General features: G+C 42.5%; 8 protein-coding genes, 4 non-coding genes and 1 pseudogene across 23 annotated transcripts in view; 5 read left to right on the forward strand and 8 right to left on the reverse strand.

Moving 5' to 3' along the window:
- Positions 1-3,066, reverse strand: part of LOC110508219 (serine/threonine-protein kinase N2) — a 33,326-nt gene extending 30,260 nt beyond the window's left edge. The window contains exon 1 of one of the 3 annotated variants that reach the window (XM_036966166.1): positions 2,671-3,065. In XM_036966166.1, the coding sequence (XP_036822061.1) occupies positions 2,671-2,691 (21 nt within the window). In that variant the 5' untranslated portion in view covers positions 2,692-3,065. Of the gene's footprint in view, positions 1-2,670 lie in introns of all 3 variants that reach the window. The other 2 variants (XM_036966165.1, XM_036966167.1) reach the window with 2 other exon arrangements.
- Positions 3,067-7,912: 4,846 nt separating this feature from the next.
- On the reverse strand, positions 7,913-27,457 carry LOC110508958 (heparan sulfate 2-O-sulfotransferase 1). Of its 2 annotated transcripts, none has more exons than XM_021589885.2 (7): positions 26,933-27,457; positions 12,662-12,906; positions 12,189-12,274; positions 11,179-11,317; positions 10,870-10,967; positions 10,388-10,545; positions 7,913-9,885 (listed from the first exon to the last, which is right to left on the reverse strand). In XM_021589885.2, exons 1-7 carry the CDS (start codon positions 27,054-27,056, stop codon positions 9,659-9,661), a joined length of 1,077 nt encoding a protein of 358 aa, XP_021445560.2. In that variant the 5' UTR covers positions 27,057-27,457; the 3' UTR covers positions 7,913-9,658. The 2 variants fall into 2 exon arrangements, with proteins under 2 accessions (XP_021445560.2, XP_021445561.2); XM_021589886.2 differs by lacking the exon at positions 26,933-27,457 and adding an exon at positions 15,902-16,034.
- Positions 27,458-27,517: 60 nt separating this feature from the next.
- LOC110508961 lies at positions 27,518-41,497 on the forward strand (annotated as a pseudogene). The gene is made up of 5 exons (XR_002471378.2): positions 27,518-27,856; positions 30,776-30,943; positions 39,772-39,835; positions 40,485-40,534; positions 40,755-41,497. The product of XR_002471378.2 is annotated as a selenoprotein F-like (transcript).
- Positions 41,498-42,132: 635 nt separating this feature from the next.
- cldn18 (claudin 18) lies at positions 42,133-44,906 on the reverse strand. The gene is made up of 5 exons (XM_021589887.2): positions 44,333-44,906; positions 43,294-43,458; positions 42,856-42,988; positions 42,644-42,757; positions 42,133-42,496 (listed from the first exon to the last, which is right to left on the reverse strand). Exons 1-5 carry the CDS (start codon positions 44,874-44,876, stop codon positions 42,394-42,396), a joined length of 1,059 nt encoding a protein of 352 aa, XP_021445562.1. The 5' UTR covers positions 44,877-44,906; the 3' UTR covers positions 42,133-42,393.
- A 118-nt stretch (positions 44,907-45,024) lies between these two features.
- LOC110508960 (transcription factor Sox-14-like) lies at positions 45,025-47,842 on the reverse strand. Its single transcript, XM_021589889.2, has one exon. The coding sequence runs from the start codon at positions 47,439-47,441 to the stop codon at positions 46,707-46,709; it is 735 nt and encodes a 244-aa protein (XP_021445564.1). The 5' UTR covers positions 47,442-47,842; the 3' UTR covers positions 45,025-46,706.
- Positions 47,843-58,119: 10,277 nt separating this feature from the next.
- Positions 58,120-58,191, reverse strand: trnap-ugg. The gene has a single exon. It is a non-coding gene; the product is annotated as a tRNA-Pro (tRNA).
- A 2,700-nt stretch (positions 58,192-60,891) lies between these two features.
- Positions 60,892-77,446, forward strand: LOC110508962 (septin-2). 5 transcript variants are annotated; one of them, XM_021589890.2, is made up of 13 exons: positions 60,892-61,049; positions 63,265-63,307; positions 65,913-66,027; positions 67,344-67,430; positions 67,620-67,743; positions 68,134-68,268; positions 72,501-72,618; positions 72,983-73,084; positions 73,476-73,621; positions 74,105-74,221; positions 75,245-75,317; positions 75,577-75,674; positions 75,865-77,446. In XM_021589890.2, exons 2-12 carry the CDS (start codon positions 63,284-63,286, stop codon positions 75,661-75,663), a joined length of 1,128 nt encoding a protein of 375 aa, XP_021445565.1. In that variant the 5' UTR covers positions 60,892-61,049; positions 63,265-63,283; the 3' UTR covers positions 75,664-75,674; positions 75,865-77,446. The 5 variants fall into 5 exon arrangements, with proteins under 5 accessions (XP_021445565.1, XP_021445566.1, XP_036821998.1 ...); XM_021589891.2 differs by having other exon boundaries at positions 74,105-74,188; XM_036966103.1 differs by lacking the exon at positions 63,265-63,307 and having other exon boundaries at positions 60,893-61,049.
- Positions 77,447-79,376: 1,930 nt separating this feature from the next.
- Positions 79,377-96,998, reverse strand: stk25b (serine/threonine kinase 25b). 2 transcript variants are annotated; one of them, XM_036966526.1, is made up of 12 exons: positions 96,589-96,998; positions 88,084-88,314; positions 87,839-87,895; positions 87,441-87,549; positions 82,592-82,749; positions 82,031-82,216; positions 81,524-81,669; positions 81,213-81,318; positions 81,054-81,125; positions 79,929-80,065; positions 79,810-79,824; positions 79,377-79,705 (listed from the first exon to the last, which is right to left on the reverse strand). In XM_036966526.1, the coding sequence occupies exons 1-12, from the start codon at positions 96,616-96,618 to the stop codon at positions 79,666-79,668; spliced, it is 1,287 nt and encodes a 428-aa protein (XP_036822421.1). In that variant the 5' UTR covers positions 96,619-96,998; the 3' UTR covers positions 79,377-79,665. The 2 variants fall into 2 exon arrangements, with proteins under 2 accessions (XP_036822421.1, XP_036822422.1); XM_036966527.1 differs by lacking the exon at positions 79,810-79,824.
- Positions 96,999-97,344: 346 nt separating this feature from the next.
- Positions 97,345-97,417, reverse strand: trnav-aac. The gene has a single exon. It is a non-coding gene; the product is annotated as a tRNA-Val (tRNA).
- A 1,111-nt stretch (positions 97,418-98,528) lies between these two features.
- Positions 98,529-98,601, forward strand: trnav-cac. The gene has a single exon. It is a non-coding gene; the product is annotated as a tRNA-Val (tRNA).
- Positions 98,602-98,951: 350 nt separating this feature from the next.
- On the forward strand, positions 98,952-99,024 carry trnav-cac. Its single transcript has one exon. It is a non-coding gene; the product is annotated as a tRNA-Val (tRNA).
- Positions 99,025-106,231: 7,207 nt separating this feature from the next.
- Positions 106,232-113,459, forward strand: LOC110508964 (bcl-2-related ovarian killer protein homolog A). 3 transcript variants are annotated; one of them, XM_036966472.1, is made up of 6 exons: positions 106,232-106,624; positions 107,097-107,409; positions 108,374-108,502; positions 108,757-108,819; positions 111,498-111,661; positions 112,258-113,459. In XM_036966472.1, exons 2-6 carry the CDS (start codon positions 107,202-107,204, stop codon positions 112,381-112,383), a joined length of 690 nt encoding a protein of 229 aa, XP_036822367.1. In that variant the 5' UTR covers positions 106,232-106,624; positions 107,097-107,201; the 3' UTR covers positions 112,384-113,459. The 3 variants fall into 3 exon arrangements, with proteins under 3 accessions (XP_036822367.1, XP_036822368.1, XP_021445568.1); XM_036966473.1 differs by having other exon boundaries at positions 107,236-107,409; XM_021589893.2 differs by lacking the exon at positions 108,757-108,819 and having other exon boundaries at positions 106,234-106,624.
- Positions 113,460-113,496: 37 nt separating this feature from the next.
- thap4 (THAP domain containing 4) lies at positions 113,497-120,815 on the reverse strand. The gene is made up of 5 exons (XM_021589895.2): positions 120,485-120,815; positions 118,200-118,353; positions 114,812-114,921; positions 114,241-114,344; positions 113,497-113,877 (listed from the first exon to the last, which is right to left on the reverse strand). The coding sequence occupies exons 1-5, from the start codon at positions 120,507-120,509 to the stop codon at positions 113,761-113,763; spliced, it is 510 nt and encodes a 169-aa protein (XP_021445570.1). The 5' UTR covers positions 120,510-120,815; the 3' UTR covers positions 113,497-113,760.
- Between the last annotated feature and the right edge of the window lie 1,081 nt (positions 120,816-121,896).

Genomic DNA, 121,896 nt, shown 5'->3' on the forward strand with positions numbered 1-121,896 from the left:
ACAGGTAAAATGGACGTCACAACTGCTGGAAGAAGTAAAAAGACAATTCAACCCAATTGGTTTCTGTAGCTGTGTTTGACTACCAGTGTGAATACGATCCAAAGCCATGGACCACCCTTATTTTCCACTCTAAGCAACAACATAGCTATGAAAATCTAACTGACTGAGAACATTGAACTTGGACAGGCTTGCATATAAGTTTGAATCAACGCAAATGATAAAAGCTTGTGTCCTTACTCCTTAACTTAGTTTAACCTATTTCTCATGCACCCACAAGAATCCAACCAAAGCAAATATTAGGGCATGAACTTCCACTGTAAGCAGGCTAAATAGCCTTACCTCAAACTCCAACAAAGCTCAATTCGAGGGACAATGGAAAAGTCGGACGGGCGAACATTAACTTATGCTAAAAGACTGACTTTAAAAACCTAGACTATTTAGGTTTAAGGTAGAGCGCAATGGTACCTGCTTTTTTTTCTTAAAACATCACCAATTCCTACCCCAAACCGGATTTATGACATTTGGTTTGGTAGCTGCATTTATACCAGAAATGGCACATAAGCGTGAACACAATCCCCTCCAAGCCAGACAAATGCATTTAAAAGACTGCAACACCTGTAAATTACATCGATGACAGGTGTACAGCGAACAAAAATATAAAAGCAACATGTAAAGTGTTGGTCCATGTTTCATGAGCTGAAATAAAATATCCCAGAAATGTTCCACATGCACAAAAAGCTCATTTCTCTCAATTTGTGCGTGCAGAAATGTGTTTACATCCCTGTTAGTGAGCATGACAAGTGTGGCAAATCAAGAAGCTGATTAAACATTGTGATCACTACACAGGTGTACCTTGTGTTCAGGACAATATAAGGACACTCTAAAATGTGAAGTTTTTCACAACACAATGCCACAGATGTCTCAAATTGAGGGAGTGTGTAGTTGATATGCTGACTGCAGAAATGTCCACCAGAGCTGTTGCCTGAGAATGTAATGCTTATTTCTCTCCCATAAGCATTTTAGAGAATTTGGTAGTACATCCAACCGGCCTTACAACAGCAGACCACATGTAACCATGCAAGCCCAGGCACTCAACATCCGGCTTCTTCACCTGCGGGATTGTCTGAGGTGGCGGGGGTAGGTGGTAAGCAGTATTCTGTCTGTAAGAAAAACTCATTCTGATTGGCTGAACCTGGCTCCCAAGTGGGTGGGCCTATGCCCTCCCAGGCACATCCATTGCTGCACCCCTGCGCAGTTGTCAAATCCATAGATTAGAGCCTAATGAATTTATTTAAATTGACTGATTTCCTTTTATGAACTGTAACTCATTCAATTCTTTAAAATTGTAGCATGTTGTGTTTATATTTTTGTTCAGTATAATTACAGCCCTGGTCAGTTCAACTGGACGTGTCACTCTTACATCACAGACCAAGGGCAGTAATACCTAGGAACAGTATGTTTTGCCTGTTTTTCTTTGCAGAATTACAACACAAGACACAAACTACTGATGACCAAAAGGTTATGGGCAATAACACCACTTCGTCACTCCTATACATGCACTAGTCCTTTGTCTAGTCGTCAACAGCAACATAATCAATTAGACAAATACCAGATATAGTCTTCCACTCACTGTCCAAACAATCTCAGCGATCACCCAACAAACACAAGAGTCTTGTGAAACGATGTCTGCAAAAAGACAGGTCTGAATTCATGAGTGAGGCTGAGTGTGTACAAATAAGGTTCCAAAGAGTGACCTACCTCTAATCTAATCACTGAAACTGCAAACAAAGGCAATATGTTCACAGGTTAGTGTCCTCGAATACAGAAGTTTGAGAGAGAGAAAAAAAAATGTAGCTACATGTTCCGCAGGATACAAAGTTATGGTCAGATCACATCAGTATGCGTCCACGCTACATTGTTGTTCGATAGCCTTTTTTTCTCTCCCCAATATAAAAATTACCAGATTTGACAGCTGACGTCACCCCAGAGTCAGCGGTGACCAAACTTTTTTTCGGAGTAATTTGTTGCGGTTGCGGTTAAGGAAAAAAACTTCACAGGATGTGAAGTTTCAAAATGTAATATCATTACAGTTGCCATTTTCAAACTCAGTCATGTATCAGGGAATGCTCAACCTTTTGGAATTGAAAATTATTATACTTACATGTCTTGGAACATTATTTTCAACTAACTTAGTACAAGTATTATAGCCCAGTAAAACATGTTTTTATTTTAATAAACACCTTTGGGCTTTAACACGCGCCCACTTGACTGGGTCACTGTTTACAAAGGACCTTAAAATGGAAAATGTTCTTCCATGCGTTCGAAACTACGCTATTTTTCTTCCAAAACGCTCAACATTTTACTATCAGTCGATAGTCAATTGATTTTTTGTCATTAAAATATACAACAGATTAATTCAGTAGTTCAGCTGGTGGGCGCTCAAGTGCAAAATTACACAAAACTTTTGATATTTTGATAATTGTTTTCCAGGCCTCAATCTATAATTCCCAATCCTTCTGAAGAGGGGGACAAAATCCCTAAGAAATGTATTAACCTCAAACATTTGAATCCACTGCAAATGGTATATAGAATAAAGTTACTTACCAACTTGGAAAGCGCACTTTACAACAACTTTACGCATTTATTGCAACAGTTGTCAACTTTTCATACCTGCACGGAATCGGCGGCCATCTTGGCTTTTGACTTTGAATCAAACTGTACGGAGACAGGGGAGGTGGAACTCCAAAAACAGCCTTGTTTTAAGTTTCCCTCTCGTGCGTCAAAAATAACCTATTCAGTGACCAAACCATAGGTCATATTGGAAATACTTGACTTTCCATGGCTTTCCTTGAGTCCTTGCGTCTTTTTTCGCTGAGGGAAGAAAAGTTGTTCTGTAGTCCACATATATGAAGCAGCAACATAAATAAATGTCCCACTGCTTTCACTTTGGGAGCGAAAGGCTGTGGTTTGTGTGGAAACACATCAGCGTCCGCCCATAGGAGCTATGCAACAACTCAACCCAGAGCCCATTCTCTCAGCCAGATTCTATTCACACTCTCTCACGTGATCATAAACTTCTCACACGCACGAGCATCGCACTCTCCTGTTAGAAATCATGTTGACACAATATATTAGCGTGTGACAATTCTAGAAGTGCACTAAAATGATGAAGATTATGAGCTGGATACTACTTGTTCCAGGTTATCCTATAGTTGAAACTTAGTGGTGTACATTATTTAAGTATAAATACTTTAAAGTACTTCCTTAAGTAGTTTTTTGGTGTATCTGTATTTTACTATTTATATTTTTAACTACTTTTACTTTTACTCCACTACATTCCTAAAGAAAATTATGTACTTTTTACTCCTTACATTTTCCCTGACACCCAAAATTACTTGTTATATTTTGAATGCTTAGCAGGTCAGGGAAATTGTCTAATTCACGCACTTATCAAGAGAACATCCCTGGTCATCCCTACTGCCTCTGACCTGGCACTCACTAAACACAAATTCTTTGTTTCTAAATTATGTCTGACTGTTGAAGTGTGCCCCTGGCTATAAGTAAGAACAAGAAAATTGTTCTGCTTTGGTTGCTTAATATAAGGATTCTGAGTTGATTTATACTTTTGCTTTTATATTTTAGCTATTACATTTACCTTTGAAACTTAAGTATATTTAAAACCAAATACTTGTAGACTTTTACTCAAGTAGTATTTTACTTTAATCAAGTATGACAATTGGGTCAGTCATAGAGGTTTCACCTCTGATTGACATCATCATCATTCATCATAATAGGATGCCTAAACAAAAATTATTTTATTTATTTTTATTCAGAAAATAAGTGGCAGTAGTATAGTATATAGGGGTAGCCTAATACACTGTAGTAGTACAGTAGTAGCAGTTACAGAGAATGACTCTCTCGATTGTCTTCAGAAACTGGGCAGAATCGGTTACAATCTAAAATAGCTGTCAACCGACTGCACTACTTACCAATGGCACCGTGAGCAGGCAGGCCTTCTACAGAAATAGATGCAACAAGACAGAAAGAAGCAAGTCCATGTGTAAGCTCAAGAGGAGGGAACGAAGAGGGCACGAAGAGTCGTGAAGAGGGCATGACAAAACCTTTACCCCCGCAGGAGGCTGAAAAGATTTGGCATGGGTCCCCAGATCCTCAAAAAGTTCTTCAGCTGCACCATCGAGAGCATCCTGACCGGTTGCATCACCGCCTGGTCATCCCCGCTATGGCAACTGCTCTGAGTAAGGTGCTACAGAGGGTAGTGCGTACAGCCCAGTACATCACTGAGGCCAAGATTCCTGCCATCCAGGACCTATATAATAGGTGGTGTCAGAGGAAAGCTCATAAAATTGTCAGAGACTCCAGTCAGCCAAGTCATAGACTGTTTTCTCTGCTACCGCACGGCAATCGGTGCCAGAGCACCAAGCATAGGACCAAAAGGCTCCTGAACAGCTTCTACCCCCAAGCCATAAGACTGCTGAACAATTAATCAAATGGCCACCGGACTATTACATTGACCCCCCCCCCCTCCATTTATTTAGTAAACTGCTGCTACTCGCTGTTTATTATCTATGCATAGTCACGTCACCCCTACCTACATGTACAAATTACCTGAACTAACTTGCACATTGAAAAGTTGAAGTTACATCAGACCTCTCTCAGTCTCATAGATGACACTGTAGACTAGAGCCTTCATTACAGGTCCTGGATCAATTTGGTCATTTCACAAATGACAAGAGAGAGCACACTATTTAATCTCACGAAGCAGGCCCCAGATCACTCTGGGAAGTAGCACAAAGGGAGAAAGCATAATGGCACTCAACAGGGGTGTTTCCATTCTGCTGATTCTGTTGCAAAACATTTCTTAAACTGAAGCAAGCAGAACAAGACGGGGAGGGTTTTACCTGAATTTGTCCAAGAGAAACTCCAAACAGTTGCAAAATGTTCCATTGTGAAACAGAATTGTTGGAATGAATACACCCCAGGGCATTACCTGTTGAGACAGTTATGGGAAAAACAGACAAGTAACTCTTAGAAATAAAGATGTTAACTAGAACCATAAAAGGTTCCAGGCAGAACCTTTCCACCCTACGAAGAACCATCAAAGAACCTTTTACAAATGAAAAGGGGGTTCTACAAGAATTCCATCCGGCCTAATTGTGGCTTGGACAGAGGGTAGGGCAACCCTTTTTATTGTGTCACATTGGCACATCCAGGAATCTGTTGTAAGCGACCTAACGATGGGATTACTGGGAGATTGGTTAACTGATGACTAGCATAAGATTACCTGGGTAGAGTTTAGTGGCACCCTGGGCCAGGCTGGGTAGAGTTTAGTGGCACCCTGGGCCAGGCTGGGTAGAGTTTAGTGACACCCTGGACCAGGCTGGGTAGAGTTTAGTGGCACGCTGGGCCAGGCTGGGTAGAGTTTAGTGGCACGCTGGGCCAGGCTGGGTAGAGTTTAGTGGCACGCTGGGCCAGGCTGGGTAGAGTTTAGTGGCACGTTGGGCCAGGCTGGGTAGAGTTTAGTGGCACGCTGGGCCAGGCTGGGTAGAGTTTAGTGGAACCCTGGGCCAGGCTGGGTAGAGTTTAGTGGAACCCTGGGCCAGGCTGGGTAGAGTTTTGTGGCACGCTGCTTCGACCATAGAAACATTATTAATTATATGGTTTCAACAGTGTGCACCAGCAGCCCTGGGTTGGAGCCAATATTTTTCCTAGTTTGAAAACCCCTGTGTCTCGATTATGGATTTCAATCATGGATTTCATTTTATTTGATTTATTTTGACGTATTTTGACATATAGATATTTGATCTCCATTGCAACACTATTGACAAATAAAGGTAACCTACTTTAACAAATAACAACACTGAACAAATATATTTGCAATCATCTATTCAACAAAAATCAACAGAAATGCAATTTCCTTGTGCAGAAAAAAACAAGTACACCCCTAGCATGAAATAGCGTCATGTAGGCATTTCTTGTAACTGTCTATCAGCCTCTTCCATCGACTGGGAGGAATTTTTGGTCACTGTTCCTTACAGAATTGCTTCAACTGTGTGATGTTTGAGGGATTTATTGCATTACAGACCGCTTCTAGTCCCCCCACAGCATTTCAATAGGATTGAGATCTGGGCTTTGATTCGGCCATTCCATAACCCTCCATTTCTTATTTTTGAGCCATTCAATTAAGGATTTGCTGGAGTGTTTTGGATCAATTGTCCTATTGCAAGATACATTTTCGGTTCAGCTTCAGCCTTTTGACAGATGGCCTCACATTCTCCTCAAGTATTCTCTGGTACAATGTGAATTGATGGGTGACTCAATGATGGCAAGTTTGCCAGGCCCTGAAGCAGCAAAGCAGCCCTAAACCATAATGCCCCCTCCACCATGCTTTATGGTTGGTATAAGGTTATTCTGTTCAAAGGCAGTATTTTGTTTTTGCCAAACATGACGCCTGGCATTGCGCCCAAACAACTCCACCATTGACTTGTCTGTCCAGAGCACATTGTTCCAGTAGTCTTGTTCTTCACCCAGGTGCTGTCTGGTAAACTTCAGTCGTCCATTTATATAATTTTTTTGAAAGCCGGGGCTTCTTCCTTCCTGACCTCCCATGTAGGCCAAGTTTGTGCAGTCTCTTTCTGACAGTTGACTCATGCACTTCGACATTGATTGTTGCAAGATGCCTGTAGATCCCTTGATGTTGCCCTGGGGTTCTTAGAGACTTCTTTGAGCATCTTTCGGTCGGCTCTTGGGCTGAATTTGGTGGGACGGCCTGTCCTAGATAGATTGCCAGTGGTCTGGAATTTTCTCCATTTGTAGATGATCTGTCGGACTGTGGAATGATTGACTTCAAATTGCTTGGAACAGGCTTTGTAACTCCTCCCAGACTCTAGTCATCAACAATCTTTCTTCGGAGGGCCACAGAGAGCTCTTTTGATCTTGGCCTATTTATTTATGTATTTAATTAGGCAAGTCTATCACATACCTGTATGGTTAAGACCAAACCAGACCACGTTTCTGATCTTTATGTACCCTCCAAGTTACTCTGATGGGGTTCTAATCATTTGCACCTGTTTTGGTGCACCAGGTTCTAATTTGAGCCATTTGATGGGATGACACATGTAGGGGTGTACTAACTTTTTCCACACAAGGAAAATTGGATTTCTGTTTATTTGAATTGCAAAGTGTTATTTGTCACTGTTAAAATGTTCAATTAGGTTAACTCTATTTGTCAATAGTTTGAAATTAACATGAACTATCCATATGTCCAAATATATCAAAGACATACTTTTTCACAGCACTGTACATAGACAATTGCATGCATACCTCATTACACTATTGGCAGTTGCCAGTGATGGTATAGGGAGGGTTGGATCTGGTCTACACTAACAATACAAGTGTTGCAGTGGTGCAGTCATGACCTCAACCTATGGAACAAAGATTTGATTTGAGGCTAAAGCTATTTTGAATAGCTGGGGGGGGGGGGAAAGCACCTAGCCTGATTCATCTCTTTAAACTTACAGTATCCAAGTGTTAATTTGCTATTTCCATCACACATACCACATCACCATGGACTGGATAATGTCTCCCGTAGATGTCTTCACTCCAGGCAGAGTGAAGACACGATAGCGAATGAGCTCCCTCTACAGTATGCAGTAAGAACAGCAGCCTTTAACATTTTCATCGATCAATGTACTAATGAAGAATGACATTAAAAGCACTCAGTCATGGGCATTTCAGTTTTTAAATGTGTGTGTGATATATATATATATAAAACAATAAAAACATGAGAACGACAGAATAACAAAAACATTGTGAGGTTGACATTCCAGCAGATAAATCTGCAACAGAGAGGGAGAGAATGTTTTGGGGTGTCTAGGGAGGAATACACAATATGCCATGTAACAAAAACTACAATACTTTCTGTTTAACAGACCTTAAAAAGGGACGCTTCACTACTTTTGTACCTCACCTCACATATTCATTCCCTTTAGCACCGTACAGTAACAGCGTTCTGTAGTAAAAAGAAAAGAAAAGATGACTAAGAAAATGACTCCTGATGTCACATGGTGAAGTGCCTCTTTAATGACATGAGAACACAAGCAATGTGTCTGACATGATCTCAATGTTTGGTTTTTACTGCCTGCCTACCATGCCAACATTACAACTCACCTCGGGGAGTCGACCTCTCTTTTATAGTCCCCTGTGAACAAAATCCCTTTGCTTTTAGTACTTCTGCTGCCTCAACGTCTGGGATGGGGCCTGATTAGTTGGGAAAGTCACTTCTTCACAACGCTGTTGTAGGCTGTTCTAGTGCTCCAGCACTGCAGTCACTGTTGCTGGGCTGAGTCACAGAGATGATCTGATCAGTGTCTGTATTAGCAGGCCATCAATAGATTAACCGAAATTGGCATTAGCAGTGTCAGCAGTTTGCAGTGCACGCATGGGTTTGGTTAGGTTATAGTCTTACATAATAACCATACAAATTTAATGAAAATGGGTTGCCAGTTATGATCCTAAGGGGAATAGCAAAATAACATCTAAATTCAGTCATCAAATATCATGTCAAGAAATTCAGCAAGTTCATGAGTTTAAAGCAGCAAAACAACAGATTTGGGAGATCTTTGGGTTATGACAGTAAAAGCACAAAAATTAAATGGTCTCTTGCCAATATAGAGAAAATAACAAAAGTCGAGAGAAAAATCTATAAATGGCTCATTAACTAAATGTGTTATACCAGAGCTGAAATAAGGTAATAATAGTAAGTCCTCTTGATATAGAATAACTGTTTGATCCAGATTTAAATTAGTATTTTGTACAGCAGCTAAATGGTCGGTTGTCTGTCTTCTTCCTTAGTTTAATTAAATCATGTGCAAACACTTCACATTCCTCCTAGCAATATTCCAACCGGGTGAAAGAGTCAGAAAACAACTAAATAAGTATAGTATAGTATCAAACACTAAATAGTAGTACCACAGTCGTGAACAGGGTGCATCTGTCACTCAAGTCTATGGAGGTCACAGGATTTAGATTTTGGAAAAATGTCTGCAGTTCATATAGGTAAACTCCAAGATAACATAGTAGTCAACTTTTAAGTTATTAGTGGGAGGGTTACAACATTAAAAATGACACCCTCTTAACGTATAAAACTGGGTCGACAATGTTCCCATAGACGATGATAGTAAAGTAGAATAAACCACAAAAACTAAACCAAACAGAACACGGCCAATAAAACCCCTCCCCTTGGACGGAAAATATAAATCATGTGATCAGAAGAAAGAGAACATGGGCAGCTGCCAAGTAGACTCGTCTCCTGTCATGTGTCCGTCGAGCATACCACTCCTGTGACCTTTCACCTGGAAGTATAAAGGGAGTCCTGGACCTGGAATGCTGGTGGGAACATGACCTATTGGCATGATCTCGCACCAGGAAGAGGCCACTTCCTAGTTCTGTCGGCTACTATGGAGACGAGGAGGAGGAGTCAGTTAGTTAAGTGGGCGACATTCAGAAACTGCTGACTAACGTCCAACACAGACAGTTCCACAGACCCACTGATTATATTAGTCTTCCTCTTCTCCTCTGTCCAGTGTATGTGACTACGGGATGAAGCCTAGATGAATGGTCCATCTTCCATGTGCATTAGTTAGTTAGTTTTGGGGTAGATCTTCTCGTAGAAGAAGTTCTGGGCCAGCAGGTAGAGTTCCCCATCCTTCTCCCGGACGGCGTGAGCCCGGACAAATTGGAACTGCTCCAGGGCAAACTCGTAGAACTCGTTCTCCATCTTCCAGATGGCCGACTGCTGCAGCTTGGCGATGGACTCCTTGGTCGGCGGCTTCTTCTCACTCGTCTTCCTCAGATGGGATTTCTTCCCTGTGGGGGAAGGGGCATATGGCATCACTACCAATCCAGGTGGCCCTTGGATTTTTGTTTAGTTAAAAATGGTATATATATATATATATATATATATATATATATATATATATATATATATATATATATATAAAAAAGATCTAATGTAATAAATGTAGAGGCACTTGCATATTTATTTTTAGAGCTGTTAAAAAGGTGAGAATTGCTCAGGGGAATAACAAGTGAAAATGTTGTTTTGTTTGCACAGAAAATCACCTCTCATGTGCAAAGGTACAGCTAAGTGCACGTTCAGAAATAGGTACGTAATCATTCCACATACGATTTACAAAGACTCAAAATACATATTAATCTATTTGAGTATGCTGACACTATAACTTTTCTTTAAAAAGCTTTAAAAAGACAGAAAACAAAGACATCAATTTCTGCTTAGTTGACAAAGTAATGAATACAGTCAATGTCAAAGGTCATCTCAAGAGGCATGGTGGCGTCTCTGGTACAGTACCTGTTCTGTAGAGCTCTGTGGCGCCCCTGAAGAAGCGTGGCAGCGCCGCCTCCAGCATCATAACAAAGTCCTCCAGTTCCTCTGTCACCCCCACCAGCAGGTACTCATTGACCAGGTTATACTTGGCCTGCTCCAGGGCCCAGTGACTGCCCACATTCCTACAAGAGATGTCAATCAATCATGTTATCAATTAAATGCATTTATAAAGTTATTTTTTCATCACCTGTACATCGAGCAAAATAGGCTAGTCTCGCATTCTCAACAGATGAGCTAGAGAGAAGAGAACGATACATATCACAAGAGAGAAAAAGCAAATAAACGCCTCTAGAAAACAAAGACATGCAATATAGCATGTAAGTTATATTTTAAAGGAGTTCATGTTTGGTGTTCTACTGTTCATATATCAGCCCATTAAGAAGTGTGTAATGGGGTTATAGGTTAAGAATGCATGTTGTGGATGAAACATAAGGAGGGGTACATACCAGCACTCAGAGTAGTGACCACAGAAGAAGGGGATCTGCAGCCACAGCTTTTCCGGGGCGCAGTCTGAGCCTCCCGCCGACACACACTCATCAAAGGTCTGAAACACATCAATGACAATCAAAGACAGAATTGCCTATGGAAGCGTGTTCTACTGTTCAAATACATTGTATATATAATAATAGTTTGCAGGGATTTTTTCTCTCTCCCAGATTGTAGCTTTAGCGTAGGCATAATTTTAACAATATTTTACAGTGTTAATCACGAATACACTAGTTGCTAGAAAATAATCAGGAGGGTTGCAGACTGACCTTCTTATCCCCCTGTTTCCGGCGCCGCAGGCCGGGCCGGTAGTCGTCCCCAAAACGCAGGAAGTAGTAGTAGGACACCAGGCGCTCGATGGGGTCGCGGATCACATTGATGTAGACGGGCTTCTTCTTTACTCCAAACCTGCGTCAAAACAGAGAGCGAGTGTAAGAATAGATGGTATAATGAAATGCCACCAGCACGTTACGATGCACCAGCCACACGTTACGATGCGCCAGCCGCACGTTACGATGCGTACCAGCACGTTACGATGCGCCACCCGCACGTTACGATGCGCCACCAGCACGTTACGATGCGCCACCAGCACGTTACGATGCGCCACCAGCACGTTACGATGCGCCACCAGCACGTTACGATGCGCCACCAGCACGTTACGATGCGCCACCAGCACGTTACGATGCTCCACCAGCACGTTACGATGCTCCACCAGCACGTTACGATGCGCCACCCGCACGTTACGATGCGCCACCCGCACGTTACGATGCGCCACCCGCACGTTACGATGCGCCAGACACACGTTACGCATATCACAAAGATCATGTGTCATTAAATCGAAGATGATCTATGAATAGACAAGATGTTAATCTGGGGCCTGTTCAATAGGACCTGGATCAAAAGAGAGAGATAAGAATACAGTACATTTGATTTAACCTAGAGAGATCCTTTAATGACATTATATCAAGATGTGAATCTGGGCCCTGTTCAATAGGACCTGGATCAAAAGAGAGATCCTTTAATGACATTACATCAAGATGTGAATCTGGGCCCTGTTCAATAGGGCAGTGTTGCAGATGTAAAGCTTCAACCTGCCATGACAGGTTCATTTTCACATGATTTAAAGACATATCCCTTCTATAGAGAGTTGCATTTTATCTGTTCTGAATGTTACACTCTAATGTTGTATTAATGTAGTATTCTATAAGACCACAAGGGGGAGACAGCAGCAAAAGTCTATCTGGTAAGATGTGTTCTACAGTGGAGAGGGGGCACTCACTTTGTAAAGTCCAGGAAAGAAACGTGACCGTGGTAGAACGCCGGCTTCATCTCCCTCCACTCTGTCACGTTTTTCACAAACCGCACCTGAGCAGATAGACAAGACAATTGATACATGATATGTGCCAATGCAATCCCTTCTTCAATATCACCCTCCCACTTTCCCCCCTCCCACTTGCTATCTCTCCATGTCTCTCCGTCTCTCGCCCTCTTCCACAGAGGTCAAACATTGCCACATTAGTGTGCGATCAGTGACGGCTGGTGTGACATTAAAACAGAGGACTGGCTCATTTTAATGGCTGGAATGGAAGAAACCCATTGTTTGATATCTTTATATTCATTCCATTCCAGCCATTTCAATGAGCCTGTCCTACAATTTCTCCACCCACCAGCCTCCACTGGGTGCAACATTTTCTCTAATCAGCTACGAGTGCCATTGACCGTTGAGATTTGCCTCTGGCCTCACCCTCTCACCTGGTCCTGCATGGACATGACCGGGTTGTTCTTGGTGGTGTTGATGTGCAGCACGTGGTAGTGGTTCTTGCCACACAGGTCGTAGGCGATGTTGGTGAAGGAGGTACTGGCCGTCTTGGGCACGCGGTTGTAGATAACCACCACGTCCTCGCTGTCGGCCACCGAGGGGGCCTCCCGCTCCCGTAGGCCATCCTGTGTGTGCCGCTGCTCGATCTCACGCACCTCGTGCCTCGCGATGGCCCGTTCTGTACAGAGGAAGAGGAGGAAGATGAGTTAAAGGGATAGTTCACCCACATGAGGACCTATATTCTGTTAGCAACAGTGTGCTAACAGTGGCCTTACCGCTTCCATTGTCTCAGGCTCAACTACGCCAATACCACACAGTGGCAAATAAACCCGACATACAGTGCCTTGCGAAAGTATTCGGCCCCCTTGAACTTTGCGACCTTTTGCCACATTTCAGGCTTCAAACATAAACATTAAAAACTGTATTTTTTTGTGAAGAATCAACAACAAGTGGGACACAATTATGAAGTGGAACGACATTTATTGGATATTTCAAACTTTTTTAACAAATCAAAAACTGAAAAATTGGGCGTGCAAAATTATTCAGCCCCTTTACTTTCAGTGCAGCAAACTCTCTCCAGAAGTTCAGTGAGGATCTCTGAATGATCCAATGTTGACCTAAATGACTAATGATGATAAATACAATCCACCTGTGTGTAATCAAGTCTCCGTATAAATGCACCTGCACTGTGATAGTCTCAGAGGTCCGTTAAAAGCGCAGAGAGCATCATGAAGAACAAGGAACACACCAGGCAGGTCCGAGATACTGTTGTGAAGAAGTTTAAAGCCGGATTTGGATACAAAAAGATTTCCCAAGCTTTAAACATCCCAAGGAGCACTGTGCAAGCGATAATATTGAAATGGAAGGAGTATCAGACCACTGCAAATCTACCAAGACCTGGCCGTCCCTCTAAACTTTCAGCTCATACAAGGAGAAGACGGATCAGAGATGCAGCCAAGAGGCCCATGATCACTCTGGATGAACTGCAGAGATCTACAGCTGAGGTGGGAGACTCTGTCCATAGGACAACAATCAGTCGTATATTGCACAAATCTGGCTATCTCACCTCTGTGTAACTTAACAGATGTGTCTGAGTATGCATGGCCTAAATACTATCATCTTTCTGGGAATGGGAATAGAGAACCATGTCCTCTCTATATATCATTTAGATTTGAGTCATTTAGCGACTTACAGGGGCAATTTGGGTTAAGTGCCTTGCTCAAGGTCACATTGACAGATTTTTCACCTAAACGACTTGGGGATTCGAACCAGCGACCTTTAGGTTACTGTCCCAAAGCTCTTAAACACTAGGCTACCTGCTGACCTTACAGTAGCTGTATCAGATAGAAATGTATGTGACTAACTGTGAATAAACAGACAACGCTGTAGGCCTGAGCCATTTCCGTTTGGCTTTCCTATCCCAGGTCTAAATCAGTCTCAGATTGACTAGTGGTGACATTGGCTCAGATCTGTGCTGGAACAGATCAACACTCCAGCATCTAATACATATGGGAATGCCAAGCCATGCCAGGCCATGCCAGGTCATGCCTAGCCGTGCTGGCAGCTGGTACAGAGAATAAGGTGTCATCTGTGATCACACTGCACTCCCAACCCCCAAACCCCCTTTGCCATCCCCACATACAACGCACCGCCCCCTCCCTTTTTACACCCTCCCAGGCAGCTGCTAATGTCCCACTGATCAAAGCTAGTGCTAACCAACCGTGCTAGCAACTGGTGCTAGCCACGATACTGGGCTGTGACAGGTGGCAGTCTATGGTCGTCTGTCGTCATGATGAACATAGATAAATATGGTCTGCGTTTAGACAGCCAGCCAAATTCAGATTTTTTTTCACCAATTGGTATTTTGATCAATCAGATCAGCTCCGAAAATGATCCAAAAAAATTGGGCTGCCTGTCTGAACGCAGCCTTATGTGGAGCCCAGATCTCTAGGCCTAGACCTTAGCGTATTCCCACAGAGCGTCCTAACATTGGAGACAGTAGTCACGGTCTGTAACAACTGAATCAGAATCAGCACTCCCTAGTCCTAAAACATAATGAGCTGAACTTAAACAGGCCCCAAGCCACTAGTTCAGGGCATTGTGTTCAGTGCCAACAATTAACAGGGAGGTACAGTTTATTGTAGTCCATTGTGTTGAACAAGCTTAGTTAAAACCCCACTGTGTCCAAGCAGAGGGCGCCACACACACACACTTAAGCTAATGGTCGAGTCGGAGGTCATTTAATTAGTGGACAAAGACCCGCTCTGTATTGATGAATCACCCTGGCCACACAGTGTGCTTCCATTCAGTCACCATTTCCGTTGGTTCCCCCCTCGCCATTTCCAGCTAATTATGACCTATGGTGGAACTGGCAACACAGTCTTAAACACTACAACAACTAAGCCGATGCTCATTGTTCTGAATACATATTCTAGAACGCCACCCGAGATAGCAATATTTACTAAAACAATTTCACGCTAGATTAGAATTGCCCATTTCCAATCATCATTCGTCTTGGGCGGGAAATCCGTGAATATGACAGTTTGTCGTGTGTTATGGTGTCTCATACGATCTTATGGGATAATAAAAACAGGGGAGAAGATGATCCCTTCTCCAGGCAGCTCATACATCCATCATACTCCGCAGCTCTTCATCCCTGAGCGGGTTAGCCTCTCGAGCACAAGCCTAGGCTGAGGGGTAATAGAGAGCCTGAGAGCTAGAAGCCTTGTATGGTTCTGCTTCAGTAGCGCTGGATTGCAAAATCAATGGAGTACGACAGGGAGGAGATCTAGGTTGCTGCTGGAAAAAAATAAATATGAAGTGGTATTTTTTATTTATTTAAATACAGTAAGCTTTTGATGTGGCCTGTGGCACCTGCAATATTTATTTACCAGAGTGCAAACACAGCCAGGTGGTAATAGGAGTGTGTGATTAGTAATTTCAAGCATATTGTACAAGAGACCCTTGGGCTAGCCTTTCACAGCTGCAGGAACAGGGGATCCAAAAGAAGCCTGTTCAACTAAATGCTTCATCAACGACTGTACAGAACTACTGTTTCAAACTAATGCATGACACAGACACCTCATCACAATCTTGCAGTGTTTGCAAATAAATGACGGAGGCACCATGAGTTACAATTTAATTCCTTAAGTGCTCTTTTTAGGACAGATTACCGTAGCTGGGGGGGGTTCCTGGCTTGGAGACAACTGCTGCATTCATGGCCCATGAAAGCTCTCATTCAAGTCTAGCCTGGCGGCTAAGGTGTAGACAGCTGGGAGAGAGACGGCTGGGCCGAGCCCGGTGAAGACACAAGGCAGAAAATGAGAAACGACACTCGGATGGTTAGTACAGTTTAGCCCAAGCAAGTGGAGATATTTTGCTGGCATCAACAGAGGTGCAGTGGAAACTGAATAACTAAGCACTCACATGCTCTATTTCCACATGCCAATATAAATCTGTGTGTGGAAGCAGCCCATTTCTAACAGGCAAGGTATCTTGTTAAAGTAGCCTATTTTCCTCATGGGAGAAAACACAAGCCTATATGGTCAGTGAAACCAGACCAAAAATCTTGTCAGCAGACAAAACATGCCCTCTGCAGTCAGTTTTTAGGGAGGTTCTTGATTGGGACTGACTAGAACAGAGTGCCATTGGTCACGCCCCATGGTAGTGGACCTGACCAATGGCACGGTTTTAGAAGCGCTCTTGGCTGAAGAGACAAAATGTTGGGCTCCTTGATTTGGTATTTGACTTTGCACTTTTGCCGGAAGGTGCACTTGATTCAGAAGCCCTGTGCCGGGTAGGCAAAGTGTTCCCATTTTTTAACCATTTCATTTGTCTGAAGGGGCAAACTCCACCTACCTGGCGGACCAGGAGAGCTGTAGTTAAATCAAGTGCGCCTACTGCGCTGGCCAATCGGATGGCTCCAATCACCATGCCTATAGCTTCCAAGAAACCACAGTTGGATACTAGCCTGCACGAGATTTCACAACTTTTAAATCATGACCAGAGAGAAACTGCCAAATAAAAAAAGCATAGAGCTGCTGTTTTTATGAGTGAGTTATTTGTTTTTATTCAGCACTGTCAACACTTTCTTTTCTCCAACACTTTCACAAAGCATAACACTCGCCTCTCACTACCTCTTCTTGCACTGCAGCTGCAAGTAATTAGTAGCCAAGTGTATCGATAGGCTTGTGTTTTTATTATAAGCAGCTCGTCATGTGTATTTTAATATCGAGGAATATTTCACTTTCTTTAGTCAAAGGAACAACATACATTTGTGCCTGAGGGTAGAAGTAATGTGGTGCAATTCCAGTTGCCTTCAGGGGAAGGAAGGTGTCCCCTCTCTGGTCAGTCTCACCGGAGGAAAGGAGTGAACGGGGACAGGGAGAGGCAGACCCTCTACTGCCCTCTCCCTCCCTTCGCTGAGACTGACCATCAGCTGCAGGTATCATCATTCCAGTCAAATAAAAAAGCGAATTAATTTCAATTTATGCAAAGCTGTGCATCGCAAGTGATACACCAACTGATATATTCTGTTATCAAAGCTCGTTGTGAAATATAATATGGTCTTAGCAGAACAATATTAGCAGGCCAAGCACAAAGCCAATATGCTGTGACAACTAAGTTTATTCATGTTGCATAGGCTTACATTTTTTAAGTCAGGTTTGTAATTGTTATTAGTATTGTTTTTATCTGAGTGGTAAATCTCTACTTGCTTTTTGACTGCGAAAGTGATCTTGACTCAGAAAAGGTTGCCGACCACGGCCTTATGCTATCTGAGTGACTCAAACATTATAACAAACAGCAATGGGGGCCCCATGCCGTGGCATTTTTGGAATTGTAGATTCTCCCGTCTGGTGGTGATTGTTAGTTCTCAAAGATGATCTTAATTAAAAAAATGATATTGTTCCATTATATTTTCTACATACTTTACATCTGGTTTTTAGTTTTTACAATCCCAAAAATTATTAGGGTTAGTTTATATTACACTGAACAAAAATATAAAACACAACATGCAACCATTTTTAAAAGAGTTACAGTTCATATAAGGAAATCAGTCAACTAAAATAAATTAATTAGGCCCTAATCTATGGATTTCACATGACTGGGAATACAGATATGAGTCTCTTGGTCACAGAAACCTTAATAAACAAAATGTAGGGGCGTGGATCAGAACACCAGTCAGTATCTGGTGTGACCCCCATTTGCCTCATGCAGCGCGACACATCTCCTTCGCATAGAGTTGATCAGACTGTTGATTGTGGCCTGTGGAATGTTCTCTGACTCCTCTTCAATGGCTGTGTGAAGTTGCTGGATATTGACGGGAACTGGAACACGCTGTCGTACATGTCGATCCATTGCATGCCAAACATGGTCAACGGGTCTAGTGAGCATGCAGGCCATGGAAGAACTGGGACATTTTCTGTACAGATCCTTGGGACATTATCATGCTGAAACATGAGGTGATGGCGGCGGATAAATGGCATGACAATCAAAGCTCATTTTATCTGACAAGGTGAGTTTATACGATAATCGGAAAAAAAAGAGCTTCAGTTTCGCCCATCAAAAACTGGCAGTTATTTGAGATGATAATTTACACAGATGGCAGGCTTTACAGCCTAATAATTCTATGCCTTGGCAAGGGCTGCTCTGTGGAGTGGACAATTGATTTGTCTGGATCTCTTGGCAGGATTTGTCATTGACTAAGCAGGGTAATTAGCCTACTGCTTGAAATATGGGGGGAAATATCAGGTTCTGTCAATAACACCATCTCTCCAGAATCACAGGAAGAGAGACAGCAGCCATTTCTCCATGTCCACCACCACTTAAGAAATGGTACGGCAAACTGTTCACGTGAGAAACTGTATTACTGTCCAAATGTTTAAAAAAAATTACATCACAGAAATAAACAGCTTACATAACAATGCAGGTGTAGGCTAGTTATTGTACAACACAGAAATGTGATTCTCTCCCCCATAAGTGTTAATAATGCATAGGCAGGAGTCCAGGGAAAACTCCACAAATGTTTGGGCAATTCTGAGGGCAGCTATTTATAGGACAGATGAGGAGTGGCTAATAGGTTAATAGGACCCAAAGCTCCACAGAGGAAGCCCAACAGAGAACTCCGGTGTCAATTGTGAGATCAGATCCATCATCGGCTGTCATAGCAACCAAGTAGGAGGAAGGAAACGGACACCAAAAATGTTCCTCTATGGTCACAAGCGGTTCTCAATACTTCTCCTCAAGAACTATAGCCTGGTTAAACCAGACTGAACAATGGAGAGCGCAGCATTCAGTCTGGTTTAACCAGGCTACATGAACTATGGCAGCAGTTAATGAATTGATTGAGATCATTCATGAACAAGAACATCTCAAGTGTTCCAACTGGCCTTTCTGTGACCTACCACTTCTGTGGTGAGGGGCTGTCCCCACTCCCCAGAGTCTCGGCACACTGTGTGCGAGACTGCCAGCACTCACAGTGCAATGCAATGCTGAAGAGAAAGTCTGACAAGGAGAGCGGGCCACAGCAGCAGAGAAACTTTCAGTTCCCCTCCAGAGCTGATATTACAAGATGCACTGTACCACAGCAGATGAAAGCCAAGCCAGGATAGAGTACCACAGTATGAGTCATAATACCCATAAAACATAGCGATCAAACAGGAAATGTTTCCAATCTTTTCCCCACTGTACATTTTTCCCATAGGGGATTTTAGAAACACTTAAAATTATGGCTGTGTTTCATGTAGGCTTACCCTGGCGTGACATTTTGATAACCATGTACAGTTCTCTAGGACAAGGTGACTTTTATCAATATATTCGTCTGTATTTACCCCCCCAAAATGAAATGCTAATTATCTGCTAATGTGGCTATCATAAAGAACTACAAATGCCATGATGATCTGGACGAGGGTAACGGGTTTCTTCTTCCTAAGGTCAGAACGTGACAGTACCCCCCCCCCCCCAAAGGTGCGGACTCCGGACGGCGACCCTCGCCGCCAACCTCGGACTGGGGACCCTAGCCACGGGTCCGAATGGACGGGAGATTCCGGCAGCGCCGGACAGGCGGGAGACTCCGGCAGCTCAGGACAGACGGGAGACTCCGGCAGCTCAGGACAGACGGGAGACTCCGGCAGCTCAGGACAGACGGGAGACTCTGGCAGCTCAGGACAGACGCGAGACTCTGGCAGCTCAGGACAGACGGGAGACTCTGGCAGCTCAGGACAGACGGGAGACTCTGGCAGCTCAGGACAGACGGGAGACTCTGGCAGCTCAGAACAGACGGGAGACTCTGGCAGCTCAGGACAGACGGGAGACTCTGGCAGCGCTGAGCAGTCGGGAGCACCTGTAGGGAGGAGACGAAGACAGCCTGGTGCGGGGGGCTGCCACCGGAGGCCTGGTGTGTGGAGGAGGCACGGAATAGACAGGAGGCGCACTGGAGGTCTCGAGCATCGAGCCTGTACAACCCTACCTGGCTGGATGCTCCCCGTAGCCAGGCCAGTGCGGTGAGATGGAATAGACCGCACTGGGCTGTGCTGGCGAACCGGGGACACCATGTGCAGGGCTGGTGCCATGTAACCCGGCCCGAGGAGACGCACTGGAGACCAGATGCACTGAGCCAGCTTCATGGCACCTGGCTCGATGCCCACTCTAGCCCCGGCCGATACGAGGCGCTGCTATGTAAACGCACCGGGCTATGCCTGCGCACCGGGGACACCGTGCGCCTCACGGCATAACACGGTGCCTGCCCTGTCCACCTCTTTCGACGGTAAGCACGGGGAGTTGGCTCAGGTCTCCTACCTGACTTAGCCACACTCCCCGTGTGCCACCCCCCCAATACATTTTTGGGGATGCCTCTCGTCCCAGCCACGCTGCCGTGCTGCCTCCTCATACCACCGCCTCTCGGCTTTAGCTGCCTCCAGCTCTCCCCTGGGGCGGCGATATTCTCCCGGCTGTACCCAGGCTCCCTTACCGTCCAAGATCTCCTCCCAAGTCCAGGAGTCCAGAACCCGCTGCTCCTGGGTACCACGCTGCTTGGTCCGGTTGTGGTGGGTGATTCTGTCACGATCGTCGTTGGAATGAGGTGAGGACCAAAGTGCAGCGTATTAAGTGTTCATCATATATTTATTAAACCGAGAACACTAAACAAAATAACAAAGGAGAAACAAAACAGTTCTGAAAGGTGACAGACACATAACAGAAAATAATCACCAACAACTCAAAGGTGAAATCAGGCTACCTAAGTATGATTCTCAATCGGGGACAACGATTGACAGCTGCCTCTGATTGAGAACCATACCAGGCCAAACACAGAAATAGAAAATCATAGACAAACTAACATAGACAACCCACCCAACTCACACCCTGACCATACTCAAACAAAAACATAACAAAAGAACTAAGGTCAGAACGTGACAACGAGACTGCCGAATCGAGGCAAAGGTAAGAATCTCTGGATTAACTATCTAATGTTAGCTAAATGTGTAATTAATAAATTGGCTACATTTCTTTAAAATTACAATTATGTGAACAGTCTTGTGTAATACCTATTAGCAAAACTGTCAGCTCGAGATGACGTGCAGAAGCCTGCAGGGATTTGTAGTTTTGCATGATGACTACTTTGACGCAAATTAGCATTTTCGAATCAAAGTAAATAGAGACGAATATATTGATAAGAGTCACCTTTACTGGTTATTATGACACCTCCACTGTGAGGCTCTATTCAGCTGCTGTATACAAGATGGAAGGTATATGCAGACAAGAGGAGCGGAACAGTTCAGCCAGACTACCTTATCCCTCTATTCTCTGATGAAATTGGTTTTAAAATGCTGCAGGCATGTTTCTCTCCCCTCCTTTTGTTAAGGCTTATGATGTGAGCAGCCAGGGGTTTAAATATTTCTGTGTTGAGATGAAAATTAAATCTCACCACACCCCACCCCTCCCCCCATAGCTTTGAAGAGGAAGATAGCTTTTGGATGTAAATTGGAAATTGGGAAAGGCCTGTTTGGCCACAGGGGATTATCATCTTGCACTACAGTAGCATCCCAGGCTCCAGATAAAGAGGCTGTTTATGATTATTGATTGGCAAAGGAAGGACTCGAATGAAAAGTAACATGATTATCAGTTATAATGATGCTTGGTATTCTTACAATACGTCTACAGAAGCTCTGTTACAGCTGGGTCTCTCAGAGGGATGTTGATCAGTGTTATAAAAGCGATAAGTCACCCACCTGCTTTCACGCATGCTTAACCACACCGACCGCATCGTTCGTCAAACCCCTTGGAAACCCGACAAGGGAACACTGCGGCGCGAGGAGAGCGGTCTCAATTACACTCCGGGGTGCGAAACAGTTCATAGCACCGTGATTAGCCTGTCAGTCATCCGCAACTGTGCACGGAAATGTAGCACAGAACTTCAAGGGAAAACATTCTTCTTTAAAGTGCAAGCCAATGCCCATAAATACACCAATCAGGGCCCTAACTGCTCGAGCTTAGGTCCATTAGTACTCTGCCCACACCAAATCCATTCCTGACACCTGTGTTTCCACAGTGGTATCCAATCCATTAGGCACTCAATTGGCATGTTTCAGAGTGCTGAGACACATAGAGATGTACAGTAACCACTATTTAGTGAATACCAGCAGACTGCCAGTGTATGACTCCATTTAATAACCCTGGGGAGGCTAAAAACAGCTTCATGGTGTCAAAAGGAGTGCTCCGGATAAGGGTGAAAAAGAGAGAGCGAGAGAAAGAAAGAGGAGTTGTTGAAAGTGAGGAGGTGGCTGAGGTGTGAACTTGGTGAGGCAAGAGTTTGATCAGAGGGAGTCAAGTTGGTGTGATCACTGATGTGATCTTCCTGTCTGGGTTGACGCCCTAATTAAAATCGGCCATTCCAATTCAATCGGTCGACCTCAAGTCCAAACATACCAAGACAGTCATAAAGAGGGCATGACAAAATCTTTGCCCCTCAGGAGACTGAAAAGATTTGACATGGGTCCCTAAATCCTCAAAAGGTTCTACAGCTGCACCATCGAGAGCATCCTGACCGGTTTCATCACCGCCTGGTCATCACCGCTATGGCAACTGCTCGGCATCTGACTGTACGGCGCTACAGAGGGAAGTGCGAACGGCCCCGTACATCACTGCCATCCAGGACCTATATAATAGGCGGTCAGAGGAAAGCCCATAAAATTGTCAGAGACTCCAGTCACCCAAGTTATAGACTGTTCTCTCTGCTACCGCACGGCAAGCAGTACCGGAGGGCCAAGTCTAGGACCAAGAGGCTCCTCAACAGCTTCTACCCCCAAGCCATAAGACTGCTGAACAATTAATAAAATCGCCACCGAACAATTTACATTGACCCCCCTTCCCTTTTGTACACTGCTGCTACTCGCTGTTAATTATGTATGCATAGTTACTTCACCCCCACCTACATGTACAAATTACCTCAACTAACCGGTACCCCCGCATACTGACTCGGTACCGGTGGCCCCTGTATACAACCTCATTATTGTTATTCTTATTGTGTTACTTTTTATTATTACTTTTTATTTTAGTCTACTTAGTAAATATTTTCTTAACTCTTCTTGAACTGCACTGTTGGTTAAGGGCTTGTAAGTAAGCATTTCACGGTGAAGTCTACACTTGTTGTATTCGGCGCATGTGACAAAGTTTGATTTGATTAGTGTATCAGGATTTTGACTTTTTATAATGTTCAGATTCATTATTATAATTGAAAGCATTCAAACGTCCAAGATGTGAACTAGGAACTTGACCACATCAGCGATGATATCCTGGTCCTCCTTGCGCTGCATTGAGATTGACTTTTTAAAGCCATGCTCAAAGCTACTGTCAATCACATCAAATAGTATAACTCTTTTCAAAGTACTTGATGTCAGTCTGTGGATGGCAAGATCTTTTCATGAGCAAATTCCTGTCCAGGGCACTCAGCAGTAAGGAGGTTGGTGCCCAGTATGGAAATGGAAGATAATTCAGGTCTGACTCTTTATGAATGAATGTTGAGCAGAAGGCATTCCTACATCATTGTGTCACTCTCTCCAAACACATTCACAGTGCATGGACAGTACCCTTTCTCCTTTGCATTAAAAAGCCTTTCTTTCATGAATTATTAAAGCAGTGTAAGAAATAAAAGACAAAACCTCACTTAGGATGTTTCACTCCGGTACAACGCTTGCGGTAACATTGCGCACAATACCCCATAGTAACAAAGCAAAAAGAGGTATACACATTTTTGCAAATGTATATATATATATATATATATTTTTTTAAATACCTAATTTACATAAATATTCAGACCCTTCGCTATGAGACTCAACACACACCTGTCCACATAAGATCCCACAGTTGACAGTGCATGTCAGAGTATAAGCCAAGTCATGAGGTCGAAGGAATTGTCCCTAGAGCTCAGAGCAAGGATTGTGTCGAGGAACAGATTTGGGGAAGGGTACCAAAACATGTCTGCAGCATTGAAGGTCCCTAAGAACACAGTGGCCTCCATCATTCTTAAATGGAAGAAGTTTGGAACCACCAAGACTCCTTCAAGAGCTGGCTGCCCGGCCAACCTGAGCAATCGGGGAGAAGGGCCTTGGTCAGGGAGGTGACCAAGAACGCGATGGTCACTCTGACAGAGCTCCAGAATTCCTCTGTGGAGATGGGAGAACCTTCCAGAAGGACAACCATCTCTGCAGCACTCCACCAATCAGGCCTTTATGGTAGAGTGGCCAGACAGAAGCCACTCCTCAGTAAAAGGCACATGACAGCCCGCGTGGAGTTTGCCAAAAGGCCCCTAAAGGACTCTCAGACCATGAGAAACAAGATTCTCTGGTCTGATGAAACCAAGATTGAACTCTTTGGCCTGAATACCAAGCGTCCCATCTGGAGGAAACCAGGCACCATCCCTACGGTGAAGCATGGTGGTGGCAGCATCATGTTCTGGGGATGTTTTTCAGAGGCAGGGCCTGGGAGACTAGTCAGGATCGAGGGAAAGATGAACGGAGCAAAGTACAGAGAGATCCTTGATGAAAACCTGCTCCAGAGCCCTCAGGACTTCAGACTAGGGCGAAGGTTCACCTTCCAACAGAACAATGACCCTAAGCACAAAGCCAAGACAACGCAGGAGTGGCTTCGAGAGAAGTCTCTGAATGTCCTCGAGTGGCCCAGTCAGAATCCGGACTTGAACCCGATCAAACATGACTGGAGACCTGAAAATAGCTGTACAGCGACGCTCCCCATCCAACCTGACAGGGCTTGAGAGGATCTGCAGAGAAGAATGGGAGAAACTCCCCAAATACAGGTGTGCCAAGCTTGTAGTGTCATACCCAAGGAGATTCGAGGCTGTAATTGCTGCCAAAGGTGTTTCAACAAAGTACTGAGTAAAGGGTCCGAATACGTATATAAAATATGATGTTTACAATTTTTTGAAATTTGTAAAAATTCTAAACACCTGTTTTGCTTTGTCATTATGGAGTATTGTGTGTAGATTGACAAGGATAAAAACAACAACAATTTAATCAATTTTAGAAAAAGACTAACGTAACAACATGTGGAAAAAGTCTAGGGGTCTGAATACTTTCCGAATGCACTGTATGTCACCAGATAACACAGATGAAGCTAGCTACAAGACACATGGATCGTTATGGGGTGATTTCAATCTATGCAGAGACTACCAAACCACTCACAATTAGCCTGGAAGCAAATCACAGTGGCTTCTGTGCTGGAGACTTCTAGTAGGAAAAGTGATTCAGCGTCTGAGTGAAGTAACAAGCAGATAAGAAAATAAGTTGGAAATGGGCAATATTGGAGCGTCTCCCCCCCCCCCCCCCCCCCCCCCAAACAAAAAAAATGTGGCTAATAAATATACAGCTTGTTTTCCCAATATAGACGGGAGAAATGCATCAGCACCTGGTTGGACAGCAAGTGGTATCCATCATGTTGCCCTGCCTCAAACCTAGGCTATTTGACTATGCAGGATATAATTGACGGCTCCAGTTTACAGAGACGTTTTCCCTCTCTAGGCATCATTCAGACGCATTGTCAAGTCAATAGAATTCTTGGTGTAGGCTGTAATGGAAGAGACTGCTCCCTTTAGGTCTTGTTTTAGCATCTTGTGTTTTTCCCACTCCAAAAGCATTTAGATATTCCCTGTGTTGTTTCAGTAGTTGATTTTGATGTCTACCCAGAACATTCAGATATCCTCCCCAATATTTGTTAGGAACCACCATGATAATTAATTCTGATCACAGTTTGTTGAAATGTGCCGGTTGTTTAGAACACATTCTTTTGGAACTCATGTTTACATGAATAAAGGTTTCTGTGACACAGCACACTACAGCAAGGACATTTCTCTGAACGATCAATTCCACCATGCAAATGGTTGTTGAAAATAATAATGCATACATAGAATGCACATTGAATGGGCTGAAATAGTGGACTTTTCTAATTCCCACGTAGTGCATGTTTACATGAAATCACCTTGGAATGGCCATCATTCAAATTTTAAGTCTCCCTCCACACAGCTATTGTTGTATCCTTGCATGTTCTGTAAAGAGGTATCTGAAGCTTAATGAGATAGGAGGTAGAGCCCTTCTGCCGTAACCACATGGTCTTTGGTCCAAGCCCGGCTCCAGTTTACTCTCAATTGCTATCTTGGTGGCAGCGGTGGGATAACCATGCAGCTCTGAAAGGCATTATGCAAGGGTTGCTTTTTATTTTAAAGTGTAATGACCTCTGTTTACCAAGAGGTCTGGACCTCCTCCATGGCAAAAAGCTGTACTGCGCCAGCTCTAAAACTGCTGGGTTGATGGTTCAAGCCTAGTTGTTCCCCCCCAATCACTACACTATCAATCATTAACCCACTGGAGGGATAATGGTGCCACAGGTTCTACTTGCTGTTCACACATGATCTGGTCAACCATATGGTAAAAGAGGGCAAACTCATTATACAATAGGTTTGTCAAATCGTTTACTAAACCTGACTAAAAATGTAGTTGATGTTCCCGAGTTGCACGTTGTCCTCAAAATGCCAGTTTGTCACTTCCCAAGGGGAGCGCGAATGATGTCGTCACAAGTCAACCGCAAATTGGCAACCAAGCTGACAAGATGTTCAGCAATGGTTCAACCCCTACTGCATCTCACGGACACATTTACCTACGGCATGATGAATAAGGACAGCTTGACCGCAGTCTTACCTAGCTTTCCTCGAGACTCCTCCAGCTTCTGGATTTGGTTCTCCAAGAAGAACATGGCCACTGCGAATGTCAACAGCGCCAGAAGCTGAAACTTGGGCGGTATCATGATTCTTAGAAGCCCCATCAAACAATCCAGTAAGAACAGGTCATTCCAGGTTTAGAAAATACTACATAAAAATGTAATGGAATTGTCAATTACAGAGCGAACGAGTGTCTGTTAAAACCCTGGTTGTGCAGTAGGAAACACACTCAGGTCCAAATGATGTTTCATACTATAATATACTCTGCATGCAACCTCAATGCCGTATTCTTGATGTTGAGATGTTGTCCCCCCCCAAGGGTGTCAACAGAAGCGGGTTTGTGTTCCTCGGTCTCTGCGAGTCTTTCTCTGTAGAGCTGTCCCGTTCAGTTCACTTAACACGCCTACCTTCGTCGGAGGACTTATTACTACAAACCCCCTATTGGTGAAACCAACAATCCACGAAACGGAATAGGCTTTTCATTCGTCAACAGTCAAGTCTGTTAAAATGCGATTGAACACATTTTAAACAGTTCTTGAATTGGGCCACGGGGGGCACTGTCCACATACGAATGGAATGTAACTGTGAGTGACTGATAAAAGAAGAGAAATTAAAGGTGCCCTTCTGTTTGCCATCTGAAAATAGGAATACAAATTACAAATTTGTATTAGACAAATAACATAAACAACCAGATATTATTTTGCGAATTTATGATCTCGTTTTTTTTAAATATAAAGATAATTACTAAACAACGTGTATATTACAATTTACAGGGCATTAGGCACTTGCCAGTAGCTACTACTTCCTACTTTTTAAGGGGTCCTCAGTTTTCTTCCGTAACAAAGCAATCGCCAAAATGTCGGGGGAGGTGTATATTTTGTGGCTTCTTTCTCTCATACAAACGGTAGGTTTATTAACAAAAATAAACTAAGCCACACGTATGCGTTTGTTGCTTTGTTGCCTATGGCTCAGCTTGTATCGGATTGCAGGTTTTATTTTGCTACACTCGATTTATAACCACTTCTTTGCTGCGACATTCGCAACCGGTATTAAACCGAATGACGTGGCTTAAAACAATTGCACCGGTTTACAAAGTTTAACGTTAGTTAGCCAGCTATCCACCTTTGGTAAAACTGATATTTAATTACATTGTAATACATCTTAAACTTTACCACTCATACTGTACTTCAAACCAACGGAAACTGCTCGCGTTCACTGAAGTGACAGGTGACAAAGTAAAGAGCCAATCACGACGAGACAGCGGCTGCGATTCTTTAAAACGTTCAAGTCATGGGGAGAACATGTTACCTAGCCCGATTGTTTGAGTATTTGAGTGTATGACGATAAATGAAGTATTAAAAATGGTTACATATCCACCACCCAATGATATATAATCACATCTTGTGTTTATTTACAACTTATTTAATTGTTTCAACTTACAACTTTCTTTCTAGTCAATGCACAGCTACAGTGAAATAACGTTCTTGCTAATTTAAAAACCAACAATGCAATCAATAACAATGTTATACTAGAAAAAAACGCGATAAATTAAAATGTGAGGAACACTAATTAAGCATACAGTTGAAGTCGGAAGTTTACATACTTAGGTTGGCATTATTAAATCTTGTTTTTCAACCACTCCACAAATTTCTTGTTAAGTTTTGGCAAGCCGGTTAGGACATCTACTTTATGCATGACACAACTAATTTTCCAACAATTGTTTACAGATTAATTCACTATCACAATTCCAGTGGGTCAGAAGTTTAAATACACTATGTTGACTGTGCCTTTAAACAGCTTGGAACATTCCAGAAAATGATTTCATGGCTTTAGAACCTTCTGATAGGCTAATTGACATAATTTGAGTCAATTGGAGGTGTACCAGTGGATGTATATCACCTTCAAACTCGGTGCCTCTTTTCTTGACATAATGGGAAAATCAAAAGAAATCAGCCAAGACTTCAGAGAAACATTTGTAGACCTCCGCAAGTTTGGTTCATCCTTGGGGGCAATTTCCAAACACCTGAAGGTACCACGTTCATCTGTACAAACAATGGTACGCAAGTATAAACACCAAGGGACCACGCAGCCATCATACCGCTCAGGAAGGAGACACGTTCTGTCTCCAAGAGATGAACGTACTTTGGTGCGAAAAGTGCAAATCAATCCCAGAACAACAGCAAAGGACCTTGTGAAGATGCTGGAGGCAACAGGTACAAAAGTATCTATATCCACAGAAAAACTAGTCCTATATCGACAACCTGAAAGGCCGCTCAGCAAGGAAGAAGCCACTGCTCCAAAACTACCATAAAAAAGCCAGACTACGGTTTGCAACTGCACATGGGGACAAAGATCGTACTTTTTGGAGAAATGTCCTCTGGTCTGATGAAACAAAAAAAGAACTGTTTGGCCATAATGACCATTGTTATGTTTGAAAAGGGGTGAGGCTTGCAAGCTGAAAAACACCATCCTAACTGTGAAGCACAGGGGTGGCAGCATCATGTTGTGGGGGTGCTGCACTTCACAAAGTAGATGGCATCATGAGGGAGGACAATTATGTGGATATAATTGAAGCAAAATCTCAAGACACCAAGTAAAAGCTTGGTCGCAAATGGGTCTTCAAAAATGGACAATGACCACAAGCATACCTCAAGTTGTGGCAAAATGGCTTAAGGACAACAAAGTCAAGGTGTTGGAGTGGCCATCACAAAGCCCTGACCTCAATCCTATAGAACATTTGTGGGCAGAACTGAAAGTGTGCGAGCAAGGAGGCCTACAAACCTGACTCAGTTACACCAGCTGTGTCAGGAGGAATAGTCCAAAATTCACCCAACTTATTGTGGGAAGCTTGTGGAAGGCTACCTGAAACGTTTGACTCCAAGTTAAACAATTCAAAGGCAATGCTACTAAATACTAATTGAGTGTATGTAAACTTCTGACACACTGGGAATGTGATGAAATAAATACAAGCTGAAATAAATCACTCTCTACTATTATTCTGACATTTCACATTCTTAAAATAGTGGTGATCCTAACTGACCTAAAACAGGGAATTTTTACTGGGATTAAATGTCAGGAATTGTGAAAGTGAGTTTAAATGTTTTTGGATAAGGTGTATGTAAACTTATAATTTCAACTGTACAGGCTCAGTTCCAGTACAATTTGTGTGCAGGGATATGTATATATGTAAGGTGACGAAGCAACAGGATATAAGAGTAGTAGCAGTGTGTGTGTGTGTGTGTGTGTGTGTATATGTATATATATATATATAAAATGTGTTCGCATATTATTTGTGACTAAGCAGATTATGGAGTGAGTGTTTAGGGCCCTGTTAGTGTGCAGAGACAGTGTAAGCAATAAAATAAAAGGTCAATAATGATACAAGGCACCACCCCACATTAATGCGAAGCTCGAGTCGTGCGTCCTCCGAAACATGACCCCCCCAAACCGCGCTTCTTAACACCCGCCCGCTTAACCCGGAAGCCAGCCGCACAAATGTGTCAGAGGAGACACCGTTCAACTGACGACTGAGGTCAGCCTGCAGGCGCCCAGCCCACCACAAGGAGTTGCTAGAGCACGATGAGCCATGTTAAGCCCCCCCGGCCAACCCCTCCCCTAACCCGGACGACGCTTGGCCAATTTTGCGCTGCCCTATGGGACTCCCAATCACGGCCGGTTGTGATACAGCACGGGATCGAACCCGGGTCTATAGTAACGCCTCTTGTACTGCGATGCAGAGCCTTAGACTGCTGCGCCACTCGGGTGGCCCCTGAAAACATTAAGTGACAACCAATCTAATGTCTCTGCATTCTTTCCTGCTCAGCTTTCGGCCTATGGAGCCGACCTGTCCTCAGAGGCATGCAGGGAGCTGGGCTTCTCCAGCAACCTCCTGTGCAGCTCCTGTGACCTGCTGGGAGAGTTCAGCCTGGGCCAGATCCAGCCTGTCTGTAGACAGTGCTGCCAGCAGGAGGCCCAGATGGAGTCCAGGAAGGTAAGACGTTTGACCGCATTTAGAGTATCTAAATAACTATAACGGGTGTATCAATTAGAGGTCGACCAATTATGATTTTTACGCCGATACCGATTATTGGATGACCAAAAAATGCTGTTTTTGATTAATCGGCCAATTTTTTATATATATATATATTTGTATTAATGACAATTACAACAATACTGAATGAACACTTTTATTTTAAATTAATATAATACATAAAAATCCATTTAGTCTCAAATAAATAATGAAATATGTTCAATTTGGTTTTAATAATGCAAAAACAAAGTGTTGGAGAAGAAAGTAAAAGTGCAATATGTGCCATGTATAAAAGCTAATGTTTAAGTTCCTTGCTCAGAACATGAGAACATATGAAAGTTGATGGTTCCTTTTAACATGAGTCTTCAATGTTCCCAGTTAAGAAATTTTAGGTTGTCATTATTATAGGACTATTTCTCTCTATACCATTTGTATTTCATATACCTTTGACTATTGGATGTTCTTATAGGCACTATAGTATTGCCAGCCTAATCTCGGGAGTTGATGGGCTTGAAGTCATAAACATCGCTGTGCTTCAAGCATTGCGAAAAGCTGCTGGCAAACGGAGGAAAGTGCTGTTTGAATGAATGCTTACGAGTCTGCTGCTGCCTACCACTGCTCAGACTGCTCTATCAAATATCAATTCATAGTCTTAATTATAATACAAACACACAGAAATACGAGCCTTAGGTCATTAATATGGTCAAATCCGGAAACTATAATTTCAAAAACGAAACGTTTATTCTTTCAGTGAAATACGGAACCGTTCCCTATTTTATCGAACGGGTGGCATCCATCAGTCTAAATATTGCTGTTACATTACACAACCTTCATTGTTATGTCATCATTATGTAAAATTCTGCCAAATTAATTACTGTCTTTGTTAGGAAGAAATGGTCTTCACACAGTTCGCAAGGAGCCAGGTGACCCAAACTGTTGCATATACCCTGACTCTGCTTGCGCAGAACGCAAGAGAAGTGAACAATTTCCCTAGTTAATATTGCTTGCTAACATTAATTTCTTTTAATTAAATATGCAGGTTTAAAAATATATACTTGTGTATTGTTTTTAAGAAAGGCAGTGTTTGGCGCAACGACAGTACTTTTTTTCTGCGAATGCGCTTGTTAAATCATCACCCGTTTGGCAAAGTAGGCTGTGATTCAATGATAAATTAACAGGCACCGCATTGATTATTTGCAACGCAGAACAAGCTAGTTAAACTAGTAATATCATCAACCATGTGTAGTTAATTAAGTAGTGATTATGTTAAGATTCATAGTTGGTTTTATAAGAAGTTTAATCCTAGCTAGCAACTTACCTTGGCTCCTTGCTGCACTCGCGTAACAGGTCGTCAGCCTGCCACGCAGTTTCCTCGTGGAGTGCAGTGTAATCGACCATAATCGGCATCCCCAAAAAATGCTGATTACCGATTTGTTATGAAAACTTGAAATCTGCCCCAATTTAATCGAATCAATTATCCTTGTTGTCTCAGTCCATCCATCTGCACCGATTAGAAGGACTTGCCTGGTGAAAATAATGTGCAGGAAGCTCATCAATAGGCTGACTTTCAGCCGGTCAGTTCTTCTCAGACCAGTGCAGATGAGAGGCGAGGAGAGGATGTAGTGAGCTGTATGAGCAAGGATCGACTCCGTCACACATGCAAGTCATGGGATCAGCTATGTCAGAATATGATTACCTGGTACCATGTGCATTGACCCTCTGTGGCCAAACAAACATGAAGTATTCTCATGTTCAGACTTTGCGAGAAGATACTGACCCCACCGTTACGCGGAACGCAATCATGGGTCCAGCGTGAAATACGGGTTGGAAAACGTACCTCGATACATGTTAGTGCTATAGATGTTATTAGTTGTTATTAGATATGAGTTGTTAGATATTAGTTATTAGATATTGGGTGTTAGTGCTATAGATGTTATTAGTTGTTATTAGATATTTGGTGTTAGTGCTATAGATGTTATTAGTTAAATATTCGTTATTAGATATTGGGTGTAATTGGGTTAGTGGAATAGATGTTATTAGTTAGATATGAGTTGTTATTAGATATTAGTTATTAGATATTAGTTGTTATTAGATATTAGTTGTTATTAGATATTCGTTGTTATTAGATATTAGTTATTAGATATTCGTTATTAGATATTCGTTATTAGATATTGAGTGTTAGCGCTATAGATGTTATTAGATATTAGTGTGTTATTAGATATTAGTGTGTTATTAGATATTAGTGTGTTATTAGATATTAGTGTGTTATTAGATATTAGTGTGTTATTAGATATTAGTGTGTTATTAGATATTAGTGTGTTATTAGATATTAGTGTGTTATTAGATATTAGTGTGTTAGATGTTGTTCGTGTTGTTAGGTGTAGATGTTGTTAGGTGTAGATGTTGTTAGGTGTAGATGTTGTTAGGTGTAGATGTTGTTTGTGTTATTAGTGTTATTAGCAGTCTAAGGCACTGCATCTTATTGCTAGAGGCGTCACTACAGACCCTGGTTTGATCCCGGGCTGTATCACCAGCGTCCGGGATCGGGTGTCCCATAGGGCGGCGCACAATTGGCCCAGCATTGTCTGTGTTATGGAAGGGTTTGGCTGGGGTAGGCTGTCATTGTAAAATAAGAATGTGTTCTTAACTGAATTGCGTAGTCACATTTATTTATTTTCCAAGCTACTGTATAGCACACAATATTTTACATACAGTAGGTTTTTAAAGTCTGCTTTGTGTAAAAAAATATATAGATTTAAATCCATCAAAAACATATTGCGATACTTGTATCGTCCCAGCCCTACTTAACATGTGTTCAACTACTCAAATAGATTCAAAGTTGGCTCAAGTGGTGGAGTACAGAACTGTCATTTCTGCTTGATTAAACTAAGCAGCCCCCCATGCCACCCGAGTGCTGTGGTATCCTAGCAACACTACCTAGGAGAGTAAGCCTACAGAGAGGTGTAAGCAGCAGCTCATTTCACATCTTGATTATTACCGCCGTCCTGTAATATATCGTAATATGCCACTTAGCATACTTTTTTACCAAAGTGACTTACAGTGAGTGCTTACATTTATAGAATGTGTGGTCATTTCCATGTAGAAGGACCCATGAGCACCAACGTAAAAAGTTCATAGGATCGTGACAAATGACACCCACTGTACTCTACTGTGCTGTGCTTTGATATCCAAACTTGTGAAAGACACTTCTATGATTGGTTCTGATTTGGTCCGGTCTGGACCAACCAAATTAGGTCTCGTTTGGGGGCAGCGCTCATTAAAATAATAACCAGTATGTAGAATAATACCCAAATATGCAAGGCAGGATATTGCGTATGTATGCAATATCCATTAGTGGATGGAAATTACACACACATATAAATGTAATTTCTCAATCAGACTTCAATATTATGTAAATAAATGCAACAGGCCCTGTACGTCTCTGGAGGAGTCTAGTGCAGGCAGCGAGCCTCGCATCACCTCTCAGTATGACTATAATGAACATGTCTAACTTGCACCGTTATGCCATTTTTGAGAGACTAAATACAAATGGCTAATCCTGGCAACCAGTGTTCTAGAATGAATTTGAGGCAAGCAGATCAGCGATATCAAGGTGGTACACAAGAATGTGCTATGTGTATAGTGTTAATAACTACCAATAGGTCTACTCATGTATAAGTCTATAGTCCAAAGAATTACTCTGTAAAACGAGGAATGCATTTCATGAATTAAACTAATAGATTAGTCAAAGAATTAACACTCAAACCATTCCAGTGATGCATGATATACATGAAACATTAGTCATTTACTCTGTTAGTCTATCACCAATAGTCTAAGACTTAACGCGGTTTTACACTTTGCTCATGAAAACAGTAGACAGGAAAACACTCAGATTCTAATCAACTCCATTTTAAATGAGAGGTGTGCGTGCACTCTTGTGTCTCTCCCTCTTTGAACTAGATGCCATCCAACGAACAAAATAAGTTTTCCTGTAACAAAAAATCCACAGCACTTAGTTGGGCTTGGGTGGTATACTGTATACTGAGGTATTTGGAAATAGCCACAGGTTTTTCCATACATATTTGTAGGGTGTAAGCAGGTAGCGTAGCGTTTAAGAGAGTTGGGCCAGTAACCGAAAGGTCGCTGGTTCAACTCCCCAAGCCAACTAGGTGAAATCTGTTGTGCCGTTGAGCAAGGCACTTAACCCTAATTGCTCCTGTAAGTCCCTCTAGATAAGAGCGTCTGCTAAATGACTCAAATGAAGAGGGGGGGAAAAATGTATGTGGTCATTTTTGGGGTAAATAACTGCAGTTAACTTGTGCAATGCGTTAAGAGAGAAAAGCGCTTGCGTTCTTCATTTCACCCGTCACATTATTTTACATTATGAAGCTCATGGAGTTCTCCAGAACAGTTGAGCCAGTCACATTATTTTACATTATGAAGCTCATGGAGTTCTCCAGAACAGTTGAGCCAGTCACATTATTTTACATTATGAAGCTCATGGAGTTCTCCAGAACAGTTGAGCCAGTCACATTATTTTACATTATGAAGCTCATGGAGTTCTCCAGAACAGTTGAGCCAGTCACATTATTTTACATTATGAAGCTCATGGAGTTCTCCAGAACAGTTGAGCCAGTCACATTATTTTACATTATGAAGCTCATGGAGTTCTCCAGAACAGTTGAGCCAGTCACATTATTTTACATTATGAAGCTCATGGAGTTCTCCAGAACAGTTGAGACAGTCACATTATGAAGCTCATGAAGTTCTCCAGAACAGTTGAGCCAGTCACATTATTTTACATTATGAAGCTCATGGAGTTCTCCAGAACAGTTGAGCCAGTCACATTATTTTACATTATGAAGCTCATGGAGTTCTCCAGAACAGTTGAGCCAGTCACATTATTTTACATTATGAAGCTCATGGAGTTCTCCAGAACAGTTGAGCCAGTCACATTATTTTACATTATGAAGCTCATGGAGTTCTCCAGAACAGTTGAGCCAGTCACATTATTTTACATTATGAAGCTCATGGAGTTCTCCAGAACAGTTGAGCCAGTCACATTATTTTACATTATGAAGCTCATGGAGTTCTCCAGAACAGTTGAGCCAGTCACATTATTTTACATTATGAAGCTCATGGAGTTCTCCAGAACAGTTGAGCCAGTCACATTATTTTACATTATGAAGCTCATGGAGTTCTCCAGAACAGTTGAGACAGTCACATTATGAAGCTCATGAAGTTCTCCAGAACAGTTGAGCCAGTCACATTATTTTACATTATGAAGCTCATGAAGTTCTCCAGAACAGTTGAGCCAGTCACATTATTTTACATTATGAAGCTCATGAAGTTCTCCAGAACAGTTGAGACAGTCACATTATTTTACATTATGAAGCTCATGAAGTTCTCCAGAACAGTTGAGCCAGTCACATTATTTTACATTATGAAGCTCATGAAGTTCTCCAGAACAGTTGAGCCAGTCACATTATTTTACATTATGAAGCTCATGAAGTTCTCCAGAACAGTTGAGCCAGTCACATTATTTTACATTATGAAGCTCATGGAGTTCTCCAGAACAGTTGAGCCAGTCACATTATTTTACATTATGAAGCTCATGGAGTTCTCCAGAACAGTTGAGCCAGTCACGTGTTTGTAAATGGCACAAAGGGAGAAAGCGGGAACAGGTGAGTCCAGCAGTGTATGGACAGGGTTTTTATTTTATATTGAAAGTCAAGCATTTTTTGCTTCAATAGAGGGAACAGGGACGTGCAACTATAGTTTTCCTTCACAGAAAATACATACATTAGTGCAACACGTTCAACATAAAATAGCTACATTTTAATCAGATGACAAAAGTGCAACGCTATTTGGGGCTGGCAGCAAAAAATATTTCTAATGTTTAGGCCCATCATAGAAAGAATGTAGCCAGATTTATTTCCTAATGTGTAGGTTAAAGTTAATCTTGCATTTTACCTGAGAAAAATAGCTACATATCAGTCAGAGCGCTGTTTGCTGAATGAATACCCGTTCCTGAGTTCTCATTCGAGTTTAGAAGTGCAACTGAAGCGTAAAATGTTTCTGATGCCGAGCAGAAATTACAATAAGAAGCATTTTTAGATCCGTTTACAAAACGCAGCAAGATATTTATGCCATTTTATATATATTTTTCCTGCGTGGAAAAACTCTGAATTGTGTTAGCAAGTTAAACTAGGGGTCTGTTATCTAAGTAAGTGGCTCAATTAATAAGGTAAGGGGGTGTCATATTGTTTTAGCTTTCTGCCTGTTTGAGAAGTCATAGGCCTTTGGAGAGTTATTTGTACAGCTGCCACTGCTATCTTAATTTCCTTGTTGCTTTCTCCTCTCCGGTCTTGGCCTGTCTGCTCCTCCCCCCTCTTCTCCAAGCACAGCAGGCACACCAGTTGCCCTAGCGACTCCAGATTCCACACAGACACAGCATGTAGACATGCTGCTGGAGAACCAGTACTGTTCTTCCTTCAGACAAGCATGAGTCAACTTTGTTCATTTGCACAATGTCTCTCGTTCACATTCGCTTGTAAATGTCCAAACTGACCAAAAATGACGTTCCGTAGATCCTACCTATATATGTAGGCTATAACTTAACGAGTGGGATTGCATTTCTTTACAATTAGTTTATTTTTGTTTGCTGCCCATTAGCATATTTAGCTAGCAGCCTTGTGGAAATTCGCTATTACTTGTGCTAATTTTGTTAGCATTCTGGTAATAGACGCTGAATGGGCTTTTTTGTGTTTTTTGGCACTACGCCGGTAATGGCGTGAAGGACAGTATGATATAAAAATCTCGATACCACTCAACCCTACATACAGTACGATAGAACGTATCTAAAATTCATAGCTCTTTGTAAACTCTTGAAACATGACAATTTCATTCACACAGTAACATTCATTTAGTCTATTTCACGTTTTCATCTGTCTTCACACCTCCAACGGTGTCCGTGCTCCCAGGGTTCTGTGGGAACGCCCCTCCCCGGAGAAAGCCACAGTTAAGGTGTGTTTGACCTTGATAGCCCGCAGATGGTCAGCCATCCAAACAATAAATTGAGATTGAGTCGTCACACTGGACCTCAGCGCCGGCAAGTCGCCAGTCGTGGATATCATATCCATGCATTTCTGTGTAGTACAGATCAGACACATGATGAAATTCTGTTACCGGGTGCAAATCCACTTCACTTTCTGTAGTTCAATAACCAAAATAGATTTGGTCGATGTGTCATGTTATATCGAAATTCTGTTACCAAACTGTACACTTCTTCCAGTAAATATGTTTTTGTAAAATGTTCAGTGTACATTGTTATGTTGTCCTCGTGCATAGAGTTCTATGGTTTTATTAAACTTTGAAATCCAATTGTTTTTGTTTGGCATATATGTTAAGTGAAATATCTGAGAGTCGGTGCAATTCCGTTACCGTGGAATTGCCTTTGTGATCTCTCAAGAGTGCCCCACTCTTTACCAACTGTGTCACAAAGGACCACATGTACTACAAGGCGGCGGCTGCTGCCCCTCTTCTTAACCCTTAGGAGACCTGGGAGAGGGCGCTCGCTAAGCGCAGTCATTTGTCTGACTGTAGAATGTTCTATTCTTCTATTGACATTCTGCTGCATAATGAAACATGTGTAAAAATGACTTTTTATAGTTTTATGTGAGGCTCAATGAGCATGGAGGACATTTTGCCAACCATATCTCTGTGTGTGTCCAGAAATGCCCCTTCAGCTGCACCTCTGGCCCTGCTGCCTCTCTGCAAGCTAATATTACTGTCGCTCAGTGGAGCAAGCGAGCGATGGCCTTTAGGGTTTTGGACCATTCTAATGAGTTTTTACTCCAAGCGATTTAGAAAAGCACTGAAACTGGCAACGACATCTTGGTTAGTTCAGAGGACGAAAATAATAGAAATGGCCAAATTATTGTGTGCAAAACTAAAGTTTGCTGTAAGTGTGAGGGATTGATTAACACTTGTGAAAAGGCCATCATGGTAGCAATCATCGCCACCCCTGTGTTCAAGCCTTTGTCGACGTGCCCCTGTAATCAACAAAACTGTGACTTCCTCCCGTGCAGTATGTGAGAAAAGGGTAAAGGAAGCTCGCCTTTGTAATTGTATTTGTGTTCCCAGTAACAGCGTGCCTGGGAAATACTGCTGTGACACTCCAATTTCCTGTTAGTTATCGCGTAGAGGTGTGGAGCTTTGATTACCTGTGAGTCACAAAGCTGCCTTCCATCAGACCATATGCAGGTTCACAGTTTAATGACCCTGAGGAACAGCCTGTACCACATTCATGAACCAGACTGTCCAGAATCACATCAATTCACCGCCAGGAGCTTCTCTGTGTGTGGGCATCAGTGTGTAAAAATGTGTCGTCAGGAAGGAAGTTGGATTTTTCTAAGACTGCATATTTTTGTTGGCCAAAAGATTGTCAAAATAAACCTCTGCATTGGTGTAGAGCAGTGGTGTACAACTCTCGATGGCCGTAGTCCTGCTGGTTTTCCTTTTTACCTGGCAATTAATTAATCAGTTAAGGTCATTGACTGGCCTCCACGCCATAGTCAAGTCTGGTAAAAATGTAAGGAGAACCAGCATAGCTTGTGGCCCTTGAGACCTGTATTTGTTTTGCTAGTTTTAGTAATGAGCGGATGTTAGGAGCTGTGTGTTAGTCAGTTAGGTGACCTCCAGTAGAACAACGTGGTCATCCTGCGTCGCACCCTGACCGTCTGCTTGTACACACTACAGGACTTAATGCAGTACTTTCCCCTCTACAGCTCTACCCTGGGGCCATCCTGGAAGTGTGTGGATGAAAGTTGGGGAGGTTCCCTCAAGTCCAAGGTGAGTTGTGTGGTAATGTTTTGTGATCACCAATCTTGCAAAGCTAATTGGTGTCAGTTTGTTCTGAGGGGGCTGTTATTGTTGCCAGCTTGTTGGGGTTGAACAGGGATCATCAATGAGATTCAGCCACGGGCTCATTTTTTTTATTTTGAGGATGGATGGGGGGCCGGAACATAATTATAATTTGTAGCGTGCAAATTTACCACAAGTAGCCCAAACACATAACATTTGACTAAAACATAATCATTTCAAATCTTGCTAACATGTGTATCTCTCTTATTATGTGTGGGAATACTTCAACAGATTTTCCTAATTGAAATCACATGGAGCTGATTTTCCTGGTATAAAAACAACAACAGTTATATCCAACAATAAATTCAAAAATATATATAATTTTGCTCAGAAAACTTGGTGGGGGGGGGGGGCAAATCAATCCAGTTAGGAAACCCTGGGGTTTGGCCTTGGAGCTTGTGGCACTGTTTGTGTTTAGGACAGCTGTACTGTTTCGTTCACAACTGTGGTCCCGTTAACTTGATTACCGAAGAATGTTTTCCAATGGTTTCTGTTTACAACCTTTGTGTAAAAATATGAACTGTCCATCGATTCATTAGACCTGCGATAATGAGTTAACCTTGTTTTCTGTCCACAGCTTTTGTCAGGTCTGACAAGCCGAAGATGTTCAAGGGTCTTCAAATTAAGGTACAAATGAATTGTAGATAATCTTGCCTGTTGTGATTAGTTAAGTGTCAAATGCTGTAAAGAAGTTGATTCTCTCAGCTTTTTTACAACTTTGGAATTAAAATAACCAAATTGTCTTGGAACATAATCTTCCATAATTTCAATGGCTGTTGAATTGAAAGGGTTTACTGGGGCTTGCCCGTAGTCCTGATAGTCCTCTTGCCTGTGTGTTTGGTTTCAGTATGTGAGAGGCGCAGACCCTATACTAAAGCTGCTGGACGATAACGGGAACATCGCTGAAGAACTCAGCATCCTCAAGTGGAACACGGATAGCGTGGAGGAATTCCTAAGCGAGAAGTTGGAAGTATATAATACTGATTCATAGTGCATCATAACCTTTTTCCCTGCTACAAATCTGTGCACCATTTGGATTTGATTTTCTAATTGTATGTTGAAGTACTGCACTGTTAAAAAAAAAAATTTTTTTTACCTGAAAATCAATCTGTAGTTTTTCCTAATTACATTTTGTGCCAGGATGTAAAACGTCTGTTTTGTAGATTTGTGAACATATCAAAATACTTAAACCTACATGCAGAATACCTGCTGTTAACTTTTAAATGATTGGAATGAATTATCCAAAGCGAGTGTAAAGATTTTCAGTGCTTGTTACATTTTATTTTTGAATGTTTTTTTTCCCTCCTCCCGTCTGTCAGTTGTCCCTGTGTAGTTTTTTAAAATATTGCTAATGGTGTCAGCAGGAGGATTTTAGGGTGGGGGATCTAAGTGTCTCACCTCATGAGAATGTTCTGGGGAGGCACACATTAATGAAGGCCTCACAGTAAACCACAGTTTGGGATGTGAGACCTGATGGCCCTGTGTGTTTCTCTGGGCGTCTTGCTGTGGAGAGGGACTGGATTCCCCAGTGTGTGAATGAGTATGGGGAGGAGGAAAAACGCTGCAATTAATAAAATGTCTTTCACGGTATTTATTTCTAATGGTATCTGTCTTCTTTGTGCGTACCCTTAATTTAATCAACTGTGCTGTGGTGCATACTTCTGAGTACCACTTTCACCTCAATTTTGTCTGGCATGGACTCTACAAGGTGTCAAAAGCATTCCACAGTGATGCTTGCCCATGTTGACTCCAATACTTCCCTCAGTTGTGTCAAGTTGGCCGGATGCCATTTGGGTGGTGGACCATTGTTGATACACACGGGGAACACTTGAGTGTGAAAAACCCCAGCAGCGTTGCAGTTCTTGACATGCTCAAAGAATTGACAATCCTTCTTTAACCCGTCTCCCCTTCATCTACACTGATTGAAGTGGATTTATCAAGTGACATCAATAAGGGATTCACCTGGTCAGTCTGTCATGGCAGGAGCAGGTGTTACATGTTTTGTACACTCAGTGTAGGTCCAACATGGAGGGGAGCTTTGATTTGCCAAAAGTTGTAGTGTTCTTGCCATCTAGTGGAATAAAATGTCAGTGTTCAGGTATGTACCACAGAGTTTTCAAATATAGGCTCTGTGTATTGTGTACTCTGACTGAATGTTATGGTAGGACATTTGAGAAATGGAGAGCATTTTGAAAATGTATTTGGTGCATTTCATTGTACACATGAAAGCTTTACATGAATGGTTTATTGACAAAATAGCAATAACACATTACCCAAGACCACATGAAACTAAAACAGTTACTGGCAGTATAAAATGGAGCCCACTATCAACCGCAACAGAATACACATTTTTAAATAACATGCAGTAAAATGTATTGAAACTCTAGGAAGCGTATATGAAAATGAAGCACTATATTCCGAAGCAACATTTAAATACATGCTTCTTAATGTAGAATCAAATTTATTGATGCAGAATATAACAGAAATTATACATATTTTTGGTTGTCTCTCTTCCCATCCACTGCATGGTGGTCATCATAGACGGGCCTGTTCTGGGCTTGGGAGGCTTTGTAAGCAACTCCTGTGTAGCTGGGGGGAAAAATGCAAGAAAATTAAAATTTTGCATATTCACCTACATTTCCGTATGTGTAAAAAAAAAAAATTGCCTTCATCCCATTGTTCATTTTTGGGCCTACCTGAATATAGCTAGAAAATTATGTAAAATTGATAACCTACTTTGTTGACTTGTCTGGCTGTAGTCCCCTGAAGGCAACACACTTCAGAATCCCGCCCAATAAGAGCAAAGCTGCACCTATCCAGGCAACAAAGAGGGCAGGGCCAAACGTGTACCTGTCACAGAGAAAAAGCACAGTCAGTAACTGACTCACCTGTCTATAGCGATACCATGACCAAATATGGAAATAGAGATGCATGAAGTTCACTCTTACCTCGGCATCATACTTCCTCCATTCTCTATGCCCTGTCCCATCCCTCCTCCATAATTGGGGTTGTAGGTGGTCATCATGAAACTAGCCACAATTTGGTTAGCATAGATTGAAGCTCCAGCAATAGCACAAATGCCTGACAGAGAGGAAGGAAATTCATTGCTCAGTGGCAATAAGAGATTTTAACAAAAGCAAGCCACTGAAACTGGAATTGTACGTTTATTTGAACAATTCATTGATTGAGGACTTGGGTGGTTACACATTATCACCAAAGACATACGTTCAGAGAGTGACATGTAGAAATAAGTGATTGAATTGCTGTTCTCCCAGCAACATGCAAATAAGCCGCCATTGTAAATAAGAATTTGTTTAACTGACTTGCTTAGTTAAATAAAGGCAACATTTTAAAATGTGTTAATATGAACCTTTTCGTCCCTATACCTGCAATGATGAACATGACCCCCGCTGTAAGGGTCATCTTGGCTTTGGAGGAATCTTCCATGCTGCCCATTTTAAGGCACTTGAGGGAGAACAGGGCTATCATGGCCCCTATTACACCCAGAACAATGCCCACAATCATCAGTGCTCTCACTGCCTGAAAGGTACCTGGAAGACAATACAAATCATTATGTATATTCAAGCCACACATTGTTTTAGTACCCATGAGTTTACAAGTCATATTACCAGGGATAGAGGCTCCAATGTGAATAACAAGCTTCAATGTATTCTGTTGGTATTTGAAATTTGAATCGGATTCTTTAATTTTTTTTTTGCCTGTGATAATGGTGTTGACCTAACATGAGCCTGGCTATGGAACCATAATGCACTGGGGCTAAAGTCAATACTGATAGGAGCAGGCCAGGGAAATGGGTGGGAGTTCATTTGGGGAGAGGAGAGGACTGAAACTTAAAAGCAGAAAGACTCCAAAATGTCCTGTCAAATAAGTAAAAAAACCTTTTGGCTTCCCTTTTCTTTTTCTTCAAATGTCACTAATGATTGAGCCGATTCTGCAATTAAATAAGTATATATTCTTTCGTAAACCATGATCCATTGTTGTTATACAGGTCAACTGTTCCATGTTCCATTCCTTGAGAATTAAAATGAGAGGAATCTACTTGATTATTTTGACAATATCAAGGTCAGAAATGTTCAAGTGATGCCCTGTTTCAAGTCCAACCCAGGTGTCAGTGTGAGTTTGGACACAAAAGACCACTAGGCTACTACAGAGTGGAAATAGAACTACAACTCTTGCTCTAGTTTAGTGGTACATTTAAGAACCTTGACACAATTTGGTGGTACAGGTAATTACTTTCGGAGAAAAAACATTGTTGATCAACCTTTTGAGGAACTAATGGCCACACCAATTCTTCTCCAACTCCCCCATACAAGTCAATCTGTAATTTGAACCCTGAACCAATATCTCCGAAACCTTCAATGTAAAGCACCTGGAAAAGAGTTTCATAAATTCCACATGATTTACCTGAGAAGCCCAGGAGGCCGTAGAGGGGCCGGCACTCAGTGAAGCCTGAGGTGCCCACCTCACAGTTCTGCCACAGGCCCTTATAGGTGTACACCGAGGTCACCACGTCCCCCTGACGATCCTTGACGCTCCAGTTGTTCATCCCCGTGGCGGCGATGATGGCAGCCCCGCCGAGCAGGCCCAGGACGAATCCACCCGTCTGGAGTGCAGTGGCCATACTTTCCTGAGTGTGAAGTGTGAGTGAAATGTGTGTGTGTGTAGGAAAGGGATGTAGAAGGGTGAGAGAGGGGGAAGGCGAAAGGGCGGTGGTGGAACTAATGTGGAGTAGGGTGGGGTTGCTGAGGTTTCGTGGGCAGTTGACCATGTGCACGTTCACGCTCACGTGCACGCTCCTGCTTGGTTTCTCATCAGAGATGTGGGCACAGTGGAGATAGGTGCACCAGGTACCTTTCATCTGAGCCAACCGTTGTTGGGCAGGAGTAAATAAAGAGGTCTGAATCACTTTAGCTAAGACAACCCCATAACAGCACGGCATGGCGAGCATGTGTAATGTCTATATACCCTGACAAATAAAGCTAGTGAGACAGAGATAGATTAAGAAGAACGCAGGCAGACAGAACAGACAGACAGACAGACAGACAGACAGACAGACAGGCAGACAGGCAGACAGGTAGGTAGGTAGGTAGGTAGGTAGGTAGGTAGGTAGGTAGGTAGGTAGTTAGGTAGGTAGGTGGATAGATAGACAGACAGGACGGCATATTAAGAGGCACCCACTTCACAGACAGGTGATGGAGATGATTTATAGACGTGATTTTAGGTGAGACTCGAATGATTCAGAGTGAACAGCAACCTGTAATGACATCAGGTAAGTCCCAGAGTGTATAGGCACCCAGACGTTAGTGTTGATGATTTGTTGATGTAACCGCATCAATTCTTTTAATATGATGCTTCGTAAGACTCATTCCTTTTCACACTCAGAACAAGCAGAAACTAATTTTAATCACATGATCATTTTGTCAACAATCCAACTGGGCAGGAGAGACTTTCCATTCTTCTCTTATCGCAAGCCTCTCTCAAGCACTGAGAGCACACACACACACATACACACACACACACAGACATATACACACTGAAAGTTGTACAGGGTATGTTTTTATACAGTGAAACCAAACAGTCTGGATTCCATCAAGCAATACTGGTAGACCATTATGGACCAATAACATTATTGATAAAAAATACCATGGTAACACAATCTTGAGAGCTTTTGCTAATCGTCTTTGGTGGTCAGGGAATACATTTTTTATAAGTGGTTTAACAAATAACTTCCTTTGCTTCAGAATTTGAATGTAAATGTGGTCCAATGGAAATCATCAACAAATTAAAAGCTAGGTAGAGGTTGACCTCAAACGATGTTCTAAGATCAGTAAACTCAACCCCAATCCTCCTTAACCATTATGGAGGTAAAATGTGAAACTGAATATAAATAAACGTCAACTAGATTAATTTGAATGCAGATGATCATGTCCATGTCAACAAAACACAGTAGCAGTGGTCATCATGGTATTCATTGATTATATTGTAATAAACTGCTCAGTTATTTTGCAGATCCTTGTTTAATGAGTAATCATAGAGACATCGATTGACTGCTTTATTCTGTTGTATTAGAGTTTAACATAAAGCATCCATTTTACATCACTAAGAGTCTGTTTCTGTTAGAAATCATCACTGATTCACAGGTTTATCCTGCCCTCCTCTGGCCACTGGTTGAACATGTGAGATGACGTTTGCAAAATTATACTTTGATGCAGTCTTATTTATGTGGTAATTTCATAAGACAAAAATGGACCTCATTGGGGTCTATCTGACTTGGTACGTTTACTATGCATATTCTGATAAACTGACTTATTAGTAGCTGGCTAGGAACAGCTGCCAAGGAATATGGTCTGATCTGTTAAAAACCTACTTTTTTAATTGACAATAGACAAATCCAGATTTTTGAAGCCATATTGACAATTTAGATTTAAAGTTTGGTAACAGCCTTTTTTGAAATGCCAAAATAACCTAAATCATATTTCCCCAGATATTGCCATATCATCATAAAGTTAACGAAGTAAACACAACATAAATACAGAACGAAAAATCCACATAAATAAGGAAAACCAATCAAGAATGAAAATGTAAATTCGTTTAGACCTATCTACAGTAAAGAAATAGATATATTCAGTTTTACCATGATCAGAATCGGTCCTCGTTGCGCGTGCGTGGTAGATATAGCCTATCGCTCACCTTGATGTGAGACAACAGCAAAACTATTTTGACAGTTATGATGTGAACATTCATGTATTTTATTCACATGCGTTTTTTCTTTATGTGGTCACACACTTGAATGTGGTGAACAGGAGTACGGGTCTATGCCGGCCATACCTGGAAAAAGGATGTATGCAACCTGAGGCTGTAAACCCGTTGCCGACCAGGTGCCACAGTTACAGGGCAAGGCGTACCCCGGGTTCGTGGAGGACGGGTGAGTATGAGTGTGCTGGCTGGGGCATCCCAAACTTCCAAACGCCCCAGTCTGGTATCCCAAAGAGGGCGCATAGGACAAGCCGTTGGCAGCCAGAGCGTGGGGAATTTCTGAGATCCTCTGGACAGCACCAGTGCTGAATTGACCTGAGTCAAGGAGCGAGTATGGTGATGATGTCGGTGGTAAAAGGGCTCTAGCTTTCTCAGCGGAAGCCAAAATAGACTCCGTGGAAAATCCTTTCAAATGTTCTGCGTCCCCGAGGAAGGGAAAGGGGAAAAGGAACCGGTCCTTCTTTAGCAAGCTCTTGGGTTTGCGCCGAGGTCTGTACTTGTAGTTGGGGTGATCTTTCATGTGTTGCGCGCGCAATCTCTTGGCTTCATCAATGTATGGTCGCTTCTCTGATTCGGAAAGCAACTTCCATTCCGCGCCAAGTCTTTTGCTGATTTCAGAGTTGTGCATTTTGGGATTCTCCAGTGACATCTTTCGTCTCTGACCGCGAGACCACACCATGAAAGCGTTCATGGGCCTCTTTATGTGATCCAAAGGTTTTGCCATCTCAATAGCGCACGGTGAAATGCGCATCAACATCAACCAAAGTTATAAAGATCTATAGATTTAGTTGTTGGTATTCAGCTCACCAACTGCTCATGCTCCTTTAGTGTGGAGATGTGGCACAGGAGAGAAAACGTAGCCTATCCAAATTGGGTAGGATAATTAACAGAGTTTAAAGATAAAAGTTCATACAAATGCCTCTGTTAAAAAAACACGACTAAACCCGGTGGCAACTGGTGCTCCAATGCGAGTTGAATCACTTGTGTGTTTCTCAAGAAAAGAAAGCTGCCTGCAATGCAAACTCAAGAATGTGAAGAGGCGCGTGAATGGGAGCCAAACGTAGCCAAGTTCAAAGGTATGGATCGAGCTGTGTAGGTCTGTGCGCAACCTGACAACATCATAGAAGTGTCATACTCAGGCAAGCCAATCGGAGGATAGAAAGCATTGTAATCCCTTTCCTAAAAATTTAACCTATGCAACCGGCAATTTGGGGGGGAGGAAAGCACTCTCTCTTTTTTTGTAGCCTTTGTTTTGCGTTCCTTTTGTTTAGAGTTTTTCACCACCAACAGATAATGTATTCTGAATTTGGAAATGTATCTGGAGTTAATCTCTCGTGGCCATTTTACTGGAGTGGACAAGTATTACCTACTTGTCCATGGTCCTGAAATGCCAATTTGAAGCGAGAGGTGTTATGACATCTCCAACTAAAATGTGTAGCAATTACCATGGACTTCTTCCCTCAAACAGAGACTCTGAAAAGAAACAGGAAACACTGTTAAAGAAAGTGTAACCTTGTTTATATAAAAAAAATAACAGTAGGGCCACATTAGTAAAACATTTAATAAAATAAAATATGTGTTGTCAAAAATATATATTTTATTGTCACACACACCAGATAGATGCAGTGAAATATGTTGTTTTACAGTAGTACATGCCCATATCAACAGATTTTTCACCTTGTCAGCTCAGGTATTCAAACCAGTGACCTTTCTGTTACTGGCCCAGCATGCTTAACTGCTAGGATACTTGCAGTCCTTAGGTGACTGATAGGCCATGCCAAGTCTTTTCAGGTAGCCTATCAAACCTAATCATTACTTAAGCCCACACTTTCCACAGTTCTCAAACTGCCCTTAAAAGTTGACAGGTTCATAGAAATGCTCAACTGCACCCTCAATGACTTAATATGCGTCAGTGTATCTCACCTGACCCAGCCATCTTTCACACCCCAGTGTAATCAATAATAATCACAGAAATAATTCAATAGTCCTGGATGATTCCATTGATTGTGAGGTGCTGGTAATTACTATCCCTTATCTGATCAAATATATATTTAAGCTATTTTCCTTGATATTGAAATGACATTGATAAGACAGGGCCAAATGTCTGAATGTCCTTGCCAGAATACTTATATGACAACAAACTGTACAAAGTGTTTTCCTAAATTTGTTCCCTCTTTAGATTCTGTTCTCCATTCAATCTTTAAAGAAACAAAAAGCAATATTTTTACAAACAAGTGTCATGAGATCATATAGTTTTGTCTTGAAGTTTCCTCCAAAAGCAGGGAAGGGACCTCATCTGAAGCAGGGAAAGGACCTCATCTGAAGCAGGGAAAGGACCTCATCTGAAGCAGGGAAGGGACCTCATCTGAAGCAGGGAAGGGACCTCATCTGAAGCAGGGAAGGGACCTCATCTGAAGGGAAAGGACCTCATCTGAAGCAGGGAAGGGACCTCATCTGAAGCAGGGAAAGGACCTCATCTGAAGCAGGGAAAGGACCTCATCTGAAGCAGGGAAAGGACCTCATCTGAAGCAGGGAAAGGACCTCATCTGAAGCAGGGAAGGGACCTCATCTGAAGCAGGGAAGGGACCTCATCTGAAACAGGGAAGGGACCTCATCTGAAGCAGGGAAGGGACCTCATCTGAAGCAGGGAAGGGACCTCATCTGAAGCAGGGAAAGGACCTCATCTGAAGCAGGGAAGGGACCTCATCTGAAGCAGGGAAGGGACCTCATCTGAAACAGGGAAGGGACCTCATCTGAAGCAGGGAAGGGACCTCATCTGAAGCAGGGAAGGGACCTCATCTGAAGCAGGGAAGGGACCTCATCTGAAGCAGGGAAGGGACCTCATCTGAAGCAGGGAAGGGACCTCATCTGAAGCAGGGAAGGGACCTCATCTGAAGCAGGAAAGGGACCTCATCTGAAGCAGGAAAGGGACCTCATCTGAAGCAGGGAAAGGACCTCATCTGAAGCAGGGAAGGGACCTCATCTGAAGCAGGGAAGGGACCTCATCTGAAACAGGGAAGGGACCTCATCTGAAGCAGGGAAGGGACCTCATCTGAAGCAGGGAAGGGACCTCATCTGAAAGGGGGAGAAGATTTGTACATAACACATTATCATTTTGATTAGGATTAAACATTCTGAAAATCTTGTGCCATGATGGACACAATTTTTTGGGGGGATAAGGAAAATACACCCCTCTTGGGGATGCCTCAAAAGAAGTGGAAGCCCCTGGGCCATACTACAAACCCTGAAATGTGCAAAGGGGCTTGAACCAAACAGATTATCACCATGACAGGCAGATTATGTGTTTTTTACACTGATAGGCTTGGTACCAGTGGTTCAGAGTTGATAGACTTGGTACCAGTGGTTCAGAGTTGATAGACTTGGTACCAGTGGATCAGAGTTGGGAGTGGCGGGTATAAGCACAGATGACCAGAGTGGAGGCCTTCTTTATTTCAACCCAGCGCCAACTAATCAGAATCAGAAGCACTATTTTCACCAAGTACATGTACACATAGCCTACCCGGAATAGGTGCTGCCAGAGGTAAACAGGATTACCTCAACTCTGTACATCAGAGGCACTGCAGGCCAAAGCCATTTCAAAGGCAGACAAATGGACAGAAGGGAATCCAACGGTGCACGTCGATACAGCGGCAGAGATTATAAAGATGTTAAACCACCATTGGGGTCCAAACTGGGCCTCGCCGAGGGCTGTGTGGATAAACTGCCTGGCAGCAGGGCTCAGTGGATCAACAGTAACCCAACAGCCATGTTCTCTATCTACTATGGGGGTTTAGTTCAGAGATTCAGACACAGGAGGCGTTGACCATGCAGCGAGGCTGATTGCTTCTACAGTACAGGGTAAACATCCTGTTTGTTGGCTCTAAGAAGACGCCCGTTTGAAGGAATCAGCGAATGGATTAATATAGCAAAGTGTGTAAACAAAAAGTCCGGTATTTCCCTGGTGAGGGTGTGTAGATAATGACAACACTCCTGTCACTCTTTCCAATAATGCTGTCCTCAGAAATATTTCCTCTGTTTGAGAAAAGCGCTGAGAAGTTTAACTACATGATGGCAATTTTATACGTAGTTTTCTGTACAGTCTGTTTGTGTAAATTAGTGTTGGGTGTGACTATGTTCTGTGAGGACGGCGTTTCCCCTCTACAGTTCGACAAAACCCTGGGTAATAAGAAAAACTGCCTGCAGCACAAAATGGCCGTCATAATCCGGTTATCCTCCGAGCTCTAAAGATACTGGTCCTCAGGAGTCTATCTTTTTCTTCTTATGTCAAAACTGTCCTCCATGCACTCAGGTGGATTAAGAAGAAGTCACGCTGGAGAGAGAGATTGACAGGTACAGAAGACCTGGGGGAAGAAAGGAAATGAAAGAGGAGAAGGAAGGAGGAATAGCTGTACCTCAGGGCACTAACTTTCTGTTGGTAACTCCACGGAGTGCAAAAAGTAAATAAGCCCTGCTCATGTTTGTGTTGAATACCTGCAGCTCAATTCTGTTGACATTAGAAAAACAATCAACCGACTTGTATATCTTTGCCACACTGTTCGTCAATGTACTGTCAAGCACATTGACGAATGATAAGGAGTTGTGAAGGTACAGTAGGTGTACCTGAGCTGCAATGCAATCAGTGTGCGGACATTTACTTCTCATTGCTACTTTCTTGTCCAGCTCCTGTGACTCATTTGGATCTCCTTCCTTGACACACGTATGGAAGCGGGTTACCTACCCTAACAGTGAGCTATAAGCCCAGGCTTTAACAAACCTGCGCGGTATGATCCCTTTTGCTTATCGAGAGTGAAACGATGGATGCCATGTGGCCATTCCTGTCTGACTCAATCCATTAGTTCAGTGTCTGTCTCTATCCCCCTGCATTTTAGAGTTGCCATTTTTCTAACATCGGCAGGAGGCATCCTTCTCTCTCTACGTCAAGTCTGTAGTGCTGGATTTGCCAGGGTCAGGCAGGGAATCAAACACAAAAGAGCTATACCTAAGAGATCGATAAAACCTTGAGAACAGGAAGATGTCACGGATCCCTCCGGAACTTTCATTACGCACACCTGGCCCCTATTCCCACTGATTAGTACTTGTATAAGTGTGTCCTTGGTTTAAAATTTTCCTGTCGATTATTGTTACAATGTCCGTTGGTGCGTGTGAGTACCTGTGCTGTGTGTTTTGGCTTTCGTGCCATTGTGGATTGCGCAGATGATTACGGGTCTTGTCCCATGTGTTAATCATTGTGCGCGTGTGTTATTTATTCGAAGTACTCCTCGCTCTTTTGTTTTGGGTTTCTACCCTGTGTTTTGTTATGTGTTTGTATGGTCTTTGTCCCCGTGCCTTTACATGGCACGCTGTAATTTGGGTTTAATAAAATAAAAAAACATGACGCATCCCTGCGCCTGTCTCCCCGAATCATTTATGTAATGGCGACAGAAGAAAAGACCTGACCACACAGAGGTTTTCCAAGTCTGGTCATGTGTTTGGGAAAAACTGAGTGCCCTCCTGATGTGGGACCCAATGCCAACCTCCACAATATTTTCAATTCATTGAATAACCTTATAAAATACATTTATTGTAGTTGATCTATCAAAAGCATACATCAAATGTGGTTATGTTAGTAGAAATGTATGTAGACCTTAATGACATGGACTTTGGGAGAGTTCTGCTTGAGGCATGTGATGTAAGCATAAGTTGTTTGTTCTTTAAAGTTCCTGAATACTTACTTTTGAATACTTTCACATCACAAATTAATATTCCTTGTGTTATTATTTTTCAGTTTTTCAATTTCTATTTTTTTCTCTGTCTGCATTGTTTGGAAGGGCCCTTCAGTAAACATTTCACTGTTAGTCTACACCTGTTGTTTTCGAAGCATGTGACAATTAAAATTTGATTGGATTTGAAAAACCCAAGATTTCTTTTTTTCAAAATCCCAAACCTATATTGTGACCATGCATGCAGAGGACATTTGGCACTAGCTGAGTGTGAAGAAAGTTCAGCATCAACCTCACTTTAAATTGTGTCATTTCAGCTACTCGTACAGTAAATACACAGAAATTCCCAACAATGCAAGACTTCTGGGTATCTTGAGGGGGGAGACGTTTTAAATCCAACAACAGTTTCTGACACTTCCGAGGAGTACATTAGGGAACATTTCAGGGGGAAAATCCCTCAGATTTTCCAGACCCTGGAGGGGATTTCACTAAATCTTGTGCTTATTCTCATGATACTTAGGAAAAGTAAAGCGGTTTTAATAGCTTCCCCCTGACACATTGATGGCGGAATATGCTTGGGGTCTGTGGTCGACAGCTCCAATCCCGCAGGGGGTTGAGAGATCTACTCCTGCATGCTCTCGCAGTCCGCCCGACTAAATTAATACACTTCCACCATCTCAGGATAAACCTGAAGGCCATATTACAGTGGGGCCTATCTGCAAGCTTGAAATAGCACTTAGTCAGCAGTCAATGAGAGACAACCAGGCATTTGTCAGCGACTCAGCGTCATGCAGGCTAAAGATTTTAAAATGTCCTGCAGTAAATTAAGTGCTGCTTGAAAGTGAAAGGGGCCAGCTAAGCAGGATGATGCTTTACTTTACATGGCAGAGTGGTTTAGGGGGTGAAAGTGCTCCTCAGTTGGACTCAGATTTCTCAGAGTCCAGTTCATTTTGTATCCTTCTTGGGGAACATTCGGTAGCGGAACCGTAGATCTGAGCGAACGAAAGAGTCACAACTCTTTAGCATGTTTCATGACCTTCAAACTAGCACAACTGATATCTCACTGGGCACAGACGTCAATTCAACATCTATTCCACGTTGGTTCAATGTAATTGAATTGAAATTACGTGGAAACAACGTTGATTCTACCAGTGTGCCCCCAGTGGGATCAATGTTAAACTAACCTGTAGTTGCTTTTATATTTACCTCAACTTAATTTAACCCTCAAATTTTTTGAAGAAAAGTAAGGAGTGAAAGTGATATCAATCTTTCTCATGAATGGCTATCAGTTTTGTAATAGGGCATCCTTGACCAACTCCATCATTTATGACCTACTGTATTTGAAACAGGGAGGGATAGCCAATAAGGAAAATAATCTCTTACTAGACAAGTGTTTTACATACAGAGTGATTTGCCCACTTTGGTTGGATTAATTACATGCTGAATCGAGATGACAGAGGTTTAGAATAATGCCAGTAACACGAAAAGGGACTCCAACATGCAAGATGATCACTAAGGGATCAACTGTTAGGATGCTCACTGAAGAAAATCATTAATACCTACAGTTATTAGACGCTACGAATAAAGACAAGCTTTTACTGTATGCAAATGAGCTGGTAAAATGTTATCAGCAGCCAGGAGAGCTTAGCAGGGGAGCAGTGTGTTTTCAGCTGATTAAACGCTGCTTAAAGTTACAGGATTTATTTCCAGAGAAGAAGAGTGAGGGGAAAAGATGCAAGAGAAGACAGTGTTTAAGACAGAATTCCACAGTATTGGAAGAAGGTATTGAAAGCAATACAAGCAATTCCTTTAATCAGTGTGTTCATGTGTGAGAGAGTTAGAGAGAGAAAGAGAGCACCATTCCCTCTGAAGAAGAAAAGGGAATGAAGAGGAAGATCAATGTTGAGGGTGTGGGGAGATAGGAGGACCCCCAACTGACCTTGTTTGTCTGTTACTTCTAGACAGACATTTATCTACCATCTTCCTCTTCCTTTAGGACACACAGGGGGGAACAGAAACAATCTGCCCTCCAGGTACCAGCCTGAGCCTGGCAGCTTTACCTCTCCTCTCTACCTCTCTCCTCTAAGCAGCCTGGTTACCCCCTTTAGAGGTGAGACTCCTCTTTAAGGAATGGGATTATATAAGTGGCCAGTTAAAATTACCGGAATTATTAGCGCTTTTATATTCCGAGTGGAACAGGAATTTGTGTTGCCATGTACTGTATGAGGAGAGCCACTTCAAATACAGGCGAATGAGGCAATATCCATACGGATATTCATAATATGACCCCCTAAAATGACAGTGTGGTGCTTCTAAGAGGCTTATGATATAATGAAAACAGTGTTCCCCCCAGCTATGATATGCTAGCTGTGACAGTAAGGAGAGATTTGTATTTACTGAGATTGCATGTACTCGTGTTAAGCGCCATACTGAGCCAGAAGAGAGGGAGTAGGGAGACCCCATGACAACAGTATGCTTAGATAAACCCCTACCGGGAGAGGACAGGCAGATAGACAGGCATGAAAGTGGAGGTTTTTAAGTCTTTTCGGAATGTTCCTGCTCAACCAATGGGATGGCAGTGAGTGTACTGTAGGTAGGTGGATTTGGTTACAAGGACTGATTATCTGTGGGCACCTCAGAGCTCTTGGGAATCAGGACATGACAGATTAATTGCGCTTGTTTCTGAGGTGGGCTGGGTAGAGCATAGCACAACACAGGCAAAATATATGGGACTGGAGAATCTTGATAATCCTCTTCATCAAACCTCCCTCTGTCTCATCGTTCTTGTCTTACTCGGTTGCATTTCCCACTGATTCCCTTGTAAACACTGAGCAATGTTAAACAACAAGACAGGAGACATGATCAAAAATGCTAAGAAATGACTGAAAGTCAATCTGAAAACAAACGCAAGTTGGAGAAGCACACCAAGTCAAATCAATGCACACACTGAGGTTAGTACTGACAATACAATGACATGCAAGGTGTTAAGGACCAGCAGCACCAGGCATTACAGTGTATTGGTTTAACTGCACACAATGGTAGTACTGATGAAGGCCACAAGAGATCAGTATAACAACAATCAATAATTGGCCTATGCTCCAGCAATGAGCTTGTAATTTGTTAAAATCAAATTGGAAAAAGTGAGTTTAGACCCATCCCTGTGTTATTTCTGAGACCTAACATGCCAAGAGTGTGCAAAGCTCTCATCAAGGCAAAGGGTAGCTACTTTGAAGAATCTCAAGTAACCGTCCGAGGGGGCTACCAGCAGACTCTTCAGTTGCGACGTCCCCCTTAATGCCCTTCTGCTAACCTGCTAGTCCTGGCCCGCTAGCTGTCTGAATCACTGTGTCTCCAGCTCGCCTAGCTACCCACTGGTCCCTATAATCACTCGGCTACGCATGCCTCTCCCTAATGTCAATATGCCTTGTCCATTTCTGTTTTGGTTAGTGATTATTGTCTTATTTCACTGTAGAGCCTCCAGCTCTGCTCAATATGCCGTAGCTAACCCTTTTGTTCCACCCCCCACACATGCGGGGACCTCACCTGGTCTAAATGATGTCTCTAGAGACAATGCCTCTCTCATCGTCACTCAATGCCTAAGTTTACCTTCACTGTATTCACATCCTACCATACCCTACCCTTGTCTGTACATTATGCCTTGAATCTATTCTTCCGTGCCCAGAAACCTGCTCCTTTTACTCTCTGTTCCGAATGCACTAGACAACCAGTTCTTATAGCCTTTAGCCGTACCCTTATCCTACTCCTTCTCTGTTTTTCTGGTGATGTAGAGGTTAATACACGCCTTGCAGCGCCATGCTCCACTCCTATTCCCCAGGTGCTCTCATTTGTTGACTTCTGTAACCGTAAAAGCCTTGGTTTCATGCATGTTAACATTAGAAGCCTCCTCCCTAAGTTTGTTTTATCCACTGCTTTAGCACACTCTGTCAACCCGGATGTCCTAGCCATGTCTGAATCCTGGCTTAGGAAGGCCACAAAAAAAACTGAAATTTCCATCCCTAACTATAACATTTTCCGACAAGATAGAACTGCCAAAGGGGGTGGCGTTGAAATCTACTGCAGAGATAGCCTGCAGAGTTCTGTCATACTATGTGAATTGACTGCCCCCCATCTATCTTCAAAGCTCGTACTGTTAGGTGACCTAAACTGGGACATGCTTAACACCCCGACCGTCCTACAATCTAAACTAGATGCCCTCAATCGCACACAAATTATCAATGAACCTACCAGGTATAACCCCAAATCCGTAAACAGGGGCACCCTCATAGATATCATCCTGACCAACCTGCCCTCTAAATACACCTCTGCTGTCATCAACCAGGATCTCAGCGATCACTGCCTCATTGCCTGCGTCCGTAATGGGTCTGCACTCAAACGACCACCCCTCATCACTTTCACACGCTCCCTAAAACACTTCAGTGAGCAGGCTTTTCTAATCGACCTGGCCCGGGTATCCTGAAGGATATTGACCTCATTCCTTCAGTATAGGATGCCTGGTTATTCTTTAAAAGTGCTTTCCTCACCATTTTAAATAAGCATGCCCCATTCAAAAAATGTAGAACCAGGAACAGATATAGCCCTTGGTTCCCTCCAGACCTTACTGCCCTTGACCAGCACAAAAACATCTTGTGGCGTACTGCATTAGCATCAAATAGCCCCCAAATATGCAACTTTTCAGGGAAGTTTGGAACCAATATTCACAGGCAGTTAGGAAAGCAAAGGCTAGCTTTTTCAAACAGAAATTATCTCAGCTCACTGGTCACCATAGCAGCACCCACCCGCGGCACGCTCTCCAGCAGGTATATTTCACTGGTCACCCCCAAAGCCAATTCCTACTTTGGTCGCCTTTCCTTCCAGTTCTCTGCTGTCAATGACTGGAACGAATGGCAAATATCACTGAAGCTGGAGACTCATATCTCCCTCACTAAATTTAAGCATCAGCTGTCAGAGCAGCTCACAGATCATTGCACCTGTACATAGCCCATCTGTAAATAGCCCATCCAACTACCTCATCCCCATATATTTATTTTCTCCTTTGCACCCCAGTACCTCTACTTGCACATTCATCTTCTGCACATCTATCACTCCAGTGTTTAACTGCTCAATTGTAATTACTTCACCACTACGGCCTATTTATTGCCTAATCTTACCTTATTTGAACACACTGTATTTAGATTTTTTCTATTGTGTTATTGACTGTACATTTGTTTATTCCATGTGTAACTCTGTGTTACTGTTTGTGTCGCACTGCTTTGCTTTATCTTGGCCAGGTCACAGTTGTAAATGAGAATGTGTTCTCAACTGGCCAAACTGGTTAAATAAAGGTGAAATAAAAAATAAATATATATATAAAATATCGTTTTTTAATAAAAAAATGTATTAGCCCTTTTTCAATTCCAACTTTTTTGGTTACTACATGATTCCATATGTGTTATTTCATAGTTTTGATGTCTTCACTTTTATTCTACAATGTAGAAAATAGTAAAAATAAAGAAAACCCTGGTATGAGTAGGTGTGTCCAAACTTTTGACTGGTACTGTATGTTAGACGGTCGAAAAGTTTAAATGGCTTTGCTACAACGTACCGGAAGTGTTGAATTAAATGTGAAAACTATCAAATATGAAACAAAATACATTTGTAACTAACCTCCTTCTGTCTGTGATGAAACTCTGGAACTATGTATGGTGACAAAAATACGGGCTCGTCCGGGATTTGAACCCGGGACCTCTCGCACCCAAAGCGAGAATCATACCCCTAGACCAACGAGCCGCTTGCGAAAACCAGAGATATGAAAGTATATGTAACAACACCAACCATAACGATACGAATTTATAGCCGTCATTTTTGTGAAAACAGTTATCTGGTTGTTGGCGAGAAATTCATAACTTGCACATGGTTTATGAACTGATACACAAAATAATGTCTCGACCAATACGTTGTTTTTCAATTAAAATTATTATAAAAAATGATTGCAACCAAAATAATGTTATGTATATGGGGGATACAACCATTCCAGCTCTGCAGACTTTGCTGCCAATAGACCGAATCATTAACTAGATCACTTGTTTTGGTACTGCCATGTACAGTAGCTTGTTTTTTGGTCGCTGGTTCAGGAATGGCTGAAGAATTATAACTTTTATCTGGAGCTAACTCTCCAAATAGCACTGCTGGGTGATTTGAGTCCATCTAGCCATAGTCAATCTAGCAATAATAAATACTCTCAGTAAAAAAAAAAAATCTTTAATTTCCAATCTGTAGAAACTATGAGAATAGAAAGGTTCAGAACATTTGTGAAACATTAAGCACAGTTGAAAAATATATGGCAATTAGAAATCAAAACTGGGTGGTATTCAGAGATAGATGGGAGGGGTTGAGGGTAGCTGAAGGGTGGGATATTGCGTTTCCGTAAAATGTATATAGTATGTATAAACTGGAAGTAGAAGCCTAACTATTGTTGTCCATTAGATTACTCCTAGTATGGGAGTAATATCTGGTAGGGTTAAGGGAAAATAATACAGAAGGAAAACATATACAAATATTTATAAATGGGGGATTGAAAATGATGCAGACAATTACATTGTTAGAACCCAAAATATGTTTGCAATATTAAAGTTTATCTAGCCACTAAAAATAAAAAAAATAAAAAAAGATGAGAATCATACCCGTCTCGTGACCAGGGTTCCTCAACTGGCAGCCTGTGGGTCGATTTGGACGAATTTGGCCCACGGGTGGTTTTGAGTTTTCTGAGCAAGACATTTTCATTGTAGGACAAAAACGCTGTAAAAACACCAGGAAATAAGCTTCAAATGATTTTGGAAATCTCTTCCCAACTATTCCCACGCATAATACGATGTGATCATATACAAATGTAAGCAAGGTTTGAAATGATTATGTTTTAGTCAAATAACATATCTGTTTGGACTTCTTGAGGTCAATTTGCAGTCCACAAATGATTTGTAATTATGTTCCGGTCCCCTGACCACCCACTCAAGAAAAAAATAGGCCCGCAACAGAATTTAGTTGATCCCTTGTCTCGACTAACAAGACGCTTGATAAAGCCGCAGATGTCGACGTATAAATAACTACATACCAATCATGAAGACACAAAATCGTTGCTGTCCAGGATGAATTTGTAGCTGTCGTTTTCTTTTAAACAGTTATCTGGTTGTTTGGCGGCAAACTCATAACTTGAAAATACAAAATGTACCTTTTCATTATGAAGAAAACGCTTTACAGGCTACCATTTCATCCAACTTGCCTTAATTTAGCTAATATTCTTGTTAAAAAAAAATTCTACCGGGAGCAAGATTGCTATATTATAAGGCTGGTTGAAGATGAAATACATTATAACAATGTTGTTTAAAATATATATCTAGTAGTAGGCCTGTGCAGAAATAAATACAATGCTGTTGTGTTGTTTGGTTCAACTTTCTCTTTGCCGCATGACAAAATGTGTAACATTTCAGGAAGTTAGCTGCTACCCCCCAACAAAATCATTAAAACCACGTTTCTGCAGGCCCACCCACCAACGAAATTCTGGCTATGCCATCTGGTTTTGACTAGAAAGGCTACTGCTTTTGTAAAAAAAAAAATCGGAGCCGGTTAGGAAAATTTACGCAGCAGGTTATGATAATGAATGTAGCAGGTTAGGATAATTAACGTAGCAGGTTAGGAAAGGGGTTTGGCGGGTTAGCTAAAATGCACAAAAAAACAACAACTTTCTAGCCATGACCGGCCCTCCTGCCAGACTAGCCTGAGCATACCATGTCTGAGGCTTTGAAACTAAACTGTTCATCATTATCAAATGAATTTAGGCATACTGTATGAGGATGTGGCACTTCAAGTGGTGGCATGGGTGGTGAAGATAGTGTTTATAACAGCTAGACCTAGTCTGTTGGCTAATTTTGTCCATATGGGACAATAAACGCAGTCCCACACAATATTTCTGGCTCCATCGTAGACTACCTTATTCTTACTTTACATTCACAGCCTTGAAAACGCCCCTCCAGTGCAGTCATCCAGGTAACTCGAGCCAACCCAGTGGTTGGATGTCATGGTTGGGTGTCTGCTGCAGACCTTTACAGATTATGGTGAGGCAGATGATTGAGTTTTACATTGTCATATTTTGCACTGGGCTGTTTTATAAAATGCTTTGTTACCCTATTAAAAATAGTATATTCTTTTTTAAAAATTATTTATTATAAATAGGCTTAATATAATCAGTTAAATTAATAATAATCGTAGCGTACTCTACATATTTATTCAAACTTTAGGTAAATTGCTTTCTATATGATTAAAGTTGAAGGACTTTGGATCAGACTAACCAATACTTTGTAACTTGTGATTTGAAGTATGACAACGACGAAGATGGTGATAAAGAGGAATATTAGTACGAATTGTAAAGTTTGGTAGCTAGTAGTATTACATTTGTGTCATATATTTTATTTATAAAAAGGACACCGATTAGGTATCAGTATCTTTGGAAAGGCACTGCATTATTAGAGGACAGTCAACGCCCAATGCATTCTGGTCCCTGTGCTGAAGAAACTGTTCGGTGTCTACAGGAATTTGAGGTGTCCATCCAGCCTCCAGAATCACTCGGTTTTCTTTCACTGACAATCGAAAAGGTAAATATTGCATTGTATTTATTAGCAAGTTGTAATATTTCACTGCCTCGTCGAATTAGGTTTGTCGCTTTAACTTCCTGTCGCATCCCAAGTAGCTTGTTAGCTAGCCTTTACTTTAGCAAAGTGGTTGGCTAGCTAAGTTAACGTTAGCTAGCTTTCAACGCTTGCTTTTAGACACCTTGCCGGAGAATCATTGTGAGCTAGCCACCATTGGCAATCATAATGTATCACAATTGACAAATTATATCTACACAGTCCGACTTGAAATGCGTGTTCGCTGGCTAGGTATTGTCAGAGCCATATATTTTAAAAATACATGGCTCTGTGTATTGCTAGCTCGCTAAGAAGCTAGCTAACTAATTTAAACGTTCAAGGCATCTCAAGCACGATTCAATGTCTGGGTAGACTCGTGTTTTGTTTTATTTAGCTAAACGGAGACTGCAAGATAGGCATTCTTTGACGTAACTACAATTTAATTTAGTTGTATTTTCATTCATTGAGACAGCGCTTTCATAACCCAGTCTCAGTAGTTTTGAAAGAAAGATGCCCGGCACTATTTCGAGTCAATTTCTCTGGCCTCTTCAGTCTCATCTGACTTGTGGTTGTCACACTTTCCGCTAACTGTAGGAAGAAAGGGCTTAAGTGTTTTAATTTCACTTCCAGTTTGAACATGTTACTTAGTTATAGAAAAGTCACTAGCTAGATAAATAAAAGTACAGCAATGAAAGTTGAATTGGAGGCAAAACCAGCTTGAGCAACAAATGCATTTGTGACGTGGTGTCAAAAGTTGTACGGGATGGCTTTTTTTTTTGTGGTGAGACATTCTTTTGAAAAGTCATTCTGAGCAGAGAGCAGACTTCCTGTCTCTCACAGTCCCCTAAATCATGTAGGCTATGCCGTCCTCCATTTTGTTAGTGTACACAGTTGTCATTCTCTTGAAGTAATAAATAGGCCTATTGATATAGTACTGCATGTTCTACTGAAAACAGAAGTACACTTTATATACAAAAGTATGTGGACACCCGTTCAAACTAGTGGTTTTGGCTGTTTCAGACACATGGTTGCTGACAGGTGTATAAAATCGAGCACACATCCATGCATTCTCCATAGACAAATATTGGCAGCTTACTGAATAGCTCAGTGACTTTCAATGTGGCACTTTCATAGGATGCCACCTTCCTAACAACTCAGTTTGTACAATTTCTGCCCTGGTCAACTAAGTGCTGTTATTGTGAAGTGAAATCTCTAGGCGCAACAGCTCCCAGAACGGGACCGCTGAAGCGTGTAAAAGTTTAGCCCCTGTCCCCGCAAAAGGCCTTCATTGTAAATAAGAATTTGTTCTTAACTGGCTTGCCTAGTTAAATAAAAAAAAGTTGTCTGTCCTCAGTTGTGACACTCACTACCAGGTTCCATACTACCTCTGGAAGCTACATCAGCACAATAACTGTTCGCTGGGAGCTTCATGAAATGGAGCCGCACACAGCCCTAAGTTCACCATGTGCAAATCCAAGCGTCGGCAGGAATGGTGTAAAGCTCGCTGCCATTGTGCTCCGGAGCAGTGGAAATGCGTTCTTTGTAGTGACTTCACTATCTGGCAGTCCGACAGATGAATCTGGGTTTGGCGGTTGCCCGGAGAACGCTACCTACCCCAATGCATAGTTCCAATTGTGAAGTTTGGTGGAGGAATAATGCTCTAGGGCTGTTTTTCATGGTTTGGGCTAGGCCTCTTAGTTCCAGTGAAGCATACAATGACATTCTAGACGATTCTATGCTTTCAACAGTTTGGGAAGGCCCTTTCCTATTTCAGCATGACCATGCCGTGTACAAAGCGAGGTCCAAACATATGTTTTGCCGACTGCAGGCCAGTCGAGAACTTGACTGGCCTGCACAGAGCACTGACCTCAACCCCATCAAACACCTTTGGGTTGAATTGGAACGCCCACTGTGAGCGAGGCCTAATCGCCCAACATCAGTGTCCGAACTCACTTAATGCTCTTGTGGATGAATGGAAGCAAGTCTCTGCAGCAATGTTCCAACATCTAGTGCAAAGCCTTCCCAGATGAGTGGAGGCTGTTATAGCAGCAAAGGGGGGACCAACTCCATATTAATGACCATGATTTTGGAATGAGATGTTTGACGAGCAGGTGTCCACATACTTTTGGTCATGTAATGTACCTGACATTTGACATCTGTTTTTATGTTCTCTGTTCTCTAGCAGGTTGAAAGAGCGCAAAATGTCTCAGGCGGAAAAAATGAAAGTAAGTTCCCGACCGAGTACAATTATAGGATGCTTGCATCCCCACAGCTCATTTTAATGTAATACTGTCAGGCAGTTAAATAAAAACAGAAAAACATTTTTTTTTAAAAAGTTCCCTCATAATATTCCAATAATTACCTCTGCCTATTTGTAATTGGCCTGCACTAACGCGATGGGATATGCTTTGGCAAATTAGGATTTATTCTAATTAAACCATCGGGCCTAAAGCCATTTGGGGTCTTAATTGCAGAATGCATGGCCACTCAAGCAGATGCTGCCAGCGTCCAGGCAGCTACTTCCTTCCCCATGACTCACAGTTGTGCCTTGACTTGTGTCGAAAGGCTCCATGAGAACACTGCCATCTCAGGCTTCACTCAGTCCTGCCCCTTGTTCACAGAGGGGGACCACTAGTTATACAAAGCCGTGAACAGTAATGGCTGTATTGCATTTCCAATGTATGGGCTTAGTCTAGCTATATTATAGAAAGCTAGTGTAATAATCCCTTCCTTACATCTGTTCATAAGATGAAAAGATCGGCCTAACTTTAAACCCTTTAGCTAGACTGCACATTCTCCCTGGTTATGTATAGGCCGGTTAAGGCCATAAACACTGGAATGCAATAATGCATTCCAGAGACAAGACAGTTCATTTGTGTACAGCTGATTCTTGAGTAGCTGCCTAATTGCTGGTTGTAATGTTTGCTGTGATTTGCACAACCCACAGATATGATTACTATAATATACTGTAGGTCCATCCTAGCCTGAAGACCCGATGTTGAATTGCATTAAATTATATGTCGGGCATCAATGAGCGTCTGGATAAGGAAGGTTTAATCTCAAAAGCTCTAATTTACAAGGCAGAATGTTGAATCAAATGTAATGTTTACTTACTCTACCGGTTGGTCCTTTTGCTGGAAGGAATGTGAGAACCTGTCCATAGGAAAGTGCAATTAAATCAACTTTTCAAAGCGCTGGTAGTGCGTTCAGATTTCTAATCACCTGATGAAACGGGACGCGTGCATACTTGCTGAGCTCGTGCACGTGTTTACGTGGTTCTCCGCATGCTTCAGGTGATCGAAGTCTGAACGCAATACCAGCTCTTTGAAAAGGTGAGTTACTTTCCTGCGGATATATTGTCTCCAAAAGGACCAACTGCATGGACAACAGGTAAAGTCAAAATATAATTTTAGTCAACATTCTGGCTTGTAGAGTTTGAGGAAGTGTTCCAAACAAATGAATGGCATTAATTTCGGACTGCGAATCGGAGGTATCAGTCTGTTAGGCAACCTAGGCATGGGCGGTATACCGGGGTATTTAGAAATAGTGACGATGTTTTTTCAATACATTTGCATTTTTGTAGCAATTGAAGTAAATAACCACATTCAAATCGTGTTTTTTTTCTTCAATAGTGATCAGGGACGTACAGCTATAGTTTTCCTTCACAGAAAATACATCCATTAGCGCAACACATTCGGCATAAAATAGCTTAATTGCTGTCATTTGAGCACAAGTAAATGTGCTTATAATAAAAAAGCAAAAATGATGCATGGCCATCATATTTCTAACGTCTTGGCCTATCATAGGAGTAATGTAGCCAGCTACTTTTCCTTATGTTTTGCTTAAAGTTAATATTGTATTTTACTGGAGAAAAATAGCCTTGCTACACTGAGAAAAGTATTGGAGAAAAGTAGCTACACATCAGAGCGCTGTCTGCTGATACCCGTTCCTGAGTTCTCATCCGAGTTTAGAAGTGCAACTGAAGCACAAAATGTTTCTGATGCCGAGCAGAAATTACAATAAGCATTTTAGATCCGTTTACAAAACGTAGCAAGATATTTCTGATGGTTTTTATTTAAAAACAATATCCTGTGTGAAAAACGAAGAATTGTGTTAGCAAGTTAAACTAGCGGGGTCTGTTATCTAAGTAAAATGGCTCAATTAATTAGGTGACGGGGGCGTCATTTTGTGTTAGCTTTCTGCCTGTTTAAGAATGTAACGGTCTTTTGGATTAGGTATTTGTACAGCTGCCACTGCGATCTTGATTTCCTTACGTTTTTTTCCCCCTGTTCTCGGCTTTCTGAACCTCCCACTCTTCTTCTAGCAGGCAGGCCGGTTGCCGTAGTGGCTCCAGACTCTACTACACAGACAGTGTGTTAACGCTTCTGGAGAGCCAGTAATGCATGCGTCAACATTGTTCAATGTCTCTCGTTCACATTCGCTTGTAAATGTACAAACTCACCAACACAAAAACATTCGGTAGCGCCTACCTATATATGTATCACTTTATGAGCCAGATTCCCTGTCATTGTAATTAGCTTATTTTTGTTTGTGCTCGTTAGCCTAGTTTAGCTAGCAGCCTCCATGGAAATTCGCTATTACTTGCGCTAATTTGGTTAGCATTCTGGTAGACGCCCAATTAAATTCTTAGCGTGTTTTGGCGCCCCCTTGTGTACTAAACCGAATTGAGGGCAGGACGTATGATATGAAAATCTGCATAACGCCCAACCCTAGCAACGACAACCCATGTCTCTGGAAATGTCAGTAAAAATGATGGTATTCCTGGGTTGAATGACTCTAGTTCTAATGAACATGTCTCGTGTTTTACAGCAGGGTCAGTTTACCAATCCAGAGACCCCGGGGTATGTGGGCTTTGCCAACCTGCCCAACCAGGTGCACCGCAAGTCGGTCAAAAAGGGCTTCGAGTTCACCCTCATGGTAGTTGGTGAGTGTCACAATATTTGTAACCTAAATAATGTCTGGTGTTTTTGTATGGAGAGGGTTGTAATTGCTTGTATGAAGTCGCTAGCTATAGTTGCCTTAGTTTGGCCTTAGACAGAATGGATACTCAGTGGTTTTGTGCAAAGCTCAAAACAACTGGTCTTTGGTTGTTGGTGAGTCAGACATTTTCTTGCTTTAGTTCTTTCCTCAGTTCAGTAGAGATTAGGAGCCTTGGCCTTCGAATGGGGAATGTGTGCCTAAATGATCATGTTCACACAGTTTTGGCATATCATAAGTGTTTTAGGAATGGGATGGCAACAGTAATCAATTAACATTTTGGATATACTTTTCCTTTTTCCTCTCCATTTGGAGTGGGTGGATAGCATCTCTCCCGTATGAAACATATGAACTGTGTACAGGCTTTTTTTTTTTACAGAAAAAAAATCCATCTGGGATTAGGCCTAGTTTGTGCTAAGCAGTTAGGTGTCAGTTCATGCTGTCGACAGAATGGAATGTGACTTCTTTGACTGTAAGCCCAGACAGTTGTTAGCTAGTTGACAAACGCATTCATTTCCTCTTCTCATAGCCTCGCCTCACCATTTTCACATTTCCCACCCTCCCCACATCTCAGTAACCACTGTTCCAAATCTCTTCGCTTCCTTTAGTGTTTTTATGTGTGTGTCTGAGAGTAGGATGTGTCAGGGATGATGTCAGAGGTCCTGGTTTAGGTCACAGTTGAGTCCAGCTGTGGACTCAACTATGTAAACGGATGGAGGCAGGGTTTCTCTGGGTCCTCTAGTTTAGCTGTGTGAAATGGTTTTCCTTTCTCTCATCTCCCTATTTGTCTGTGTGGTGTAGGGGAGGAGGAGAGCCCTATTGTACACTTATCCCCTCTGCCTTAAATAAACCAGACTGGAATGTGGCCCTGTGTGCTGGACAGGCCTCTGCTGCTGGAAAGTGTCTGTCTGTGTGTGACTGTGTGTTTAGATAAATCTGGTTTTACTGCCAGCTTAATGCATTTCCCAGGCTATGAGAGGCCTAATGTGTATCATTGGTTAGTGCTTGGCTAATATGCAGAGTCCAGGCTGGATGTCTGCCAACTAGCGGGCTATTTTGTGTATAAAAAAAAACTGCACACATTTTGTAGATTCTTGTAGTATTTGTGGTTTGTAGACTAAAGGTAATCGGGTATATTGCCTTTATCTTTATATTGGCTGTTTTGCCATGCAGGCACAATATAATCTATTCTGTTTTTAATTTGGTCCCTTTTTTTTGGAAAATAATGATAGTTTAGCTATTGATTCTGTGTGTCGTGTTTAGGTGAGTCTGGTCTGGGGAAGTCCACCCTCATCAACAGCTTGTTCCTCACTGATCTCTACCCAGAGAGAATCATCCCCGGAGCAGCAGGTATGACGTACACACATACCACGGCCACACTCCCAGCTATTACTCCAAAATGTCATTTGTTCCTGCATAACCTAATGGGAATCAATTTTAAAACCAATTATGCCAAATCACCCCTCATTTATTCAGTGGCCTCAAGTGTCTGGAAAGTAAAAGCCTAACCTTTTATCTCCTTTTAATTGTAATCCACAGAGAAGATTGAGCGCACGGTTCAGATCGAAGCATCTACGGTTGAGATCGAGGAGCGAGGGGTGAAGCTCCGCCTCACCGTGGTGGACACGCCCGGATACGGTGACGCCATCAACAGCCAGGACTGGTACGCCGCTATGGTTGTATAGACAGGGGACCTGATCCTGTCCATTCAAATGTAATAACTTTATTTCTCCATGATCTGTTTGTGCATGGACAAATATGTTATTGCTGGAGTACCGTTGATGTATTTTGTAACCATGTCATATGGTTGTCACAAAGTCCTAATTATGGCTCAACCGCTCCTATTTATAGAATTGATTTTAACCGTAAACACACTTCTGACCTTATACCTAACCCTAACTTTAAATAAAGATCAAAAATCAAAAGGTTTGTTTTCATAAAGTTGTATGATATATTTAGACTTTGTTGCTGTGGTAACAAGTGACGACGATGTCACACAAGGTGTTTAACTACATGGTCCCACCACCGTGCTGCTTCCTCTGTTCTCCCGCAGTTTCAGCACCATCATCGCCTACATCGACGACCAGTTTGAGAGATACCTCCACGACGAGAGCGGTCTGAACCGCCGGCACATCGTGGACAACCGCGTTCACTGCTGCTTCTATTTCATCTCCCCGCTGGGTCATGGGTACACACACACACACACACTAGGGTTGGGTGATAGTATTGGATTTTGAAGCTGATTGACAGCCATCGTCGATGGTGATGACATGGTGATGTAACCGACAATGCATAGCCTATTTCAACTTGACTGGCACCAGACAGTATAGAGCTGACCGGGCAACCCATAGCAGGGCCATGCTATAGCCTGCGTAACCTTTTTCAGTAAATTTGTTTTAAACAAGTCATAGAATGTAAGAACACTGTAGACAGGGCTGTGGCGGTCACGAAATTTCGTCAGCTGATGATTGTCACGCAAATAACTGTCGGTCTCAGTAATTGACTGTTAATTAACATAAACACATTTAGCATCTCCTGACTTCCACACAGCCTACAAGCCATTTTAAAAAGTCTAATAAATCTATGTAATCTAACCTACACCTTCAAAATAAATCAATTATTTATTTTAGACAGGTCTAAAGAAGCATGATATGGAGAAAATTTATATTTCAGAAGAAAATAATAGCAAAAATGTATTGTTTTAATATGAAGTAGTGTGGCAGGAGAAAAGCAAGTATGCACAAAAACTGAAATAATATTCGCATCAAAATGGAGAGAAAATGCCAAATTGTGCTTTTAAGCTCTCTGTGGGACTGTAGTGTCCCACTTGGCCAAAAGCCAGAGAAAATACAGAGCGCCAAATTCAAATAAATTCCTATAAATATCTAACTTTCATGAAATCACACATGTAAGATACCAAATTAAAGCTACACGTGTTGTGAATCCAGCCAACATGTCACATTTCAAAAAGGCTTTTCGGCGAAAGCAAACAATGCTATTATCTGAGGATAGCACCTCCATAAACAAAAGGGAGAACATTTCAACCCTGCAGGCGCGACACAAAACGCAGAAATAAAAATATAAATCATGCTTTACCTTTGACGAGCTTCTTCTGTTGGCACTCCAATATGTTCCATAAACATCAATGGTCCTTTTGTTCGATTAATTCCGTCCATATATGTCCATTTCATTTGGCGCGTTTGATCCAGAAAAACACCGGTTCCAAATTGCGCAACGTGACCTACAAAATATCTCAAAAGTTACCTGTAAAATTTGCCAAAACATTTCAAACTACTTTTGTAATACAACTTTAGGTATTTTAAGTAAATAATCAATAAAATTGAAGACTGGATGATCTGTGTTCAATACAGGAAGAAAACAAACTGAAGCAGAAATATGGATTCCCAATGAAAACGCATTGAAAAGAGGGTGACCTAAAATATATAAAAAGAATGTGAATGGTTTGTCCTCTGGGTTTCGCCTGCTACATAAGTTCTGTTATAGTCAGACATGATTCAAACATTTTTTGAAACTTCAGTGTTTTCAATCCAAATCTACTAATAATATGCATATCTTCTGGGGATGAGTAGCAGGCAGTTGAATTTGGGCATGCTTTTCATCCAAAATTCCAAATGCTGCCACCTATCCTAGAGAAGTTAAAATAATTTGACACCTCTATAAAAAAAAATATATAGGCTCTGGCTAGATGTCCTAGATCATCTGATATTGAGACTGGACATTTTGTGCTGCTTTGGTGAAAAGCTCCATCTAGGATTGTTGCGGTGACCATATTACCGCCACACCACCGGTCACAAATTATGACGACTTAAGTTCCACATGACTGTTTAGTCACTGTAATTAGGCTTGTCCAAGCTCTGATGTTTCTGCTGGTCATTAATAGCTTACCAAACTTGCTAACTGCCTGGTACTCAGCACTCTATTCTCCCTCTAATCACTCTGACATCAATGCAAATTTATTAGAAAATCTAATCAAACAATTCATGAGAGCTCATGTTGCGCAACATTTCTATAGACTATGCAATTGTGTGAGAACCGAGTGATGGCCTCTGAAAACGAGGATCCCATCAGCTTTCTATAGGCTAGGCCTACTTTTATTTATCAACTTTCCTAATATTTAAGCACATTGCGTCTCTTTACAGCAGGAGTATAGCCTACCTGGCTGGCATGAAAATGAACCACGGGGAAAAGCGTCCTCCATTTGCCGTTTAAGTGCATGGATGACATTTTTTCCCACTGCCCATGTTTCCATACAGGTCCAGTCTAAATCAAAACAAATGTCACACACATTATTTAGTATACAGGTAAAGACAACATTAAATCAAGAGTAGTCTGATGGGTGACAATATTAACTTATCACTTGTGAATGATGCCCAGCATAAGAAACAAAGCCTTTTTTTTAATGTAGCCTAGCCTATAGGCATATATGCTTTAAGGTTTTGTCTCACAACTAAAGTGGCCAAGTCAATTCTTAATTTTAAGTACGTTTTAATCCGCTTTAAAAGGGGTGTATAGCCTAACTGGCATATACAGTGCATTTGGAAAGTGTTCAGACCACATGACTTTTTCCACATTTTGTTACGTTACAGCCTTGTTCTAAAATTGATTAAATCGTTTCCCCCTCATCAATCTACACACAATACCCCATAATGACATGGTAAAAACAGGTTTTTATTCATTTTTTCAAATGTATTAAAAGTAAAGAACTCTCACATTTACATTAGTATTCAGACCCTTTACACAGTACTTTGTTGAAGTGCAATTACAGCCTAGTCTTCTTGGGTATGATGCTACAAGCTTGGCACACCTGTATTTGGGGAATTTCTCCCATTTTTCTCTGCAGATCTTCTCAAGCTTTGTCAGGTTTGATGGAGTGTCGCTGCACAGCTATTTTCAGGTCCCTCCAGAGATGTTAGATGGGGTTCAAATCCGGGCTCTGGCTGGGTCAATCAAGGACATTGACTTGTCCCAAAGCCACTCCTGCGTTGTCTTAGCTGTGTGCTTAGGGTTTTTGTCCTGTTGGAAGGTGAACCATCGCCCCAGTCTGAGATCTTGAGCGCTCTGGAGCAGGTTTAAATCAGGTTCATCTTTCCCTCGATCCTGACTAGTCTCAGTCCCTGCTGCTGAAAACCATCCGGAGAGCATGATTCTGCCACCACCATGCTTCACCGTAGGGATGGTGCCAGGTTTCCTCCAGACATGACGCTTGTCATTCAGGCCAAAGAGTTCAATTTTGGTTTCATCAGACCAGAGAATTGTCATGGTCTGGGTCCTTTAGGTGCCCAAGTGGGCTTATTACTGAGGAGTGGCTTCTGGCAGGCCACTCTACCATAAAGACCTGATTGGGAGAGTGCTGCAGATATAGTTGTCCTTCTGGAAGGGTCTCCCATCTCCGCAGAGGAACTCTGGAGCTCTGTGAGATGAATATTTGGTTCTTGGTCACCTCCCTGACCAAGGCCCTTCTTCCCTGATTGCTGTTTGGCCAGGCAGCCAGCTCTAGGAAGAGTCTTGGTGGTTTCAAACATCTTCAATTTAAGAATAGAGGCCATTGTGCTCTTGGACCTTCAATGCTGCAGTAATTTTTTGATACCCTTCCCCAGATCTGTGTTTCGGAGCTCTACAGACAAGTCCTTTGACCTCATGGCTTGGTTTATGCTCTGACATACACTGAACTGTGGAACCTTATCTCGACAGGTGTGTGCCTTTCCAAATCAGGTCCAATCAATTGAATTTACCTCAGACTCCAAATCAAATTATAGAAAGAGCTCAAGGATCACCAATGGAAACAATGCACTTGAGCTAAATTTCAAGTCGCATAGCAAAGGGTCTGAATACTTATCTAAGGTATTTCTGTTTATTTTTTATAAATTAGCATATAAAAAATCTGAACCTGTTTTTGCTTTGTTATTGGGTATTTTGTGTAGCTTGATGAGGGAAAACATTTTAATTGAATCCATTTTATAACAAGGCTGTAATGTAACGAAATGTGGAAAGTCAAGGGATCTGAATACTTTGCGAATGCACTGTATGTAAGCCTACCTACAATGTATAATAATAATAATAATAATAATAATAATAATAATAATAATAGGAAGATTAGGCAAAAACATGAATCATTGAATAATTACTCAGTTCTGGGGACAGCAGAGTTGCGTGGCTGTAGCCGGGCCCTTGATATACCAAGATTTTATAGGTGCCAATGCTTTATCACAATAGGACAAAGGTTGATGTCGCCCAACCCTAAGACACACACACCAATAGTAGTTCCATATCAATGCCAGTCTTGACAATGTAATACTAACCATCACATTTTCAACATTTTAGTTTACCTTGACTTTACATGAGCACCCCCCTGTGGAATTCCCTGTTCTTACACCCTCCCGCTCTCCCTTTCTCTCTCAGGCTGAAGCCTCTGGATGTACAGTTCATGAAGGCCATCCACAACAAAGTCAACGTGGTCCCTGTCATCGCTAAGGCCGACACACTCACCCTGCGAGAGAGGGAGAGGCTCAAGCGCAGGGTAGGAAACACAGTATAGCTCAATGTCAGGATAGGACACATATTATAGCTCTTGACTCTCAAAAGTATACGATAGGAGAACAGGTTAAGTGTTGTCAAACAAGGTATGTGGATGTAGCTATCGTACTTAAGACACAACTGCACCATGTGCCTGTATTGTATTAAGTAATCCCTCTGGAACAAAGGTGTGTGTGTGTGTGTGTGTATATATATATATATTTTGGCCATTTACTTTTGATATATATAGATATATATAGATATAGAGATATATATATATATCTATATCTATATCTATATCTCTATATATCTATATATATCAAAAGTAAATGGCCAAAATGACTTTTCCATCCTCCATGTTGCTATAGATCCTGGATGAGATTGATGAGCATAGTATCAAGATCTATCACCTCCCTGACGCAGAGTCTGACGAGGACGAAGAATTCAAGGAGCAGACCAGGACTCTCAAAGTAATCCTCTCCTCCACCTCAACTAATTTATCTCCTTACAAAGATTCCTAATGCAAAACTTCTTTCCTTATATTTATTTGATTTTTTTCAGATTAAAAAAAAATATATATAATAATTTTTAAATCTTAGCTCAGTGTTTTGGTAACACCAAAGGATCCTCATTAGCTGTTGCGAAAGCAGCATCTACTCTTCCTGGGGTCCACATGAAACATGACATCATACAGAACATTAATAGACAAGGACAAAACTACATACATTTTAAATTGTCTCACGTTGGTTGATTTAGGGTTGTGGGTTTGAATGCTGCACGGGCCACATACTGAATAGAATATGGTAGCTATTTGAATCATTAACCTCTGCTCTTTCCTCGTCCTCCTTTCTCCTCCCCTAGGCCAGTATTCCCTTTGCGGTGGTGGGCTCCAACCAGCAGATCGAGGCCAAGGGGAAGAAGGTGCGGGGTCGCCTGTACCCCTGGGGCGTGGTGGAAGTGGAGAACCCCGAGCACAACGACTTCCTCAAGCTGCGCACCATGCTGATGTGAGTGGGTGGGAGATAGGGGGACTGCACTGGGCCTTGTCTGAGGAGCTGCTTTGCGGTCTTTGTATATCAGACATGAATAGCCGCATTGAAAAACAGCTTGAGAATCCTGATTTGAAATTGGTGGCGATTTTGATTTAGTGTTCATGGTTGATTTAGTTTATACTCTATCGATGAATGCTTGTCTTTTACTAAGCTGTGTCAGTTGTAAAAACAGAGTGGCTGTGGTTCTGGATTTTCTGAAACCCGATTTGCCGTAGTTTAAGATGCAGAGATTTCTGCACGTGAAAAATCCGTATTCGCTGCCACGGCCCTAAGTGTGTGATTTATCAATCCGTTACTTATCAGGCATAAGTAGTGGCAGTCCTGTCTCACATACTGCTTGGCGATTCCATTATGAGGTAAGCCTTCTGTGATCGACTAACTTGAGTTAAGTTGTTGGTTTAGTGCTTCATTGATTGATTGATGCCTATCCATCCGCAGCACCCACATGCAGGATCTGCAGGAGGTGACCCAGGACCTGCACTACGAGAACTTCCGATCGGAGCGCCTCAAACGGGGCGGCAGGTTGTCCTCCCATGGTTACGTTATGTCTCCTGCGTACGTACCTGTCTGCTTGCATTTCTGCACCCCCCCACCCCAACCTCCATACATAGTAATATACAGCCAAGGACTTAATGCCACATATAACAGATGATGTTGACACAATTTAACACAAGACTCAGTTGACTGACTTGGAATTGAATGACTTACCTGATTATACGACAATGAATGGGTAACTAATCCATTGTCTCAGACAGTGGCACTTGTCTGGGGCAAAATTCTGTCAATACGTAGTTAGGTGATCATTCGCATTTAAATGTGTTTAACATTACACTGTTGTAAAATACATATTTTTTTTAACAGGATGTATAATTTTGGATGTACATTCTACAACAATTGGACCTTGGTAGTGGGTTATGGTTGAATATCCTAGTGGACTATGGGTTTTTAACCAGTACATAGTCTGTTATAGGTTGTATGGGTATCATATAACTCTAAGAGTTTGGACCCTTTGGATTTTTTGAGACCTTCCCCTATAGCCAATCCAGGAGAAGGGAGTGATTTTACTGCCTTCCCATTGGCTTGTCATCAGCCCAATGATGCTCTGGTCTGTCCAATCCCATGAGTGAACTGTTGGAGGTACCCCCCGACCCTCTCTTCTTGCTTCTGCAGCTTGCCCTCTTTCACTTTAGCAGCCAGCTGTCCACTGCTCTACCTTTAACCTCCTGCCCCTCTTTCTACGTGTTGCTTTAGTCACGTCTGCTTAAATGCTAGAAACCACACACACACACACACACACACACACACACCAGATTTGGGCTTTTACTAAACTGCCTTTCAGAGACCTATGCATGGTGGGGTTTTCTGTCCTCTACCTTTTCTGCTCATTGTATGAATGACAATGGGAGTATTAAAGTGTATTTTCTTCTGATAGCACAACCCATGTAAAAACAGACTTGCAAGAACTTGAAATGTACGAGGTTTCCAGTGTCTGTCTTTGGATATTTACGGTAAGTCTCCCCCATGATTGGGACTTCAGCCTAAAGAGCCAAACTCACCAAACCCGTGTCTATGTTCCAGGCAGGGGCAGGGCCAGGGGCCTGAGCCGGAGGAAATGGACAAGGACATGATCCTGCAGGAGAAGGAGGCGGAGGTAAATAGCTAACCGTTCATTTCCCTCTCATTCATCACTCCCACTACCGTTCTACTATGTCTCTCTCTCTGCCTGTTCACCTTTATGGGAGTATCACACAATCTTGAATGGCCCCTCGCATTACATCCTACACCCTCACTTTTATTTGAAGGACTGTGATGTTTATTTCATGTGAATGAGGTAGTTGTTTTGAGGGGGGGTGGGGATTTTAGTCACTCTTCTATGTGTTGGTCATAATGTTGTTTTGTGTTCTGTGCAGCTGAGGAGGATGCAGGAGATGATTACCAAGATGCAGGCTCAGATGCAAATCAAGCCTGACGGCGCGGGAGATGTCCAGCATGTGTGAAATACACCACGGTAACAACAAGTCCATTTGACACTCCGCACAACCAAGCTGTGCTGTGAAGACTGAAATGTACCCTGTAAATATTATTTTTATGACCTATTCAGAGATACTCGAGCAGATTTGTTGATCCATTGAGTGTTCATATACATCCAAAGTTAGGAAATACAAGTCAGAATTTTATGGTATTGTCTTTCCTTGCAGGTTTTCAAGCTGTTATTTGAGCTTGACCAGACATGGATGGAAGGATTGCGGAAGAGAAGGGTGTGAAAATGAGAACGATAACTGGTCTTTGTCTCGTACTGCTTGCTACTTTTTAGTTTATTTCGCTCCTACTTGGAATTATTTTGAGTTTTTCTTGTTTTTATTTTTATATAAGCAGTATTATGTTTTATATTTACACTTTCTTTAATATTCCATATGGCTTATTATTAATTTCTTCCATACTATTGGACCATGCCAGTTAGTCACCAAATGGAGAATAACCCTCCTTTAACCTGGAGTATGCTCTTATTATAGCGGACATTGTTACATTATTTTTTTTTATGTTGAGAAAGACAAAAGCTGCTGCTCTTCAAGGCTGTCCACTTGGGCCCCATCTAAAACCACTCACAAAATTATCAATCATGTTGCCAACTGTGGCTCCAAGTTCCAAGTGGGAAAGGACAACTTAGTTAGCAACTCTCTTCTGTCTTTCATGGAGCCATACAGCTAAAACCATAATGTTTTTTTCTTTAATGGTTGTCATGCCAATGTTGGAGAATTCTTTAAAGATATTTCTTAAAGATCTAGTCTTTCGAAAAGCAGCTAAATTATTTTCTTAATCCATGGATTCATTGACAGGGTTCTTTCTCCCACTCCCCTGCATGCAACGCTTAACCCTGTCTGATGTTGTGTTCAAACGACTGGTTATGACTGAAATGCATGACACTGTGACCTTCCCAGTCATCCTGTAGCCCTGAACCAATGAAGGAGACATACTGTGGTGTTTTTTTTTTACTGTATGTGCCTCTATAAATCCTGGGCCTGTAAAGTGTCTGAGTAGGAGAGCAGATCTAGAATCAGTCTAGTCTTTTAGATCGTTATGATATGATCATATAGACTGACAGACCTACCTTGCAATCTTTTTTTGTATTGTAACTGCAGTCGACTGTGGTATTCTGGACACGGTAATTGCAGAATAACTGCAGTTAGAGTGCAACATTACTGTAGTAAGAAAGTGAAGTATAACTGAGGTATGCTGAAATAACAATCTTTTTTTTTCCGTAAGGGCTGATCCTAGATCAGCACTCCTGCTCTGAGACGCTCTGAATATGGGCCCAGGCTCCCTATGCCCCCAGGTTTTAACATATTGTAAAGTGGTTTGATATTTGAGGCGAAAGTCCTGGCCAACTAAAAGTAAATTGAATTACTGATGTTCGGACCAGGCTCATGTATTGCAGGTGACATTGCTTTTCTTCGTGTGTGTCTCCCATGATATTGATGATTGTGGAATAAAGTGCATCCAGTCTGTGAGAGGTCATGCTGCAAAGGCACACTGTACGTCGTGCTATATGATATCTATCCATATCTTATGTTCTTTATGGCTGTGTGTGTCAATGGGTTAAGACTGACATTTGGATGTTGGACAGGACCAGTTAGTTGCTATGGCTATCGTCATGGTGATCTGGTTTGTTTGTCACCAGCTTTGCCCATATCTCCCTCAAGCCAAGCCCGAGTTCTTAACATTCCGGTTTATGCGGTTTTTAATCTAATCACTGTCAAATAAAACCCTTGATGTATACCATCTTGTATTAATGTTTTTATTCGAGCTAGATTCTAGTTTGCGTCATTTGTCATTCTGGGGCTTGTATATGGCCAATGTACAACAGCTAAAGGCTGTATCAAGGCATTCTGCTTCATTGTCTAAGAATATACCACACCTCAAGCCTAGTGGCTCGTCTAGCCACGGGATAAATCCTTATCTAATCTTCTATCCAGATTTTCTTTTTACAGATTACCATATCCTCCGTCTGGTAATGTTCTCCCGGTGATTTGACCGTGTCACTCTTCGACCACAGACTGAAGGAGAACATGCTGACTAAACTCACTTCTACGGCTCCACCCCCGCCACCTTCCTCGACTACATCATTGTCACAACCTCACGTCTGTCTCCTTGCCTCTGGCAGGCAGAGTTGCTACACCTTCCTTGACTAAGTACATGTATGCCAGTAACCTTAGGCTCAAATCTACTACACAAATGATTCGGATGTTCCTCCTCCTACCACTTTCTGCTAGCTTTTGGCTGTCACTGATCCATTCAACTGACTTCTTTCCTCTTTTAAAAATGTTACTTGCCCACCAATTTGGATTGCATGAAATTGGGGAGGAAAAAAATACATAAACACATTAATTTGCCCATCTATTTAGATTCATGAGTTCAGTGATCCTGTTCAGTTTGAAATACAACGTTCATCAATAGAGAACATGTATAAGAGCTCCTCACACTAATCCAAATGTGTATATATTATTTAAAGCTTAGTAGTTGGTATGCTGGCCAAAACAATACTAACCACAAGTTTGTTTCTAAAAAAATGAATCCTTTCTCCCTTGATTGAGAAGCACTGATCTGAATGTTAAGGCAACAGATGACTGGAAGTGAAGGCAATATTTCATAGCACGTTCACTCATCAAATCTTTGTATATCAGTGGTTGATTTGACGTAGAAAGTAAAGGAAGCATTTTAAATGATTTAGAACTAAGCCTACACTATTCCCCCCCCCCCCCCCCCCCCCCCCCCCTTGTTTGTCCTTGTCTCCATGCTACATGATTGAGAACGTGGTGCTGCTGATCACCGGTGTCCTGAAGCAGAGCTGCTGCCAAGGTGCCTCCCACTGGGAATGTTTGATCAGATTGGCATGGCCCGCACCCCAACGGAGTTCTACTATGCCATCCTGGTGGACACGTCTAGGTCATCGCTAGATGACAATAAGCATCTTCTGTAGGCATCAGCAGGCATTTGATGGGGGATGACATATCTGATTTTAATATCTATAAATGACATTTTACAGAATTTGAATGGAAATATCTAGGGCAAGCAGTATTTTTTTTCTCAAACATTTTGCCAAACGAGCTACTTTGACTATGGTCCTTTCACATCAGAGAATGTTCAAAAACCTGTCCTTAATACTGTAACCCAGTGTATGTGTTTGTACAACCTAGTCAGAAGGGGGGGGTTGAAAAAAAGTATAAACTCAAACTCCTAACACTAGCCTAGCTCCCATAGTGAAACGCTTGTAAAATGGTGAACGCTCTCAAGGAGTCTTCATACCTATGACCACCTGGCAACAGCGGAGCAGTGGGCGTGGCTAAGACTAAGGTCACCCGAGGCCCTGCCGTTCACTGCCAGTGTGAGGAAAGCTAAGGAGCTTAAAAATGAACCGGACAGGTGGAAACATGGGAACTTGCCACCGATCAAACTGGGATGGTGGTTTTTATATTGAACAAAATGTTCAGAGAATTTGCTTCAGACCCAGATTGAATATGTTTATCAAACACTTGCAATACTTGTGTGCTTGATTTGTGTCAAGCACAATGGAATAGTGCCAAAGGTGCACAACCTGAATTATTTAAAATATGTATTTTACCCAGGTCTTATTTGTTGAATTACATTGAATAGAAAACCTACACCCCAACACCCATGCATGTGATGCAACAGACAAGCTCACAAACCCATAGACGTTTCCATAGACTTTATTTTAGGATTGTTTCTCTCTCGATCTAACAGGTATACACAGCACTCTTAATGTCGTGGCTTTCTTTTTTCTTAAATACTCTCCGTTCTATAAAGAAAAACTGTAAAAATATTTAATCATAACTAATTAAAAGTTCTCTGGGAGATTGGTCAGGTGGACTAGGGGGCAGAGGAGGGGTTTTCGTGGTCCATGGGGGGGGGGGGGGTGTTGGACGGTCTGACGGGGAATAGAAGTAGACGGAAGGGGATTTGGAGTAGCAGCCAGCAGGGGTTCACCGCGAGGAGGGGGTGGTGTTACCATTGAGAGAGAACCTGATGAATAGAAGACGGTAGATTTAAATGAGTGACTAGGTGACACTGAAGTGATAAGACTCCAATGAATCGCACTCATCTGTGTCCTTATAGTCATACCTCACCTTTTATTCTTTGTCCTTTCAGATCAGTGGGGTTAGTCACAAAGGACAAGAGATGAGAAAAGGATGTCACTGAAGTGTATTGGAATTGTGTGTGTGGGTGTGCTTGAAGCCAGACTCACCTGCAGACCCTCTCCATCATGTGTGTGACGAGACGGTCTGAGATGCCGGGACAGGACTCCTCGGCCAGATTAAAGGCGTTCTCCAGCTCTTCAATGGCCCCCACGCCACCTCCAGCAGCCCTCCGCTTCTCCTTTAACTGGACAGGACAAACAGGGATTAGTTCCATTTCAGCATTGATACAGTGCCTTGCGAAAGTATTCGGCCCCCTTGAACTTTGCGACCTTTTGCCACATTTCAGGCTTCAAACATAAAGATATAAAACTGTATTTTTTTGTGAAGAATCAACAACAAGTGGGACACAATCATGAAGTGGAACGACATTTATTGGATATTTCAAACTTTTTTAACAAATCAAAAACTGAAAAATTGGGCGTGCAAAATTATTCAGCCCCCTTAAGTTAATACTTTGTAGCGCCACCTTTTGCTGCGATTACAGCTGTAAGTCGCTTGGGGTATGTCTCTATCAGTTTTGCACATCGAGAGACTGAATTTTTTTCCCATTCCTCCTTGCAAAACAGCTCGAGCTCAGTGAGGTTGGATGGAGAGTATTTGTGAACAGCAGTTTTCAGTTCTTTCCACAGATTCTCGATTGGATTCAGGTCTGGACTTTGACTTGGCCATTCTAACACCTGGATATGTTTCTTTTTGAACCATTCCATTGTAGATTTTGCTTTATGTTTTGGATCATTGTCTTGTTGGAAGACAAATCTCCGTCCCAGTCTCAGGTCTTTTGCAGACTCCATCAGGTTTTCTTCCAGAATGGTCCTGTATTTGGCTCCATCCATCTTCCCATCAATTTTAACCATCTTCCCTGTCCCTTTACTGAAAGTAAAGGGGCTGAATAATTTTGCACGCCCAATTTTTCAGTTTTTGATTTGTTAAAAAAGTTTGAAATATCCAATCAATGTCGTTCCACTTCATAATTGTGTCCCACTTGTTGTTGATTCTTCACAAAAAAATACAGTTTTTATGTTTATGTTTGAAGCCTGAAATGTGGCAGAAGGTCGCAAAGTTCAAGGGGGGCGAATACTTTCGCAAGGCACTGTATGAAGTTAATAGAAAAGGAAAATTGTATTGTCCACACAATGTGGACATTCTAATAAGTAGCTTCTGTAACTTGTTACCTCTTTGAAAATGGGAGTGACCAATGCCGACAGACACTGTGACTTGGGTTGGCGTTTCACCGAATCTGCAGACTAAAAAAAAAAGAGAGACAAATGACTTCAGTGTCCCAGCCCAAACCGTTTGTTTGTGTGTTTAAATGTGCACCAACATGGTCTCACCTCTGTATCGGAGTGTGTGTATCCCTTCTGTAGTTTGTTCATGGAGCTGGGTCGGACTGTGGGGAAGGTCCACACGGGACTCTGGTTGTCGTCACCATCAGCATCCCTGTAAGAAGAAGAGAAGGAGACAGTAGGTCTGTTTGAAATGTTTAATTCAGTACCACGTAAAATAGAGAACTGCATGTTATATATCTACAGCCAGTCAGAAATATTCAATATGTTGGTTAGGTTGTCTGTGTGTGTGTTTCAAAACTGCTTCATCCATTGTGCACTGTATATGTCTGCGTTTGTGGGTGTGTTAAGGGCCTCACATATCTGAGTCGTCTGAGCTGGACTCCTCCCCGTGGCCCTCGGACCTCCAGCGACGGTAGCGGTCGATGAGTTCCGACAGGTAGGCTGTCTTCTTGGTGTAGCGTGTAATGAACTTGTGCTTCACCAGCTCCTTGGCTGTTGGCCTCTATGGAGGAAAGAGCATGGTACAATGACACGCATTCATTCCCATACTAAATATGACTGCTTTGAGCACTTTAGAAATAAAGTTGGTATTTTTATGATAAAACTCTAAATATAGGTGCACCAGCAGCACCATAGAGGTGTTGTAAGTTTATTTCTATAAATATAACAAACAAATGCTTATAACAGAGTAAGTACCCATGTTCTCTTTTATGGAAGGCTGCCTACAAAGTCATGCTCATGATAGGTTGTCTACTGCTAGTCCCCTCAATCAGGTAGACTTCTCAGGGCCAGTTTCCCAGAACCCAGATTGAGCCTAGCACTCAACAGAAAATCATTGTCAATGGAGAAATGAATTGACTCACAAAGCGCGGGTCTTTATTGAGGCAGGCCTCCACAAACTCTTTGAAGGGCTTGCTGTAGGATCCCTCCAGGGTGGGAGGGGTGTTCTTAGGAATGAGGAAGAGGACCCTCATGGGGTGCAGGTCTGAGTTGGGGGGCTCCCCTTTGGCCAGCTCAATGGCCGTGATGCCCAGGGACCAGATATCCGCCTAGGAGGAAGCCAGACAAGTGTAAGACAGCCAAGTATACACAGATAAAAACATATGTGCTCACACACAGACACACTTGATATTTATGTGTACAGAATTCATAAGGGATGTGCTGAACATGTTTAAAGAGGCTGACATCAAAAACAAATAAGCAGCAGCAGGATTAATGTAAATTCCACCTCAATTCAGTCAATTAAGGAAGTGAAACGATCTTCCAATTCAAAAATAGAAAAATGTTCATTGACAATAAGAGGCTCTTCTCAGATTGGAGTTTCATTGAATATCCTGAACTAACAGAAATAAACCCTGCTGACAACCAACCCTACAGACTAGGACATATTTGAGCCAACTGCCAACTCCGTGGGGGCTGCTGACCTTAAAGTCGTACGCCGACTGTTTGATGACCTCGGGCGCCATCCAGAAGGGAGTGCCCACGAATGTGTTCCTCTTGATCTGGGTGTCGGTCAGCTGGCCCGCCACGCCAAAATCTGCCAGCTTCACGTCGCCTTGCTCTGACAGCAGCACATTGGCAGCTGCCACAGAGAGAGGGAGAAGGGGAGGGAGACAGCAAGGTTGGTGGTCAATATATTATAATAATAATTAATGCCACTTAGACGCTTTTATCCAAAGTGACTTACAGTGAGAACTTACATTTAATAGATATCATCACAACACTTACATCATTCAAAAAGAAGATGGCAATTAATGTTCTCTATGTTGATCTATTGGCCTACAGCTATTGCTTTGTAGAAATCAGTTTGTATGGATGATTCTCCTGCAAAATCTCCAGCCCCTGATGAATCAGAACATCTACTGTTTAAACACTGTAACGACATGTAATAACAAGATTGAACAATATATATGTTTTATATCAGTAACGTTAGATCACAACACTACCCAGTTAGCTAAAGAGCACCATTAATTAACAGTTAGCTAGTCGTTTCAGCAGCCCCAATCTAATAGTTTGTTGTACTTGCCCAACACCCTTGATTTTTATTAGTAGTACCTATATCAGCCAATCACAGTTCGTCATTCCCGGTGAACCTGACTGAGCCGGGCCATCTTCAGAGTGAGATCGAAGTCAGAAGCTCCTTGGACTGTTCCTCAACTTTATTGAATGCAACCTGCAGTTAGTGCATGCATCTAATTGTAAGTACTGTGACATGTCATTGCTTGCTAAGGCAGTTCAGTTATTTACCATGTTTATGGTAACATGTTTTCCTTTTCCATGTGCTTCATGCAATTGCTAGCTAGCTAAGCCAAGATATCAGCCAGTCATCTTAACATTAGCTTGTTAGTCTTGGTATAGCACATAAGTAACGCTATATCGTTTTAGGCATATTATTTTACTCATGTTGTCAGGTTAAAGTTATAGCCGTGTTTGTGGACATTTAGATTATTTTATGTAGCCATGTAATTATATCATGTAGGTAGGTACTGTATGTAGCCAAATGTTGCATATAGCCTAAAAGCCTGTCCCTTTCCACATGAAGCAGTTGGCCACTATTTCACGTTGGTTCTGGTCTCATGCAAGACCTTAGATACATTCCAGTCACGTTTACTTACCAGTAAATGGATCTTTATTCTGTAATTTGTAAAGTGTATTTGGCATTGCCCCTTGCATTTTACCATGGCAGAGCAGTACCTTGTCATAATAAATTCTGTATACCCCCACAGTCTACTCTATGGTATGTCATGTAAGCCAATACTAATGGTTATTTCTTTCCTTTCTATTCCTTCATCAGTGGTGGCTGGTGGCACTTTAAATGGGGAGGATGGACTCATAGTAATGGCTGGAACGGAATGAATGGAATGGTCTCAAAGACATCAAAGACCTGGTTTCCATGTGTTTGATACCATTCCATTAACGCCATTCCATTCATTATTATGAGCCGTCCTCCCCTCACCAGCATCCAATGGCTTCAATAAGACCACTTTTACACACACTTACACAGTAGGCAGTCAAAACAAGGAGTGTGGTTAAACCCAGCATCTGTAATAAACCTGTTCTGAAGACATCTTGGACTGGACAGATCTGTGTCGGCTGAACCGCATATCCACTGGCACATATAGTTTTCTACTAAGGCCCAGTTCTACATGATCTTCCCAGATCAGTCTTTAGTATTTTTTCAACTATTAAAGACATGCTCAGGTACTTTGCATTTTTTGTTTGGCTGGATGTGTGAACGTGTAGATCATACCTGCATAATATACACTACATAACCAGAAATATGTGGACACCTGTTTGTCAAACTTCTCATTCCAAAATCAAGGGCACATGCGCTAAACCAAGATTAGTCCGTCAGACTGCCAGATGGTGAAGTGTAATTCATCACTCCATTACACCAGTCTATCCGACGCTTGGCATTGCGCAAGGTGATCTTAGGCTTGTGTGGATGCTCGGCCATGTAAACCCATTTCATGAAGCTCCCGACAAACAATTATTGTGCTGAAGTTGCTTCCAGAGGCAGTTTGTTACTCAGTAGTGAGTGTTGCAACCGAGGATAGACAATTTTTATGCGCTACGTGCTTCAGTGGTCCCGTTCCGTGAGCTTGTGTGGCCTACCACTTTGCGGTTGAGCTGTTGTTGCTCCTAGACGTTTCCACTTCACAATAACAGCACCTACAGTTGAAAATGTTTTGACTGACTGACTTGTTGGAAAGGTGGCATCCTATGACTGCCACTGAAAGTCACTGAGCTCTTCAGTAAGGCCATTCTACTGCTAATGTTTGTCTATGGAGATTGCATTGCTGTGTGCTCGATTTTATACACCGGTCAGCAACGGATGTGGTTGAAATAGCCAAATCCACTAATTTTAAGGGGTGTCCACATACCATGTAGTGTATGAGGAGAGTTACTGTCTTAGCTCAATTAGCCACAAAATCCCAAGTTTGAAAGCGACTGTTTTCTGGAAGATGTTATGCGCCATTTTCCCTACATTCACCCCCACGTGAGCCAGCCCCCTAGCAATTTGAGTTTCAGCCAATGAGCTTCAGCCCCTTGCCATTTGAGTGACAGCTAGCACAATGCAAACACAGTAGAGAGAGCAATGACGCGGTGCACATTTGTGACGTAGTACGCAATCTCTGGGGATCACTTTTGGCTCGTGGGCGCTACTTTCAGAACTACCGGCTAAAATAGTACCGGAAAATCTCTTTAACAAAACTATAATGGGAGATTGGAATAAGAATTATTGTTATTGGCAGGCCCATTTCTTGTGAACTTTACATAAACTCAACTGCAAGATTTAATATTTATCACTCTCAGAACCTAATGGATTCTTTGTGCTTTCGGAGTAGCAGGTTTATGAGTATCACATGCAGAATATTGCTTAACCTATTACCATTTCATTGTTGCTGGTCATTCGAAGAAATGTCCAAAACTGTTCTACTTATTGTATCTACTGTATAGGTCTACTGTATGTATGTGTGTTTATTTTCAGTCATCGGCCCATATCTATTTTATTAAAACATGTTTCCACACGGTTTTGAACTGGGGACCTGGACTGAGCGTGTGAGGTGAATGTGATAATCACTACACTATGGAAACTGAAGTGAACTGGCAGGTAAAATGATCCCACATGATAAAGTATGTACCAGTATATCAAGTTATTTTATTTTGTCTACATATACACTCAGTGGCCAGTTTATTAGGTACACCACCCCGTTCATGAAAATGGATCGTTATAACGGTGCAGTACAACAGTGGTGTGCAGAACAGCATCTCAGAATGCACAACTCGTCGGTCCTTGTCATGGATGGGCTATTGCAGCAGACGACCACACCGGGTCCCACTCCTATCAGCTAAAAACAAGAAGAAGCTGCTCAGGTGGACGTGTGATCACCAACACTGGGCAATTGAGGAGTGGAAAAACATTGCCTGGTCCGACGAATCACGGTTCCTGTTGCGTCATGCTGATGGCAGAGTCAGGATTTAGCGTAAGCAGCTTGAGTCCATGGCCCATTCTGCCTGGTGTCAACGTTACAGACTGGTGGCAGTGGTGTGGGGAATGTTTTCCTGTCACACTTTAGGTCCCTTGATACCACACCTTGTAGAATCTATGCCCCCAAGAAGTCAGGCTGTTTTGGAGGCAAAGGGGGTTCCCACCCGGTACTAAATGGGTGTACCTAGTAAACTGGCACTTGAATGTACATATCGGAGTGGCTGCGGAAACAACTTTTTTACCCTGATTGAAGGTCCCGAACTTTTGCTCGTGTGCATTTCACGTTCTGCGCATGTGTTTCTTTACCTCTACTTTCCACACACATTTGGTCTCTCCCTTCACATTTTTCTGTTAATCGCAGATTATAATTCTTCAAGTTTTATCGGTGAAACGTCCATCCGCTACTAACCAGTTGATCTCAATCAGTTTCATGGGGATACTTAGATCTTCTTGAGTAACACAGTGTTGTTTCGAAGTAGCCTACAGTGTTGTTTTGAATGATGTACAGTGAGCGAATTTCAAAGCAGATGGTGTTAGTAAACTGTAGCATTTTGCCTCGTGGTGCGCTGTTCAGTTTTGGCCACGAGAGAAAGATGTAGTGGTGATTTTGTCTTACAGTAATGTCATACTATGCTATTTTATTAGGTTGTGTTATGTATAATACTATCATTATGTGATCTTGCAGACATTGATTCAGCTTTCGCCAGAGTAGCCTGGAGTGTATTCATTAGTCGTATTCTGTTGCAAAACGTATTGCAACGGAAACTGCTTACCGTTTACTCTAGGAACCAAATGGAAGCAAACAGAGCAAACAAAACGGGGAGGGACCTACATGAATTTGTCCAATAGAAACTCTTGTTTTCGTTGTAAAATGTTTTCTGTTTGGAGTAAATGGTTTCCGTTAAAAAACGTTTCACAACGGCAGCGTTTTTCAATAGAATCTGGCTAATGAATACACCCCTGTTCTCTACAAGTAGAGCAGAGACTTTGTGTCAAGTAGAGAAAACACATGTGCAGACACTGAGACCTTTAGTTCAAGGGAACGAAAACTCGGTTCCGCAGCCACAGCAGCTGCTATTTACTTTTTGAAAATATGTTTATGCCCGGTTTTGAACCGGGGACCTTTTGCGTGTTAGGCGAACGTGATAACCACGACACTACGTAAACCGCCAGGAGAGTGCAGGCTCAGGGTATCATTTCGATGGTTGGGGGATTCTGTTAGGGGGTGCTGTCCTGTTGCATAGACAGATTGATAGAGGACCAAAGGGAGCAGCCTGAACCTTTGATATCTCTGTGGATCTTCCTCTCAGAGTGCAGGTACTCCAGTCCCTTCAGTATTTCCCTCAGTATGGTGGCGATATAGGTCTCTTCTAGAGGCCCAGGACGTAGCTGAAGTGAGATAAATAGTTGGGGAGAGACAGAGAGAGAGATAGTGGGAGAGAAAGAAAGAGAAAACGGGGGGAGGGAGAAAGGGAGAGTTTCTTGCTGAGAGCCTATTTAGATTATTGCTAAATACGTGTGCTGTGTACATCCTCCAACTCATGCATTTGTATTGTAAGTTAGAATTTATTAATCAGACATCTAAGTCAGCATTTATGAATCAAACAATTGGCATTGACTCAATTAAATACAATTGTACTTATCCCCTCAGGGGCAATTAGGAAAGGCATTGTCTTACCAGGTCCAGAGCTGATCCCCCACCCAAATACTCCATGATGATCCACAGCTTAGTGCCCTGGAGAAACAGAGACCGAGACGTTTTCAATGCTAAGGATTGCTGTGAGATTTGACCTGAACATAGGCAGAAGTCTCAGAGTGTGTGAGTTTGTGTGCGTGTGTATATATTGGTGTATATTATTGTATGTATGTCTGTGTGTGTGTCTCTCTCTTTCAGTCTTTGTCGATCTATGCGTTTAGCTTTACCTTCAGGTAGGAGCCATAGTACTTGGTGACAAAGGGGCTGTCACACTGACTCAGTACAGTGATCTCCTGCTGTATGTCTTCGATCTCGTCCTCGGCTTCTTCCAGGTCAATGATCTTGATGGCCACTACCTCTTTGGTGCGGTTGTTGATGCCCTTGTAGACCTCTCCAAAGGAGCCCTTCCCAATGCGCTCCTGCTTGGTGAAGTATTCCTCAGGATCCAGCCTGGAATTCTGCTCCACAGGAAAGCAGTGACAACATAGAAGGACTTAGTAAGCTTTTTTAATTATTATTTTATGGGGCAGATCAGCCTTAATATTGCAGAGAGTGTCACGTTCTGACCTCTATTTCCTTTGTTTTTGTATTTATTTAGTATGGTCAGGGCGTGAGTTGGGTGGGCAGTCTATGTTTGTTTTTCTATGTTTTGGTCTAGTTCTATGTTCGGCCTGATATGGTTCTCAATCAGAGGCAGGTGTTCGTCATTGTCTCTGATTGGGAACCATATTTAGGTAGCCTGGGTTTCACTGTGTGTTTGTGGGTGATTGTTCCTGTTTTTGTGTTTGCACCAGACAGGGCTGTTTTGAGTTCTCACGTTTCTTGGTTTTTTCCGTTAGTTTGTTCATGTATAGTGTCGTCAATAAATACAATGAACAACCACCACGCTGCGCTTTGGTCCGCCTCTACTTCACAAGAAGAGAATCGTTACAGAATCACCCACCACAACAGGACCAAGCGGTGTGGTAATGGGCAAAGGAAAAAGCAGCAGCAGGAGCAGCGCGAGGAGGTATGGACATGGGAGGACGAATTAGACGGTAAAGGACCTTGGGCTCAGCCAGGAGAGTATCGCCGCCCCAAGGAAGAACGGGAGGCGGCGAAAGCGGAGAGGCGCTGGTATGAGGAGGCAGCGCGGCGTCGTGGATGGAAGCCCGGGAGTCAGCGCCAAAAATTTCTTGGGGGGGGGCTAACAGGGAGTATGGCTACGCCAGGTAGGAGACCTGAGCCAACTTCCTGTGGTTACCGGTGGGCTAGAGAGACCGGGCAGGCACCGTGTTATGCTGTGGAGCGCACGGTGTCCCCAGTGCGGGTGCACAGGCCGGTGCGGTACATTCCAGCTCCGCGTATCGGCCGGGCTAGAGTGGGCATCGAGCCAAGTGCCATGAAGCCGGCTCTACGCATCTGGTCTCCAGTGCGTCTCCTTGGGCCGGCTTACATGGCACCAGCCTTGCGCACGGTGTCCCCGGTTCGCCTGCATAGCCCAGTGCGGGCTATTCCACCTCGCCGCACTGGCAGGGCGACCGGGACCATTCAACCGGGTAAGGTTGGGCAGGCTCGGTGCTCAAGAGCTCCAGTGCGCCTGCACGGCCCGGTCTATCCGTCACCACCTCCACACCCCAGCCCTCCGGTGGCAGCTCCCCGTACCAGGCTGTCTCTCCGGCCCATCCGTCCAGAGCCTTCCTCCTCTCCAGCGCTGCCGGAGCCTCCCGCCTGTCCGGCGCCTCTGCCGGAGCCTCCCGCCTGTCCGGCGCCTCTGCCGGAGCCTCCCGCCTGTCCGGCGCCTCTGCCGGAGCCTCCCGCCTGTCCGGCGCCTCTGCCGGAGCCTCCCGCCTGTCCGGCGCCTCTGCCGGAGCCTCCCGCCTGTCCGGCGCCTCTGCCGGAGCATCCCGCCTGTCCGGCGCCTCTGCCGGAGCCTCCCGCCTGTCCGGCGCCTCTGCCGGAGCCTCCCGCCTGTCCGGCGCCTCTGCCGGAGCCTCCCGCCTGTCCGGCGCCTCTGCCGGAGCCTCCCGCCTGTCCGGCGCCTCTGCCGGAGCCTCCCGCCTGTCCGGCGCCTCTGCCGGAGCCTCCCGCCTGTCCGGCGCCTCTGCCGGAGCTTCCCGTCTGCCCGGCGCCTCTGTCAGAGCTTCGCGTCTGCCCGGCGCCATCGGAGCTTCCCGTCTGCCCAGCGCCGCCAGCGCCGCCCGTCTGCCCAGCGCCGCCAGCGCCGCCCGTCTGCCCAGCGCCGCCGGCGCCGCCCGTCTGCCCAGCGCCGCCAGCGCCGCCCGTCTGCCCAGCGCCGCCAGCGCCGCCCGTCTGCCAGGAGCCGCCAATGCCGCCCGTCAGCCAGGGGCCGCCAGTGCCGCCAGTCAGCCAGGGGCCGCCAGTGCCGCCAGTCAGCCAGGGGCCGCCAGTGCCGCCAGTCAACCAGGGGCCGCCAGTGCCGCCAGTCAGCCCAGCGCCAGCGCCGCCAGTCAACCAGGGGCCGCCAGTCAGCCAGGGGCCGCCAGTGCCGCCAGTCAGCCAGGGGCCGCTAGAGCCCCTCCGCCCGGAGCAGCTGTCCCTCTGTCCCGAGCAGCTGTCCCTCTGTCCCGAGCAGCTGTCCCTCTGTCCCGAGCAGCTGTCCCTCTGTCCCGAGCAGCTGTCCCTCTGTCCCGAGCAGCTGTCCCTCTGTCCCGAGAAGCTGCCCCTCTGTCCCAAGCAGCCCCTCTGTCCAGTGGGGTCATTGAGAGGGGTGGGCATGGTGAGTAAGCCACGGAGGCGGACAATAAGGCGGACTGAGACAATGGCGAAGTGGGGTCCGCGTCCCGCGCCAGAGCCGCCACCGCGGACAGACGCCCACCCAGACCCTCCCCTATAGGTCAAGGTTTTGCGGCCGGAGTCCGCACCTTTGGGGGGGGGTACTGTCACGTTCTGACCTCTATTTCCTTTGTTTTTGTATTTATTTAGTATGGTCAGGGCGTGAGTTGGGTGGGCAGTCTATGTTTGTTTTTCTATGTTTTGGTCTAGTTCTATGTTCGGCCTGATATGGTTCTCAATCAGAGGCAGGTGTTCGTCATTGTCTCTGATTGGGAACCATATTTAGGTAGCCTGGGTTTCACTGTGTGTTTGTGGGTGATTGTTCCTGTTTTTGTGTTTGCACCAGACAGGGCTGTTTTGAGTTCTCACGTTTCTTGTTTTTTTCCGTTAGTTTGTTCATGTATAGTGTCGTCAATAAATACAATGAACAACCACCACGCTGCGCTTTGGTCCGCCTCTACTTCACAAGAAGAGAATCGTTACAGAGAGATTGTAGCTTCCATCAATGTAATTGTCTGCATCACTTCCAATCCCCCATATACTTGTATGCAAATATATATAAACTTAGCAAAAAAAGAAATGTCCCTTTTTCAGGACCCTGTCTTTCAAAGATAATTCATAAAAATCCAAATAACTTCACAGATCTTCATTATAAAGGGTTTAAACACTGTCTCCAATGCTTGTCCAATGAACCATAAACTATTAATAAACATGCACCTGTGGAACGGTCGTGAAGACACTAACAGTTTACAGACGGTAGGCAATTAAGGTCAGTTATGAAAACTTATGACACTAAAGAAGCCTTTCTACTGATTCTGAAACACACCAAAAGAAAGATGCCCAGGGTCCCTGCTCATCTGCGTGAACATGCCTTAGGCATGCTGCAAGGAGGCATGAGGACTGCAGATGTGGCCAGGGCAATAAATTGCAATGTCCGTACTGTGAGACGCCTAAGACAGAGCTACAGGGAGACAGGACGGACAGCTGATCGTCCTCGCAGTGGCAGACCACGTGTAACAACACCTGCACAGGATCAGTACAACCGAAAATCACACCTGCGGGACAGGTGCAGGATGGCAACAACTGCCAGAGTTACACCAGGAACGCACAATCCCTCCATCAGTGCTCAGACTGTCTGCAATAGGCTGAGAGAAGCTGGACTGGGGGTTTGTAGGCCTGTTGTAAGGCAGGTCCTCACCAGACATCACCGGCAACAACGTCGCCTATGGGCACAAACCCACCGTCGCTGGACAGGACTGTCAAAAAGTGCTCTTCACTGACGAGTCGCAGTTTTGTCTCACCAGGGGTGATGGTCGGATTCGCGTTTATCGTTGAAGGAATGAGCTTTACACCGAGGCCTGTACTCTGGAGCGGGATCGATTTGGAGGCGGAGACTCCGTCATGGTCTGGGGCGGTGTGTCACAGCATCATCGGACTGAGCTTGTTGTCATTGCAGGCAATCTCAACGCTGTGCGTTACAGGGAAGACATCCTCCTCCCTCATGTGGTACCCTTCCTGCAGGCTCATCCTGACATGACCCTCCAGCATGACAATGCCACCAGCCATACTGCTCGTTCTGTGCGTGATTTCCTGCAAGACAGGAATGTCAGTGTTCTGCCATGGCCAGCGAAGAACCCGGATCTCAATCCCATTGAGCACGTATGGGACCTGTTGGATCGAAGGGTGAGGGTTAGGGCCATTCCCCCCAGAAATGTCCGGGAACTGCAGGTGCCTTGGTGGAAGAGTGGGGTAACATCTCACAGCAAGAACTGGCAAATCTGGTGCAGTTCATGAGGAGGAGATGCACTGCAGTACTTAATGAAGCTGGTGGCCGCACCAGATACTGACTGTTACTTTTGATTTTCACCCCCCCCCTCCCTTTGTTCAGGGACATATCATTAAATGTATGTTAGTCACATGTCTGTGGAACTTGTTCAGTTTATGTCTCAGTTGTTGAATCTTGTTATGTTCATACAAATATTTACACGTTAAGTTTGCTGAAAATAAACGCAGTTGACAGTGAGAGGACGTTTCTTTTTTTGCTGAGTGTATATACACATACAGAACAAGTATTTGATACACTGCCGATTTTGCAGGTTTTCCTACTTACAAAGCATGTAGAGGTCTGTAATTTTTATCATAGGTACACTTCAACTGTGAGAGACGGAATCTAAAACAAAAATCCAGAAAATCACATTGTATGATTTTTAAGTAATTCATTTGCATTTTATTGCATGACATAAGTATTTGATCACCTACCAACCAGTAAAAATTCCAGCTCTCACAGACCTGTTAGTTTTTCTTTAAGAAGCCCTCCTGTTCTCCACTCATTACCTGTATTAACTGCACCTGTTTGAACTCGGTACCTGTATAAAAGACAGCTGTCCACACACTCAATCAAACAGACTCCAACCTCTCCACAATGGCCAAGAACAGAGAGCTGTGTAAGGACATCAGGGATAAAATTGTAGACCTGCACAAGGCTGGGATGGGCTACAGGACAATAGGCAAGCAGCTTGGTGAGAAGGCAACAACTGTTGGCGCAATTATTCGAAAATGGAAGAAGTTCAAGATGATGGTCAATCACCCTCGGTCTGGGGCTCCGTGCAAGATCTCACCTCGTGGGGCATCAATGATCATGAGGAAGGTGAGGGATCAGCCCAGAACTACACGGCAGGACCTGGTCAATGACCTGAAGAGAGCTGGGACCACAGTCTCAAAGAAAACCATTAGTAACACACTACGCCGCCATGGATTAAAATCCTGCAGCGCACGCAAGGTCCCCCTGCTCAAGCCAGCACATGTCCAGGCCCGTCTGAAGTTTGCCAATGACCATCTGGATGATCCAGAGGAGGAATGGGAGAAGGTCATGTGGTCTGATGAGACAAAAATTTAGCTTTTTGGTCTAAACTCCACTTGCGTGTTTGGAGGAAGAAGAAGGATGAGTACAACCCCAAGAACACCATGCCAACCGTGAAGCATGGAGGTGGAAACAATTCTTTGGGGATGCTTTTCTGCAAAGGGGACAGGACGACTGCACCGTATTGAGGGGAGGATGGATGGGGCCATGTATCGCGAGATCTTGGCCAACAACCTCCTTCCCTCAGTAAGAGCATTGAAGATGGGTCGTGGCTGGGTCTTCCAGCATGACAACAACCCGAAATACACAGCCAGGGCAACTAAGTAGTGGCTCCATGAGAAGCATCTCAAGATCCTGGAGTGGCCTAGCCACTCCGTATTGCCCAGCGACAGCCCCGAAACCTGAAAGATCTGGAGAAGGTCTTTATGGAGGAGGAGTGGGCCAAAATCCCTGCTGCAGTGTGTGCAAACCTGGTCAAGAACTACAGGAAACGTATGATCTCTGTAATTGCAAACAAAGGTTTTTGTACCAAATATTAAGTTATGCTTTTCTGATGTATCAAATACTTATGTCATGCAATAAAATGCAAATGAATTACTTAAAAATCATACAATGTGATTTTCTGGATTTTTGTTTTAGATTCCGTCTCTCACAGTTGAAGTGTACCTATGATAAAAATTACAGACCTCTACATGCTTTGTAAGTAGGAAAACCTGCAAAATCGGCAGTTTATCAAATACTTGTTCTCCCCACTGTACATACATACACAGTACCAGTCAAAAGTTTGGACAAATGGTGGTTACTTTGAAGAATCTAAAATATTAAATATATTTAGATTTAACACTTTTTTGGTTATTACATGATTCCATATGTGTTATTTCATAGTTTGTCTTCACTATTATTCTACAATGTAAAAAATAAAGAAAAACCCTGGAATGAGTTGTATATACAGTACCAATCAATATATTTTCCTTTATTATATTCTAATCCTACCACCCCACCCCTAATTGGAGTAAACTAGTGAACAACAACACTTAGGCTTCTGCTTCCAGCAGAATTAGCTTTATATGTACTATATAGTTTTTACAGGCACAATCTATTTTACAGTAGTTATATGTTGTTGGTTCTGGCCTTCTTCTAACCTCAATCTCTCTCATCTATTTCTTTCACCATAGTTCTGAACCTATATACGTTTTACAGACACAGTATGTTTTACATTAGTTATCTAGTTATTAGTCCCAACCTTCAGCTCCATTCAACCCCTCCCATCTATCTCTTAACACCATCCATATTGGATCTCTATTTGCCATATAATTTAACTGTGGTGTGATCTTTCACAAAAGTTCTGAACCTTTCTTTTCTCATAATTTCTACAGATTCTAAATAAATTAAATAAAACATTTTCTATAAGTATTATTAATCGTTTGAATATTACTTTTCAAATCACCCAGTAGTACTATCTGCAGAGTTAGCTCCAGGTAAATGTTGCAATTCTTCAGCCGTTCCTGGACCTGTGACCAAAAACAAGCTACATATGGACAGTACCAAAACAAATGATCTAATGATTCTGTCTCTTTGCAGCAACATCTGCAGAGCTGGGAAGGTTGTATCCCCCATATATTTATTTTTTTACATTTATTTAATTTTTTATTTAACTAGGCAAGTCAGTTACGAACAAATTCTTATTTACAATGACGGCCAAACCTGGACAACGCTGAGCCAATTGTGCACCGCCCTATGGGACTCCCAATCACGGCCGGATGTGATACAGCCTATATAACATTTTATTGTTTGCAAGAATTTTGTATAATAATTTAAATTGAAAAATTCTACGTTTTGAATCCGGCATCGTTTTGCGTATCAGTTCATAAACCATGTGTCATGGAATCGGTACGTCACAAATCTCTCTCCAACTATTTTGCAATCTATATGGCACAGCTGTCAATTTGTTGGTCCTTAAATGAAACTGGTATACTTTTATCACAATTTTCTTTAAACAATTATGGTCTTCAATGCAGGACCGACAGACAAGTTCCCTACTTTTCCCCCCCTTCCACTTTTGCAGTTATGCTGCAATTAATTGGTTGTAATTTTGGGTAGAGCAGACATTTCCATGTATTTAGTTAGCTTCATGTGTGACATAACTCCACCAATCCTATTTATGATATAATTTACAAAGATACTTAAAGAAAAAATCGCCCCAAAGTTTTTTTAATTTATTAGTATATTTGAGTTTAACCACAATATTTGTTCCGTTTTTTTTCTAGTGGATTAAATAGAAATTGAAAAAAAATAAGATATTTGGGAGATGATTTCCATTTCAATAACTGAAAGTTATTGAGGTTGTAATCTGAATAAAAGGAAAAAGGCCATTCTTTATCATGGAGTGAGACATTCATATTAATTTACTAGAGAACTCGTTTGGATTTAAGTATAACTTTTGTTTCGCTGAAGCCTTTAGTGAGAGGTGTAATTAATGATTTAATCATTTCTGCTCTCCGAATTCATATTCATTATATAAATAGGCCCTTTTAATTTTGTCTGGTTCCCATTCCAAATAAAATTGAATATTCCCAATGTGCTCCTGCTTGAAGTATTCCTCAGGGTCCAGCCTGGAATTCTGCTCCACAGGAAAGCAGTGACAACATAGGACTTAGTAAGAGGCACAAATACAGGCTTTATTAGCACGTAAACTGGATCTGTCAAGACATTTGGCCATTCTGGTTTGATGATCTATTTGTAAGAGGTTATTACAGTTTAGAAAGGTCATTTGATCATATGTTGTCCAAATAGGCTACAATATGAATCGTGCAAATAACCGACAATGTTATTGGTTAGCTGGTTTACTTGATGGGGATTAGGAGGATGTGTGTTGTTGACAGAGACAAGATTAAACATTGGAGGCTGAATGGATTTCGGATGGGTGTGTACATCTCCGCTATCTTCGAAATCTCCAGTCGTCTGTGTCAGTGTGTAATGATTTAGCTAGGCGCCCCCACCCACCTAAACCCGCCCATCTATTAATCGAATGCCTCGCAGTCATCGGGGTTCGCCTTGGCTAAACGGGGTGACAGTCCCTACAGATTAGGCTACCTACCTGGTTCTGCATGTCGCGTAGGTGCGCCATCCGCTCGGCAGGTTTGACAGGAAAAGGGCAGCCGCAGCCCTTTCTGCCTGAAAGACGGAGTTGTCAAAATTCCTCTATCTTATTTTCCCTCCTCTCGAACCCCTTCCGTTAGCAGGCTAGCTAACCAAATAGCTAAACACCCAAGCTATCGTGCTGTCACTCCGCAGTGTTTTCGGCCTCGAATCCCCCGACGGCGGGCTTTACAGCCCGGCCAAAATGCAAAGCTATGTATCGTGTAACTCCATGTATAAGAGTGACATTGAACATGAACTAAATGTTTCCGTATATTAATATTTAATTCATATCAAAGAACACTCAGCCTGTTCTTTATTTGTGGCTTGAGGAGAACAAAATAATGGGTTGAACAGCGCATGCGCACTTGCGTCTTTCACGGAGTGCAGGGTTGTGGGAGTTGTATTTCAACGCGCAGTCGCGTCAGATACAAAGTACATTTTATCAACAGTTCATCGTATCATACACATACACTGTTGCCATTTATCTCGAATTGTAGCAGGTTGTTACATAAACAACTATATAATGCAACGCAGTAAATATGTAACTCCAAGGGGGTTTTGTATCAAACTGAATAATTCTGTATATCCCAAAGGGGAATTATTATTAAATGGTTATTACGTAATGTGATTGAAGAAATGTCCAAGTCCCTTCTATTTATTTCGTCAATGTATTTGTTCTGAGACCTAGGGTACTGTCAAATTTTGGAAAAAGTGTTTCCGCCCGGTCTCGAACCGGGGACCTTTCGCGTGTTAGGCGAACGTGATAACCACTACACTACGGAAACAAGTACGAAATACATTCCCTACATCAAGTTAAATCGATAGTTCACCCAGAATTACACATTTACTGGTTTCCTTACACTGTGGTGTTGGCAGTCAATGGACATGGTATGACAGCAATCCATGCTTTGGAAATCTGTTACAAGTATTCCCACGCATAATAAAGATATATGTGATGGTATACAAATGTAAGCAATGTTTGAAATGATTGTGTTTTAGTCAAATATTATATCTGTTTGGGCTTTTTGTGGTCAATTTGCAGTTTACAAATGATTTGTAATTATGTTTTGGTCCCCTAACAATCCGCTCAAGGGAAAAATCCGCCCGCGGCTAAATTTAGTTGATGATCCGTGGCCTACAGTATACATAAATAAAACCGTCTTGGACATTTCTTCAAATAATCAGTGGAAATGCCATGGTAATCAGTGGTGTAAAGTACTTAAGTACAATTACCTTAAAGTACTACTTAAGTAGTTTTTTGGGGGGTATCTGTACTTTACTTTACTATTTATTTTTTGGGCAACTTTTACTTCACTACATTCCTAAAGAAAATGACGTGCTTTTTACTCCATACATTTTACCTGACACCCAAAGAACTCGTTACATTTTGAATGCTTAGCAGGATAGGAAATGGTCCAATTCACGCACTTATCAAGAAAACACATGGTCATCCCTACTTACTGCCTTTGATCTGGCAGACTCTCTAAACACAAGTGCATCTTTAGTAAATTATGTTGGCGTGTGTCCCTGGCTATCCATACATTTCTAAAACAAGACAATGGTGCCATCTGCTTTGCTTAAAATAAGTAATTTGAAAGTATTTATACTACTACTTTTGATATTAAGTATATTTTAGCAATTACATTTACTTTTGATACTTAAGTGTATTTAGAACCAAATACTTTTAGACTTTTACTCAAGTGTTATTTTCCTGGGTGACTTTGACTTTTAACTTTCTATTAATAAGGTATCTATACTTATACTCAAGTATAATAGTTGGGTACTTTTTCCACCATTGATGGAAATAGACCAAGCGACCTCTCCCTTTCATTAGATTCCAAGCGCAACGAACCTCCCCAACCACTCAAACTCATACCCAAGTCCTCTTGTATCTCAGTTTCCGTAGTGTAGTGGTTATCACGTTCGCCTCACACGCGAAAGGTCCCCGGTTCGAAACCGGGCGGAAACACATTTTAACAAAATAGATCGGGACAATAACTGAAAATAGACAACACATGCATAGGGCTACATAGATAGAACCAGCTTGAACATTTCTTTAAATAAAAAACAGCAGCAATGCAATGATAAGTGCATAGACTACGTCATCCCCACAGTGACTATATGAAGGTATCCATGCTGGGTTATCGTAAATCGTAAATCTGGACTACAGTATACATGAATGGAACTGTCTTAGACATTTCTTAAAATAACCAGTGGAAAAGCAACGGTGATAGAGAAAGCAATTTCTGACTTCATTACATTCTGAGCGCGACGAACCCTTCACCTAGTCAAAATGACACCTAACTAATATTTTCTAAGGTTTCCGTAGTGTAGTGGTTATCACGTTCGCCTCACACGCGAAAGGTCCCCGGTTCGAGACCGGGCGGAAACACATTTTAACAAAATTGACAGAGCCGATAACTGAAAATTAACGAACAAATTGAACGGACTACAGTATTGGCTACATAAATAGATCAGGCTTGAACATTTCTTTATATAAAAAACAGCAGCAATGCAATGATAATACGGAAGTGTTTCCGATGAAACAGAGGCTAGGCTAGTTTACCACATTTGTCACAGGCTTCATCAATAAGTGCATAGACTACTTCGTCCCCACAGTAACTATATGAAGGTATGCATGCTGGGTTAAAGGCTAGAGCTACCGATTACAAGGAACGGGACACGGACATGGACCCATATAAATAAGCCCGCTACGACCTCCAATGAGACATCGAACATGCAAAATGACAATATAGGAGAAAGGTGGAAGCCTATTATACTGGCTCCGACGCTCGTCGTATATGGCAGGGTTTGCAGATGATAACAGACTACAAAGGAAAATCCAGCTGTGAGATGCCCAGTGATGCAGAACTCCCAAAGGCCTAAATGCCCTTCAAGAATACAACACTGAGTCTAGCGTAAAAGCTTCTGTTGTTCTGGATGACTGCAGTCTATTTGCAGTCTACTAATTGATTCTATACTGAGCAAAAGTATAAACAAACATGTAAAGTGTTGGTCCAATTTTTCATGAGCTGAAAAAAAGATCTCATTTTCCAAACACAACAAAAGCTTATTTCTTTTCAGTTTGGTGCACAAATTTGTTTACATCCCTGATAGTGAGAATGTTTCCTTTGCCAAGATAATCCATCCACCTAACAGGTGTGGCATATCAAAAAGCTCATTACACAAGTGCACCTTGTGCTGGAGACAATAAAAGGCCACACTAACATGTGCAGTTTTGTCACACAACACAATGCCACAGATGTCTCAAGTTTTGAAGGAGCGTGCAATTGACATGTTGACTGCAGGAATGTGTACCAGAGCTGTCGCCAAATAAATGTACGTTAATTTCTCTACCATGAACTGCATTCAACATCATTTTTATAGAGTTTGGCAGTACGTCCAACCGGCCATGCCATCAAGTCAGCTCGGGACCTCCACATCCGTATTGTCTGAGACCAGACACCTCGACAGCTTATGAAACTGAGGAGTATTTCTGTTTGTAGTAAAGCCCTTTTTGGGGGGGAATAAAAAAGATATGTCTATATTTTGCTCAGAAAACTTAAGGGGGCCAAATAAAATCACCTGCGGCCAAATTCTGGCCTACACTATACATACAGTGCCTTGCAAAGTATTCGGCCCCCTTGAACTTTGCGACCTTTTGCCACATTTCAGGCTTCAAACATAAAGATATAAAACTGTATTTTTTTGTGAAGAATCAACAACAAGTGGGACACAATCATGAAGTGGAACGACATTTATTGGATATTTCAAACTTTTTTAACAAATCAAAAACTGAAAAATTGGGCGTGCAAAATTATTCAGCCCCCTTAAGTTAATACTTTGTAGCGCCACCTTTTGCTGCGATTACAGCTGTAAGTCGCTTGGGGTATGTCTCTATCAGTTTTGCACATCGAGAGACTGACATTTTTTCCCATTCCTCCTTGCAAAACAGCTCGAGCTCAGTGAGGTTGGATGGAGAGCATTTGTGAACAGCAGTTTTCAGTTCTTTCCACAGATTCTCGATTGGATTCAGGTCTGGACTTTGACTTGGCCATTCTAACACCTGGATATGTTTATTTTTGAACCATTCCATTGTAGATTTTGCTTTATGTTTTGGATCATTGTCTTGTTGGAAGACAAATCTCCGTCCCAGTCTCAGGTCTTTTGCAGACTCCATCAGGTTTTCTTCCAGAATGGTCCTGTATTTGGCTCCATCCATCTTCCCATCAATTTTAACCATCTTCCATGTCCCTGCTGAAGAAAAGCAGGCCCAAACCATGATGCTGCCACCACCATGTTTGACAGTGGGGATGGTGTGTTCAGCTGTGTTGCTTTTACGCCAAACATAACGTTTTGCATTGTTGCCAAAAAGTTCAATTTTGGTTTCATCTGACCAGAGCACCTTCTTCCACATGTTTGGTGTGTCTCCCAGGTGGCTTGTGGCAAACTTTAAACGACACTTTTTATGGATATCTTTAAGAAATGGCTTTCTTCTTGCCACTCTTCCATAAAGGCCAGATTTGTGCAATATACGACTGATTGTTGTCCTATGGACAGAGTCTCCCACCTCAGCTGTAGATCTCTGCAGTTCATCCAGAGTGATCATGGGCCTCTTGGCTGCATCTCTGATCAGTCTTCTCCTTGTATGAGCTGAAAGTTTAGAGGGACGGCCAGGTCTTGGTATATTTGCAGTGGTCTGATACTCCTTCCATTTCAATATTATCGCTTGCACAGTGCTCCTTGGGATGTTTAAATCTTGGGAAATCTTTTTGTATCCAAATCCGGCTTTAAATTCTTCACAACAGTATCTCGGACCTGCCTGGTGTGTTCCTTGTTCTTCATGATGCTCTCTGCGCTTTTAACGGACCTCTGAGACTATCACAGTGCAGGTGCATTTATACGGAGACTTGATTACACACAGGTGGATTGTATTTATCATCATTAGTCATTTAGGTCAACATTGGATCATTCAGAGATCCTCACTGAACTTCTGGAGAGAGTTTGCGGCACTGAAAGTAAAGGGGCTGAATAATTTTGCACGCCCAATTTTTCAGTTTTTGATTTGTTAAAAATTTTTGAAATATCCAATAAATGTCGTTCCACTTCATGATTGTGTCCCACTTGTTGTTGATTCCTCACAAAAAAAATACAGTTTTATATCTTTATGTTTGAAGCCTGAAATGTGGCAAAAGGTCGCAAAGTTCAAGGGGGCCGAATACTTTCGCAAGGCACTGTGTGTGTTGCTGCCATGCTATGTTGTTGTCTTACGTCTCTCTTTTCTTCAGATGGAAGGCGCACTTGCATCGCTCCACACTGATCTAGTGCGAACCCGTTAGAACTTAAAATGGCAGGCTCTGGTGTCTTCACCCGTAGGATCAAAATGAAAGAGAAAATCATACTTGCTTGCTCTAATTTTGTAGAACCTTGTCTGCTCTCCTCTTTGTTTTGTCAACTTTTCGGCATGTTCTTTGTGAAGTAGGCTATAGGAGTTTTGTACATTTTTCCACCTTGGCTTAGTGTTAGTGCTCTAGCTGACGGACATCTGGAATCTACTGTATCTATTTGGGATTTCCCTGACTCTCCATCAGCTGGTGAAGTGCCCGCCTCCTCTGCCTTTGGTAGCTAACTCAGCCTGCATGCTTTTAAAATGTTTACTATTGGATGGGTCCCAGCCATCCATCTGTAAGTCTCTGCTCATTTTTTGCTTTGATCTGTGGTTATGTTTTAGTTGTGTTGTGCTAATTGTGTTCTAGCTGGTCTCCAATAGTTGGGCTCTATCTTGTTGACCATAATCATGGTGGTTGGCTAGGCTGGCAAGGCTAATAGCTGGCTGGCTAGCTTGCTGGCTAAGACAACTGCATAAAGCTAAAATTTGTTGATAGCTGGTTCGATGAGGTTATGTATTTCCAAAAATGTGGTTTACTTTATTATAGCTGTAAGCTAGCTGTTGATAGCAAAACCGGTAGTGCTAACATAATGTTAGCAGGCTAGTTAGCTAGCACCTTTGCAAGTTAATTTGTAACAATACATTCATAAAAATTTGCTTGCAAGATGGCGGAAAATGTTATTGAAACCAGTAGTCATGAGTGCAAACACTTTGGTTTAATTTGAAGTTATACATTTGAAATAATTTCTGTGGGAGTTTACATTATAGGGAATAGGCTGGCTAGCCAGGTCCTTTATAATACATCACCCCACAGAATGTTTTTTTGTTGCCGACATGACTTCAGCATTCTTTGCCATCCTGATCAGTTTGATGTAATAACTCGAAAAATAGAAAAGTTAGGTGTCACTTTGCATTGTCATATTCAAATCGAAGCATATTTCTATTTGATAGGGCACCAGACTATTTGATTGGATAAAAAAATATAAAAATGTATTGTCACACGCAGTGAAAGGTGTTATTTTATGGTAAGCCATAGAAGTACAGCCCTCCTGGAGCAAATTAGAGTTAAGTGCCTTGCTCAAGGGCACATCGACAGGGTTTTCACCTTGTCTTCAGTCTGTAGGCTACATAAAAACCACACAGGCTACTACTCTTTCTACTATAGACTACATGATTTATGTTAGATGACTTTAGTGTTGGTGGAGTGCTGCAGCGCTGCGAGACTAGACTCTTATGATGAACTTCACCAACAGAGTGGAGCAGAGACCCGGCTTTGTGGAATCTAGCTCTGACTACATCGATTTGCCCAATGGCAATAAAATAAAATGTCATTATGAAACACCTACCACGTACCTATGAAAAAAAAAATGTTTGTCCTCTGTTGTTGCGTGCCTTTTGTTTGCTGAAATGCATACTTTTCAATATACGTTAATCAAATACAACCACTGACTTTTTGCTCGTTTCTGTTTCATGAAGATGGCAACCAGTGGAGGCTGCTGAGGGGAGGATGGCTCATAATAATGGCTGGAACGTAGCAAATGGAATGGCATCAAACACACTGAAACCTTGTTTGATGTATTTGATACCATTCCACTGATTCCGTTTCAGCCATTACCACGAGCCCGTTCTCCCCAATTAAGCAGCCACCAACCTCCTGTGATGGCAACTCAGCGCAAATGTGCATGTGTCAATTTAATTCCCGATGACGTTTGTAAATGAAACCTAGGCTATAAAATGATTGTAATATGTACAAACAAGTATATTTCTACAAAAAAAAAAATATCTCTCATAGTTATTCATCAGTATCTCTGGACAGAAAATGTGCCAAGTCAATAAAGTTATGTGCCAAATTTAGTGTTTACTGGCACCTGCTTCTGCTGGGTGAAATTTGAAATCATTTCCACACTGCGACGTAGGGCTACATGATATTGGCAAATCATCCAGGCTTTACATTTAACCAAATGTTTCAATTGCGATTTAGATCATAACCCTTGGGTAAGCTGTTGGAAACATGGACAAATAATGATTATTTTAAATCCGTAGTTATATTAATAGTGGGAACTTTGAATACAGTGTTTGACATGACAACGAATGAAAACGCCAGAGAGGAAATATTGTGACAGGGTAGGAACCAAAGTGTCAATCAGTGTTTCTTTTTGGGGAAGAATTATGTGAGGTGTTATGTCTTGTTGGAGGCGGATCTTGGTCAGTTTAACTAGGAAAATGCCACCCTTGTCAATCTACACTATAAACGTTTGTGGAAACCCCTTCACATTAGTGGATTTGGTTAGTTCAGCCACATGTATAAAATTGAGCACATGTCCATGCAATCGGCGAATACAAACATAAGGAGAAGAATGGCCTTATACTGAAGAGCTCAGTGACTTTCAACGTGGCACCGTCATAGAATGCCACCTTTCCAACAAGTCAGTTCGTAAAATTTCTGCCCTGCTATAGCTGCCCCTGTCAACTGTAAGTGCTGTTATTGTGAAGTGGAAACTTCTAGACACAACAACAGCTCAGCCGGGAAGTGGTAGGCCACACAGAACAGGACTGCCGAGTGCTGAAGCGCGTAACGCATGAAAAACATCTGTCCTCGGATGCAACACTACGCATCTATGCATAGTCACTTTAATAACTCCACCTACATGTACATATTACCTCAACTAACCGGTGCCCCCGTTTATTGACTCTGTACCTGTCCCCCCCTGTATATAGTCTCGCTATTGTTATTTTACTGCTGCTCTTTAATTACTTGTTACTTTTATTTCTTATTCTTATCTGTATTTTTTTAGAACTGCATTGTTATTTAGGTGCTCATAAGTAAGCATTTCACTGTAAGATCTACCTACACATGTTGTATTCAGTGTGGTGTGGTGTGAAGCTCGCTGCCATTGGACTCAGCGGAAATTATTTGTCTGGAGTGATGAATCACAGTTCACTATCTGGCAGTCCGAAGGACTAATCTGTGTTTGGCGGATGTCAGGAGAACGCTAACTGCCCGAATACATAATGCCAACTCTAAAATGTGGTGGAGGAGGAATAATGGTCGGGGGGCTGTTTTTCAAGGTTCAGGCTAGGCCCCTTTGTTTCAGTAAAGGGAAACCTTAACGCTACAGAATAGAATGGCATTTGAGATGATTCTGTCCTTCTAACTTTGGGAGAAAAGTTTGTGGAAGGCCCATTCCTGTTTCAGCATGACAATGCCACCCGTGCACAAAGCGAGGTCCATACAGAAATGGTTTGTCGAGATCTGTGTGGAAGAACTTGACTGGCCTGCACAGAACCCTGACCTCAACTCCTACGGACACCTTTGGGATAAATTGGAACGCCGACTGTGAGCCAGGCCTAATCGCCAAACATCATCAGTGCCTGACCTCACTAATGCACTTGTGGCTGCGCCAATGTTCCAACATCCAGTGGAAAGGAGCTGATCATCTATTTACATTGATAGAAGTGGTTTGGACTCATGTTTGATTTGTTTTAAGTACTGTCCATACTTTTAAATTACTGTATGTGACTGGCCCCTGTGTATTAGGCAAACACAATAACTTCTACACTTCGGGAACTGAAAGAGAGGAGGGGTAGAAGTAGTTATCCCAAATGAAATCCCTACCCTGATATAAATCAATTGCTGCATCTACATCTAGTTTATTAGTATAGCCTACATTTGGGGTTTAGAGAGCATGTCATTTGCTCATAAAGAGGTGGATTTTTTTTCTAAGCATTCTAACCCCTGTATGTGTATTAGGATTTATTACGGATCCCCATTAGTTCCTGCCAAGGTAGGAGCTACTCTTCCTGGGGTCCAGCAAAATGAAGGCATTTATAAACAATTACAAGCATTAAATTACACTACTCTACTACCACATATCTACAACACAAATTCCAAGTGATTTGAAGGTGCTCCACTCTTGGCGTCTCTGTCGTTTTGGTCAATTTAAATATAGAGATAATAAGGCTTAACAATGGGAACGTTTTATAGCTACTAGGCTTATGATAATAATTTTATTGAGTTTCAGCCAGGTTAGCCTATTTATTTTATGTAGCCTAGTTTTCCCTTAATTGAAATAAAAATGTGAATGAAATTCCTTGAGATAAGCTAGAAATATGATAAAAATTAATGTTCAAATGAATATTCATGCCTATTAGGTTAAAGAAGACAACAACACATTTAGGATGTAAAGTTTATGAACCGGGCCAACGATCGTTGAGCACTGCGCCCGGTGAAGAGGGTGGGGCATGAAAAGACGCACTCTTTGGCTGCGCTTCGCGTCATCTCAACCCAAATAATTTGCTATAGAAGGAAAGCGAAGTGGACCTACCGTTTTCTATGAATTTGGTCTGCACACGAAGTACTGTCTAGTAGCTACATTTGTTAATATGGCTTGTTTTCTGTGTTTATTGTAAAAGGTCGCGCGCGCAAGAAAAGGAATTTCATCAACGATTTTTGCGTTGAGATTGCGTTGTTTGTTAAAATTGTGACGGTATGCAGACAGGATTTGTAATTTGAGCACTGTATTCGAGAGTACTTTCCCGAAGGGATATACATGTTTTACTTTGGCACCCAAGGAATGATTTGAATCCAATCAAAATGGCATCGGTAAGATCACTGTGATGCGTGTCTTTCAGCAGGTGTCGGGTGGAATATTCTATATCAATTTAGGACGATACTCTTAATACCTATAGGTTACTAGGTTTGGTCGAGGATTAATAATGAGCAATTAATACGAAAATAGTATTTTACTAGTTTCTCAGCCTATATAAATTGGTTCATATCTAGTAAAATGAACGAGGGGAAATTCACTAGGCTATTCTAGCTTGACATATCTTTCGTACATATATATGGATATTAAATAATTGTAGACCTATGATCATTGTCGGTCTTGGCCATGCCTCTATGGCAAATTTGTGAATCATACAACCTACTTGGAGTTACATAACAAAATGGTTTATTAAATTTAAGATTTCGAATGCATTTTGACCATTCTTATTTGTATTTAATTAAAAATATATATTTTGTTAACATGTCAAATGTTTGATAGGCCTAACTTTTTAAAATGTATTTTTAACAGATTTAAAGATTATCTTCATTTTGGGAGCTGCCGCTGAGCAGAACCATTCAGGCACTGATACACTGAAGTGGTCAGGTTTTTCCTAATCAGAATCCTGTTTGGGAGATGGAGGTGATTCGTCGCTCTTCTGTGTTTGCAGCCGGGGTGATGGAGGCCTTTGATCATTCCCCGTCAGACAAAGAACTGGTGTCCAAGTCCAAGGCACTGTGTAGGGACTACATACACTCTAGGCTCAACCTCTATGGGCTAGGCTCGTCCAAAACTCAGGTGGACTCAACGCTTTGTGATGTGGCTGCTGTGCTTCTCTGTCTCGGTAAGAACCTGCTGCAAACCGTTACATGTGAAACTTCACATAAAAAATAGCCTAATTTCTCTTGAGAATCCCTATGTTCCACTGAATAGATATGGTACACACTGTACTGGATTTGTCCACCACGTGTGTATCAGTGGCTTGCCTTGAGATTAAGGACTGACATGCATGACCCAGAATGCTATTAAAACCGTCTGGCAGTCCGAGGTGAGAGCAATCAAGCTACTGAATGGTTCAGTGTGGTATGCTAATTGAGACAGGTGAGATGACACTTACATACCCCACAGGCCCCTCTTGTTCATCATCTATATTTACTAAATGGGTTGCGCAGGACCTGTCTGGACACACTGGTGGGCTATGGCTGATTTGTTCAGCTTGGGTTGGTTTGTGGCCAAGACAATAGATTTGTTTACTTTGTTGATCACAATACATCTCTAAAAGCTTGGTCACAGAGCCCAAAGGTTTGGGGAAAAACTGATTTAGGATAACCAGACTGGTCATAGAAACTAATGCCCCAGTGGTTCAATGACTGCCCCTTATTAGACAGTGAAACAATCTGCAGTTTCTGCATCCATTTTGGATGTATAAATGAATATGTATCCATTGATTCTTGAAGAATATAACTTTTAAATAAAGGCCTCATGAGCTTTATAAGCGTGTTTTTCTCTCCAAAGTTTGTAAACAAAGTAGATGTTAAAACACTATATAGCCTCAACATGATTGAAACTATAGGTTTGAAATCATGGCTGGTCAGTCCTTGCATCCATAGCTCTGTCTAAGAATTTGAGCGATTACATTTCTCCAGCCCTATCCCTCAGCTTTTTAACGAAACAGGCGGCTAGGCACTTTATTGTTTCAATTACGGATTGCCACTTTGTCATTAATTGGGTTGATAGACCAGTCATGCTTTCTCAGTGCTATCCTGTTCCTAAATGTTCAGCCTTGTGGTCGCCCCTGGTTTTCCTAGGTGATGAGCTGGAGTGCATGCGGCCCAGTGTCTACCGGAACGTGGCGAGACAGCTCAACATCTCAGTAGCCATGGAGACCATGGTTTCTGATGCCTTCGTTGCCGTGGCAACAGAGATATTCGCAGCAGGTGAACAACTTCAAAGGGTTGGGGGTTGATGTTGCACAAGCTGACCAGTCAGGGCTGATTTTTGGCAACACACAAGAACATCAGGTGTCTGGAACAACTGTCCTATTCCGTCACTGGTACATGAAGTCTCTGCTGTGTAAAAGCATCACACAGTAGCCTACATCTTTATTTTCTGTACATCGTGTTTTTCTGTCTATTGGACAGAGGCAAGTTGAAACTTTGACAAAAACATGCATTTATCTTTTATCTAACAGCTCACATTCCGTCACTAGTACACACAGTTTCTGCTATGGATCATGTCACTAAAGAGCGAAAAGGTAATTCAATGCCATACATTAATTACTGCTACAGTACAGCATGGGTCCCCTGGACTGCATTAATAATATGTCGCTCAAACTTGGCTCTGTGTCTGGAAAGATAAAAATAGCCTACATTCGAAAGCATTTTTCGGGCAGGCATTTAGGCAGAACTGTGACTGTTTTGACGTCACCAGAGGCATTTTGGAACACCGTGGGATTCCTCCAGACAGAAAAACAAACCTTTGACCAAGACAACGTTGGTCTTTTGGGATGTGGCGTTAAACGGCAGTATATTTATTAGACTAAAAAAAGATGAGCAAGATTCCTTACATTTAATGATTGCAAAAGAGATGAATGAGCAATGATTTAATTGTCAATCAAATGCTGCACTCAGAATAATGGATTGTAATGGATCAAATTCCCAACTCTGATCATGAACTGTAATTAAAAAAACGATTGAAAGTGTTTCAACTTCCAACCATAGACCATTATGACATCATTGGATTACATTCGATAAGGATGTGCTTTGGCTAGACGTTCCGTATAACCTCGTCTCTCGTCTTTTACTCATTGCCAAGTGCACAAACTAATCTTGCTTCCCCAATGTCCCCGATTTCTCTCCCTTCCCTTCTCTTCCTCCATCTTCTCCTTATCCCCAGACAATCTATTCTTGGCTGGGTCATCTCACGCCAGGGTCAGATCTCTGTAGGGAGTTAGACGACGTGAGTAACTCCCTGTCCCAGAGGGAGTTAGCTTGTTTAAGCCTTCCCTGAGGTCCATAGATCCCTAGAACCAGGTCATAGGTCAGTCAGTGAAGGCAAACAAAAAAGGCTTAAAGGAGGCTAATGCCATTAGCCTTCTTGTTGCATCACAGTCGTATGAATAACTCCTGTTAGTCACCAACAGGTGTGCATTTCTTTGTTTATTTTTTTAACAATTTTAAGCTCTTGTGGAAAATAGTAGAAAAATGAATGTAAATAATGATTATGAAAAATGGCGTTAGGTACCCCAGCGGTTAAGAGCATTGGGCCAGTAACCGAAAAGTTGCTGGTTTGAATCCCTGAGCTGATTAAGTGAAAAATATGGCTTTGAGCAAGGCACTTAACCCTAATCACTCCTGTAAGTCTCTCTGGATAAGAGCGTCTCCTAAATGACTATAATGCAAAGAAAGAAGCAGTACTGCAGTGTTACTTCATCTATAAATATGGGCAAATGGCTCTTCTCTAAACGCTGATGAAGGATGCCACCGAAACGCGTTTGTTCTGACCTCTGAAAATATATACATCAAAGCAGACTATTTCAGTGAGTGCAGGTTTTTCCGTTCTTCAAGCCTCAGTCATGACAAGGCTGACAGCCAAACGGCTTTACTAGGAAACTAATGACCATTTCTTTGATGTAGAGCTCAGATGCGACCGCAACCGTCTTGCTCTTTCTCTCTGGATAATGGACATACTGTACAGTTGACTTCTGAAGTATGCAGTGTCTTGGGACTATCTCTGCACTAGACTGCAGCATGTAGAAGTAGAGCAATTTAAAATTATGTACAATGGGGTCTGAAATTGACACCCATAATAAAAATTTGCAAACATTTTCAATATTTCAAACCACAGGTTTTCAAGTCCAGAGAGTGGAGACTGAGATGTCAATGCAAAATGTTGATTTTTGTTGCCAATTAACCATGTCTTTGTAGGTTTTGACACGTTCCTGGGGTTATTGTCTGGAAGAGTTTCAGCCGCCTGGCAGAGGCAACCAGGTTTTTGGCTAAAATGTCCTGGTACTGGGTAAAGTTCATGACGCCTTTGACCTTAACAAGGGCCCCAGGACCAGTGGAAGCAAAATAGCCCCATAACATCAAAGATCCACCACCCTATTTTACAGTAGGTATGGGGTTATTTTCTGCTCATGTATTCTTATTGCTGTGCACGGCCAAAGAGTATTTTCTTGACATCCAACAAATATAAATGCCTGTTTGCTAAATGGCATTGGCACATTGAACTGGAGCTTTTGGTCACGACAGGAAAAAAAGAGCTCTTATGGTCATCGGCATTGTGAACTTTACCCAGTACCAGGAGGCTGAAACTTGGCTTAACACATCAAAATATGCAAATAAATGGTTTATTGGCCACAAAAATCAACATTTTGCAATGGCCATCTCAGTCTCCGGACTTGAAATCCATGGAAAACCTGTGGTTTGAATGGAAGAAGGCCCACCATAAGCTCAGATGAAGGACATTAAGGATCTGGAAGGATGGTCTAAGATCCCTCTCGGTGTTCTACAACTCATAAAACATTTTAGAAAAAGGCTCAGTGCAGTTAAGGCATTGAAAACGAGTGTCAATGTTTACCCCTACTTTTTGTTGTTGATTGTATAACAATTAATCTTTCTCTGAGCAAATGTATTACTATAAAATATAAATACCCCTCATTTTTTGAGCCTCTAATATAGCTCAGCATTTGACTTATTTAATTTGGTCATTTTTGCTAATCTTTATCAATAGTGTCAATTTCGGACCCCAGTGTATTTGAATTGGGACCGGTGAACTGCAATGCACACTTATCAGTCTGCCTCAACTGTTTTGATATGAGCTATGTTCTTTTCATTAATGTTGCAGTATTGCAATAAATAGTATGAAGCATCGTGATCAACTAACCACAATCAGCAAACTGATCCGTGATTCTCGCTCTCTCGTCCATAGGTATCACATGGGGGAAGGTGGTATCTATGTATGCCGTGGCTGGGGCTCTGGCGGTGGACTGCGTGCGACAGAACCAGCCAGCTACGGTCCAAACCATAGTGGACAGCCTGGGCCAGTTTGTCCGCAAGAACCTGGCCCCTTGGCTGAAGAAACGCGGAGGATGGGTGAGTGGCTGGACTGTTGTTGACCAAGGGACAATTTCGTAACAACCACATCGTTGTGGTTCTTCGAACACACGACAGCGTCATTGCTCAAAATAGTATGCAGCTTCATCTGGATATGTAAAGTTTAACATTCACCTTCTACATTTGTTCGACAAATCCTATGTATGCACCACACCGAACGCGCCGCCTCTGCAACGCAATCTCAGCGTTTCATTGGAAATGAAAAGGTAATTTTGGTGTACCAAAATGCAATGACGCTGTCGGTGTATTCGAAGCAGGATGCTTATTGAAGCACAGCAGACCTTCCCCTCAATGTAGTTTTTTGAAGGATGCAGTTTAGCCTATGCTGCCCTCTAGCGGTTCAGTGGAAATGTACGGGCAACATTAACAGAGATTTTGGCTTCTCAATTGTCTTTTCTTGATTCCTTACATCGCCCTCCTTCAAATATCTTAGATCTACGGTTATTTTCCTGACCTTCAATGCATGTTGATGTAACGGATGTGAAACGGCTAGCTTTGCAAAGAATGTCCTGACAGTTTCTCTTGGGCAATGTCCGTCTGTCCGTCTGACGTTGGAAATGCCTGTCTTTTTTCAGACGGACATTAAGAGGTGTGTGGTGAAGTTAGATGCCGTTCCTCAGACCCATTGGCTGTCTCCCATTGCCCAATCCTGCAAGCACTTTCTATCAACACTGTACATCTACATTATGAAGGAGCCATGAGACTTGGAAGAATTCAGGTTGAAAGAACACGCGCTTGAAGTCCTGACATTTTCTGGAAGATTGATGGCTGTCTAAACAGTGACTTTCCTTCTTGCCAAGTACAAGTCACAGTATCACATTTGTACAATCAAACAATGACTGCTCTTCTTCCAAAGAGTAGTGAGTAAATTTAATGTGGGTAGTTCCACCAATTAGGTGCCCTTTTTTACTGCAACCTAATTAAATGTCATTAGAGAAGATGATCAACTTAAGAAAATTCCACCCAAAGTCTTGGTATTTGTTTCATTAGACTATTGTTGAGTCCCAAAATGTTTTGCATGTCAACAATAAAGTTTGATGTATAACTTTCCAAATACAGAAATGTAGCCCGTATGATGCATCAGACTACAAGTCAAAATGCTGAATGTCATTTTCCATGTGGTCTATATTAAAGGGCACTTAATTTAACAGGCTTTTAAAATGTAATTTGTGCACAATTAAAATATCAAAGGGACGCAAAGGAACTTTGGAACAACCCATTCGCTTAAGATGATCAACTTTTGCTCAATGTACAGAACCATGTATCTTTCAGTGTCGTAATGCATTTTCCACTACTGTGTCGGAGTGAGTACTGTGGTAGGTGCTCATACCGCTGAAGTGAGATCCAGTCTGACACCTACAGCATATCATCTCTGGGACTTTACACTGAAGAAATTGACAATAAATCCAATGATTGTTTTGCTGCACCACTGTAGAGGACATGAATTGTATGATGAGCTATTCATGTTGTGGGATGCAACAGTCTAGCCAGGCTTTGCACACTTTACACTGCTGAATTTGCTAACAGATGGAACAGAACGTTAACCTTGCATTTGTTGCAATGTTTTGCTATGGTGTGCACTAATGAATACTCCCGTTGATTACAGGACAGAACGATGCCCATGGGGGATATTTTAGAATGTTGGATCTTTTTAAATCTTAATGTATTTTATTCCGATACTGTAGTGATGATTGAATCTAAAAGTATCTTTCCTGTGGTCCAGTTTACTTATTGTGCTGTATATACTTTCATATGCAAAATAAACTTTTAAACACTATTGTGATAAGTGTTGTAAACAGGAGTGAAATCACCAATTAGATTATTTGTTTTTATTCCACTTATCCATTGGGTTCAATATAGCCTCTGAGAAGGACAACTTGATTATAGTAGCATTAAATTAAGGGCTGAACACACTTAAATAGCTGCTTGTGTAACAAGTGATATCTAGAATCGGTTTATCCTCCCCAAACCCCAATGGGAGAAAACACAACACTAACCTAGATCAGCATTAATTAAGGGTCGGGAAAATCAAATTAACAAAGTCTAGTGCTTGTTATTACGCCGTCACCTCCTGGTGGTCAAGAGGAGCGACGGTAGGTGATGTGCAAATGCTGCATAAGTGGCCCACCCTCCATCGCCATGGAGACAGTCTGCTCAAGCTTCCCATCCGGTCTCAGCTGGAACACTCTGGAAATCTGAGGGAGAGAACAGGAATCCATCAAATCCTAATTACTGTGGTTTAACCAGAGTAGTGCACTTGACACCAGAGAGTATCCAATTGGAAGGGAGCTTGTTCAATTCTGTAACACTATTGGATCTGTCCATTTTGGAAAACTTGACGTAACACATGTCAAGATCCAAAAGAACCAGAAAGTTGTAAGCAACTTGGCACAAGGTAGTTTCTAAGCCCAAGTCCTAAGCTCCCTGGTATTTACAGATCAGGAAATAGCAAAGCAGTAAGTTGTTTTTGGACCAACCATTGAATATCTATTAGGGAAATAGGCCAAATTTTGTTGGATCGAAAAGAGTATCAACAGACTGGAAAGTGGCAGTCTCACCTGCTGTACATGGGGTTCTTTAGCGAAGGAGGTTCTGGCCAGGGCATGGGTGTGTAGAGTTAACTGCTGTCCAGTCAGGTCTCCTTCCTCAATCTCCACCAGGCCTGTAAAGTGAACTCCAGATTTATAGGAGGTTCGATCTCATGGACAGATCAATGCAAACAACTGATACTGTAAAATCTGTTGAACTAATAGGATGATGAGCAGCAGTAGTGGTGTTTTGTCACTGATTATTTGGACAAAAAATTAAAAAAAAAAAAAAACATTTGGAGGGGACATTTGGCCATAACTTGCAAAGAGAGAGGGTGGAACTCGTTCTGTTTCTGCTCCAGTTCTAGTAGCTTTTCATCTCTTCTCTCAATACGTATGGAACCAGAACTTAAATCGAGCCGCTGACTAATTACGTGAGACTTCAGATTTGGGTTATCTGAGATTAGAGGTTCAGACCTGGTTTAATAGCGTAGTTGAACTGACAGATGAAAGATTGCAGATTCAAGTCCCACTTGGGCAACGCTCTAAATGATCTGAAGGGTAAATCCAGGCTAGGTCTAAGCATTGAACAGTCTCGTACCTGAGTTCTGTGCTATAATGAAGGCTACTCTGTTGCCGCCTGGTTGTATTCTGATGAAGCCACACTCCCTGTGCATAGGTTTCTTATTCTCAGCATGGAATGCATTAAACCTGCAGAACAGGGGAAATAAATGTACACGTGATTATTATAACACTACGTTCATCCTAGCCCGGAAACCCAATGTCGAATTTCGTGTGGGGCATAAATTAGCATTTGGATCAGAAATTTCCTCATGACCTTTACGAGCCAGAATGTTGAATAAAATTATATTTGGAACTTACTTTACCGGTTGTCCGTGTGGTTGATCCTTTTGCAGGTAGGAATGAGAGACAATACATCCACAGGAAAGTTGATGTAATTATACTTTTCAAAGCGCTGGAAGTGCGGAGGTTTCTATCAAAGATACTGGCCAAACTTGTGCACGTTTACATGGTTCTGCGCAAGCAAATATCAAAGGCGGCATTCAAACAGTACAAGAACATTAGCCAGCAGGAATCCTCTCATCCGGAAGCATATTGTCGCTGGAGATTTTAACTTGGGAGGAACCGATGACATTTTTGTCCAAAACCGATATTTTGCTTGCAAAAAAAACCCAATACCGATAACCAATAACATTTTAGTGGCCTTAAGCATTCTAGTACAGTTAGTTTGTTGGCCTTTACCCATGTCCCTATTACCAGTAAAACAATCAAACCAATTTGTTCAGTCTCAATCAGGATTTCATCATACATGTCAAGCAGTGAAGTTTCAGCTCTGTCCATGGCCTCTTCCTCAGTACACACTCGGTGTCCTTTTCCATCTTGTCCAGCTGTCTAACATTTCATGTAAACCCTGCTTGTTTGCGTCGAAGTAGAGGTCCTTGTACCTAGCATGGTGGCGACAGTAAAGGAGATTCTGAGAAAATGCTACCGAATTGCTTATTCACAGAGTACTTGTAGAGTACTTTTGCAAGTTAACCCCATGGTCTGTGTCATCAGTTTTGTTGAGCAGGCTTTTAAATGCCATGAAAGAGGGTATCACCTTCTGCTGCAGACGCAGTTGATGAACAACTGAATTGAGAAATACGTTCGAGTGGAGCTAGGAGTGTGTTCAAGTTTCAAACAGGTTCTCAAATTCCATTTAAAATGGCAGCAGCGGTATGAGAACCAGCACATTGAGCATGCAATACGGTTTTCCTCAGTATGAAATCCTCGTCGACCCACTGTGCTGTCAGACTCAGCATGCTCATGGAGCTGATATCGCTGGTCCAAATGTGAAGCTAATAGCAGTGACGACCATAGCAAGTAGCTCATGGATGTGGGTTTCAACAATACTGTGCAACTCCGGTAGGGTAACATCTGAAAAATAGTGTCTACTTGGTAGTGTGTACCGGGGCTCGACCAGTCGGCGAAAGCCAACATCAGAGAACGGTTGATTGTCAAGGGCAATGATTTCCATTATCTTGGCGTTGATGGATTTCGCCTTTGAGTTGTCTTGCTGAAATGTTCACTCTTTCAAATGACTGCTCGACTTGAACTTGTTGGAAGTGCGCTTAGTATTTTTCTGCTTTTGTTCTGTGTAGCGCAGTATTTTTCATGCAGTCATTACATCTACGTTATATAGGTATGCACGTCAGCTTTGACATCGGTATTAAGCTAGAAATCGGGCCGATGTTGACATTTATCTAATATCGTCAGATTCCAATATGCTTACCGATATCATGCATCCCTAATTTTAACCAAATTATTCCAAAGTATCACCAACATGTATCCTAACCCATGATGCTTGACACCAAGCTCAAAGTCCTGGGTCTGGACAACACCCTCTGCAACTGGATCCTGGACTACCTGATGGACAAACCACAGGCTGAGGATTGACAACACCACCACACTACTCTTAGCACAGGTGTGTCTTCAGCCCTCTGCTGTACTCCCGGTTCACCCACGACTGACTTTGCGCGACACCAACTCTACTGAAGACACCACGGTTGTAGGCCTGATAACCAACAACGAGTCAGCCTATAGGGAGGTGGGAACTGAACTGGCATTGAGGTACCAGGACAACAACCTCTCATCCAATAATCAGCAGAACAAAGAAGTTGACTGTTGACTTCAGAAAGCAAAGGGAACATGCCCTGATCCACAGCAACAAGACTGCATTAGTCAGCATTTTCCACTGAGGACTTGACATGGACCAATAACACCACCAGTCAGGGGTGCAACTGCGCTGCTACTTCCTAAGGCGGCTGAAGTGATTTGACATGCCATCCCCCTCCTCTCCCAATACTACCGCTACACCATCAAGAGCATCCTGACCAGTTGCATCATGGCCTGGTACAGGAATTGCTCTGTCCACAACCGCAAGTCCCTCCAGCAGGGGGGTGAAGACGGCCCAGTGCGTCACCCATCCAGGACATCTACTTGAAACAGTGCACGAGGAAGTCTCGCACATCATCATGGACCCCACACACACACCAGCTGTTCACTTCCTTACAGTCAGGCAGACGGTATCAGAGCATGAGGTCTGATAGAAACTGTCTCTGAGCCTGTTGGTATCTACAAACTGTCAGACTGCTGAACACTTGGTCAGTCCAGTTTACCTGCTGAGTCTCTGCACACATGACCTGTACACTTGCCCCCCCCAATTCCTGCCTTCCCCAAAACATTTAAATATTGGACTCTAAAATTGTTCCTGTATTTTATTTATTCTATTCAGCCATTTACTTTGTTCATATTCTTATATATTGTTATTTCTTATTGTTGCATTGTCAAGAAGGAACCTGCAAGTAAGCATTTCCTTGGGTGATGTTTACCATGTAGAGAGCTTGGGACTAAGGTTCTATCTGCATTTTTGTCCAAATGTTATTGACAGCCTAGTTAAAATGTTCTCTACCTATATAGTACTCAATCCCCATTCATGTTTGATAAATTCAAGATAAAAATGGCTGACACTTCAGAAATGTAAAGCCAATCATCTTAGAATCATCTTTTTTTGCAGAAAAGTTTATGTAATTCTACTTTCCTGTGGATATGTCTCACACACACCAACCTGCAAAAGGACCAACCACACAGACAAAAGGTAAAGTCAATCAAAATATAATTTTATTCATCATTCTGGCTTGGAAAGGTTGTGAGAGGAAACGTCCCTGACCCAAACACTCATTTATGCCAGACGTTGAATCCAAAACAATTAGTCATTTAGCTGACGCTTTTATCCAAAGCAACTTATGTCAAATGTATGCACGTATGACTATGTATGGTCATTACTGGCGCACTACTATACCAACTGAGCTAGAAAGGACATGATTTTTAAAAATCATAGCAGGCTAAGCGCAACCTTGACAGACTCCTTGTGTAGTGTGATTTTTGTTAGGCCTGCTGTACCCTAGTCAGCTGTCAGTCCAACTCACATGAAGTTGATGACTGGTTGGCCCACATGGGAGAAGTGCAGTCTCTCGTTGTAGCGGAAAGGCGGTATGGAGGAGAAGGAGCCCTCTCCTGGCTCATCGGACTCCCAGACCCCGAGAAGCCAGTCCAATGCCAGCAGTGCAGGGTTCAGCTCAGCTATGGGAGAACACAAGGGCTTCATATAGGGGACAGTCATTTGCGTAGGCCTAGCCGGACAACCACGGCGCATATCCAATGTCGACATAGCCTATGAGCACACAACAAAAACTCATAGTCGCTTGCCACTTCAGCTCCACCTATACGGGTTGCGTTGCTTTACTATTAATTGTTGCTAGTGGTTGTACTAAGGCTATTTTCTTGCCTGACAAAACCTGGGCAAAAAATGTGGGCAAACTCTGGGCAAAAAAATGTAATATACACATCAACATGAGTGCATTTTCATAATCACAGTAAACTTATAATAGAAAAATGTATAATAATATAAAACTAAGACTGAATGTGCCTCCATGAAGAATCCCCTCACCAATAGGTCTCTTTACCCTCAATAGGACACCCCCAGCACCTCCACCATCCCCATCAACAGGACACCCCCAGCACCTCCACATCAACCCCTCAATAGGACATCCCCAGCACCTCCACCATCAACACCTCAATAGGACACCCCCAGGCAAGAAAATAGCCTTGCCGAAATCCCCCGTTCTAATTTCCTTAATTTTGTGGGTAGAGTCAAAAATTGTGGCAAACAGTCAAATTCTTTCTATAGAACAAACTTCGTAGGCAACCGAAATTAATAATTCAAGTGTGTTATATTAAAACCGAGGGAGTAAAATGTAGGCAAGCAAGACACATTTTAGAACGAATAGTCAAATAAGACATGGAGAGATTATAAATAAATGTATTTGCCAAAATTCGTAGACTAATACACTTGAAACAAATAGCCAAACCGAAAAAAGTGTCTTCGATCAAATGACTTTAAAAAAAATGAAACGCAGCCTAACGTGATCAGAAACCTCAACTAGCAAGCAAGTCGCAGCAATGAAGAATTGAGTGGCAGGGGGAGCTTTCCGGTACAATACCCGCAGTGGGAGAAGATGGCGTTAGATGGATTTTAGCCGACGTTATGCAAATTCTCATCGATTAAACATTTGACCTCAATACATTTTTATGTTTCCAAAACTATAATATGTTATGAACAGAGTGAACTACGTTTTGTAGACTTTATCCTTTGCCAAAGTTTTAATTTGGCGTTCTTCAGAACTAATGCAAGGGCGAAATGACTTATTGCACAGCACACATCAGTGTAGACGTACCCTATTGGAAATAAGCAAATGTGGGCCTATGCTAGAACGAGCCAATAGGATCTCACTAGGTTGTGCTTGGCTCGCCCACCTACTTGCGTTTTATTTAACTAGGCAAATCAGTTTCTTAATCAAATCAAATTCTTATTTGCAATGACGGCCTACCGGGGAACAGTGGGTTAACTGCCTTGTTCAGGGGCAGAACGACAGATTTTTACCTTGTCAACTTCTAACCAGATCTGTTCTGCCAACACAGTACAATGTGTGGTTCTGACTCACTAATCCAAGGTTACGCGTACTACACGTACTATATGAATGGTGTGATAATATTGACCTTTTACAGTGGGGTGATTGTACTCTAATCGGGTGGATTAATTTGCTACCATTGGAAATGACTGGCCGTGGTCCATCTTGGGTTAGTTATAAAATAACTTTGGTTTAGCCCGAGAAAACAATCTCAGGACAGGATATAGCTGGGCGCACTTGCTACTAGGCTAATTCAGGACACTCATGCCTTGATGTAAGGAGCTGGCGGCAAAACGTTTGATTAAACAAGTCAGAGACAAACGAATGCATCAAATTACATATTTAAAGAGAGCGAATAGATAGATATACAATCCCTAAATCAACTAACTGGCAATAGTAAAACAAAAGTTTAAAACGATTGAGTCAACCTTAATCTAGAAAATGAATAGTGAAGTCGCCGTATGGTTGAAGTGTAGAAGGGCCATAAGCAAATGTATAAAATGTGTTTCTTGGGCCGTTATCGATATCATGAATCTAACCTTATAGCCAACCTACATAAAGCGCAATGTCGCAAGTGTTATTTATAAAAACGAAATAAAGTAAAGCTAGATCTATCGGGTAAAATTGTATCGAGTTGGTATGCTGTTGACATTGAATATACATGTATAGAGAGTAGGCTAAGTAAGCAGTTCAAGGATAAAATGTTTCACCGTTGGAATTAGATTGTAAAAAAAAATGCTTACCTGACTGGTGAAAAGGGCACGCCATTGCAAGGTTGTCTTATTCAAAGTATGTCATTATGTTAGAAAAGACCAATCTTTCGCGAAGCAGTGAAATGGTGCATATAATACTGCGACAATATTATTCTCAGGCTGTCATATTACTGACGCCCCCCTTTTTCACAGATGGATCTTCTTCTGTGGGGTTTATCGGCGGTTGGCATCCAACGTTATGGTGCATTACCGCAACCTACTGTACTGGAGTGTGGGCTAGAGACAGGGAGAAACGAAATCCTGCCAGCCCCGTTGCTCTTAAAAAATAGAACATATTTGAGGCTATATCTAATGACGTTCTACTCAATATACAATTAAACTAATTTCCTGTATCCCCTTCTCCCTCATACCAGATCTCAGCCTCTCCCTTTCCCTCTGATACTGCCCACACTGTAGCATTACATACATCCAATGTCTCTGTTTCCTGGCAATAATCACACTTTCCTTTCCTATCACATTTAAGGACTTATTCAACTGGCTTTGTCCCAACCTTAATCTTGTAAAAATAGCCTCCTCTCTTCTGTCCCTTCCTGCCGTCCTCCCCTCCCTGACTTTCCTCTGTACATGAAATAAACTCAGCAAAAAAATAAACATCTTTTCACTGTCAACTGCATTTATTTTCAGCAAGCTTAACATGTGAAAATATTTGTATGAACATAACAAGATTCAACCTCTGAGACATAAACTGAACATTTCCACAGACATGTGACTAACAGAAATCGAATATTGTGTCCCTGAACAAAGGGGATGGGGGTCAAAATCAAAAGTAACAGTCAGTATCTGGTGTGGCCACAAGCTGCATTAAGTACTGCAGCACATCTCCTCCTCATGGACTGCACCAGATTTGCCAGTTCTTGCTGTGAGATGTTACCCCACTCTTCCACCAAGGCACCTGCAAGTTCCCGGACATTTTCTTGGGGGAATGGCCCTAGCCCTCACCCTCCGATCCAATAGGTCCCAGACGTGCTCAATGGGATTGAGATCCTTTCGCTGGACATGGCAGAACACTGACATTCTTGTCATGCTGGAGGGTCATATCAGGATGAGCCTGCAGGAAGGGTACCACATGAGGGAGGAGGATGTCTTCCCTGTAACGCACAGCATTGAGATTGCCTGCAATGACAACAAGCTCAGTCCGATAATGCTGTGACACACCACCCCAGACCATGACTGACCCTACACCTCCAAATTGATCCCGCTCCAGAGTACAGGCCTCGGTGTAATGCTCATTCCTTTGACGATAAACACAAATCCGACCATCACCCCTGGTGAGACAAAACCGCGACTCGTCAGTGAAGAACACTTTTTGCCAGTCCTGTCTGGTCAAGCGACAGTGGGTTTGTGCCCATAGGCGACGTTGTTGCCGGTGATGTCTGGTGAGG

Source organism: Oncorhynchus mykiss, chromosome 28 (genome assembly GCF_013265735.2).
Source record: "Oncorhynchus mykiss isolate Arlee chromosome 28, USDA_OmykA_1.1, whole genome shotgun sequence".
Classification (NCBI taxonomy): Eukaryota; Metazoa; Chordata; class Actinopteri; order Salmoniformes; family Salmonidae; genus Oncorhynchus; species Oncorhynchus mykiss.

What these genes read in the sequence shown, in the direction of transcription:
- cldn18 (XM_021589887.2), bottom strand. Translation starts at nt 44,876, where the DNA reads ATGCTCGCCATGCCGTGCTGTTATGGGGTTGTCTTAGCTAAAGTGATT. An exon ending in GGTCATGTTCATCATTGCAG is followed by an intron (nt 42,989 to 43,293) that starts GTATAGGGACGA and finishes CCTCTCTGTCAG; the next exon opens with GCATTTGTGCTATTGCTGGA. An exon ending in GGAGGAAGTATGATGCCGAG is followed by an intron (nt 42,758 to 42,855) that starts GTAAGAGTGAAC and finishes TCTCTGTGACAG; the next exon opens with GTACACGTTTGGCCCTGCCC.
- LOC110508964 (XM_036966472.1), top strand. Translation starts at nt 107,202, where the DNA reads ATGGAGGTGATTCGTCGCTCTTCTGTGTTTGCAGCCGGGGTGATGGAG. An exon ending in TGCTGTGCTTCTCTGTCTCG is followed by an intron (nt 107,410 to 108,373) that starts GTAAGAACCTGC and finishes TGGTTTTCCTAG; the next exon opens with GTGATGAGCTGGAGTGCATG. An exon ending in AACAGAGATATTCGCAGCAG is followed by an intron (nt 108,503 to 108,756) that starts GTGAACAACTTC and finishes TTTATCTAACAG; the next exon opens with CTCACATTCCGTCACTAGTA.
- thap4 (XM_021589895.2), bottom strand. Translation starts at nt 120,509, where the DNA reads ATGGCGTGCCCTTTTCACCAGTCAG. An exon ending in GTGCCCTTTTCACCAGTCAG is followed by an intron (nt 118,354 to 120,484) that starts GTAAGCATTTTT and finishes GTTCTCCCATAG; the next exon opens with CTGAGCTGAACCCTGCACTG. An exon ending in CAACCAGTCATCAACTTCAT is followed by an intron (nt 114,922 to 118,199) that starts GTGAGTTGGACT and finishes CCTGTTCTGCAG; the next exon opens with GTTTAATGCATTCCATGCTG.
- LOC110508960 (XM_021589889.2), bottom strand. Translation starts at nt 47,441, where the DNA reads ATGTTGATGCGCATTTCACCGTGCGCTATTGAGATGGCAAAACCTTTG.
- LOC110508958 (XM_021589885.2), bottom strand. Translation starts at nt 27,056, where the DNA reads ATGGGGCTTCTAAGAATCATGATACCGCCCAAGTTTCAGCTTCTGGCG. An exon ending in GGTCACTACTCTGAGTGCTG is followed by an intron (nt 10,546 to 10,869) that starts GTATGTACCCCT and finishes CATCTCTTGTAG; the next exon opens with GAATGTGGGCAGTCACTGGG. An exon ending in CACAGAGCTCTACAGAACAG is followed by an intron (nt 9,886 to 10,387) that starts GTACTGTACCAG and finishes CTTCCCCCACAG; the next exon opens with GGAAGAAATCCCATCTGAGG.
- LOC110508962 (XM_036966103.1), top strand. Translation starts at nt 60,942, where the DNA reads ATGCATTCTGGTCCCTGTGCTGAAGAAACTGTTCGGTGTCTACAGGAA. An exon ending in GGGAGAGGCTCAAGCGCAGG is followed by an intron (nt 72,619 to 72,982) that starts GTAGGAAACACA and finishes ATGTTGCTATAG; the next exon opens with ATCCTGGATGAGATTGATGA. An exon ending in TGCAGGAGAAGGAGGCGGAG is followed by an intron (nt 75,318 to 75,576) that starts GTAAATAGCTAA and finishes TGTTCTGTGCAG; the next exon opens with CTGAGGAGGATGCAGGAGAT.
- stk25b (XM_036966526.1), bottom strand. Translation starts at nt 96,618, where the DNA reads ATGGCGCACCTACGCGACATGCAGAACCAG. An exon ending in TACGCGACATGCAGAACCAG is followed by an intron (nt 88,315 to 96,588) that starts GTAGGTAGCCTA and finishes CCTGTGGAGCAG; the next exon opens with AATTCCAGGCTGGATCCTGA. An exon ending in AGTCGGCGTACGACTTTAAG is followed by an intron (nt 82,217 to 82,591) that starts GTCAGCAGCCCC and finishes GCTTCCTCCTAG; the next exon opens with GCGGATATCTGGTCCCTGGG.